This window comes from Phaseolus vulgaris, chromosome 7 (assembly GCF_051622355.1).
Source record: "Phaseolus vulgaris cultivar YP4 chromosome 7, ASM5162235v1, whole genome shotgun sequence".
Lineage (NCBI taxonomy): Eukaryota > Viridiplantae > Streptophyta > Magnoliopsida > Fabales > Fabaceae > Phaseolus > Phaseolus vulgaris.
Window position 1 is genome coordinate 57,004,375 of NC_143504.1, and position 124,635 is coordinate 57,129,009.

Sequence of the window (124,635 nt, forward strand, 5' to 3'; positions counted from 1 at the left end):
TATTAGTTTTTAAATTATTGAATTTATTAAATTAATTTTAAATTAAATTAAATTAATTTGTGAGACTATAAAAATTACTTTTGAAAATTCAAAGATATCACATTAGAACAAAAATAAGACTGTTTCTTCCTCCACCTTCATACCTTCTTCTCTCACCTCCATAAGTTTTCAAATTTACAAAAATGCCCTTTATAATATTTTGGATTATGTAATCTAGAAATTATTTTTCAAATTTGTAATTAACTACCGGATTACATAATCCGGAAGCCATTTTTCATATGCATCCAGATTATATAATCCAGAAGTCTTATTTAACTTCCGGATTATGTAATCCGGAAGTCTTTTTTCAAATGAGTTTCCGAATTACATAATTCGGAAACTATTCTATGGGAGTGACACAAGAAGGACAAAAATGTATTTTCATGTTCTGTATGGAGGTGGCAGAAGAAGATATGGAAGTGCAGGAAGAAACAGTCCAAAAATAAATGAGACCATATCTTGCATGACAAAAACACACCAAAAAGTAATCCAACATTCTAAAATAAGACCTTGAACTAAAATTACTATTAGAAAATAAAGGTAGATATATCCCATTCCACTTGTATATATCATTATTTAAGTTGAAGACTAAACTGAGAAAACCCAAAAATACAAAAATGCAAGTGTATGATAGGTTACATTACTTGTAACAAAAAATAATAGGTTCCATTAGTTTCAGCTTGATGCGAGCACAATTTCCTCACCACAATGTCGTCAACCAGATGGACGATGTTGGGTAGTTGAGGCTTGCTGAACTAAAATATGAAAATCGTAAATATTGAACAATCAAAACAATAGCAGTGATTGGTAATTCTACATGTACAATCTATGAAGTTTACTTAGTTCAAGGAATAGTTGTCAAAATTGACAGCACTATTCAGCTGTTTTCAAATGGAAAACAAAACTGAATCACAGAATTTGAGTATCACCCTCGGGTGTTTAAAATTACTTCTATTTGTTTGTTTCAATAAATTCTCTGTATTCTCTCTTCATTTTCACTCCAGAGACAGTCCTGTAAAACAATCATACCCATCAGTGATAGAAAAAGTTGATGTTTATATACTGGGATGCCATGATGTCAAACCATATATTATATACTATAGATGATGCATGATAGAATAAGAGATAAAAAAATCAAATATTACTAACTTGAGCATCTCCTTATTTTTAAAATATTGCACACATGGAGTGCCCATTATTCCAGCTGCCTCTGCTATCTCTTGATCTTCCTCTATATCAATTTCAACATAATGTACATTCTTATCAAATTCATCAATCACCTGTAAAGGGAGATGTTAAACATTAAGAAAATCAGTGTTCAAGTTAAGAATGAAAATAAATTGTGAAATATATGGAACAAAAGATAGTTGTATTTAATTCCTATCCAACGCATCAGATCAGTATTAATGCATTCTATTTATATATCAATATTGACAGAATCTAATATAATCTGGCTGGCTACTCTCAGGTTGAGCACGCAGAAAGTTGATTTTTAACACGGCATTATCGTATGCAAATACATACATATTAATATGCAATTTCGACTAAGTGCATGGAACCTTTTTCACAAGCAGATGAACCAAAAGTAGCCTTATTTAGTTTATTGGTTCATTGATATAATTGTTAGAGCAAATTAGCAGGCTGACAAGGGATAAATCGTGTAAGAATAAATAAAATCATATTGGCGTAGTTTAAACAGAAACTTTGACAGACCTAAACTACCCATAACAAATGACCAATCAAGTTGCTGAGGCCAGCTTATATTCTGCATTGAAATTCTCTATCCAACGAGCTCAATCATGATTTTAAACCTAATCGGTCAAAATTTCATTAAATCACAGTAAGGCCTGCCTGCCTCATCTCATGAGCAGGGACATGTATAAACTTGATATAGGCGCTTATAAATCTTGTTAGAATAAGGCTCAGAATAGGCTTTATTAAAAAGTTGAGTTGTATCTACGTATACTGAGGGTCCTAGAGGTGCCTTTGTTGTTTTCTACTCTTTTCTCTCATTTTTGTATCTCATTACTTTACTTTTTCTATATATAAATATGAGAACACGAGAGTCTTGTACAAGCTCTCTAAAATAAATTTTCTTTCATTTTTATTTTCTCAAGTTGGTATAAGTTGCAGGATTGGATATCAAGTTGGACAATTGATGATAGATGTGAGCCACATGACCTTTACTATCGCTATCATCACACCATAAGTATGTGCATCTACGGTCTATCCAATAATGATTTATGCTTAATTAAGACATCCCGAGTTAACAAAAGTCCGGATTATAAGAATAAGGAGTTCATCCTATATAACTAGGAATATCTAGATTATATGTATTATCAAGAACATTTTTATTTATTTCTGTAACATATCTTTGTTATTAGAGAATATAAAATCTCATTTATTTATTGTATTGATTCCTTTTTCTCAATATAAATAAAACACTCATACTATCTTAGAAACACATAGTTTCAACTCAATGTTTCTTTCTTCGTTAGAGTTTAACAGTGTACATGTTGATAATGCATACTTGTTAAAGCATCATGCAGCATAGTTGCTTTGCTTTCTTTCTTTTTTTCAGGTTTTGTACTGACAAAAGACAAGATTGTGACTACTCATTCGTAGTAGGTGCTTATTTATCGTGTCACAGGCTGAAAATACCAACAAGTATTAGGATATCTAACTTCGGGATTATGATATAATTTTGAATTCTCCTTTTTTCACATACCTTACTAAGGATTGGCTTCAATGTCCTACAGGGACCACATGTTGGTGATGTATATAATACACATATAAGCCTTGGACTTTCATGGTACAATTTTCGTAGAGCATACTGTCAAAGAGGAAATCACAAGGAAAAAAATATATTATAGTGCAGACCAAAGAATTAAATATAAAATGAAATATTTGGGCATCACAAATACTAAGAGTTAATCTAATTAGCATAAGCATCTGATAGGGAAGCACATACCTGCCCCTTATGCTTTGTAAGTGTAATGTCAAAGCCCTCATGAACGTCCCTTTCTGTTAGTTCCTTCTTAATCTCTTCAGTTTTGGGCTGTTACAAGTAATTAAATTGGAAGATTGAGATTCACATTGGATTTAGTTGCACGAATCAACTGATTTAATGTAAAGTCTGTTTTCCTTTAATAAGTAATTAAGAATTTATATATAGTATTAACTAGCACCAGTTTTATGATGTCTAAAGCAATATAACTTAACTTTTGCAAAAGAAGAAATATTTGAATATGACTAGATACATAGTAGTTCGGTATATCATTTCTTCATATTTTCTCCCGAGATATGTCCTCCAAAGAGCAATAGATGACAAGTTACTTGGGAAAACCTATTCATAAAATTAAGGGTAGGTGGTAAATGGCTTCCTTGACCATGTCCATCAACAATAACTAGAGCCTTTCCCCACACCGACCATATTCAGGTAAAATATTTTTAGAGTAAATTATTCATAGATAGCTCTTCAAATACCAAACGTGTTTTGTGTAATGATAAACAAAATAGAATGGCTAATGCACCTCAGGTTTTTATGTTCCCTGCATAAATGTTCTACAAGAAAACAGAGCCTACTTTGCATGCTGATGAAATGAGAGAAGCCCGCAAGATTGCTTGTGGACAAAAGTAATCCCGTGTAATTCAGTTCCAAAGTCAACTGGAACTACCATTATTCCCTCAAAATATCAGCAAATCTTCAATATGGATTATGAAAAATATCCGTTACAAAGAATGAGGAGTGAGGAGAATTAGAGCTTAAAGTTCTATTAATGGAAACATCTGTTATTAATAGAAATAGAAGAATAACTATAGGAACAGCTTAGGGCCTCTTTGTTTTAAATTGTGTAAAATTGATTTTGGTAAAATTAATATTGTGCCGTTGAGTTAACTTGGATTTGTACCCAAATTAATCTCAGCTATGATGTCACTGTAAGAGGAATTGATTCAGGGTGTATAACAAATAAGCACTTAGTTGAGTACTGTACAGAGAGAGAGAGTAGTTACAACACAAGGCAAGAAGAGAGAAATAGGAGGGTGTTGATTGTTTAGGAAGGGAGAAATTCCACATCTCATGATTATAAAACATGGGAGGGAGAGACAGTTCACCTGTGCTCAACAATGTTATTGATATCGGTTCAGCATCACCTTGTTATCAATTCCAAAATTGTTTTATCAATAAAGATTCTTTTACTATCTCACTTCTTGCCCTGTTCTATAACATAAATTTAAAAGACTTAGTAAAGAAGATTCTATGACTAACTTCATTATCCAATAACAAGATACTTGATCTTTATTAAGTCATGTCAAGTTATCTAAATTATAGAGCATAAGTTTAATATACAAATCTTGCCAAAATTGCATCTGCTTGTACAGAATGTATGACTAAGACTAGAATAATAAAGATATATCAAATTGGTAACGTGATTTGTACACTTATATATACGGAAAAGAACAATAAGTGAAAATAAAATAGGAGTTCTTCAAAGTCAAATACCTGATGGAACTCTATAAGAAGATCTTTGCTCACAAGATATCTCTCAACTGATAAAGCTGCAATGCATCCAGATCCAGCAGCAGTTATAGCTTGCCTCCATTCATGGTCCTATAAGAATAAGAACTTCTATAATATACATACAACAGTTACTTTACTGCCTTTTTTCATACAAAAGGCAACATTGAATCAAAAGATAAATTCAGACAAAAATATTTCCGATGAATTTGCTTAGTCAAACATGTGTTCAGTTAATGTCTTAACAGCAATCATACTTAAATTAAGAAGGAAAAGGGTCAAAATTCTGTCCCCATAAAATAGCATATCAAATGCAGCCTCAGCATATGAAGTGGGTTGGGCAGACAATGTAGAACTTCTCAACAAACACAGAGATCAAATGATGCTATTGTGCTATGTTAAAGATTGATAAAATGGTATAATATTGTTAGAGATCTCATATTGACTAAAGACAAAGTCGATTTACATTATATAAGTGGAGACACTCTTCATCTTACAAACCGTTTTTTTGAGGATGAGTTAAGTTTAAACTCACTTCCTAATATAGTATCACAGTTTATCCTAACAAGGTTTGTTGGGTCTATCGTGTCTCCCGCTATTTCGCCACTATCGGACAACCCAAAAATATCTAGTTTCACGCATGAGATGTTCGTGCCTTGGCGAGAGGAGGGTATGTTGGAGATCCCACATCAATTAGAATTAGGTCAATTTACAGTATATAAGTGGAGGTAATCCTCACCTTAAAAACTGGTTTTGTGAGAGAATGAGTTAAGCTTAAATTCACTTCCTAATAATTATTATACATTAAGTTATACATTATTTTGGGCAATGTGGTGTTGATTCTAATATGCGAGAACAATCAACTACATAAGCAGAAGGCACTCAATAGGATAGGATACCTGCACATCTCCAGCAGCAAATACACCTTCTACTGAAGTTTTTGCAGTACCCTCCTCAACTTGAACATAGCCAGAGCGGTCAAGTTCGACTTGGCCTTTCAACAATTGTGTATTTGGTGAATGACCTATGCCATAAAACAGCCCTTTTGCCTCAAGCACGGATTCCTCCCCAGTATCAACCTTCCGTATTAAAATGCCAGACATTTGTCCTTTGGTGTTGCTTACAAGGTCCACTGCCTCTGTATTGAAGTGCACAGTGACATTGGGATTGTCATACACTCTGAAACATTCGTGATAATCAACCTGTTAAACAAACATTCAGGGAGTTGAAAACTCACATACAAATTGTTTATTAGTAGATAATTCACCATCATAAAGAAAAGCTCCATCTAAACACAGACTAACAAAACAGCAAACAAAGATACATGATACAAATTCCATTTTTTTCTTTCTATAAATTTTTTAAGAGAGTTAAGCAACTTCTTGCGTATCTATAGTCTAGAGAATGCCCAAAACCAGGTTCTATTTAATCTCTTCTTTAAGAGAAGCATTCATTTTTAGACCACCAAAAAAACTATTTTTATACGAATACTTCCACCGTGAATTATCTTTGGGCTCAGCTTGAAAAAGCTGACTATGATGTCATTGACTGGGCACAAAATTAAAATTATATGCAAAATAAAAGTAAATACTTTTTACACCAAATACATTATACTAGAATGAAGATCGATAACCCCATAGCATGATTTCAAAACCACTATGGAACTATAATTTGAGAAGTAATCTAATATTATTCTAATATTTAGCCAGAAATGTAAAATATTTTATTCCCAAAATAAATTACATATCTTCCTGCATTAAAATGGTATCATAACATAATACAATTATTTTTCAAGCCTATAGAAACTACAGAGATAATGACAAATATTATCAAACAGGATATGCTTATTTTCCAATAATGCATTTTGCAAGAACGTGCTTGTGATCATGTAACATCTTTGTTTATGTCTTTACCTGGATATGAAGAGAGCGATGGACTGTGGTTTACCATAACTGAGAATAATTAAGATAAAATATTCCATGTCCTTACGATAATATTGTTTTCATGTACACTAGAAAGTGAGGCACGGGCAAAACATTTAATCTACGAAATATTTTGCAAGTAGATTATAGTCAAAACAAACTTGAACTTGACTAACAAAAGGCCCACATACAAATCATTGAAACAGAGAATGCCTAAAAATTCACTTCAAGATAAAATAAATTATCATCATGTGTATGGCAAGGAAAATAATAGGAACCTAAAAGTATAATTTATAAGTTGCATAACCTCAATTAAACATAAGATAGCAAATAAAGGACATATTGTACATAATAATACATATATAAAGGTTCACCAACTACAGACAATGATATTAAAAGAAAGATCTAATAAAGATTGTATAAGACTATCTTTCCCACAGGAGTAGCCTGGACGTGTGTGGGAGACAGAGTTGAAGTTAAACAATATGAAGTGTATAAAAGTAGGTAATTATAAGGTTCAATTTATAGATTGTTCATGATACATTCAGACAATATTCACAAGCAAGACTACGACAAATTTTAATCAGACACACCTATCTTGCATAGCTTTGGAAGCCCTCAGTTGGTCCCGACGTACAAGTAAATGGACATGGCGAGCATATTTTGTTAAGTATAATGCTTCTTCTGTAGCAGTATCCCCCCCTCCAATGACAGCGAGAACTTGACCTTTGAAGAGAGGAGATGCTCCATCACAAATTGCGCAAGCACTAATTCCTCGGCTCCAAAACTCCTCTTCTCGGGGTAGCCTAAGGCGTTTTGCAGTAGCTCCAGTAGCAAAAATGACAGTTTGGCTCTTAACCTGAATTACAATACAATCAAGAAAATCTGATGTAATTACAATTACTTTTCTTCCAAATAAACACTACTAAAAAGATAATAAAATTAAATAAACATACAGGTATCGGAAGGCAGAATACAAGTAAATCAGTATCACAAGTAATGGCAATAATTTCAGCACATAGACTGTAAATTGAATGACGTTCAAGCCAGGACCCACATTAGGAAAGATACTCCGTATATTACTTTCAAAATAAAAGCTGTTACCAAATATGTAACCGAATTTGCACTAATTTAAATCCAAACAAGAAAAGCATCAATGGGTGGATTAAAAAAAACCAATTAAAATAAAATATATAACCTTGAAGCTTTGGGAATATCAATATGTCTACGCAATCATGAAATTGTAAATCAGCTAGTGAAATATATCACCTTACGTTCACTACTTCGGACAGTAAAAGGACTACTTTTCACATCAATAGCTTCAACATCTTCCTGATACAATTCTGCACCCCAACGTTCAGCTTGCCGTCTCATCCTAGATAAGTAGAAAATGTGAGAATTCCAAAGCTGGGTGACTAAAGTCAATTACAAAGTAGTTTTAACACCTGTCCATCAGATCAGGTCCACTTATGCCATCAGGAAATCCTGGAAAGTTCTCCACTTCAGTTGTAGTCATTAACTGTCCCCCAGGGACACCACCAACTTGATACCCCTCAAATACCACAGGTTTCAAATTGGCACGTGCTGCATAAATCGCTGCTGTGTATCCTGCAGGGCCGGAACCTATAATGACCACATTCTCAACTCCTTTTCCTGGGAGAAGAAAAAGGATGCCACAATCAACTTTTCACATCTATGATCTATCAATAACAAAAGAAAGACCAATAACAAGAGAATTACATTGTCACAAAATAAGGACAAACTCAAAGAAAATTCAATAATTACATTCTCCGTAACTAAAAAGACACCGGTATTACAATCAGACAAAACATTAAACCTCTACAGAGTCATTAAAGCAACACCAGCCAGAAAGGTCAGCACTAGCTTTGGGCCGAGAGAACTGGACTAATCGAAGAGTTTAACATGCATTGTCTATGTAAGTGTTTTTACATATTCAACCAATAAAAAATAATTGGTGGTATGACCTTAAAACAATTACCGTAAAAGTTAACAAAATTTCCATACACAGTGGTAGGTAACCTTGACATTGTCAATGCAATATTTACTAAGAAAGAAAAAAAAAGATTAGTAATAATGATGATGATGCTGCCTTTATTCGATAGTCTAAATGACTAAGTGAGACTGTAATCAATCCCCACGAAGACAAGCCAGGACACATAATTAACAATCACACAATTCAAGCTTTTCGCTATAAAATTCCAAAACTACCTTCCAAACTTCAAGTGTTTGACGCCTCCATCTCAAATACTCGTTCTCGACAATTAAATACAAAGTATCAACCCCGTAGCTACCTCCCACCATCTTTTCCATCACCCAATCCTCATGACACTTTTTCCCTCACCTTATATCAATTGTTACAGCTTAAAACAAACCTTATTGACTAGTCTAAATGACGAACTGAGACTGTAATCAACCCCCACAAAGACAAGCCACGACACGTATTCAACAACCACACAATTCAAGTTTTTCACTATAAAATTCAAAAACAACCTTCCAAACTCCAAGTTTTTGACGCCTCCGTCTCAAATGCATGTTCTCACCAATGAAATACAAATTATCAAACCCCGTAACTACCACCCACCATTTTTTCCATCAACCAATTCTCACCACACGTTTTCCTCACCTTGTACTCAATTCCAATCCAATATCACAGCACAAACCCCAATCCTAACTACACAGCTGCCACTCATTAGCAATGCGAACTTATCCCCCACTCTAGCACCACCATCAATACTCGCTTTCATCCTTCAACTCCAATCCTCCAAAACCAACTCACAATTCCAAACACAACAAACCTCGTTTTCCCCGAACACCTCCAAAGCAAAGCTTAATTGAAAAAGCAAAACAACAAAAACAAAATTAAAGACAAATCGCATTGAATTCGCCGCCGTGAGAATACGGCCGCATTCACGGAAAGCAGTAGTAGTCGAGGCGAGAAAGACCTGGCGCATCGACGGAGGAGGAGGAGGAGGAGGCGGCGGCAGCTACGCGAAGGGGTTGGGGGGAAGGGCGGGGTCGGAGGGCCCGCCGCGAGTTGAGGAGGAAGAGACGGTGCTGCGGCGGCGGGGAGAATGCCGCTGAGGAAGGAGCGGCGACGGCGGTGACTCGGTGAGTCGGAACGGGACCAACTCCGAGTCCTATCTTGGTAGCAGCCATTGGACTCTCTGAGACCATACAAATTGCAGAAGCGACTTAAAACAGTTGGAGCGTTTCTCTTATGTTTTCTGGTTACTGGGGCGTGCAACACACGCGCTCCAACCAAATCCTTTCGCTGCAAAACCTTTTGGCTCCTTCTGTTAAATCGGCCAGAATTTTTGTTCTTAGCCTCCAAAAATTTTCCAACACTAAATATTCTCTTCTTTTTTTTCTCACTCGATATTTCAACTTTGCTTCAAAAAAAATTCTTTTGTTAATAAAAAAATTATTAAAAAAATATTCAATAACAATACCAATACAATTTTATTATTAATTTAACCTTCCAAATATGATATTTTACTCTTTCTAAACTGTTCAATGTATTAAATTTAATTCCAAAAGAAAAAAATTTGGATAAACATGAACAACACGTCTTTCCGCTTGTTAATTTAACAACAATTACTTTCTTACATTAATGTATATGTTTCTATATTTATGATCATTTTTGTAATACAGTAATTTTATGCCATTCAGAAATTATTATTTTAAAAATAAATAAATTGAAAAGTCAAAGTATAAAATATGGTATGCTTATTTATAGTTTTGGGTAAAAATTTAAATATGTAGCTAGTGAAGAAGAAAAAAAACTAAATTGATAAATATCATTTAAATATTCTTTGACTAAAACAAGCATGAATAGTATTAAATATGAGTTGATCTAGGTCACTTAACTTTTAATCTAAAAAATATTGGTAGATTAAAAAGTCAGTTTATTTAAAATTTAAACAATTCTTTTCAAATAAAAAATTCATCCATAAATTTCTTTTATATATTTTTGAAAAATTTAATATTAAAAATTTAGACTTCACTATTTTACATATGTATAATTAAAGATTAAAAATACACACCAATCATTTCTTAATTATTATTATAAAAAATATTAAATAAATAAAAAATTAAAATAATATTAATTAAATTAAATATTATTTTAAAAATTAAAAAATTATTAATATCTAAATTAGTTTTTATTATTGATAAATAATTTTTTAAATTAATATAATTATGAAGATTTTAGTTATAAATTTTAAAATATTGAATCATTTATTAATAATAGAAATTAATTTAAATATTAAAATTTTTTAATTTATAAAATAATATCTAATATATTAATATAACAATTAATTATTTTTAATTTTAAAATTAATTATATTTAATGATTTCTATTATACTTTAAACTCCATGTTTTTCAAGTTTAATACTTTTTCTTCATCAATGTTTTCAATCTTCAGGTTATTTTTTATATAAAAAAAAAGGTTTTTAAGCTTTTTCGTGATACAATTATTAAATAATTAAAGATTTATTTTAACTTAATTTTACAACTATATGGTAGAAAGTGGGCTGGGCTTTTTTTAAATGATTACAAAAATTGTTTCTTTTTTCAGTTTAGTGTTGTTGGAATTTGTGATTGACCATATTAGATCAACTTTGATTAAAATGTTAAAAGATGGATGAATTAGTTAAAAATTAGACATATATTGTTCTATTTTTCGCTAGTTCAATAAGTAATTAAGTTATTAAGTTCTGAAGGCTGCATATATTTTGTATTATTCTATTTTATTATTGTTTTTTAGTTTTTAAATTGTAATCGTTTTTCTAAGTTACTTTTAGAAATAGTTGAATATTGTTATTGAAAGAATTTGTCAAAAGAAACTATGAGGTCTAAAATAGAAGAAGACAAAATAATAATAATAATATTTGTTCAATGTAGTCCTACACTGTTCAGGAGTTAAGTCTAATAACAACTTATATACTCATTCCTCTTTAAACCCACTGAAGCGTCTGTTAAGGATAAAATTGTGACGAAACACCGACATCCGAAACGGACAATATCTCATATGTGCGGTAATTGACCCTAATGATGCTATCTTTCAGACTTGAGGTCGAAACAATCAACCTAAAAAAAAAATTCACTTTAGCTAAATTATTATAAACATTGCTTCAAACTATAATATGTATTTAACCAAATCTATTAGTCTTGTCTAAGTATCATTTTACATCTTCAAATAATTGAATCATACATTTTGTTAGCCAACATCTTTAAACTCTAAATAAACCACAAAGAAATATGTACAACACTAGTTATAAGTATTTTTCATGGTAGTATGGGAAAGTTTATTGGTGTTTTCTCTGCATTTCTTGAAGTTCAGACTACTACTATGGTTCATGAGTTTTATGGAGTTATACATGTTATGCAGTAAACTCAAAAGATGAGGCTTACTAAAGTTTGACTTAAATGTGATTCTACCTAAGTTTGTATTGTGTTTATTGCTATGATTAATGTTATGTTTTGTAAATGTTTCGTAATCGGTGAAATAATTGTCTTAATTACTGTGAGAAATTCAGGTTTAAGGTTACCCATATTTGTTGTAAAGGAAATGCATGTGCTGATAAGTTGACTAGTTTATGATTTATTCATAGAAAACATTTCATTGGTATAATAGGCTTCTATCTAGTCTATTCTTAGAATTCTTTATGAATAGATATAGTCTACCTATATATCGTTTTTGTTAGCATATGGGTTTTGGTCTATTCTTCCTATATTTTTGTATTTTTTTTTAATAATATTTTTTTCATGTGATGACAGATGATTGTTGTTACTTAAGGTGTCAACTTAGGTGAGATGTCAAGTTGTATAATAATGCCTAACATAAAAGCTTTTATATAAAAAAAAATATTGAGAAATGCTTTGTTACACGAATATCTTATGCAAAGTTAGACATCAGTAACCAATTAAAGGTATATAAGTAGATTATTATTTTATCTTATTTTATCAAAGGAGTGAAATTGGTGAAATGCATTAAATAAGGATGACTCCAATCCATCCGCTAAACAATAATAATAGACATTAATTCAAAACTACATCAATTGATATCAATTAAACTTTTTTTTGTCAATTTCAGTTTAATTCTTTTATAAATTTTGACAAAAAAAACATAAACATGTATTAACTAAAAAAATATCAATATTATTTTTAAGTTATTGACCATGTTTGATATTTATTTTTATTTTTATTTGATGATAATTGAAGTTGTTGTTGATATACTATAACATATGCATGCCCTTGCATTTATTAAAAATTAGGATTTTGTATATTTAAGTGTAACCGAATGCTAAAGTAATAAACTTATCAAGAAAAAATATAGAATAAGAAAGTTGACTAACATACAAACAAAAAGACTCACAATAACAATAGCCAGTATCTTAAAATTTCGAGTTAAAGATAAGATTGTAATCTTTTATATAAATTTGTTATCCAAGAAGTTTTTGTTTAAATTGAAAGATGAAAGATGAAAGCTAAGAATTAGAAATAAGAAGAAAATAAAAAAAGTGAATAAAACTAAAATATTTTTGGGTTAGAAAAAAATTGTTTCATTTTTATTATTTATATATCATTATTATTATATTTATAAAAAATATTTTAAAAAAAACAACATAACTGATTATATACTCAATTATAGACCCAGTATGAAAGGAAGAATATTTAAACCCAGTTTTGCATAAAGTCACTTTCTGTGTAGAAAAACTGAAAGCTTTATAGACTTCAATGATTCAATAAATGAATATCAACTAAATTGGATGGAAGAAGTTGTTGGTAAGATATTGAAATATTATACACAAAACTTCATCACACCTATAACTTCACATCTAAACTACTTAAACTACCATTATATTCACTTAAAATATCTGTTTTTTAATTAACTATTTTAGTGTGATAAATTTTTTATTAGACTTAATTATTAAATAATAATTAATATAAAGATAAAAATAATTAGTTTTTATTATTAATATAAATTCATTAAAGTAATTTTTAAATTGGTATCTAATGTTAATTACCACCAAATGAATGTTTGTTACTGATTACTCTAAATTCTAAATTAGTCTTTAATTAAAAATTAGTAATTTGTTTAAAATCTAAAATAGTTAATAGTTAAAATCTTGATAATGCTAAATATCAATTTAGAAATTATTTTATAATTTTTTATTAATAATATAAACTACAAATATTAATAATTGTTTGTTTATAAAATAGTATATAAGTTAGTTAACTAATTATTTTTTGTTTTTAATAATTTTTTATAATATTTAAAAAAAATCCTCAAATTAAATAATATATGTTTTTAATTTTTAAATACGGAATATTTGGGACAAAAATATTTATTTTCAAGAACCCTTTTACTTTTTAAATAATAAATGAGATATGTTAAAATGATTTCTTTAGAGTTGGAGATTGAATTCATCCCAATATTTAGATTAAAATTATAATTACATCATTTTACTATTTCAACAACAATTATAATGCATTATTCTCATAAGAAATCAAATCCTAATAAAGTGGTATACAGAATAAATTTTGATCATAGGAACCTCACCAACCCCTCTTAGCATGTCTTTTAATTTTCAATTCACTAATTAATGTTCAAACAATTTGATATCTTATATAATTGGGTTTTCTTGCTGATAAAAAAAATTGGGTTTTCTTTATTTTGATTCTGATGTTGCAATTGCAATCAAATTAGTGAAGTTAACTTCACCACCTTATCGACTTTAAATTAATTATTGACGAGATATTATTGTGTATTTATATGCATTTAATATATATATATATATATATTAAATTATTAAGTTAAATTGGGAGGAGTACACATTTTATCATTAAATTATTATTACTTTATAAATTTTATTATTGAATTTTTTCACATATTTTTTAATTAATCTTTTTTAACAAATTTTCAGAAAGAAAGATATAAAAAACGATGAAATATGTGAAATTAAAAAAAAAGTAATGATAAAATACACATTGAATGATAAAATTCATAAAATAATAATAACTAAATAGTAAAAATATATAATTCAATCAAAATAATTTTATCTATTAGTTTATAATAGTTTTTTTTTTGTCATGAGAATACGTTTAAAATATATCCTAAAAGTAAAAGACTAACTAATTATACGTTTTTCCCCTTAACTTACCAAATATAATTAATTTTTAAAATTAAGAATATCTATTTTAACTTTTAGCTTTGTGAATTGAAAAAGTTGTTCTATTTATTCAATTATTGAGATATTAATGTGGGTATCGTAATGAACAAATTTTGATAAATGAAAAGAAAATGTAGTAAATATTAGGTCATCTTCCCAATGAAGAATGTCTAACTACTATGTACTTAATAACATTATAATAATACGTTGTAAAATGTAATGAAGATGAAATAAATATTTTATGATTTGAAAAAGAGTTGTGTGTAGTAAAGCATGTTGTTATATATTAAGAGGGAGAGAAAGGAGAAGAAGAAGAATAAGAAGGTCATGAACTGTGGAGTTCATCACCATCAACCTTCTTCAATCTCTTCTCTCACATCAGTCTCAGAAATGGAGGAAGAAAGTGAGACAGGGTTGTTGCAGTGTATGAGGAAATTGTCAACACCAGCGTTCTTGTTGAAGACATACATGTTGGTTGAGGATGCTTCCACCAATGATGTTGTGTCGTGGAATGATGATGGAACAACGTTTGTGGTGTTGCAACCTGCTGAGTTTGCTCGTGATCTTCTTCCAACTCTCTTCAACCATTGCAACTTCTCTAGCTTTCTTCGCCAGCTCAGTACTTATGTACGTATATTAATATCCATATCAACATCCACACTTTTAACACACTTCCTCTGTTAATAATTATTCTACTTTAACATTCTTTCACACATGTTAATAGCAAGAATAAATAATATGCATCGCTTTCTCAATAAATGCATTAATTAGACAGGTATAAAGTACTTAATTGATGAAAGTGAAATTAAGAGAAGAAAATTTGGTGTTAAAAGATATAAGAACATTAATGAAAACTTTAAACTTTAAACACTTAATTTAAAATATCTTCGGTCATTGAACTAGTGATGTTATAGGAGGGAGAGTATTGTTGATTATTTTGGTTGAATTTTATAATTTTTTTTTGGAGATCTCATCGGGTAAAGGTATGTATATTTTATAATATATATAAGTGAGTGCAAACATCACAATATTGAATTAAACTTAAAGTTCACTTTTTTAATATGGTATCAGAGTAATTTAAAACCTATTATAGTTTGTTGAGTTCATCAGACCATCGAATCATCTATTATATAGTCTCACACACTAATTGGTAGCTTCGACGTGAGGTAAAAGTATTGGAGATCTCATCTTCTCCAGATAAAAACATTTTATAATATATAACTGCAAAATCTTACGAGTCAGTTTTATAAAATTGAGTTAGACTAAAAATAATTTTTTTAATAATTTTACTTAGTCTTACTAATAATTAACTAAGTCTAAGTAGACTCTATAATATATTTGAATCAATTAAAGAATGTGTATTAGCAAGTGTCTTAGAAGATGTGTTATTTTTTTTATTAATTAGAAAATTTGTTACTAATGAAGTATTTTTGAATTCTTTTTATATAACTAAAACTGTAATTATTTTGGAACGAATGAAGTAATTATATTAACAAAATTTTGAGTAAATCTATAACATTTTTTAGTTATTAAAATTTAGAAATAAGAGTAAGTTGGATAAAAGTGAAACGTAGCTATCCATGGTTGGTGAATAAGTTGACCACTGTAGAAGTTTTTAGTGAATAAAGAAAATAAAGATTTTTTTTTTTTTTGTTTCCACGAGTTCTTGATGACAGAAACATATTAACTGCACTTGTTTGACCTAATAAATTTAAGTTTGGTATCTTAATTAAAATATTAATAGATCAAAAGGACCACTGAAAAAATTGCTTCATATAATACTAGTGTAAGTATTCTTCTTCTTTGACTAGTCAAATTATTATTTTAACTAGGGGTTTATAAATTTGAAATCTTATTATTATTATTTTAATTGCATTATTTTATTCCATATTTTTAATTTCAAGTATTTCACTTTCATTTAATTAAAATGACTTCAGTTGTTTCACACTCTCCTTAAGTATGGACTTTTATATATGATAATATTGTTTAATAAAACTTATATTTAAAATTATTTTTTAACTAAATAACAAACTCTTCACATTCAAAATATATATTAAAATTAGTTGATATAATAATTAATTATTTTTTAAAATTAATTTTTATTTAATGTTTTTTTAAGTATAAAGTGACCTTATAGATTTGTTCGTTATAATGGTGTTTGACAAATAAAATATATAATTTAAAGTTTTTGGGACAATTTCAAAGACAATTAATTACCTTTATTAATCAACACCTTACTTAGTTACTTACACCAACCACATGAGTTATGGTAGGTAGCCTCCATATTTATATGGGCAAAAATGACACAATCAAACTATTAGACATTATATTATATCTCCACCTTCTTAGATAACAAAAACTATTATATTAATAATTAATATTTTGTGATAAAAATATTATATCTCTTTCTTTAGATCATTTTTACTTAATAAACTAAATAATTAGGTATTGTATGTATGGTGTCAACAATATGATACTTAGATAATTCATTTTACAACTAGTAATAGCTAACCTTGATATATTTATTAATATATTATACACGAGAGAAATGTATTAATATATTGTAGTGTTAGTGTCCTTAAAAAAAGAGTGTTAATTAGTATATATCAATATATTATTTATTATCTTGTTAGTAATATATATATAAAAAAAACTTAATCATGTCAATGATATACTTAAACTAAAATATAAAAGTGATAAAATAAAATAATAACCAATTTTATAAAATGAGATTGATGAAATTCATGTTCTAATAGGATACTAAAGTATTGCTGATAAAAAAAAAAGATATTAAAGTTTACTTTTAAATAATTGTTGTTGAGTTTATTGAATCACTAGCTATTGGTTCATGATGAAATCATTTATAAAATGTCTAATATAGTAGATTTCATGTTTGAGATAACTAATTTTAATTGTAAGATTAAATTAAGATAATTATACTTATATATTTATTTTCTTTAAAATATCATTTTACTTTGAAAAAACACACATGCACCAATTCATGATCCATATATAGGGTTTTCGTAAAGTTGCCACAAGCAGATGAGAGTTTTGCAACGAGCGATTCAGAAAGGGTGAGAAAGAACTTCTATGCCAGATTAGACGTAAGAAATCACGCGTGAGGAAGAGACAACACACCAGTAATATTGATGAAGATGAAAGGTTCTTAGTATCAGCATTTTCTTCAGATTATGCAATTCTGATGGATGAAAACAAGCGACTGAAGAAGGAGAATGGGGTGTTGCACTCAGAGCTCACAAACATGAAGAGGAAGTGCAGGGACTTGCTGGATTTGGTGACCAAATATTCATGTGCAATGCAAGAAGGGGTGGATCAGAAGCCATTGTCGTTTCGGCTGAGATTGGAAGAAGTTCAAGGAGAAAGGTGAAGAAAATAACCATATATAAGTCAAAGCACAAGCATTTTTTTTCAATCTCATATCATTATAGATTTGTGATATTATGGTTAATATATTAGAACGGAAGATCTCACGTCAACTAGATATAAGACATTTCATTGTATATAAAATGAATGTAAAACTTATTTTATGAATCTGTTTTATAAAATTGGGTTGGACTTACAATTCACATTTTAATATGATATCAAAATCATTTAGACTTTGTTTGCATCCGAGTGAATAATGTTCACTCGGATAGAAAAACAAAGATGTTTTAGTTTGTTTTTGGTGATTTAAACAGATTGAAAGACGATGATTTGCGGGATGAGGAAGAAAAACAGCCTCAGTGCCATGCGAAGAAAGACAACGAATGTTTGCCAAAATTTACACAATATGGTAAAAAGTCAAAATTATCCTCAATAACTTTTTAAATACATAAAATAATACTTTATATATTATATATTTATAATATAAATATAATAAAATAATTTATAATAATATAATATAATAGTAATAAAATAAATATATTTATATAGTAATAATAAAAGAAAATAAACTAGTATTATAAATGTAAAATATGAAATAATAATAATATATTTAAAATTTAAAATTTAATGTTTTATGTGAAGAAGAAAGGTTAAGTAAGCAAAACTTCATTCATATGAGAAATTTATGGATGTGCGGTATCTAACTTAATCTCGTTCTAAAAAGGTTATAACGAAAGTTTATAATTTTATTATAATTATAATGAAGTTATATTTTTTTATTCTATTTAATATTTGACTTTCAATCTATATTTAGATTCTTAACATATTTTTCATGAGATTTTACCTAATTAAAATAATGTAATGTACTTTAGGGGAAAAAAAATGAATGAGCAAAACAAATTGAGGAAAGCTTTCATTAGTCGTTTTTCGTACCTAAAAAATACATATATATATATAACCAAAACTATTTTGAGAACTCATTACAAATTTAGAGTATAAATAATTAAAAATTAAAATCTTAATATTAAATAATTGGAAGTTAAAATCTAATATAAATAATTGGAAGTTAAAATTTTCGTAGCTAAATAATTGGAAGTTAAAATTTTCGTAGCTAATTAGATATAATACAAATTGTTTGAAATTCAATTTGCTCTAAATTCAGTTAAAAGCTTCAAGCAAAACCACCAATTCTGTTCGCCAGAATCCGTAAGACTGCTATTCGAAAATCGCAAATAAAGAACTGCACCGATGAACTACAATAGATTCAATTATATTTCTGCATTTTTCAATATTAAGCCAAAATCTCAAATTGATTAACATAAACCGAAAAAATCTTTTCACCCCTATCTGAATTCAATAAATAATAATAAACATTAATTAATATACTCCTTTTTTCTTTAAAGAAGTATAAATTAATAACAAAATAATAAATAACAAAATAAAAACAAGGTGGAGTTAGAAAATTCCACAATGTAACAGGTTGTCACATAGAAAAACAAATATCACATATTAGTGAAGAAAAGGAAACTCATCTTCATAACCAAATTCTATAAGTCCTTTATTATCGAGAGGCAGAATGCCTCTTAAAGATGACCAACCATCAACGATGGGCTTCACAACATCCACAAGAGTGTGATCTTTAGTACCTGGGCTGAAATTCATAAGTACATAGTTTTCTCCCTTAAAAAGATAAACTTGATTCTCCTTATGAGAAGTGAAACACCCATCAATTCCATCTTCAAATATGGTACCTTTCAAAACAGGAAATCCCCTTTTAATCTTACGAATGGGTTGCTTGGAATCATAGTCTATGCGAACATACTTATTGCCCTTGAATAAGTAAACTTCTTTTCCTATGAACGACCTGAATGCAGAATTTATGTCATGCTCAAACACGTGTTTTGTAGGACAGGAAACATTTCATCAATTTCGGTAGAAGGTGATAGGATCTTGTCATTAACATAGTCTATCTAGGCACAAATGTCGTAAGAGAAGATATATGCTTCGTTGCCTTCAGTCTCAAAGGAACAATTTATTCCATATGCTCCAAATGACCCCCAGTGATTTAAAGTCATCCTTGATATAAGGCAAATCTGTCAAATCTGATCATCTGTATGTATCATCTGTATGTGTGTTGTCCAGGACTGTAATACAACCGCATATACTGGTCTTGTACGAAGAAATAAACTTCATTTGTTCTTGATGAACGAAATGCAGAATTTATATAGCATGGTATCTCTAGACATCCCCGAAAATTCCAGTGAATTCTAGCATCCCTATCCGGATCCATTCCCTTACCTATATAATCCATTTCCATACCTGCATAATATAATAGGAAGTTCTTACCCTGGGTTCAAGGTAAAGTAAAGGGATTGATAAATATGATCTTAACAAGTAAAACCAAACCAAAAATCATGTACACCAAAATCATCCTAAAAAAATGAATTAAAAAAAGACCCTTTCAGCATAACAAACATGAGTTTGTTAAACATTCTTTAAATGTTAAACCTTAATAACACACTAAATCAAATTAATCATCAAAACCAACCAACTGCTTCACAACATCATACATCACTAGCCAAATGGAAAACATTAGGATCATAAACAGCAATCCAAATACACTGTTACGGCAAAACCCTCAAAATAAGACGTAAATCAAATTCAGTTACACACGTGTATAATGCAAACCATGAGCGTGATCAAAACGATCATCAGAAGCAGAAGCAGAATCATAAAATAAAGAGAAACAAAGACAGAATTCGAGTTCGAGGAAAATCAAGATGAAAGAAATAACAGGCAATTAGCACCAGAAAACATCATCAACCTTCTATAATTCAGATTTCTATGAACAAAACAAAAGTTGAATACAATGCAGAATTCAGAAACACTAGTGGTACCTGATATTAAGAAAGGGGAAGAAGCTAGGGTTAGATTCCTATTTATACCGTTATGGAGTGAAGTGATTGTTGCTTTCTGTGTCTGCAAAACTCTGAGGTATGGTTGCGTTTGGAAGAGAAGGGATCTATTAAATAGGGAACTTGAGAGAGAGCGGCACGTGCGTTGTACATGCGGAAACTTTTCTTTCTCAACAAGAATAAATAAATATCTAGAATCCTCTTTGTATTCCATAACATATTTAGATTTTATGATTATAATTATTCATTGCAAAAATAAACTTATTATTTTGATCACATTATTGTTAAAATAAAGGGTTAAATACATTTTTTTAGCTGGGGAGTTTTTGTTATTTTTTAAAAAAAATTACATAATGTTATTTTGGATTAAATAGGTTATTCAACATTTGACATGTGAATTTAATTAAGTTATATAGTTTTTTTTTATTTTAAATATATTTTTATTTTATAAATATGGTATATTAATTTTCTCTTTAATTGAAATTTTTTAATTTTTTAGTCATTTGATATTTAATTATGTTTAATGTTATTTTAGTTTACACGATTAGACAAGATTAATGAAAATTGATAATGTGAAAACGGTGATTTACTCAACATTATTCACTTATATTTAGTCTAGTAATATTTTATTTAAAATTTTATATTAAATTTATTTAGTTCTTAAGATAATATTTTAATCCTCCTGCACAACAATGAGTTTGTTGTGACAAAAAAATCATGTATTATAGTTATTTGGCTTTGTTGGATCCAAATTGAAAAAAGTAAGGCATCTTGAGAAAGTTTCACGTTTCCATTTGTACATTTAAGTACTAATTATTTAAATTTTAAATTTAAAAATATGATTAATTAATTAAATATTAATTTAAAAATTATTTATTGATAATAAAAATTAATTTAAAAATTAATATTTTTTAAAAATTAATATCTAATTTAATCAATATAGTAATTAATAATTTGTTCTCTTTAAAATTAATTTTTATTTAATAATTTTTCTTGTATTCTGTTTAGGGTTTTAATATTAAAGATCCATATGGACATATATGATAAAAGCCGGTGCCAGATTGAGAGAAAAACAGCATAGAGTGAATTGTAACCCAATTAGAAGAATGGAAGGTACTAAAAAAGTATGCGTGGTTAATTCTACCTTTTGAAATTGAGAATAATCTGCTCAAACTCTTATATATTGAGGTGATATCTTATATATTAATATTTCGTTCTTGATTGATACTAATAAAAATCTTGATAGTGAGGAAAAGGAAAAGAGAAAGTTATATGTAAGAAAATGGAATGGTTGGGGAAAAGTGAAAAGTGGTTGTAAGCATAAGATGAGAAGATGTTTGATAGAAGGTGTGAAGCGAGGAGCACTAGTTAGTAGTTGGTGGTGTCTAAGATCAAGAACGTGCCCACACAAACCTTCACTTTCCTCCACTATCACTCCATTTATACACAACTAAGACACCTCTTTTAAATCATTTTTTTATTTAGGGTTAGGCTATTTAGCTGAGCTTCTCTCAAGCTGAAAAAACCCATGAATGGCAATTATTTCCTCCACAATATCACTACACCCAATTTCAAGTTTCTCAAAAGACGAAAATACTCCTAAATAAAATGGGTATATATTCTTTTTCAGAAATGAATTTTTTGTATTATGAATTTTTTATCCAAAATAGAATTTTGATTTTTGTTCTAGATTTTAATTTTCAGAACACAATGTTCTTTTCTGAATCTATTTTTTCAGAATGTATTATTTCCTGTTCTAGATTTTATTTCTAGAATAAAGGTATTTTCAGAAATTTAAAACTATGTAGGATGCAGCTTCAAAAAGATTGGATGTAGGAAGCATTTATCCAAATGAATTCTCTTTGGGATGAACTCTTTTTGGACTTTTTGTTGTTGTTTGTAATGGATTGGTAAAAAAAATTCTTCTTACTCTTATTTATATTATTTTTTTATTATTAATGAACAAATTTATTTTTTGGATTATTTGTCTAAAAGAGAGTTTGTGGTTATTATAGTTTTACTCAACTTTTACAAAATTGCATCCTGGGAAAGATAAGATACCTATATAATAAGAAAATTCAACATTTTTTAGCAAGACTAAATTAAACTTACCCTCCTTGTCAAATTTCTCTCCACAATTAATTTTTCTACCCTTACACTAAGATATGATGTTTTAATAAGTTATTTTCCATATTCAACCAATTAACAATTTTTTAATATATTAGTATAATAATAACATCTAAGTCAATTATATTTTGCAAGTAATTAAGTAGTTCTTAACTAGTATTCATTGCCTATATATCAATACTCAACATTATATTAACCTTTTTATTTATATGAACGTATATCAATACTGAACATTATATTAACCCCTTTATTTATATGATTATGTGTTTTCCCACAGCGAGGTTCTTTAACAGATAAAAAGATAGAAATTTGTGTTTGTATACAATCTCAAAAAACCATATGTATAAAACGCAATTTACTCTTGGTTGTAGTTAAGCATGTTTTCACGTGTTACAATTGAAATCAGAATTATAAATGGGTTGAAACTATAAGATTCGGACACTCCTCCTAAACTCCTCCTAAATGACTGTGTTCGTGTCGAACACACATATTGGACATCTACACTTATATGATACGCATGTCCGTGTTTCTGTCATTGTCTATGCTATATAGTGTCAAAAAAAAAAGCATGTGAGAAGATTAACTAAAGAATGCATGCAAATGTACCACTTCCACAATTATGTTGCCTGCCAAACTTGACCAAACATTTGGTGGAAATAAGCACCAGCTTACCAGAAAAGGAGTGGCCTCATGAGATCAGCTCTTAATCATGAGACACGGTAATGGTACCGTATCATGGCCTACTCATCACTTCCATTCAATAATGTGTGATTAGAAAGCACTGAAGCATTGATGTCATATCCACCAAACTTTCACTGTAAATATGCTATATAATTGGTATATACCACGTTTCATTATTTCAAATCCATTATGAACCTTAGTGCTTAGCCCTGAGAAAATATCACAGAGAAACACTATCCTCCTTTGAAAAATGTCAGGCATTCTCAAAAAGATTGCTGCTCCAGAAAATTTTGATGTTAAGCTGAGTAAGAAAAGTGTTGTGAAAGCACTCAATCCTCCAGCAGAGCCATTTAAAATCACTCTCTCAAATCTTGACCTGCTTTCAGGTCGTTTTCCTGTTACATACTTGTATTTCTACCGCAAACCACAATCAGATAACTTCAAGGCTTTTGTTGATGCTCTTAAAAGCTCTCTAGCACAAATACTTGATCACTATTATCCCTTTGCTGGCCAAATTGTTCAAAATCCCAAAACTAGTGAGCCTGAGATCATATGTGACAACAATGGTGCTCTAGTCATTGAAGCACACACAAACATCCCAATAAAGGATATAGACTTTTATAATCTCAATGAAACTCTTCAGGATAAGGTAGTCTCAGTTGAACCAGATTTCCCCACGCAAATTCAGGTGACTGAATATTCATGTGGAGGTATGTCTATAGCCTTTACTTTTGATCATGCATTAGGTGATGCCAGTTCCTTTGGTAAGTTCATTGCTTCATGGTGTGAAATAGCTCAAAAGAAACCACTCTCATGCGTACCAGACCATACTAGACACCTGCGTGCACGTTCTTCTCCCAAATATCAACCATTCTTGGATCAAAATTTTATTAGGTGCACCATGGAAGAGATACAGAACATGCCAATGAACCAGATCTCACTGAAACGCCTTTATCATATCAAAGCATCAAGCATCAACATGCTGCAGAAACTTGCTTCTGCTGATGGAGTCAAGAAAACAAAGATCGAGGCTTTCTCTGCGTATGTATGGAAAATAATAATTGGTACTATTGATCAAAGGCATGAAAAGTGCAAGATGGGTTGGTTGGTGGATGGAAGAGAAAGGATGGGAAGAGGTGAGAATCTGATGTCAAATTACATTGGTAATGTGCTATCCGTGGGATTTGGGGAGGCAAGCATTCAAGAATTGAAGGAAAGCTCTATATCAGACATTGCTAACACAGTGCATGAGGCAATTTCAAAGGTAAACAATGAGGTTCATTTCTTGGACTTGATTGATTGGGTTGAGTGCCATAGGCCTGGTTTGATGCTAGCAAAGGCAGTGTTGGGTGGAGAAGTACCAACCCTAGTGGTGTCCTCAGGACAAAGGTTTCCTGTCACTGATGTTGACTTTGGATTTGGGAGTCCCTTGCTAGGGACAGTTTACACTACCATTCCAAGGGTAGGAGTTGGTTACATGAACCAAAGGTTGAGTGCCAAGGGTGATGGTTCATGGACTGTGTCTGCCATCTTGTGGCCAGAACTGGAAGATGCACTGCAGAATGACCCAATTTTTCACCCCATGTCTGCTTCTCATCTTGAACTTTAGTGCAGTACATTGCTTTCATCTTCTTTATGGTTGGTTCAGTATCAGAGTTTGTCTTTGTCAGTTTTTTTCTTTAGGAAGTATTCCAATAAATAATGCTTACCTTGATCTTTAGTTGTCAATAATGGTTGTGTAGTTGCTAAGCATACCAACACATCAACCGATAATACTTAAAAACATGGAGGTATTCTGAAAATACCAAGCTTGACTTACATTTACATACCAATAGATTAGTTGGGGACAGCAGGAACAGCACTTCTGCAAACAAGCATATGAAGAAGATCAATCAAGTGGGCTCAATTACCGTTACACAATAGTGTGACAAATCTAAATCCACCTCTTGATGAAAAAATAATTGAAATCAAAGTAAAGTTGGTGAGCAGCAAATGCCCATCAGATCAGAAGTACAATGTTTCATTTCCATGGACTCTCCCGGGGGAAGTAGTATATATGTACCACCATGCTCTATAGTTAAAATGCTACAGCAAAAGAGAAAGACAAATAAGCAACAGACATTGAAAAAGTTCGGGAAGGGTAGAAATTGGAATTGATTTCTCCAGTTTTCATGTACTTTTACATTATTTGGCACAATGAGTTTGTCTCGCTATGACAAAGGGTATGTTTTGATGAGCTTTTGATTAAACACTTGTAAAAACAAAACAAAAAAAGGAGATAAGCTTTATAAGCTAAAATTAATATATATATATATATACTAATTATAAATAAGAATTTTAAAATTTATATGATAGTTTATAGAGAAGTTTATCCAAATAAACATAGAATCACTTTATTAAAGTGTTTGTTTTTAATATTACTCAGTTTTTTTACCGAATTCGTTTACTGCTTCTACAAACTACGGAATTTGTTCTTTGACTGTCATTTTTTTTCCTTTGTTGATCTTAATTTTTCCCTATGAAAAAACTTGTGTTGTGACTGTGTGCTGCGTTCAGTATGACTCTTGCATTATGCTTGATTTACAACTTTGCAAATATGAAAAATAGTACAAAATAGCTCAACATATCATTCGTTAGACATGCAATATCTAGTAAGAACTAGCAGCTTCGGAAAAATCCTATCGAGGGCAAAAGATGGCAACACGTAGCCATTTACATTATCAACTATGACCATACTCCATTACAGCAGCTTCCCTCACCAATAACTTAACTTCTCCAGCAACAATATGAATGCACTAAGCAGAACATCATTTTCCCAACCAGTAGATTCCAGCATGTCACCCGAAGAAAGTGACAACTTCCCCTCTATAGTGGTTGCTCAACAGGAAAGAAAAGATCCTGCTTGTAATCCTTCACTTGTTATCTCCCTAGCTTATATATGCAGTTACATATATAAAATGGCATTGCCAGTTTTACATGGTCAGGGAGATATGACATCTTAGAAGTGTTTCTCCAGCTTCAATACTCGACTCATCTATCAATTTCTTTGGAATTTCCTTTTTAGCTTCTGTGACTTGGAAGGTCGTGTAGGCACCTCAGAAGCTGGTTTATATTTTTCAGTACTGGTCATCTTGACGTTTCTCTTCCCACCACCACCAGTGAAACTTTTGTTCCCACCATTCTTGCCTTTTCTATTTTCTTCTGGTCTTTTATCATTAGGACTTTTATCATTGGAATGCCTACTTCTCTTGGGTAAACTTAATCCATCATTACTGGCAGATTTAAATGGTTCCTTTTGGCCAGGCTTGACTGTCTCAAATTTGTTGTCTCTCTTTCTCTTGTTCTTTACTGAATTTTTCTCTGGGGTAGCTGATCTTACAGGCTTCCTCCACTCTGGCCTAAAAAGGGGAGCAAAGATAGGACTCTGAATCAGCTTCGAAGAAACAAAAACTCAACTAATTTTATTCACAAGCAACAAAACATACTTTTTAGTAGAAGAATCTTCAGGGATATTTTCTGAATCGTTAGTGACTGCTTCACTTGATTTGCCATGCCGGTTCTGCAAGTCAATAGTCACCATAATAGTCAGGAGTACACCCTCTACGGATATTACAAATTTTAAATGAGCAAGAAAGTAGTGAAAAATCCAAAGCAAGAAAAAGGAGAAACGAATTTCCCACCCACCCACAAATGACTAATTATAGTTTTCTTGTGAATATTCTTTTAGCCACGGAGTTTATCTAAATGATGTTACCTTTAAAAAATCTGATGGAAGCACAATACAAATATTAATAAAAAAAATCTAAAGCGTCAAATGTCACAGATGACATAGAGAAAACAAATGAAAATAAAACTAACGGCAATATGGAACCTTAAACGTCCTTTTATAGCTTACATAATGAGCAGAAATTTAATTTCTTTATTTCTATTTTTCATACATATTTTAATTTAACAATTTCTCCAACGATTTAATTTAAAAAAAATAATTTTAACAATTAATCAACCAATTTAACAAAAATCACTCTAATAAGAGTTGATGTATCCCAGAAAACAGTAGGGAAAAATAAGAACCAAAAGGAGAGCAGGTATAACCTTCGCTAAAGAAGAACTGAAATTTGTTTGCATTTTTATCCTCTAAAGCACAAGCCTAATAATTCAAAAGCTCAATCTTGATATGAATTTTTAAGCTACTATGTTGCTGACCTTCATGGATTTGCATACAATACTGTATGTAAGATATAGCTGGGCTGAGATCAAACTTAAACTACAAGTACCATTACAATCGTAGTCTTTTAATCAATACTAAAAACAGTACCTCTAGAACAGTCTTGAGAAAAAACTTGTATTTCTCCGGGATAACCAGTTTGACAGCAGCAGAACCACACTTCCGTAATAATATTTCAAATATAACAATGACCTGCAGAAAACAAAAACACATTATTCCTATGGATCTGTAAAGTATACAGATCAATGTGCTCATATTGTGCAGGTACATGTGCATGTAATTTAGCACACACCAGCACGTTGAGAACCAGGAGCTAAACATTAGATATTGTACATGCCTTTGATCTAAAATGATTCCTTGAAACAGACGACCAGGGGAGGATTTCAGTAATAACATCTGAGAGAATATTCTGCAGCTCCCTTGCTTGTAAGCTAGATACCATTACTTTAACAAATCCCAAGACAGCCTATTACAGAACAAAGATTAAATAACAATAACAGAAAGATGTTCAACAAACTCAAAATATGATCTTAAAAAAGTAGAACACTCACTTTTGTGATTTCCATATCTTTGGTTTGCAGCAGAGATAAAAGAGAGGGGACAAGACCTGAAACAGAGATTAAAAGATTTGTATCCTGGTATACCAATACAGACAGCGCAGACACCGCTCCACTTTTTATATGCGGAGATGATCCAGAAAGATATCCCATTATCTGTGTATTGAGAGTATATAAGTGTACAAGTCAATGACACAATTCCACTCCACACACTGGAAACAGCATTGGTTGCATGATTTTTGGCTTATAGAAAAAACATTAAAAAAAAATGCATGATAAATGTGGGAAGTTCAATACTTAATAGAGTGATATCCCACAAGCATATTTAGGAGCAGCCTAGTTAGTAGCTCAAATCTTCTCAAAATAGTGATCCTCTGATTAAAACAAAATTGAAGTCATGCATGGACTTACCATGCTAACTAGTTTGTGATAAGGTTCAATAGAACCAACATATAATGAGTCCCTCAAGGTAGAACTTATATTTAAGAGCAAATCATATGCTTCTTTCCTGGTTTCATCCTTGCCCTAAAAAAAACCATTGAACATAAATCAGTACAGTCATTATCTCTCCTTAGTGATTGAATCCAAGGATGACAAATCTAAGCCAAAGATCTTCAAGAAAATGTATGGCAAGTACTTGATATACTTACATCCTTTAATGTGACAATAATTTCATTGAGAATAAGAAAAACCTTTGAGTTCTCCTCTTCTTCTAAACTAACCTGCAGAGAATGCACACACACATACTTACATATTCAGAAGAAAAAAAAAACACTGAATAATGTACAATTTTACAACTGGATATAAATTATATGCACCCGTCCAATCCTCCTTCAAATACCAAAGAGCAAAGCAAGAAATACAAAGATTTTCAAAATAACTAGGCTAAGGAGCAAAACCCGATAAGAAAACATGCTTAATATGCTAGAACTTCGACAGGCTCTTTGCAGAATTTTAAAAAAGAAAAAACCATGCATATATCTAACAAAAGTGCCATCCATGTACATGTGCTAAACCAGCCTCACTGTTATTTCAACAATCAAAGGAAAAGAAATGCCTACAGAAATTTCTTTAGAAACATAATCATATAAACTTCTATAGTAAGAATGTGTAACAAATTAAATTCTGAAAACCTATAGCATACAGGTACTGTGGAAACAAGCACAGCAACTTCAATGCTGCAAGTTGGTTGCAAATTAATTTTATTTAAAAAGTTTATGGCACTCAATACAAAATTTAATTGGCATTTAAAATTACTTTAATAAAAAAATAAAAAATTTAGATGAACATTAGTACAATAATCAAGACATCAAGTTAAACCTTGAATGTGAAGCTATGACTGAACTAGAACCAAAATAGAAAAAGAAATTACAGGCTAGCTATTCAGTTTAGGTGGGCTTAAATACAGCATCAATTGAAAATGACACATAGACTTAACAATATAAGGAGTTGGATGCTAAAAAAGATTTCTGCAACATAGTTGACAAATAATTTAGAGAAAGATGTCACACATTTTCATATCTAAGACGTGTAGATTAAATAAATTGTAAATAAGAATGGAACATTAGAATTCTAACCTTCATTGCATGTACCATCAGCAGGCGAAAACAAGAATATCGACTTCTAAGAGATGCAATTGCAGTTGGAGGTTTTAAGCCATGTAATAAATCAATTAGCTCAATGTATCGAGCAGAAGAGAAGAAGCATGGGTTCTCCTGCATCATTCAGCAACAAAACTGAGATAGACAGATACAGTTGAAAGAGAGAGAAACAATGCAAGATATCATGAACCTAGAACCGTAAAAACAGGTTGACACCTGCCCCACCATGGGTTTTGGTCGTGATGGGTTGAAAGGCCCACTATTAAGAATGAAGAAAATAAATATAGGATTGATATCCCTTCTGTAAAATACATACATAAGAATGTTTATTTATAAATGAAAATAAACATAATTAATAACAGAATAACATAAACTATGGGCTAAGCCCATTATATTCAATACTCTCCTCAAGCTGGTGTATATAAATCATATGTACCAAGCATGTTACAAATATAATCAATTCTAGGTGCCCATAAAGATTTAGTGAAAAGATCTATTAATTGATCATTTGAATTAACAAACTCACTCTTGATGTCTCTAGACACAATATTTTCTGAAATGAAATGATAATCAATCTCAATATGTTTGGTCCTTTCATGAAAGACGGGATTTGAGTTATTATGAAGAACAACCTCATTATCACAAATGAGTGTCATTTGATTGACTTCTCCAAATTGCAATTATTTGAGTAACTGAAGTAGCTGAAGTCATAGCTCTATATCGTGCTTCAACACTAGATCTTGTCACAACAAGTAGCGAGTCATACCAAACTATTGAACAACTTTGCTAAATTTTTAAAACCAAGCCCTGAGAGACTACTTCAAGCAATATCAGGATTTGCGAAGACGACATACCAATCTAGAATACTCCCCCTGAGCAACAAAGTTGGGAGGTTACTCCATATAAATTTCTTCCTGCAAATCCTCATTAAGGAATTTTTGACATTGAGCTGATATAGAGGCCATTGTTGAAGAGCAGCCATGGCTACGAATAAGCGAACTGAAGTCACCAAAAAATTTGGTATAACCCTTAGCCACAAGGCGAGCTTTGAGACGATCAACAGTACCATCAAGACCAACATTGATAGCAAAAATCCACTTGCAACCAACAACAGATTTCCTAGAACGTAAAGGAACAAGGTCCCAAGTCCCATTCTTCTTAAGCGCACTCATTTCATCAAACATGGTTTGACGCCAACCAGGATGAACTAAGGCATCACCTATAGACTTTGGAATGGACACATAAGAAATATACAAAAGGTAGGTATAAAAAGGTTGAGATAATCGATGGTAGCTTAAAGCATTATAATGTGGAGAGGGAAGGGACAGAGGATTTGGCACTAAAAGAGAATCATCCTGTAGACGATGGGAAGACTAACGACAGACTAACAACGATTGTAAACTTGAAGAGGTGGTGGAGAAGGAGAATCTTTAGGTACACTAGACATAACAATAGGATCAAAGACAACTGAAATATGTACTTGTTCAGATGGACACACAGGTGGAGAAGATAAAGGCTTAAAATAAAAAGAAAACTCAGTGAAGTTGACATCTGCATAAATAGAATAACGATTAAGAGATGGTGAAAAACATTTATATCGTTTTTGAGATCTAGTAAACCCTAAAAAAACACATTTATGTGACCTAGCATATAATTTATCAACACTGGGTCAAAAATTGTGAACAAAGCAAGTAGACCCAAAAACTTTAGGTGGTAAGGGATGAAGAGATTCATGAGGAAAAATAAATAAAATGAGGAATTTTATACTCTAAAACCGAAGATGACATACGATTAATTTAAATAACATGCACTAAGGATAGCATCACCCCAAAAACGTTGAGGAACAACACCATGAAGTAACATAGTGCAAGTAGTTTCAACAAGGTGTCTATTCTTGCACTTTGCCACCCCATTTTGTTGAGGGGTATAAGCACATGATTTTTGATGAAGAATGTCATGAGATTTTATAAAAGTGGTAAAAGAATGAGAAAGATACTCATGAGCTTTATCACTGCGTAAGGTTTGAATCGTTGATTTTTAATTTCGTTATAAAAAGTTTGAAATATAGAAAACAACTCAGAACAAGATTTCATTAAAAATAACCAAGTACACTTGAATAATCATCAATAAAAGTAACAAAATACTAAAACCCTAAATTAGACTTAGCATGACTTGGTCCCCAAATATCATAGTGAAATAAGGCAAAAGCACGTTGTGAGACACTACTAGAAAAAGACCTGCAACTTTGTTTATCTCAGTGTTATCAATTATCGGCTATGGCGGCGCCATGGCGGATGGCGGTGGCCGATTTTCTAACCACTGCCACAACAAGGCGGTGGCGATGAAGATATTCCATGGCGGCCGCTTTTGCCATCTTGGAGTGCAAACGAATATCAGAAATATTGGGAAAAAAGGTGGCGACAGCAGCATTGCACGCTTTGACGACGCGAATCATGAAGACCTAAACCTAGTTTTTAGAAGTTTGGGCCAAAGGCCCATTTTAAATTTAACCTAATAAAAAACCCTAAAATTTAAATAGAGAGTGTGTGTGAGTGGTGTGTGGCTCCCTGGGAAACCCTAATTTAAATATGACAACATATTTAACCTTAGGCTTTTGGGTCTATTTTGGGGCCATGTAAAACATTATATAACTATTCTCAACAACCTTATTATTTTTGTATTTTTTTGAAGTTATTTATATACATATATATATATATATATATATATTATATTTTTTTTTACCACAATGCTTCCGCCATAACTCGTTATGGTTTCCGTTATAACCCTATAAAGGATTTTTGGGTCTCCAATATGATCCGTTATCCGATATCGATAACACTGGTTTATCTAAATGACATGACTCACAAGACAAACTAGACACTTTGGACAAACTTGGAACAAGGTATTGCATCTTAGAAAGACTAGGATGACCTAGCTGAGCATGAATGAGAGATGGAGAATACATAATCGTGTCAACATGTGCAGATGTTCATAGGTGATAAAGAGCAAGACTCACATCCGGATCCAATCATTTGTCCCAAACTTATTTATGTAAACAAACAAAATCTTTGGTAAAAGAAATAACACAACAGTTGAATTTTTTTCCTTTGTAAGCTACGAGCCGCATTTTTACTTTGGTTTTCCCTTTTTATTACTCAACTCGCAGAGCAAAGGGTTTCCTTAATGGCTTGGTGCTACCACAAGATACTTTACTTTGGTAGGTAGCCCACCGAGTTGGTTTGGTTAGCACAGGTTCATCCTAATGGGTCGGGTTCTAAATGAACAGAGTGACTTTTTTATATACCTAAAATGTTTCTTCTTGCACCCTATCATTTTTTGAAATCCCGAAATTGCCCTTCACATTTTATTTCAAAACACAAGTTCCATGGCAGTGTGGGTTGCAAGTGGAATTGTGGAGGTTGTTGTAGCAAAGGTTGAGCTCAATGGAGGTATGGTGGAGTTGTTGCTGTTGAGAAGGCTTCGTTGGTGGTTTGAACTTGAAGTAAAAAATGAGGTGTGATATATAGTTTTGGGTTAGGTATGGTAGCATGGTGTTTCTAGAAATCGGGTTCTCAGAATTAGTTTCGGATTGGTATTCCAAAATGGGAAAATGAATTCTGGAATTGGACAAACCGTAAGCGAAAAAAAGCATTCTAGAATGGGGTGCTACGGAATGGAAAGTTGTTTTATGGAATGGGGTTTCCAAAAGCGAAAAAATCCATTCCATTCCGTAATTCAAATTTATTTCCCATAATAGCCATTCAGAAAGAGAGAAAAAACCTCACATGGTCATTTTCGTCATTTCATGCTTTTATGGGGTGCAAGAAGAAGAATGACAGGATGCAGAAAGAAACACCCAAAATGTTTCTATTTTTTCCAGTCCATCCTAACCCAAACTAGTGATGGGCCCATGTTTTCATCCCGTTTTGACATCTACACAACAGAATTCCTTTAATATATAGACTTAAAGAATTAAATACATCATTCTTTAAGAAAATAATTAAATAAGAAAATAAATTCTAACATAGCACCTAGGGTGCACTAAAATAGTATAGATATCTGAAAAAGATATCAAATATTTCTTAGATTTTCTAATAGATAGATAGATAGATAACAAGAGTACAAGGGAGAAAATGAAACAGAATTATCATCAAAGCAAATCCAAACCTCCAAAATTTTGTTCAATGTGTTGTATGCTTCATGATGAACACTCTCATCACTTTCCTGTAAAACCAAAAGCATACATGATATTCTTTTACAAAATTATATAGTTAGTCAAAAGAATTAATGAAAACCGTAATATCAATAAAAAGTATTCTTCAAACTTCGAAAAATACCTGAAATGAATGTATAGTTAAATTATAAATTATCTCAATAAGATTTTCATTTGCTCCTTCGACAAGACAAGATGCCATTTCCATTATCAAACACCTGAAGAACACAATGACTTTGATTTTATATTTATTATATAATAACAAGAAATTTAAAGCTAGTAGCAGGTTTTCAGCGCATACAGTTTCCATATTATTAATTTCAAATTGGGAGACATCATAGTATTGCTCAAGTTTATGTAATCGTGTAAAAGCTAAGCCACTCAGCTAATATGTATGAAGGTTGGCTTCTGAACAAGATTAACAACTGAATAAATAATTATCAATTAATTTTGACGAGCTACAGAAAAAGAAATGTTATAAGTATTGGACACCAACACTCGAAAACTTCTACCAGTTGGGAGTAGGCACATGAATGATTTATCAAATCTCTTAACATGTTTCACCCTGCAAAAGTCTTTTCAGAATGAAACACGGACAATGCAGCAACCTTTTTTATCATAAATTTAAGTTTAAGAAGAATGCAGAAGTTAAGGATTTAACTCTTGACCACTTGGACAAGTTGGTTATATACCATGTAAGAATCAACTGTTAAATTTAAATTGTTCAGTGTAAGCGCATGAATGGTTCTATTACATACTTTAGCAATAAACAGCCAAAATTAGAAGAAAATAGAGTCTTTAGATTGGTAGTTCCCGTCAATCACTCAATTATTTTGCTGTACATGTTGGTAAATGCCATACTTCTAAGATTAAACTTAGCGGAACTATGCATAAATCTCTATTATCACAAATAATAAACCTGTGCGAGAAGAAAATCAACAAGATGATGGCTACGTAAGTCAGATGAAAAACCAGCAGAAAATAAATTGTATTATCTCTGTTAAGTAACAAAAAGAAATGCAAGACCAATATAATTTGGTAAATGCTAACAGACATCAACATTGGCAATTACTCTTGTATAAATTAATCACCATACCTCGGAGAGCATCTCTTCAAGTCACTTTGACCACTCTCTACCTCTCCAGGACTTGTCAATATTTTAGCTTCACCTTCAGAATCTACATATTCAGACCTCTTAAGCAAAGACACAAGAAGCTCTTTGATTACAGAAGAATCAGTGACAGACGCCAGGCACCCAATTGCTCGCTAAAAAAGAAACAAGAAAAAAATATTCCAAATTACTTAACATTATCAAAAGTTAATATAAAGTAAATAATGACCAAGATCAGAAAGCAGTTGAGAACGACGTGTAAACAATTCATCAACCTGTATTATAAGGGCAAGGAAAGCAAGAGGCAACATTAAAAGACAATAATGTTCAGCCTAGCATTTCTCCATTATTTTAAATGGCCCAAGTAGAATAATACCATTCCACCATATTCGCAGAAAAAAATAATTCATGCATTTTCTACAACAAAATAGAACATAAGAGAGAGGTATCAGTCTATATGGGAGAATGAATAACACAAGTGATAAATGCAGAACCTTTAAAGATAAGCGTGCTTCTGGAAGTGAACTGATAAATAAATCTGATAAAACATAAAGCAACTGAATTGAACAAGATGCCAATGACTTTATGTTTTTGGTAGCAGCTTTCTTTGAATAAGTAGGTTGCTTGCTGAACTCCAACAAAAAATCATATTCGCCATGGCAATCTTCCATGCTCTTTTTAGGGCTAAGTGCAGCTTTGTTCTCATTTACAAGAATCTGCACAAAAGTCATAATCATTTTAAAAGGAAAAACAACTTAAAAAACAACATATAAGAACAAAGTTTACGAGGGTCTCCACTAGTTTGTGAAAGTGTTACCTGCAATGCCTTGGAAACATTTTGATGCATGGAATGATCCTTCTTAAGAAAATTAATAAGGACATATGAGAGACGAGTAAAACTTTGGTCAGTATCAGTTGCATGACGACAAAAGCCAGGTAGCAATCCCCAAAGTTCATGAGCACAAGCCATCATTTCCTGACTAAACTCTGACTTACTGACTGAAAGAAACAGGAAAAAATTTGCTCACCATTTTGAACAAGAAAGTGATTGTCATAAAATTGGAATTGCACGGACAGCAGCAAAAGGGAAAAATATTTGAGAACAAAAAAAATACAGTGCTTTTCTCTAATTGATTTTCTAAGTCATCGGAATATTCCAAATTATCTAGTTGCTACAAATTAGTTTCCTTTTCCTATTCTTTTTTATATAAACAAAATGGAAAAGTAATTATCTTTCACTATTTACAAACTCAATTATTTTGAGAAGCTTCTATGCTATGAAAGTAATAGAAAATCAGACAAGCTCCATCCATCTCTAAGCCAAAAAAGTAAAGAAAAAGGGGGATGGGAACCATGCTCAAAGCAATGCAAGTGGCAATGACAGGGAGAGAATAAACAGAGAAAATAACTCAAGTTTCCTCCACCTTAAAAGAAAAGAAAAAAAGGGGGAAGAAAGAAAACAGCCTCAAAGCAGATAATATTAAATATACCTTTTTGACTAGCATTCTTAAAGGACTTGGCAAGAGGGATGATATGCTCCATGTAGTATGCAAGCGATGCACCACTAACATAGCGCTTCAAGATTGGTACTAGCCAAATATTTGAATAATCATAGCTGTCTTTGTCAAGGGATATAAGGGATATAGGTACAAGTGAAAGAAATCTCTCTATCCCCATAGCATAAACAGCAGACCCAATGCATTTCTGAAGCTGCATTAAATTGAAAAGCAGATGATTCGGCAATCAGTTTAAATTGTACCAGAACAGAAATAACAGTAATAGCAAAGTACTAGTAGTAAGTAGCAACAAATGTTTTTGAGAATAAAGACGATTACTAAATAAGCAAATAGACAGGACACAGATGGAGGTTCAACTAGGGTGAGCAGGGGAAGACCTGGCATTCAGAATATGGCTACAATGTTACTTAAATATAGTATGCAGGATATAAATAAACAAGTTAATCATAAACAGATTAAATTAACCAAGTATGCATGAAATAATTCAAATATTACGAAATTTAATCACATGCCGGCATTTTTTTATCTTTAAGCTAAATAAGGAAAAAAAAAGGTAACATTTATATGATAACTAATAAACTAATTTATTCCATATTATTACATTGACTGTGTCAACAAACAAAAGTATTTAATATATCAAAATACACATCATTATACTGAAAATTAAAAAAAAAATATCCTCATCAAGTGTTCCAGCAAGGTTCCACAGTGCTGATCTAAAAGGAAATAGACAGTGAAGTACCCCAGAAATTTTGAAATGAGTGAAAAACAGACAATGAATCATAAGATGACACGTTTAAGATGTAGAAATCTAATTATCAAAACTTTGATCAATGTGGGAGCCGCTACAGAATCTTTCATGGGTACTTACATGCTCATTATGAATCTTGCCTCCGGAAATTTTAACCATCAAGTCCGCAAGCTTAAGCACAATGTTCCTCATCAACACAAATGAGGATTCTCCTTCAACAAAAAAGGAATACAAGAGAATAAGAAGATATGGACAACATGTAGTTTTATAACTATTATTCTTCTAAAGAAGAAATCTTATTACTGATAAAGAAACAAGTGTGATAACAGACAATAAGACATCATCATAAATTTAAAAACAAACAAGCAGCCTTGTAAATGTGTTATATCCATGTTTGGACTTAAGCACATGAGGAGAGTTCAACCCAAAAAACTAGTCCATTATATTGGAGAACTTTTAAGAATTAAGTACAACATCAAGTACATTATCCTACTCAACATGGGATTCCTATAGTTTAAGATGATATCTAGTATTTTTCAAAACCGTATTAGGCGGTCAACTCACTGTTCCGGTCCCTGGTGAGGTTTCTGACGACCTCTGTTTGCTCTAGAGAGCATAGGGTTGGGATTAAACCGAGCCAATCTACCCAACTATACAAACTCTGACTTGAACCACCCATCAATGTGAGGATGTGCATCATCTGCCCTACAGTTCACAACTCTGACCCACACGTGGCAGTGCTTGCAGGACCTCCTAATGGCCGACCAACCTGCAACCAGGTTGCCTCCTCCATATGACCCTACCCCTGTGGTGGTAGCTCCATCGGAGTTCGTTTGGCGGTTCAATTTATTTTTCTCTCACTTTATTTTATTATTTTTTTTCCATATTTTAAGAAAAAAAAATGTCTTCCAACACCCAATCAACATCCATAACAGATTCACCCATCTTTTGCAACCATATTGTTAGTATTAAGAAGATGGACAGATCTAACTAATCAGCTTAGGATTTCAAAATTGGGTTATCGTTAAGTAGGTTGGGCTACAAAGCTCATCTCACTACAACTCTTGAATCTATTCCTACAAAACGTGAACTATGGATGAAAATTAATGTTCAACTGTTTAGTGTTATTAAATCCACCACCTATTTTTTCTCCCCGTGAGACATTTGGATAACTTTGAAGTGAGGCTTGTATACCAATGGCAGACCACAATTGTACAGCATGTGCCAAGATCTCTTGACACTTCTTGCAACACAACGATATGAGAGCCCTAAGTTTGCTAAAAGCAGGAAACAAACACAACCTTACTCACCTCACTGCTTCCAAAACCTTAAACACATTACACATCATGAAACTTTTCCACAACAAAAAGTGTAGAAGCACACTAATGAAAAAAAATGTGAAGCATTTTTCCAGTCTAACCAGGTACACAAGTATAATAACAAACAACAAATCAGGGGAAACAGATGTTAAGGTCCGTGAATCTGAAACACAGCATTTTCTTACGGTGCTTCGTAATATCTATATTACCCTTAGTGTTTCTACATCATAATATATAATCACATAATTTCCAATTATTTTTTACTTTATTCTACACCACGAACCATCTCTCTCCCCCACTGAGCAAACCAAAGTAAGTTCACTGATTAAACAGAGTAACCTCAATAAAAAAACAGCACCCTTGTTTCGTCCATATACAAAAAACTGGAATACTAGATATAACACCTAATTTTTTTTACAAACATTAATTATTAATTGTGGCAATATAAAAGCAAACTGGGGCTCTAGCTCAGTCAGTTGATAGAGCAATTGCAAGTTGTTATAGACCTCCTTAAATGAAATTCAAAAGGGCAATTCTTACACATGTTAAACTAATATAATGACAAGTATCCCATACCAAGATCAAGAAATAAAACAGATATGACTGACAAAACGTGCTCATTTGGAACTCCATCAGTAGAAGAAAGGGCATCCTCAAAAACAGCACATGTTGACTTTATTGCATCTGCTTTAACACGTTCCGGACTATCATGAAATGTTTGATCTGTACCCATTAACATGCTCAAGGGACCAATATGATGCTTGAGCACATCAATCAAAATACTTGAAGCTTGTGATGCGGTGTTTCCATCAAAAGTTAGAAGACCTGAGTTCAACATTGGTAGCTTGACTCAGAAAAAATACCATAGAAAAGGGAAAATACAGGGAGCTAACAGCAGTATCAATAAAATTAATTAAGTATTTACCAACACAAATCCCCCCCAAACCATTAATGAAATAACAAATAACCTTCAAATGCTGCAAGGAAGATATCAAAAAGAGAAATTAAGGTGTTAAAGAAAATACAGCTTTCAAAACAACATTCCCACAGTGACATAATTAATCTATCATTTTATCATCAACAATAATAAAATCTTTACGAATTATAATAGATTCAAACTGCAAAAAAATTAAATTTGAAGGTACAACTTGCCGTAAAAAATCCTTAACAGAAATCCATGGTGAAAAACAACAAAGTATTGCTATCTGGCTGCATGGAAAATGTTTTATATGGGAATTATTGATAGATTTTGATTTCTAATTAACTAATTAATTATGTAATGATCCGATCAATTGTAACTTAGTACAGCATACTTTTCAATAAAATTATCAGAAGCTATAGTGTTCAGCACATAATCAGATTAAATAAAATAATCAGAAAATTACTATAACAAATTTTCTACTATTGATGAACATGGATGAACCATACATACCAATCATGGATCTACAAACTGGAGGGAGATTCTTGATCCACAAGCTTGATTGTCCATTATAAAGTAAGTCCATCCCAACTCTTAATAATTTTGAAGCCAAAATCACAGTATCCAAAGGGTTTTTATCCCCCAAAGACACAAATGAAGTAAGAGAAACTACAATGTCCTCTGTCTCTAGCACTATATTTTTTATTCTCAAAGCTTCAAAAATAGCTTCAATAGTTTTAAGAGCATGCCTTGCAAGTTCCGAAGACATACAACTAAATAATTTATGCACTTCTGAAAGAACTTTCAGAATGATTTTCGTAGATAGATATGGAGCAATGAGATTAATTAAATTCATAAGATGTAGGACCTCCAGGTGTTCATGTTTCAAAACCTTATCTTCTTTAGATTCATCAAAAGTCCTCAAAGCATTTAACTTCAGTACCAAAGCACTGCAACTTTTCAGCTCTGACAAAACCAACTTGCTAGCTTCCTTGGTAACCGTGGAGGATTTGATAGACTTGAAAACCTTCTCCATAGCTTCTTGAGCACATCTGCGTACCTAAACCAAACAAACAAACCACAACACAATTTTAACAGAAAAATTCCATAACCTCAGAGTAGTGAAATGGTTAATAGCCATCGACCAATGTCTCCAAATCAAAGGCCATAACTAAATGCTGATTGCAAAGTAAAAACATCACCAGATCTATTCATGTGGATATAAATACACAGTTTAAAACTACAGTTGCAGCACTGAAATTGCAGAACATTGCAAGTATGTATGCCCAACTGATTCCTTTTGAAAGTGACTGCAGGGGCCTCTAAGACCGCCACATTGCATATAAATGAACGAAAATAAAAAATAATAATAAAACATAGAGACAGTGGAAGGGACCGATGTCAGCAAAATCAAATTTGAAGGCCATAACCAAACGCAGAATGCAGATTACATTACAAGGTAGAAACTATCATCGAATGAATCTACTGCAACTTAAAACACTGAATATAGACTATCCAAAAATAAAATAAAAACAAATACTGTAATCACAAGATTGGGAATGATACGATTGCAGGGATCAATGTCTGCAAAGTTGGAAGGCCATAAATAAGTAAATGCACACAGCAAGCTCAAAAAACTATCATCAAAGGAATCTACCCATGATTGGATATATAAATTAAGCATGAAAACACATAGCTCAAACGACTCTAACCTTGGGGCGCTTGCAAATGGAGAACTTGAGCAATGCTTCAAAGCCCAATTTGATTCCATCCCAATCCTCCAAATCACAAAACCCAATCAAAACACCCAAGCACTTCACCATGGCCCTCACGCAAGCCGCGCCCAACTCCTCGCCCTCCCTGGCCAGCACCGCGACGAGGATCTCAGAAGCTTCCTGCGACTTCGACGCCGCGATGCCGCCGGGCGGCACGAGGGGGAGGGCGATGGCCATGAAGGACACTAAGGCGGAGAGCGCGACGGGGTCCAGCGCCTCCACGGCGTCGAGGGCGGAGATGGCGGCGGCGAAGTAGGCGGGCGGCGTGAGGGGGAGGGACTCGGCAGCGAGGTTGGACCGCAGGGCGGCGGCGGTCGCGAGGAGGTGGCGGTGCTGCGGCGCGGTGGAGTTGGCGTAGCGGTCCATGAGCTGCTGGCAGAGGTCCGAACCGACCTTGAATGACTCCACGTGTTCTTCTTCCATGGAATTTGAAGGTTCGGACTTCGGTTCGGAGAATTTGGTTCGCCTCTTAGTTGGTGGAGAAGGAAACAAGAAGGGCGCAGAGGTGAAGGAGGGTTTAAACGTTTTAAGGGTTTATGCTTTTCAAGAACCACAAGAAAAAAAACAAAATTAATAACGATTAAACATATTTTTATTCCTTCATGAAATAATCATGATTTGATTTATTTTCATAAAAAAATATTTTCATTCCTATCAAATTCAAAAAAATCAGTTCTTAAAAGATTTTGTTTTTTGGCTCTCATACTTCAAATTTTGAAATCTTTTCCAACTTTTAATACTAAATTTAAAATAGATAATTTAAAAAAAAAATGTAAAGTATCAAAGGTTGACACTAGTAATGTCTGACCCTAATTTATAACTGTATCTCTATTTTCATCAATACATTAACCATTTTTTTTAAACTAAACAAAATTATCTGAAAAATTTCTCCTTAACAAATAAAAAATAATTTATTTATTTAATAGTATAAATAATTGAATAATTTCTTTATTTTAAAATGATTAAATAATTTCTCTTTTTAAAAATATCAGTCATATAATTTTTTGAATAGTATTTTTACAAAACTATATATATATATATATATATTATTGTATATCTTAATTATTTATTTATAAAAATAAAAATTTATAAATTTTTAGATATTTTAATAATAAAAATGTGAAGGTTATTACTAATAAAAATAATATTTTTTTATCATTAAAGTATAAAAGAATGACGACAAAATTTATATTAACAAAATCAAAAATCACTTATTTTATTTAATATAAATATTTAATTTAATTAAAAGATGTATTTTTAATTCATTATCTTTGAAATGATTTAATTAGATTTTTATTTTTTAAATTTGGTTGAAGTTAATTCTTCTTTTGGAATTAATATTTATTAGTATCTGGAAAAAATAGACTTAACTCTTCTTTTAATTTTAAAACAGATGTTAATTTCTCTTAAGTTTTTAATAAAGTAATAATAGTTATAACAATACTTTCTATAATATTTTCTTTATTCTTTTAATAAAATAACAATTACATTCTTCTACAATTTAAAAAGACACTAATATCTTTTTATGTTTTTAATAAAATAATACTTATCTTTTTCATATTTTTAATATAGATTCACTTACTTTCTAATATTTTATTTAAAATGAAAACATTAACAAAAAATTAATTCAAAACTAAAAGTTTTAAAATATAAAATTAAATATTTTTAATAAGTAAAAATTGAATGAATTGATTATGAAAAAAAATACATTCCCCCCTTCAAATATTTTAATAAATAATATTTAAAATAAGCATTTAAATAATTTATATAATTATTAAAATAGTATTTATATTCTTTATTTTAATTTGATTTATACTTATATTTATTAATAAAAAAATTATACTTATAATAAAATCATATATAAATATAATGATAAGTTAACAAATTTAATTATAAATTTTATACGTGAAAAGATATAACTTTTTATACTTAGAAGTTTAATGACAATGTTAATGTTAAGTGCGAGATTATAAAACCATATCCCTTTTCTAAAAAATACCAATTTTAATATCTAATAATTTTATTCAGTTTAAATTCATTTTTTTTCTTATATAATCATAATACCTTATTTCTTATATAATCATAATAGTTGAAAATTGGTTTATAAATTAAAATACAAAATAATGCTTTCACAATTTTTAGTATTATATTTTTTTTTTATGTGATGGATTTAAAATAAATGTATATAATAAATAATACATTTATAATTAAATAATATGAAAAAATATTAAAATAATAATTTTGAAGTTGTAATGTGGTTGTATAAAAAGTATAGATTTTTTATAATATTGTCCAATTAAAATTTGCATCCACTTTTTTTTTATTTTTTTATGTTATTTTTTTTATATAAAAATTTTCATGTTAGGCATCACTATGCAACTTACATCTCAACTAGGCTGACACAAGTAACAACAATCATTTGTCATCACATGAAGAAAAAAAATATTATTAAAAAAATAAAAAAGAAAAAAATACAAAAATATGGGGGACTATATCAAAACCCATATGTTAACATAAACGATACATAGGTAGACTATACCTATTCATAAAGAATTCTAAGAACAAACTAGGTGAAAGTCTATTATACCAATGAAATGATTCTCTATGAATAAATCATAAATTAACCAACTTATCAGCACACGCATTCTCTTCACAAAAAATATGAGTAACCATAAACCTAATTGTCCCACAAAAATTAAGACAAGTATTTTATCGATTCCGAAGCATCTACGGAACATTAGTCCTAGCAGTAAATGCAGCACAAATCAAGGCAATCACATTCAAGCCAAACATTAGTAAGTCACATTTTTTGAGCTTCCTCCATAACATGTATAACTCCATAAAACTCAACAACCAAAGCAGTATGAACTTCAAGAAACGCTGAAAAAGCACCAATAAATTCTCCCATACTCCCACGAAAAATACCTCCACAAGTAGCAAGACCAGGATACCCCCTAGCAGCCCCATCAATATTAATTTTAACCCAGCCTGGTGAAGGAAACTCCCATCTAATAGGAAGAGGACGAAGAACTTTACCACTACGAGTCTTAATACCAAAAAACTTAATCATGTTGAAGTTCAACATATCATTCTTCATTGAAGCTTTAGACGAATTTCCCTCTAGACAAGTTAAATCTTTAATTATCGAAATAGCCTTAGAAGCTTCAATCTTATCCTGAAATCTAGCATAATTCCTCGTACGCCACATCATCCATATAGAAAAGGTTATCACCGCAAGCTTAATCAATTTAATCAAAGGACTAGCATCACTCTTAATAAAAGAAAGCAGATCATCCTTATTAGAGAAATGAGAAGTAAGAAAAATTTATCGAACCCAGCTCAAATATGCAATGCGTTAGAACATTCAAAAAATAGATGTTGAATAGATTCCTCATGCTTTTCACAAAGCGAACACATAGAACATATATGCAAACCCTTATTTCGAATATGTTGATTTGTAGGAAGTCGCCCATGAAAATTTTTCCAGAGTACTAGAGTTTTGGAAGGTGGAATAGATGAAAACCAAATGAATTTCCCCCAACCACCTGGAACTCTTGGTTCCAAGAAAAAAGTCTTAGCCGATTTAAGAGTGAAACAACAAGATTCGTTTAAAAAAATGAGGCATCTGCTGTAAAGATAAGGGAATATTCCAATCACAACCTGTCCAAAATTGAGAGACTGTATCCGAAATGCTAACATCATCATATAACCCTGCAATATTTGCTAAAGAAGTAGTAGAACACCATTTATCATTCCAGAAATTAATAAAAGAACTTGTACCATCAGTCCAATAAGTATAGTAAAGTATGGTAGAATAAATAAAATTGCTTAATTCCAAACCAGAGAGAGGAAGATCTATAAACCGTTCTAAACTCGTATTTTGATTTAAGAACCCTGGCTTTCAAGAGTAAAAACCAAGGTCTGTTGCTATAAGCAAAGTTTCAAGCAAGCTTAAGAAGATATGCATTATTTTCATGATGAAGATTAATAATATCCAAGCCTCCATCCTCAAGAGGTGAACAAATTTTCCCCCAATTAACGGTAGCAATACATTTTTTCAGAATATCACCAGTCCAAATAAAATTCTCACATTACTGCTCAACTTGCTTAATAAGTGAAACAGACCATTTATAAATATTAAAACTATAAGCTAGAAATCTAGTAATCATCGTATTGACCAGCTGAATTCGACCCATCATGCTAAGAGATTTACCTTTCCAAGATGCTAGCTTCAATTTAACTTTATCAGCCAAAGGTTGAAGAAACCGACACTTTGGAGCACCAACAAAGATAGGCACTCCTAAATAATTGAAAGGCAGACAACCATGACTACAGGAAAGAATATTTTGAATTTTGGTGACAAATCTTGGAGAATTATCCATAGTGAAGAAACTACTTTTAGAGTTATTAATATATTGACCAGAAAAATCACCATATATTTTAAGAAAAGTACTCAAATTTCTAAGAGACTTAATATCCCCCCTACAAAAAATAAATATGTCATCAGCATACAAAATATGAGAGAGAATGAGATAAATTTCATCTATTTAGACCTAGATTATATTATATTTATAGTGTGGTTTTGTCATATTGATTCTGATAGAAATTGAAAGGAATTAGTTCATTGATTTGATAGATATGAAATGAAAGTTGGAAGTGTAAACTTTAAGCTTAACTCAACCCTATAAAACCGACTCAATGAGGTGAGGTTTGCACCCACTTATATACTATCTACTATGAAAGCTTTAATCTCTAGTCGATGTGGGATCTCCAACACATCCCCTCACGCCGAGACTGTCAACTCGTGCGTGAGACTATATATTATAGGTGAGACTATATATTATGGGTGGTCCGATAGCAGCCCAATAGCGGGTGACACGATAAGCCCAACACAAACACTCACTAGGATAGGCTCGGACCTGACTTTGATATCATATTACGAAGTGAACTTTAAGCCTAATTCGACCTCATAAAACTAGCTCAATGAGGTGAAATTTGCACCTACTTATATATTATGAAAGACTCTGATATTTAGTATGGGATCTCCAACTATGTCTCCCTCAATAGTGTCCCCTCAAAGCTTGGGGTATTAGAACATGAATGGTTTAGAAGAGTGTAAGGTTGGATAAATTAAATGAGTGGTCCTACACAATTCTTCAACACATCACCAAAATAGGTATAGTTTTATAGGAATCTCTGCTTTTCCCAAGAATGACCAATTCAGTGAGAGGGACCAAACAATGACCTTTTTAACTCTATCAACTATTTTATTTTACTACAAAACTGCATTTGGATTATTGTTATTTTCTCTCCAATTCTTACTAAAGAAAATATTTTCATTTAGATATAGGTAAAAAATAATATAAGTAAGTGAAAAGTGAATACATTTTATTTATCATAAACTTTTTATTTTATTATTTTTTACCATTATTCATTATAATACAAAAAAATCATATATTAATATAATATTAAAAACATAATCATTATTATGTCTATATTTTAGCTATGTAAATAAATATTAATAAGATATTTACCACTAGGAAACATAATGATTGTATAAGCTTCTCTTGTAAAAAAAAAAAATATATTTATGTAAAAAGTTTAATACGCGATTTTTATCTTGTTTATGAATTGTTTCCCTCGTTTTATTTATGTTTTCTCTTTAGATAGTATATAACTAAATTTGTTTTTTTTTTCTTCCACGTACAAAATTAGTAGTTGCAAACAGGCTAACAGGTATTATTAATTGGTTTCAACTAAAATGAGATGAATAAAAGCACAGAAAAAATGAAAATGTTAAAGCCTTTGTTATGATTGGTTTGAGTATCATTTGTTTTTGGGTGAAATAAAATGTTGGAAGTAATATAGAAAATAAATAATTAAGAAAGTCATTAGATAAAACAAATTTCGAAGAAAAAAATTAATTATTATAATAAATAAATTATATACAAATTATTGACATTTAGAGTTTTGGGTTTAAATTGGTTTATATGATTGATAAATAATTTTTAAATTATTAATTAATTAGTTAGTAATGTTTTATCTATCAATTTTAGAATATAAATAATTAATAGTTCAAATTCATGTAATTAATTAGATACAATTTAAAAATTATTTTTCAATCATAAAAATTAATTTAGATATTAATAATTTTTTTAATTTTTAAAATAATATATAATTTAGTTAATATAAATTATTTTTTAATTTCTAAAATTATTTTTTATTTAATAATTTTTTAGTATTAAATTAAAAAAAAAGTTATAACTTTATAAAAAGGTAAAAGTAATTGTTGAGTCATGCATAATAATTTCAACCAAAATCTAAAGCCATTTTGTTTTCTTTTTTTTTTAGAAGAAAAATTCCTTTGCCCTTTTGGCCTTTTTTTTATTCCTAGCTTTGTGAGTTTTGTGTAGATATGCATCTTTCTCTTTCCTTTCTTTCTTATCCGAACAAACGAAGCTTCATATATTCCTGTTTATATATATTCCGATAAGATTGTGACACTTATTTAATTACTTCACAACTTTGTTTAGTAAGTTTGCTTTATAATAGAAAGTTTTTTTTTTTTATATCCAATAGTTTCACATCCCTCAGGTTGTATTCCTTAGTTTTTTCGAGACCAATGACAACTTATATATTTCCTAACAAAATCGTAATAGAACACCGATTTTCAAAGCGAACAATATCTCGAATGCGGTGATTGACCATAACAATATTATCTCTGAGGTCGAAACATTCACATTCTGATATTTTTTTTTCTTTAAGATTTAATAACAGTTTAATTATATAATTTTTAATTTATTATAATATATTTTAAAGAAAAAATCGTGATTTTAAAATAAAAAATATTGTATTCAGGATATACACTAAAATTACATAAACAAATGTTAAAAGTAATGTTTGATTTATGATTTTTTAGTTTCTATAAATATTTTCATTTTAATTCTTAAAAAATATCATTTTTTATTTAGCCCTTGTAAATAAAATGTTTTTATTTTAGTTTCTATCAATGTATTAAGTTGATAAATATCAATATCATGATTGTCTCATCACAGCTAGGATGAAAACGAAAATACTTCATATGAGTTCAAAATTTTAATTAAGGCAAATTTGCTTTATTACGAAATTTATGTAAATAACTTCTAATAAATATGTATTTTTTAGGATAATATACATTATTTTAAACACAAATAACACGAACGGTTTCAATTTATTTAAGATTACTCTTTTATGTGTACGAACAGAGATATAATAAGTACACTAAAATATAAATAAATTAAATGTAATTTTTTTATCAAATGCATATCTCCATGAGTAAAATAATGTTAATTACGCAAAACAAATTTTAGAAAGAATGCAGTAAATAACATTTCCAACTTTAATAAAAAAAATGAGTCCGTCTTATTTTTTTACTATTTATGAAAAACATGAATCCAACTTTAAATTGTTAGTTATCTTTTACTTCCTCTGTTTGTTTTAGGGAGAAAAAATTGTTCTGAAATAGTTTTTTTCTAAAAAAAAACAATAATACATTAACTATTAACTATTTTCTTCGGGATTACTTTTAGTATTTTTATGAAGTCAAAATACTAATTATATTTCTTACAATTAATACTTTGCTCAAAATCTTAAATCATATAAATCTAATTTGAACTTTATTAATAGCTGTACTGATGGGATCCGCACTTTAAGTTTCGATATGTTATCAAGATTGATAACACAACCAAAACTATGTCTAAATAGAGGATTAGCGAGACTAATCGGTGATCAAACACTAGGTACCGAGTGTTGGACACCAAATACTCACTTTTGAGCATAAGAGTGTCTTTTACCGGTACCATTTGAACTTAGAGTTTACGAATACGAGGAATGGAGAAGTAGAAGAAGGACAAGATGACCAAATCTAAAGGAGAAGAAAAGATAGACCGACCAACCAACTAATCGAGAAAGAAAATAATCGTTCTCTTAGTTTCAACCTATTAAAAAAAAAACCTAATTTTGGTTTGAACTTTATGTTTATTCTATCTGAAAAAAAGTGAATATATTACTAAACAATAATAATATAAACAAAAAAGTACAAATATGTAGTAACACTAAATATTATCATGAAATAGATAATTTAATTACATGGATATTTTTTTAAATTTAATTTAATTTCTAAAATATTATTATAATTAAAATTAACTATCTTCTATATTTTTTGTTGATATTGATGATTAAAATCAAGAGAAAAATATAAATATATAGGAGATGCTAGTTTAAAATTGTTTTTTTTTTCTATGATGAATTTGAAACTCTGTGATATTTATAATTATTCAACTGCTAAAAATACTAAAATGTTACTTTGTAGTCTTTTTGTTTAATTAGCTCCTTTATGTTTTAGTACATTAATTGCAAAAGTATTTTGTATTTTTAAAAATGTTTATTTTGATATTTTTTTTCAACCAAAATGTTAATTAAATAGGTTAAGAATTTATCCTAAAGCTTTAACTTATTTAATACTTTCATTTAAGTGAACCAAAATGAACCTTCTCAAAATCATAAAGTATCGAATTGATTTTTTTAAATAAAAGGTAACAAATTGAGATTTTTAAAACTTTGATAAGAGACATATTAACCACATTTATTAACCTATTTAATGTTTTAGCCAAAAAGTAATGAAATATAATCTTAATTAAAAAAATTATTACTTATTTGACCTTATTTTTTTATGATAAATGCTTATAAAAGATTATCATTAAAGATAACATCTCAACCTATAGTCTTTTTTTATATTATTATTATTATTATTATTATTCATATCTATTTTATTGAGTTTAACATTAGAGATTTTTTCGTTATATCTTCTATTCAGGGCTCAAATATTATTTACAATAATAACTCCTCTTGTCATATTTGGCAACTCAATAGAAGAGTTTCTCACCCTCCAAATTCACTTGACACAAATATACGTATAATTTAAATGGCAGTAACATGAATTTATATATTATATAATTATAAATTATATAAATTGATAATAAAAATTTATATGTACAAATATGTTTCAATTTTTTTTTTAAAAAATGTTTCTTATGACGAATTCAAAAAAAAATGTTTTTTATTTTTATAATCCTAATAAAAATTTATACAATAAATTTTAATTTTTAAAAAATTAATGTATTTTTTCTTTTTAGAGTTGTGTTAGTATTATCATAAATCCAATAAATATTTTTGAATTTGATACTTCACCAATAAATGTGTTATACAAGTGTCGCATCTGATACACGGACATACCATTTAGTCTCATAGGTTCTGCATTTTGGTAAAAACAAAATATTTAAATTTCAATTTTTTTAAAAAATTTTCCCTCACACATTATACTTTGTCATAAAATAACTTAAATCATCTAGAGGGAAAAAAAGAACACTAAACTCAAATGAAGGAAATTTCAGCCATTCCTTATCTAAGAAAGTCCAAAAACATTAATTCCCGTGTATGGTAACGAAAAAAAAAACATGTCATGACAATTTGAGATCTACTCCTTTTATGTGTGTCTATCCGTCACCACCGAGTCACTTTTTGGTGCATGCGTGGGAAGTTGAGTGAGAAAACATGTTGTGTGGTTAACGAAAGAGTAGAAAGTAAAAAGGTACACACATAGACAGAATGAACACGAAAACCCTACAGAAACACCGACACACCCAAAGGCTCATGGGTTTCCTCCTAGTTTTGTTCCCAGAAGACACCACTCCCTCTCAATCTCCAACCATTGCTACCTTCACCAAAACCAAACTTCTCTCTTCTTCTTCTTCTTCCTCTTCTTCTTCTTCCAATGCCCTTCTCTCCAAAGCTCAATCCACACTCTCCATATGCCTCCTCCTCCTCCTCACCACCCTCCTCCTCTTCACCCTCTCCACATTCCAACCCTCCACCCCCCACCAACCCTCCCACCCCCACAACTCTTCGATTCATGCTGTTTCCCCCTTCTTTTCTCCTGCACTCCAACGCTTGGGCACCCTCTACCGCCGAGGCACCCGCGCCATGAACCACCTCCTCCTCTGCCACGTCTCCCAAGACACCCCCCTCCACCATCTCCGCCTCTTCCTACGACTCCTCCACCGCTCCGGCATCACCTCCAAATCCGACGTCGTTTTCATCTTCCCCACTTCCTCACCCTCCTTCGCCTCCCTTCTTCACGACGAGAACAACTCCTTCCTCTCCCTCGTTAACCTCCATGCCCACCTCAACTCCACTCGCCGAGGCCCACCCACCGACTCCTCCTTCGACGTCACTCGCTTCCTCAAGCCCCCCAGAAAAGGAGAGCCCCTCTGGGGCAGGAAAATTCGAAGCTTTTGCAATAGTTCCGACAGTGAGTCGACTCGGGCGAGTTACGGCTCGGTGCTGAGTTTCGACGCCAACGAACTCGACCCGGAGAATTCTCTCGCTGGCTTCCTCGACCGAGTTCCGCTCAGTTTACGACGCTGGGCTTGTTACCCCATGCTGCTGGGGCGGGTTAGGAGGAATTTCAAGCACGTGATGCTCGTGGACGTGAACAACGTGTTGATTTTCAACGACCCACTCGGGCGACTCAGGAATCGCAGTTCCGACTCGGTTGTCGTTTTCCCTAAACGTGGTAAGAACTCGGAGCGAACTCACTCTCATCGCCTTGTTAACTCGGCGGTTTTGATGGGTGGTGCCCGCGGGATTCGGCGCGTATCGCGCGCGATGCTGGTGGCGATTGTGCGAGCCGCTGTTCAGCACAAGAGGAAGAACTCGGTGTCGGACTCGGCGATTCTGAGTCAACTCGCTAGCAACGAGTTCGCGTTGAAGGACGTTGATTTGATCGTGGCAAGCGAGCCGTTACCGGAACCGAGTTCGCTCGCTTTTGGCGCGACGTCGTTTTCGAATTATTTGATAATTCAAGTAGGTGTGGGTAACTCTGACCTAAATTCTATTGTTAAGAACCAAATTTGTTCTTCTGTGATGGATTCTGTTGTTTATAGTGATTGTCAGCAAGTGGAAAAAACAGAAAAATAAAGACAAAATAGGAAAAATAAATTAAAAAATTCTTGTAATTTACTGAACTTGCTTTCAGAAAAGTACAGTAGTTTTATCACATAAATTTTTCCACCATCTCTCCTCTGTTATCATTTTTGTTGCTAGTTGTATAATTGTACATTTATTGAAGTTTCTTCAGGGACCACTGTTGAATTTGACCTTACAATAAACAACCTTGTAAGTTGTAGCTTCACTCATGTCCATGTTACACATTTTTTAAATTTTTTTATTACTCTATTAGTCAATTAAAATATAAAGATAAATTTTTTTTGTCTATAACATTGAGAATGGAATCAAAATTGTAAATTAATGGTACATAATTTCATGAATTTGACCCTAAAATAAACAATTTGTAATTTTGTATCATTTTAATTAAGATTGAACTAGAGACACATTAATAAATTTTTTTAATAATTTTCTCAGCTATGAGTTGTTTAACTAGTGTTGAAACATAATTATTAATTTTGTTGCTTATAATTTGCACCGCAATAAAGTTGGTAAAAGCGCTTATTTATGGATGAGAAATGTGAATGGAGGCGTTTGAAGAAGAAAAAATGGTTTGAGTGATTGAAAGAGTAGCTGTAAAGCGCGTTGATTGTGCCATGTGCTTCCAATCTTTATGCCTTCTCTGTTCATTATAACAGTTAAAATTATTGTTTGGTTCTGAAGTTTTCGAATTCCAGCTTTATAAACCATAAAAGCCACCCAAACGCGCTTCACCCTGCATTGCTTCGAGGTGTAAAAACAATCTTTTTTTTTTGTTTAGTTTAAGGAGAAAAGGTTATGGATTAATGCATTCTTAAGTTGATTAAGAACTGAAAGCAATATTTTTTGGTTTAGTTGAGTGAGAAAAGGTTATGGATTAATGCATTCTTAAGTTGATTAAGAACTGTTTTGTGTTTTTCTGTTCCTTTCATTTTCTTTATTCACTTGAGGAACTACAAGAACGTAACATGTTTGTTTGTTTTCTAACACTTTGTATTTTATTTTAAAAAATAATAAAATTACTTAGATTGAATGAAAAAAGAAATAGGATTAGGAGAATTCTATTTTTTCTATTTGGTTCGAACTCTTGTGAAATATTCTTATTGGAATATAAAATGTTAATGAATGAGTAATGAGTTATAAACTTTGAAGAGATAATCAAGCTATAAACTTCTAAGAGATAAGTTTTGGCAGATGAAATGAGGGTCTATTGATAATATTGATGAATGTAAAGAATTAGTATGAGTTGAGATGTAACTCCCCTTTCTAATGATATTTTTATAACCATGTAATAAGGTAAAATATTGATAAGATAAGAAAAGATTGAAAAAATATTGTTCCATTTGGGATATATGGTTGTTTTGTTACATAATAAGACAATGACAAAGTTATAATAAATAACATATGTTTTTGACAATAAGTGTATCAACTGACTTTGATAGATAATTAATTATTAGATCTGAACATAGATAGTGGATAGATACACAAATTCCTGAGACTTCAAATATGAATATTTTTTGTTGTTGAGTAGGTAGACAATTTCATTAGTTTCTAATATTAGTATATTTTGAACATAATTTTGTTTTATATTTGAACAATTATAGTTACTTTATGATATATTTTTAATAATTTTCTTTTTTAATTTTTTATTATGATTTTACTTTTGTGTTATTTTTTTTTTATATTTTTAGGAAAATGAGAATGATATTCTACTTAATCAAAATTGGATCACTTAAGAAAAAAAAATAAGAAAGCTCATGGATACATAAAGTAAGAGAGCTCATAGATGCATAAGAACTCTCACTCAAGTGAAAAACTTACTCTATAGAGCAAATATTCAAGTTGCTTTATGTGTATATTTTGTTGTTATTCCTACTTGACTTAAGAGAGTGGATCGTGAAAAAAAAATTAACTCTAACTATTATAAGTTTATGGCTAGTTTCTTCTAGAGAAACTTTTACCATAATAATAGTTAAATCTTATAAGAAAATTTTATTTTCGTAGTATTATTCATAGTTTTTCAAAACTTAATCAAAGTGTAACAAAATCATTAGTATTTATAATATGTCTTACTGAATATTCTTATATTAAAACTCATAAATTTATCTTCAACATCATACAGATACATATATAATCACTACATATACAAACACTTTATATTTTATATATCTATATTAATATCCAATTAAAGTAAATATCAAAATTATTTTTTCTTATATGAATGTACTTAGCATACTTATTTACAAAATTTATTTATAGGCTTTAGAACTCTAAGCCTTTAATATCAAACTTTCAAACTTTACATTGATGACATGCTTTTCTCAACCAATAACATAAAAGAAAAAAAAATGAATTTTTATTAAAAAATGAACTACTATATAATCACTTTATCTTAGTTTTCACTTTGTTATATTCATGATTGTATTCTCTCCGCACAAAAGTGAACCGAATATATTTCTATTTTAGAGAAATTAAATTTCTGATTAAAAAAATCTATAACTTATTTATAATTTTTTTATCATTTATCCATTTTTTATCATTTATTCATTTAAAGTTCATATTCCCTTCTTATCACATTTTTGTACTACCAAAGTTTGAATCCAAAACTTTATTTAAAGATAAAATTCGATGATCTACTTATGTAGTATAAATTGATCATATGTATAATTAAGACAAAATTAATTTATAATATATAACTTGAGACATATATCATCATACAAATTAGTTTGAAATAATGAATTAAACTTAAATTTACATGTCAATTTAAAAGAATGAATTAAATTTAAATTTATTTTCTAATAACAAGATTGTGATAGGATTGTGTGCCTAGCATTCCATAGAATAGAAGGATGCATACTAATAAATTATGTCCATACTCTCCACATACTTTCATCTTCGACAACGACTTTAGATTTGCATGTGAGTTTGCATTGTTTCATTTAGGAGCAACCATGCAAGTGTATTATTGTCGTTTCTTTACCAACAAATGAAATCCTGCATTCTCCTATGCAACTATATTTTTATGGTTTAGGTCCTTCTTCAACTACTCAGGACCACACCAGCATCAAATAAATTAAATATTGACATTTTTTTTAAGGATAGTTTAAAACAAAGGTCAGATTTTTCTATAATTTTTTTGACAATGAATAACAGAATGCCATTTGAATATTTATTTGAATTCTTTTTGCAAAATTAGTGTAAAAGGGTTCTAAATTCATGGATCAGTTTGGTTTCTTACAGCAAAAGAGCACATGATAAATCACACGCATTGTTGTCTTCTACGCCAAAACCAGCCAAAAGGAATGATGAATGAGTTACATGTTAAGCATAATATATGATTTTCTTTTAAATTTTAGTAATATATGATTTTCTTTTAAATTTTAGTAACCAATTTTGAATTTTTAAACCAGTTTGCAGTTTGATCATTATTTATTTTGATGTTAGCACAAAAAATGAAGACCGTCAGGAGAAACTGCTGAAGATATGTATTGAATCCACTGATAAAGAATTACTTAACATTTAATAGCTTAGTTCATAAGACTAATCCATTTAATAAAAAAAAAAAATTAATGCCAATCCCAGGGATGTATAATTTACTTAGTAATAGAATGATGTCAATTTAAGCACTTTTTAATATACTTCTTTCAAAGTAGTAGTTTCAACCGCATTTGAAAGAATGCCATTTAAATTTTTTATTTAAATCAAACAATAAATTTATTTTTTACAAACGAATATACAATGTTATTCAAAATTGGAAAGCTCAAAAAATTAAATGAGGATAGTAAAAAAAAGATAACAGCATTTACACAATACAAATGAACTAAAAATAACAAACATTTTAATGTTTTGATTATATTGTGATAAGTGCAAAAAAACAATACATATACAGCAGGCTTTCTAAGGAATAAGAAATGATAAAAGAAAGAGCACAAGATATATAAAATACAAACTTGAGAAAATAAAAGAATTGGAGCTCACCACTGTGGAGTGTCTTGATAGCTACAATATGCAAGCAAACAATGGAAGAGGCAGCAGCGGCAATCTAAAAGGAGAAAACTAAAAATCACTCTCCATGCAGCGTCACATTCAAACTTGGACACTAACCACAGCTACGTCCATTATAAACGCTATCATATGAAACTATGGTATGTACCCAATAAAACCCTGTCCAACAGATTTTAAGATAACTGAGGAAAGCTATAGTAACAAAAAAGAACCAGATTGCACTCTTTGATTGCAAGCCTAGAACAATTCGAATTTCTTTTTCAGCATGTCTTGCTTCCATCTTGGCAACTTATAAAATGCTTCTTTTCCCATTCCAAATATAGTGTTGAACTCCTCCTCCGACAGATAGGTCTGACCAATAAAAATCAACAAAGAAAAATGTTATTTCAATCTACGCATAAAATTAATAAAATCAGTAGAAAGCGACTAACCTCTCTCCGTTTAAGATCAATTCCAGCCACATCAATACCAGATTTAGTCTTTAATTGTTCATAACTGAACGTCATTTGATTACCATTTGACTCCTCCACGTTTTCTTCTTTTGGTTCCATATCCTCATTGCTACCAGTTTCAGGGGCAGGTTCCTCTGTTGTTTCCTTGGCTTCTGCAACTTCTTCAACTTCAGAGGAATCACTTTTGGTTTCTGCAGCAAGAACTTGAAACAAACAAAGCAAGCATTTAATTCTATGGTTCCAAATAAGGGAAAGAAAAAACTTAAAATTTATTAAACTGGCATGTGCTATTTGTTCTCCTAAATCTGAATAAAGTTTTAAGATATTCCAAGAATGTAGTACAACAATGGGCATGTATGACAAACTTTACAATATATACTTTTAGTAGAAGAAAATAAGAAAAAAATGAAATAAGATTCTCCGCAAACTAAAATTAGATCATGCATAAATTAATTTTAACTTACAGAGAAAATTAGTTAATTTTGACTTAATATTTTTCCACCTAAAAGTGCTCGTAGAAAGTTCATCCAAACATGTCTACTGTACAACAACGTTTCCACTATTTGTAGTTTACTTGCACGTGGTAAAGAGAATTGCAGAATATATTATTATGATTAAATCATTAAACAAGAACATGATTAGAATTGAACAAAAGCATTTACATTAATTATTAAAAAGAAAAACACAAAAATCATAGTAGGATGTTTTAAAATATTCAACTTGGCAAACCCATTGAATTCAACATCATGTTTAGATAACAAAAACTACTTTTCTTACCAGTGGGGCTATTTTCAGTGAGAGGACTACTGCCAGCCACAGGAGAACCATCAGGTGATGTTTTCTTCTTTTCAGCGGTAAGAACTGATGAAAGAGCAGCCACTGCTGCTGCTCTTTGTGATCCTTGACCTTTTCCAGATCCCTTAGGTGGAGTTACAGGCTTTGTCCCAGATGATGAATTAAATGCAGAGTTCAAAGCAGCTAAAGCTTCTGCCCTTTGTCTTGGTCCTCCTTGGCTTAACCCATTCAATCTATCTTGTGTCTGCAAGAAGACACAAGACTATCAAGTTCACTGCTGATGATTGACCAGACAAGATTACCAAAACAACAGAAAACGCAAAGAACACATATGATCCCCACTTGGGGTAACTTTTAATGAAGTAAACCCACTAATATATTGATTTAATCTCACTAATTCACTCGGAGCAAAAGGAATTCTAAAACTCCACCTGTTTAACTTCCATTTGCAAAACAAAGAGAATGCTAGAATTTAATATTCTCTACTTGTTATACTGAATTATCAAATAATCTACTTTTGGTTTAAAGATCATTGACTATAAGGGTACTCCATCGTCTATAAAAATAACCATACCATACTGGATGCTTTCTCAGATGATGATGAACTAAATGCATTAGATAAGGCAGCCAAAGCTTCAGCTCTTTGTCTTGGTCCCCCCAGACTTGACCCATTTGACTTATCCTATAACCAGAATCAGCCAAGTCATTTTAGACAGTAGAGGAACATACAGCATATTAATTAATGCCAACATCAAAATCAGCCATGATATTTATTGCTCTGACAAATTGCATCTACACAAGCTTATACAACCCATAACTTGGATAAACATATATATATATATATATATATATATTTATACAAAAAGAGCACAGGGCCGGGTGACATATAAGTAGTTGGAACTTTGCAAGTAAACATATTGCTTATTACTTAAGTTCATTTTTCAGTGGTTTTGATAAATATGACACAATAGTCTGTAAACTGGATTAATTTGCATGGTTCAAATTTTACCACAAAAAAATGAGAAGTTGAGCCATACCTCGGCAGCATGGCCAACCCCGAAGAGTAATGCCACCTTTTTCTGAAATGAGTTCCCCTGAACCTGCAGGGTAAATTTATTTGGTAAGTCTCTCTACCACCACATCACATATACAGCTCTAACTAACACTTCTTCATACATGGGAGCTGTACTATGTTATATTCAACACTTTGTGAACCCTATCCATAATAAAAATAATTTAACGGAATATCACTAAACTTGCTAGTCAACCAATAAATCTGATCTATTCTCAATAAACAAAGACATATAAAATGAATCTAAAGATAACGAGTGAAAATAACTAACTTTTCAAAAGAAAATACAAAACACATCAAACTGGAAAAGGGATATTTTTATGTTCAAGTACATACCACAGCTTTTGCATGATCCCATGAGAAGTATGTTGTGAAAAAGCAAGGTTCATTCCCTTCCGTTATTTTATATAGTGGTACATGTGGAGATAGTCCCTCCAGAGATGCAGCCATATCTATGTATTTCTGAAGGAAATATTTGAGTATGCATCAACCCTTTCAAGCAGAAGAAAATATACAAAAAAATAAAAGCCATAAGTTTTTAAGCATGTTACCTGGCCAACTTCAAAAGCATTTTGCTTTTCTTTTGGCTCCACAGAATTACCGATCCAAATAAACACTTCTGCATGTGTGTCAAGTACATGGATATCCTCTGGTAACAGGTCATCTTGAGAGAAGTTGTAAACCTCCTCTACCTGCAGGGTAGAATATAATAATAAAAAAAATAATTAGAATACATTCAGAACCTCCTTGCTTACCATATACAATTTTCATATAAATATGAAAAAATTATATTGAAGTTGCAGTAACAAAACTCACCTTGAACTTTGCTGGTGGACCCACAATGGAAAAACAGAAATGGTCAGTGTATCAGTCAATAAATATGCAACAACTGCATAATAATATTACATAATAAGTAACATGACAAAAAAACTTTACCTTTGTTAAATGATATGGTGAACAAATGTGGATCTCTGACAACCTCGTTAACAACCTTCTTGCTGGTGTAAGCTTGTTTTCCTCCTAGGGCAGACCAGAAAGCTGAGCTTTCTGTTCCTTCTTTAGCATGCTTTAAAGTAACTCCTGGCTGAATATGAACAGTTTTCTCGTAAGCAAATAATGTATATAGCAAACCTACTATTATTTTATCCTCATGATAAACAAACAACTTTGTTTGGATGGAGGTAAGAAATTCTGAGAGAAGGAAATAAAAGATGAGTATGGTGAAAAAAATAAATTGGTTGGATGCGTAGAAATAGTAAGTAAAGAAACAATGAAGTTTATGAGTCATGATACATTGACAACCAACTCTTCTTTTACGCCCGCATAACAATAAGGTAGTTGTTATGGTTTTAGTTCACAAACTACTTTTTTTTACTTTAGTTATTTTTGTTAAATCGTCCATCATGTTAATCTGATGCTTAAAAATAACTTATTAGAGTCCAAGAAAAACTAGGTTAGATGACTATTGAGAATTTTCAACAATAATAAATATTAAGGTTGAAGGAGATTAAAAAAAGGTAAATTATATTAAAGTTAAAAATGACTGATTTAATTTAACCAATTTTGAAAGAAGAGATTGAGACCAACACAAATAAATCTAATGTGTCAATAACCACAAGCAATATGGAAATAAATGAAATAATACAAAATCTTGAACATACGATACAGATTTTGAAGTTTTTTGGTCCTAGGTTTTCTCCCAAACCATTGGAAATAGAATAATCCGCTCATAGTAATGTGACTGTCACTAGAGGTGTCAAAAACGGCAGACCTACTTGATCGACCAAATAGAAATTAGTCTATATTGAAAATAGGTACCAAAGGGGCCAACAGGCCATTTTGACCTGCGGACTAAACTTTTAGCCCCAAAAAATTTTCTAGCCATTCCAATATGTTTACTTGTTTTCATTTTAACCCCTATAAAGATGCCATTTTTAACTTTGGTCCTTTATTCCTTTGTTTTGGTCCTTGATGACATCATATGTTGATATGGCACTTTTGGTGACATCATTACTGATGTGTCGATTTTGCTGATATTGGATTTTATGACATCATCAACATTAATTTTGAGATCTAGAATTACGGCAGGTACTATCTAAAAAAAATTGTCCAGGCTAAAGTAAAATAAAAATAGTTAAGAACCAAAAACCAAAAGACCCCAATTTATCAAGGATAAAAAACACATAATTAGGCCTAGAATTTAAATTCAGGGAGATTTCTTCCTCACCCCCATACTTTCAAGAATGCCAAAAATATTCATTCAAGATTCTACAATCTAGAATACAAAGCAATCCAGAATACAAATTTTTGTATTTCAGATTGCACATTCCAGAATTAAAAAAAACATTTAGTAAAAAATATCAAATTGTAATTTGGGTGTTTATTAAAGTATAGGGGTGTATGAAGAAACACATGGAGGTGCACGAAGAAATCGTCCTATATTCAACGACATCTCTATCCTTTAAAAGATTTTACTGTACAGCTATAGCTATTTCTTTAAAGAAGAAAAAGAAAACCAACATGAATCTAGCCACGATTTATGCCCTACATATCACAGCTACAATTTCAATTTCATCAATCAAAATAGTGATCTGAACTTCTAAATGAAGCTTTCTCAACTCATGATTCATAACTAGGAGCATATTGTGTCTCCGCACCACTCTATATAAAGAATGAGCATGGGGACTAAGTCTTCCAGTTCCAACATGTTCAACTAAAGGTAATGAGGAAAAGACGGATCTTTAGCAATTACCATAGACTCAAATGAGTTTAAATTGTACAAAAATGAGAATTGTTTAAGCTGTAAATTTTTGTGGAAGTGCTTCAATAATTTAAAATAAGATCAACAACCTAGATCCCAAGATCTTACCCTTAAAAATTCAGCAACCTTCGCTGCTAGCTGTTGCTGCTCAAAGGAACACTGATTTCCATGCCAAGTGAAAACTGTAGAGCCAGATTGCAGGACAAAACACTCGGTAGAATTCAATGATGACGGCACCTGTATAAGAATGACATAATTATGAAGGATCAGAAAAAAAGAAGCCCTAAAAATATACTTGATGGAGAGGCAAAAAGTAAAATATTTTCATGGGTACATACTGCATCAACTTGTACTGACTTATTGTTATGAATAGAAGTTCCAGAGATTCGAATAAATGCAATAGACTCTGCTGTATATGTCTCATCTTCTGCATTTTTGTCTGCTATTAATTTCTTGTATCCAGAGCTCAATCCTCCCTAAAATACGTGTATTTCATAAAATAATTAGTTTTTTTTTCTAAGCTATACTATATACTACTTATACACCATATAGTTCTGGTCATGATACCTTAAGTACCACCATTGGTTGGAAAAGAGCAACAAATTGTGGTGGTTCTTTGCCTTCAAATATGCGTCCCTGAAAGAAAATAATGTGAGTTATACACGTTTTCCAAGCAACATCCTCAAATTGACAGTAGTATTTACGATACCTGTACAGGTCTACCCTTTAATGAGGTACACATTGTACTGGCCAACCGAGTAGCCGTTGTTTGGTCCTCCTAAATAGTAAATTTAACCAAAGGTCAAAGCATTAAATTTGAATTAACAGTAGGGAGGGATAAATAATTATGAAACAAATAATAGGTACTGAAAAACAATTAGTTTAATTGTACATAATGGTCAGTTATATCTTTAAGATGAAATCCCACAACTAATTGTATTGGGGAAATTGCCCAAATAAATCTTAAGTAGTTGATTAATAAGTGATTACTCAGTAGAGCGGTCAATTACCAGTATTCCAGCACTATTCCTTTCCCCAAGAAGAAGAATTAAACAATAGTTACCATATTTTTAATGGGTAGCAAAAACAACACTTCTGTGTAGATCCTACTACTAATTATAGCAACTTTCATAAGTTTATACTTCTGCGCTTTGATTAATTCCTGGGAGAAAGGTAGGTTAACCCAATAAAAACTCACTAGTCCCCTGCGGGTGGGGTAAATAGTAGAGTATAGTTTAACCAATTTTTTTTATTCAAGTTCAATAAAAAAAAACATGTTTGCCTATACATCCAAATTCTAGTTCAGTCCTAATTGTGTTCGCACTGAAAAGTGAATGTATCAAATTGAAATTACAATCCTCACAGTCACAATAAATCTAGATCTCAGTCCGAAGGACATCAATTACCTCGATGCTGTCTTTACCAAACCAACAGCACAAGAAGAAGTCTTCTTTCCTCTCTCCAGTGTGGTATGTGTACAGTACAATATAACAATCTCCACTGTAAAATTTACCAATCTCCTCCTTTGGCAATGCAGTCTTGGCATTTCCATTAATTCGCCATACCTAAAAATTTAAATAATATTACATGTTCAGGGGTTTAAATTTAATCAAGCCAAGGAAAGTTTATAAAGAAAATTATAACCCCACCTCTATCTTCCCACCTCCTTCAAGCAAAGGTGGAATTTCCTCATTTACAGGGGTACTTTTTGTCATTCCTTTGACACCCATACCTTGTTGCTTAAGCAGTGCTGACAGTACATCAAATAGCACACTTGTCAATATGGCTAGCTACACAAAATGGCAATTCAAAGTACAGGAGAGAAGAAATGATATTCACCTGCAACTTTTCCTCTTCCTTCCTCTGGATTGGTACTAGCAGATCCTGATGGCCAAGAATCAAAGTTGGACTTAAATGAATGTGTCTCATAACCTTGAATAATCCTGGTTATCCTAGTAGATTTTGGCCTATTTTGGCTTGCAACAAACTCCTGCAGATATTCATAAATTAATGATCCACTTTTAACTAACAAATGAATGGATTCTGTACGAACTACATTCTAGAATCTACAATGGCATTACCTCAACAGCTTGGCAGGCTGCTTTTCGTTCTTCAACTTGTGTTACACGGCCAACCCAGGTAAATATCTCAGCACCACAGTCCAATAAATAGCATTTGTTGTTTTCCAACAATGATTTAGACAGTTCACCTTCCACGGGCTTAACCTCACCATTGGCAATAATACTGGAAGGAGAGTGCATATGAAGTTATTCCTTATTTTAGTTATCAGAATGAAGCATTGTCAATGATCAGAATGCTAATCAACACATGTTACCATTTCTTCCAGGTCAAAAAAACTTAAATGCCTAATGCACACATATAGAGCAAATGAAGCATAAACTTCATATGAATTTATATAGATAAAATTACTATCCAAGCACTTGGGCTCTCTGTAACACTAAATCCTATCATAACACCATCCCTAAAAGCCAACATATTGGTGGTTCACTCTACTGTACTTCACCGTGTTACACTTCATTCAACTTACTCGTTAGTCAAAACCCTCCAAAGTAGCCCTCTAAGACCCTAACAACTAGCTCTAATATTGATTAAATGAGCGCACTGAAGAACTTACATATTCTATTGAATCTCTAATACTACTTAATGTGCGAATTAGACACCCATAATACCCAAGTCACTATCATTAAATATTTTAACTAATATGATTATAATATTTTGATGAGCACTTAACACTTAAATACTCTACTTAGTCTTTCATACTACTTAATGTGGGATTTATACACCCTATAATTCCCAAGTCCCCATGATTAAAAACTTTAAGAAGTATGATGATAATGTTATTTAACAAAAAAAAATGCTGTCCTTATTATAATTCAATAAGCAGCAACAGAAAGGCATATTCATGCATCAGATGGAATTATAAGAAGTAAAAAGTCCATGATTTCAAACAACATCTCATTTAACACAAAATACACAAATTGAGCATAAAACCTATGCATTGACCAAAAAATGGAATTGGACTCTATATCAGCCAATTGTCAATAAATATATCTACAGCAAAACACTTTTCATATCATCTATAAAACTCTTATCTGATTTTCTGCTTCCCTTCTTAATAACAGTATCATCTTCTGCATTAGGTTTCTATTGGTCTTCTCGTAACATAGACAAAACAAGAGTGTGTTGTATCTTATCTTCTTTTACAAAAATAAGATAATATAGCAATTAATTATAAATTCTAATTGTCTTTGATATTAATAGCATATCAGATGATTTACTGATTTAAAAAATAATAATATAGTAGCTGAAAATTCATTTGTTTTGATGGTATAATTTTGTCTTCGTTACAAAAATGGCCAAATACAGTCTATAGTTGTATAGCCTTCTCAAAACAGATGCATGGAGTGGAGGAAGGGTAATAGGAGCTTGAGGAGTACAAAACCAACATACCTATAAAGCTGAGCAGGAATTGACTCTGGAATAATATCATCCTCACTGATTACCTTCTTCCCAATGGGAGCAAAACCACCAAAGAGGACCCAAAACTCACCTGAGTCGGACTCCGTGTCTAACTTGCCATCATCTGAAAAGTAGGGTAGTTTTTATTAAGTAAAAAACTAAATGAAGTGCATTTGATGAACAGAATTACTGAATTATATAATAGGAAATTTCCCATACCAACAATTGCAACATCACATTTCCCTTTATGATATTTTTCTTTAAGTAATTGTATAATTTCCAAAGCTTTGGCTCTTTCCTGAATATTGGAATTTGCACCATTGAACTGGTATATCTTACTTTCAGTGTCGACTATGAATACATCATCATGGTTCAACGAAGACCTTGCAAAAGGGATCTATCAAAAAGCAAAATGTCAAACTGCATGTTCTCCAAAATTAAGTTAACGAAAAGAGAACAATATACCTGTCTCAATCTAACAACTCTTTTCCCTCTGCATACATACAAACGTGTTTCAAACTCCTCTTCCTCGGGTTTACTAAACCCAGATGCAATACCACCCGCTAATGGTATTATACATGGTTTAAAGTATGACAAAAACTTGTCAGATTCATGTCCTTGGATTTCCCTGTGCTGCACTGCACGCCCTCCAAGAGCAGCGTCAAGTTCAATAGTTTTAATGGCTGCAGTTCCAGCCTCATCCTACAAGTAAAATCAGTGTCAGTCAAGACTATTATTTTGTCAAAAAGATATTTATTGGTTTATGGATTCTAAACAGCTGTAAACCATGTTCAAAATAATTCCATCTAAATATTTTAAAAACAAGACAGTAAGAAAACCTTGAAATAGTTCATTTTCAAAAAAGCACAACTCTACAAGCTTCAGCATTATACTCACCTCTTCATTTAAGGAAGGACAAAAAGTAATGTAAGATAAATTTGGCAAGAATCAGGATGGAGAAGGAAGAGGGTGAAAGTCCAAATTTACCTGACTTGTATCTTTTCCAATCCAGAAATGTAAATCATAAAAATAAGCACCACCTTTGCCTTGAGTTGTCTGCAAATGCACATAGAATGATTGCTCAAATATAAATGAAAGTAAAAGATTACAACCTATATTTCACACTTAATGAAATTATGTCAATCATTTGAAATTGTTATTTCAAAGAGGAGACATTGTGCTGTTTTCCTTATACAGCATGTATATTGTATCAAATCTAACCCCCTGTAGATTATTATCTACTTCAATCTTTAGAAAATGAAGTGAGTAATTTACAGCATTGCACAAAGGGTTAAAAAAGATTAACTATCTCCAAAATATCCAGCCTTATCACCAAACTGCAACACCACATACACTTGCAAACATATGAATGCATCCACGATAAAATTGGATACAGTACACACCTGCAAGATGATGTAAGAATCTCCCATGTAGAATTTCCCATGATCAGATTTGGGCAATGGAACTGGCTGGAAATTCTCAATCCTCCATATTTCAGTTCCTCTACAGAATGTCAAGTTTCAAACTCTAAAAGCATAAAGTATATTCAATATGTAAAATATAACATGAATGCTAGACATAAAATTATTCACGTCTAAACCCAACAGCTCATTCAGGGTAAAGAGTTCATGACATGGAACAACAGACTCTATAACCTTGTGGTCTAGAGTCTAATTTTTGCTGTCCATGATTCTTATTGATAAAAGTTAATTTCAACACAATGAAGCTTCATGTTGACATAAAGCCATTTTACACACCTTCGTCTGATAGATCAAGCCTAGGTTAATGTTAGTGAATCAGTCGTGTTTACAGCTGAAGATGGTTACTTTATTCTCTCTTATATTTACTTTTCAACTTTACTTTAGTAATGAAGAAAATTTAAAATATATATATTTAGTTTATAAATCAAACCCTTTACTAAAAGGATACACTCTTTGACCAACTCCCTGAAATGCAGGATCCAAAACTTTTGCTGAGCTAGACATGGCTCAAGTTCCTATGTGTGCAAATGCCAAGGTATAATCCACTGCATGAAGAAACCAATGTTAAGAAAAAATAAGAATGCGAAAATCATTCATCACTATGCACATAAAGCAGTTGCATTTAAATCATTCCAAAAGCCATGATGAAATAAAAATTTAGATGGAATACAATATCCAAACATCCACTAAATGTGGCCTCCTTTCATATTCTCCAATACCCATAGGCATTATGGAAGTTTCATGTCAGCATCTAATTTTAAAAATAATATCACAGTATTATGACAAGTGCATTCAAACATGGATTTAGGCTAGAGATTGGAACCTAGGGAGAAATTCGATGGATATCGGTTCATTAGGTAAAAGCACATACAAATCCCTCCCACTTCTACAAGCAGAAAAGGGGGAACATATGTTGAGATCAACAACAGATATACATTCAGGTTCAAACCAAACTTTGAGATTTTAAAAGTAAACTGAACTACAAACATATATTCAATGAAAAGTAAGCAGAGAGATGCTAGAATTAAAAACATATAGAACAGGATGTTAGAATAGGTATTAAATAGGCTCAAAATATTTTTGCAAATGATATTGAGCGCCTTTCCGACTAACCTTGCCTCTCTTAAACAAACAAATCATACATGATGTTTTAAATGAGTGAAGCTCAATCCGCTCTTGAAGAATTAAAGATGTTTTAGGAGGTTGAGTAGTTAGAGGGAATCGAGAAGAAGCTGGACAAATTCTATATGGTGATGATCCTTTGTGCCATACATCAAGACTTTAAACATGTTAGAGATCAATTTTTAACAGGTCACGAAGTCCCATCCCATAGATAGATTGACAACACAACTCCTTCGGGTTCCAACACTTCAAAGCAAGAATGTGCAGAATCTACTACCATGGTTTCCGCACGTGGAAGAGAAGAACGCAATGCTAAAGGAGGACATGATTATAGGGAACTTCCTCAATGCACATGCTATAAGAGAATGGGTAACGTTCAAGAGAACTGTTTCTTTGCATAACTTTATTGATGAGACAACAAATTTCTCTAAAGCTGAAGCTGCTTAGCCCAAATCCTTTGATGAAGAATACCAAGAAATCTGATAGGTTGAAATCTCATAACTTAGCAAAATCATCTGCAAATCTCATGTTGTCAACAACTTCCATCTCACAATTCGTGGAAAGTCAAAGCCCATGGATAATTGACTTAGGTGTTTCTTGTCACATTTATGGTAATACCTCTTTGTTCTCATCCCTTTCTTTTCCAAAAAATCATCATTTCATAACTTTAGTCAATGGTTCTAAGTTTTCCGCGACTCCTAGTAATGATGATTCAGCTTGGCCTATTGCCATCTGGAAAGGTACTTGTTCTACTCGTAACCACATCCCATTTATAATTTTCTTAGCTACCACAAGTTGTCTCCTTCCTATTGTTCTTTTATATCCTCTGCAGCTTCTATTACTATTCCCAAAAATGTAAATGAAACACTAGATTATTCTGGATGGCAACAAGCCATGATTGCAAAGATGCAGGCTCTTGACCATAATAGCACAGGAAAGTTAGTTCCCCTTCCACCTGGGAAGAAGACAATTGAATGTTGATGGGTTTGTGCCATTAATGTTGGCCCCAATGATGAAGTTGATCATCTCAAAGCACAATTAGTTGCTAAATGATACACTCAAATCTATGACCTTGATTATAGTGATATTTTTTTCTCCAATGGTCAAAATGACTAATGTTCGTCTTTTCATTCCATTGGTAGCTAGCTATTCGTAATTGGCTACTTCATCAACTGCATATTAAAATGCTTTTTTTCATGGAAATCTATAAGAAGTTTGCATGGAGCAACCTCCAGGGTTTGTTGATTAGGGGGAGTTTGGTTTGGTTTTTAAATTGCGCCACTCTCTTAATGGTCTTAAGCAATCACCACATGTTTGGTTTGGAAAATTTAGCCTCGTTGTTCAAACCTTAGGGCTAAAACACAGCAAAGCAGATCATTAAATATTTTACTGTCATACCTCCTCTGGAAAATGTGTTCACTTAATAATGTGTTAATGATATAGTCATTAGAAAGAATGATGCTGCTAGAATATCTTAGCTAAAGGAACACTTGTGTAAACATAAAGATCTTGGAAGCTTCAAATACTTCTTGAGTATTGAAGGTGTTGTAATCTTGGAGGAAATATGCTCTAAATTTCCTAAAAGAGACAAGTGTGATTGACTGTAGAACAGTGGATAGTCATATTAATTGTGATGTCAATTAAGCAGAATCCCCTACTGACAAACGCTCTACTACAGGATATTGAGTCAAAAAACAAAACAAGCAACAAAAGTTATTGATATAGGATAAAAAAATAACACCACCTTCACATAAGTCTGCGGTAATGCATGTTTTTAATGTCAAAAGTTCTCTAACTAAAACTGGTCTACGAGAAATGTTTCAAATTTGTTTAAGCAACAATTTTCTCTTGTTATTGCCATAATACATACTTACAAACACATAAAGACACACGTTTTATAAGTTAGGATAAACAAACTTATATTCATTCTTTATGGATTGGAGTCAACCTAGTTTTTTAGTTGACAAAAACTGAAAATGGTAGACAAAAGAGATTTTTTCGTCTTCACGGTGCACAAGTTTTATAACACAAGAAAGCAAAATAATAACATGCAAGGCAAGAAGCATCACTCTAAAATGTAAACAATTTTCTAGCAATTGGATTGCATTACTCAGGAAGATTTTTAACTGTTTTCCAGTTAAGATCACAGTTTGCAATTACAGTGACCTAAATAATGTCATTTTCAATTTTTCATGATATCATAAGTCCAAAGTACCTTCCATGACAAGGTTTTCCCAATCGTCATATTCAGTAACATTATGTCTTGTCAATTTTCTCAAACAATGTTTGAGATGGAAAAAATAAATAAAAAAAATTAATTCATCTTTATCTTAGAAAAAAAAATTCTCATTGGTGTCTTATTTAAGCATCCATGTTTAAATCGCTATCTCTGCAAACCGCAAAGATTTCAGTAAATCTTTTCTCTATTACAGATTGCTCCACCATAAAACTTATCTGAAATAAAATCAAATCAATAATAGCCAACTCGGCAAAGCATTCCAAATTTTACCAAAAGCAGGGAACCTATATAAGATTACACCCACCACAGCTATGTAATTGCAGAACCGTGGAACTTTGGGCACATACTTGATACGTCTTAAAGGATCAAACACTGATTTAAAAAGAGAAAACGAAGGATTTTAAACTTAGAAACTCCAATTACGTTAGACTCGAATACTAAGATGTACCAGCACTGTTCATCTAATATTCATTTCGTTTTTCATTTCTCCTCTCAAATTAAAAGCAAACAGAAAAAAAAAAAAAAAAACACGCGAATAGTCCAAAGCTTCGAAACACAACCAAAATCGAAAATCACAACAGAAAATAAAACACAACAACGACGAAAATTCAAATACCGATCCAAAACCAAAAGAAAAAACACAGCACGACGGAGACAAATACACACAGATCACCACACACGAAACTCAATAAAATTATAAAACAAAGAGCGAAAACATGGAATCCGATAACACAACAGCGACGACGAAGAAATAGTAAGATCAGCTAATACAGGCAGCGTAAGAGAGGAAGGCAAAACTGAATTTAGCGAAGCGAAATTCAATTGACGCATATACCTGAGATCTCAACGGCGATGATGAGGTTGAGAGAAAGAAAGAGAGAGTAATAGAGTTGGAAAAGAAGGTGAATTATTGGTGTTTCAGAGCGCGGTCTTTCTCTCTCTAACTTTTGAGGCTTTTGAGATTTGCAATTCAGAGAGAAAGAGAAGGAGTTGCAGGGAAAGAAGAAAAGAAAAAAAGTGCGTCGTGTGTGGATGAATTATGACAACGATGATGATGGAAAAAGGGCGGTGAGATGAACAGAATGGGAAAGGAGAAAAAAAATAAATAAACAAAACAATAACAGAGAGAGAGAAAAAGAGAAAGAGAAGGGTTATTGTTATTGTTGTTGTTATTTGTTAAGACAAAAATTAAGGCCATGGTACGTTTACAGTGCCACCGTCCATGTTTCTTTCCTTTTTCTCTTTTCTTTTCCGTAACAAATTAGTTAATTAATTTTTTATTTTTTTTATTATTCCATTGCGCCTTAATTTGTTGTAATGGATAAATCAAAACGTGCACACTAAATTTAGGGTTAGAAGATAAATAAAGAGGAAAAATAAAACAAGAGTAACCGTTGTAATATTTTTTATTGTTTTCATGAAATTATGATTAAAAAAATTATTAATGATAATTTCTAACAAATTTCAATGAATAATAAAGATATATAATTAAGTAGAATAAATAAAATAAAGATGAGAGTTTCCTCTGAATGGTTTTGCAGTGAGAAGTTACATCAAAAGTTTAGTATGTTTGTTTGTGAGTTAGAAAGCATATCCAATTTGCAAATAAAGACATGAGAGTTCTGAAAGGTCAAATGGTCCAACCTTATGCTATTGAACTCTTGTGAATAGGTGGCACAGTGATACATTTTAATATGAAAAATGTTATTTTAACAATTTATATTAAAAAGTATTAGTTTATAATTGTAATTTGATTAATGTAATTTTAAAATTATTTATCTTTTAATTGTAATTTAATATAGATTGCTATGATTGTATTAATATATGGATCCGATGCACTTAAGTTTATTAAAATGTAGACTACCCTAACTAAACTTAACTAAAAAATATTTAACTTAATTTAAATTACATTTTTTTAATTTAATCTTAGTCCGTTTTCAGGTTTTTCGAACTTACACATTTTAATAGTCGTGATTGTTTTATCATATTCAAATCTTCTAATATATTATCACAAAAATAATATTTGATTATGTGATATCATAAATCGTGTCTGAATAATTTCTAGACTCTGTAAAGTCGATATAGAAACAATTTTAAATAATAATAAATATTTAATGTGATAATTTTATTATTTTTTTCTTATGTTATTATAATAATTAAAATGATAGAAATTGACCTTAAATATAAGCATAGTGTTATTTAGGATTTGAGCATAATTGAATAAGAATGAAGAAAAAAAAAGGTAGGAGTCGGCAACACGAAAAATAAAAAATGAATTAAGGTACGTGAATTAATGCGTATTTGGTTGACTAAAGAGTGGTTAATTATATGGTGAATGTACTAAAATTCAGAACATTCATTAATAGCAATGAACCAACCCAAATCCTCTCAAATGTGTTCAATCAATAATGAAAACGAAAGATTGAATAAATGGTCAAAGGCACCAAAGGTCTACAATTAATATTATCTTTTTTATTTAATACCATAAGTGGTTTAATACAATTAACTTTTTTTATTCTTCATTCCAACTCTTATTCTCTTTCTCAATAACTTGTGTTTTCACTTTTTTTTATTACATTTTTCTTCTTGATGTTTAAGAGGACAAAAGGAGTAATCAAAGGATGAATTGAAGTTTTTTTTTTTTTTTTACTTCGAATCTTGATTAAATTATTTATTTAAATCCAAATCCGAGTCAATTGAGACTTTAAATACATGCGACGAGACAATGTTTTAACATACATAACTATATAATCAAATAATAGAATAAAAAACATAAAAAAATTAAATTAAAGCATATTTTTATAATATATATTTAATATCACCGCTAATATGATATAATATTATAAAAAATATTATCTATTGTATGGATCAGAATAGGACGAGACCTGTAAATCTTAGATACTCGGTTCATGATGAGGTTAACAAGTTTAGATTGTAAAAAAAATTAGATAACACGCTCTTAATCACGATCTAAAAGTTAATCCGGTCCAACAATAACAGGTTCATAATAAACATATAAATAATCATAATTTTTTAGAAAAACATATATTATTATCGCGTATTAATTGCATCAAGCACCAAATACTGAGTTTTTACTTGAACGTCGAAGCACATTTTACATGTGTCTTTTCGACCAAAAACATATGAAAAAATGAGAGTTTGACTAACAAACAAGTCTAATATGAAAAGTGGAAGAAAAAATATAAACTGACCAAAATAGAATTCAGAAGTAAAAGTTCTCTTCATGCTTTTTTACAATAACATTTATTAAATGCAAGTTATTACTAATGAACAATTGTTAAAATAAATATATTTTAAAAAAAATTAAACTTTTATTTGCAATTTTATTCCTCTAATTTTATCAAACTACTTCAATATTAAATATATTATATAAATAGAAAAATTTGAGATTTTAAATATATTATTTTTTTTATATTTGTATTGGTCTGAGGAGGAGGTCACCAAGTCGAATGATTGATTTTTCTTCTGATATATTTTTGAATCTCTTTAGGAGATTCAACAATAAAGAGATATGAATCAAATTTATTATTTTCAATTCAAAATCTTAAGAAAATAAATTTTTAGATTTTTTTAGATTTAATTTTCTCGTTTATATTTTTACTCAATTTACTCAATGTAGAATTTATACTCACATTGTATTCTTAACATATATAAGAATAATACAACACTAAGTAAGTAGATAGAATAAGGATTCTTAGAAAGTTTGTCACTCAACATAATATTAATTTGTAAAATTATTCAAGTGTGAAAAATTATTTATAAGAAGAGAAGATACAACAAAACATATGAAGAAAAAAAAACTCAATTTGGCAAAGAGAAGAAACTAATGAAAAGAACACTCCCTGTCTTATTATATTAGACTTAATTGAACTAATTTTAAATCACTAATTACACTTATTTTTACATAGGAAAGAAAATAAAAACAACTATTTTTTTGAAATTTACAATACAAAATAAACTCTACTCTTCTAGCATTTATTTATTTGAAACTTGTGTAAGATCATCCCTTGTACATTCATTACATATCAGTAGAAAAAATGTAAAAGGATAGATAAAATACATCTAAAAAGTCAAGAATCAAAAGAAAAATCCAAACATATTAAGAAATCATAAACATGTTAAGCAGGAATCTTATCTATTCCAAAAATATATACTCATAAACATGGCATGGAATTTACTCCTTTGAATTCAGCAGTATGAGTATCGAGTTGACAGGGTGAAAGGTCAAAAGAACTTTGTGCATGAAATATATTTCACAACAATTTTATTTTAGTATTTAGTCTCCAAAATTACACGAGTTTAGCAAGTCAATTATATATTAGTGTTATGAGCACTTCATGGAGGTATATGATAACCTCTGCATCAAGAGTTGCTAAAGCAAAATAAAAAATTGAAATACTCTCCTACCCAATACCTAAATAATAGAATTTACAAAATATCATGTATTAATGGAGGAAAACTGCTAAAATTGTTATGACTATTCACCTTATAATTTTACAATAACTATCTATGTTACACAATGATCGGTCTTAACTATTAAATAACTGTCAAGTCACCTTAATAATAGGACACATTTAGGAAAAGACGTGGCCTAAACGGTTATGACAAAATAACCATTTTATTTGGCCTCTACTTAAACGAATGAGTCTATAAATACTTCAAGGCAGTTTCTTCTTGCACCCCTACATTTTTCTTCCTGTACCCCCACAATTTTGTAAATTTCAAAACTGACCCCCACAATTTCGGGATCTGGGAGTGTGTTACAGATTTATCAATCCAGAAATGAATCATGTTACATTCCGGATGAGGGGGTGTTTTGGAAGCAAAGTTTGCATAAATTATTAATTTCCGGATTGCTGAATCCGGAAGCCTAATTTCTATTACGGATTGGTGGATCCAGAATGGTTTTTTCAATTATGGATGTTTTGCATTTTTTTATTTTGGATTAACACTATCATTCATGTACTACCGGAAGCATCAATCCGGGAGATTACCGGATGCGTCAATCCGAAAATTTACCGGAAGCGCCAATCCAAAAATTTACTAGATTTCATAATCCAGAATACAAAAAAAAAATGTATAATTTATATAGGAACACTTTTGTCTTTGCGCAACCTTGTGGGGGTGCAAGAAGAAAAATATAGGAGTGCAGGAAGAAAAATGTATGGGTGCAGGAAGAAACTGTCATACTTCAATTCTCTCACGAGGTAGAACTATCTTATTCATTTTACTTACATACAAAATCATTATGTATTCTTGCTGAGCTTCGAAGGATCTTTTAGCAAAGGATCTTTTGCAGATACATCACCACTTGGAGTCAACTAGAAAACTCTTTTCACTTGGAGAAGTCATCATGGGTAAGAACAAATACATAACAGAAAAAAACTCATAGCAGCTGCAAGCTGGAGTTGTAGTTTGTTGAATTGAAGCTGATTGCATCTTGCTGGGTCTGTATGTCAATAACCTGAAGAATCACTTGATTGGGATTGGGGAACCGAAGATGAAAAAAGGAAAGATTTGGGTGGAATTTGCAGCGACCTAATGCTTCCTTCCATCATTTTCACTACTTTACTCATTGCTGGTCGATTTGAAGGGTCGGTTTGTATGCACCACAAACTTACAATAATCATTTTTCTCACCATTTCTTCATCATTTTGATTTTTGGTACATCGAAATTGAAGATCTTCATTTGATTCAAGATGGTTGTAAATCCAATGTGGAAAGTAATCTTCACTTGGAAAATCAACTCTGCAATTATTATTCTCTCTAGCACCTAGCATTTCCAAGACCATCATTCCATAACTATAAACATCTGATTTATGTGACACTCCACCAAAATTTCTGCAGAACAATTCAGGAGCAATATATCCTATGGTTCCCCTGGCAACCATCATTGATACAATACTTTTCTCTCTAGGACATATTTTAGCAAGTCCAAAATCTGATATTTTTGGACAAAACAACTCATCCAATAGTATATTGTGAGGTTTTATGTCAAAATGCAAGATTTTGGTGTTACAACCCTTGTGCAGATACTCCAGTCCTCTGGCAACACCAATGGCAATACTGTACATTGTTGTGCAATGCAATGTGAGTTTAAGCCTTGAAGGATCTTTCTCTTCATATATGAACTTTTCAAGGGATCCATTGGGCATGTACTCGTATATGAGAAATCTTTTGGAGCCTTCCAAACAAAACCCCAGTAAAGAGACAATGTTAACATGAGAAGTCATGCTAATGCTAGCAACTTCATTGATGAATTCTTCTCCATCACCTTTTAACTTACTTAAGACCTTCACTGCCACGAAACTTCCATTTTGTAACCTCCCTTTGTATACAGTACCAAACCCTCCTTGGCCTAATTTGTTTTTGAAGGAGTTGGTCATTTTCTTTACCTCCAAGTAACTGTACCTTTTGGCTGAAAGGTGCCCATGTTGCTTCAGAAAGTTCTCAATCATTATGTAAGTGGGATTCTTCTTGTGGCAATAGTATCTTCGTAAGATGCAAGCCAAGACCATCAAAATTCCAAGTGCTCCAGCAGCTGATGTAGCTGTAGGTTTATTACATTAAGAAGTTAAAATAAGAAAAAAAACATACCCTCCATCATGATTTGTTTACTTTCATATTGGCTTGTCTGCAGGAGATTGTTTATTTATTTTTGGGGTAAGAGTCACCATAAATCTACATCTTTTTTCTGTATTCAATCACTCAACATTATTTATATAAGATGAACTTATATTGGAAAACACCTTCAACCAGTGAAGATATTTAACCTGCTACGATATAAGGTTAACAAAAGTTTTATTTTTGTGTTCCAAGTTAAATAAATCACTGCAAAGATAATCAGGGTTAAAAAAGTTGTACCTGCTACCACTATCTTCACCTTTCTACTGGTTTTCTCTACAAAACATGAAAAAAAGAGGAATTAAACAAAAACAAATAACAGTAAAACCATAACTACGAATAAGTGGTAACTTAGATCGGTTAAAGAATCATTTCTTTTAGCTGAACATATGTAGGAATCTGTCCCAGTATCAATAAAGTTTAAGTTTATTACTAGTTACATATATTAAACTAGCTTGTAGAAGGATCTTACTTGGAGGGTTGTTCATCAAACGGGAAAAGTGATGTTAAAGGAATTTGATCTTATATTTCATGAGAATGAGAAAGTGAGAATTCATATTGGATCCTTAAGGTCTTGAATCAAACCTATTAAAAAGTGAATTTTAAACCTAACTCAACCTTATAAAACCGGTTTATAAGGGTAAGGTTTGCAGTCATGTATATACTATAAAATGTTCTAATCTCTCTAGTAAATGTCGGATCTTCAACAAAACCGCTTTAATAACTTAACTAGTTAGATATACTTAGATCAGGTTTCTTCACTCCACATCAGAATTACAAGAAGTAAATCATCAGCTTAGAAGCTAGTTGGAACAAATTGTTTCCATCTATAAACAAGGTACCTTGTATGCAGAAGAACTTCCCTTGGCTGTCAAGTTGACACTGGCCTCCTCTAAGACGGTAACAAGAAGAACAAGGATTAGACACTTCCGTTCTAACAGGAATATCAGCTGATACATAGTCAAAGAGGCTTCCATTTGAGTTAGGTACAAGCTCTGCATCTCTTATTGGAAGTCTAATCTTTGAACAGAGTTCAAAATAAGAATCAGGAATATCTTCGGAACCGTAACTGAAGGACTCATCAACTTTAGACGTGCCATAGAAGATGTCCTCATTCGGGCATATTGTAGATTTAGAAAAGGCTGAAGAAGGAGGGGTGATATTGAGGGTGCGGTTGCATGTGAATAGAGTAACAGTCGTGAATTGAAGTGAAAGGAAAGGAGAACTGGTGTCCAAACTGGTGTAGTTTTTGCTGAACACCCCACATCTTCGTGTCAGCAACAAGGTGCGAAGGTCATCATCTCTGAACAAAAGGGTTTGTGTGCTTGAATCACGAGTGATGTAAAACCATTCTCCTTTGTTCTTAATTGTTTTAACCGCATCTGGGTCACGGTCAACGCAGCCATGTATGACCAACAAGCCACAATGAGGGTGTTTGGTGTCAGTGTAGGGGAAATACATGGTGCCGAGGTTCCCACAAAGAAAGGATGGTGGACACTTTCCCTTGGCAGAGGAGATAAAAAGCAGCACAAGGGTGGAGAGGAAGAAGAGGGCTTGAAACGGTTCCTGATTCTTCATGCCTTTACTTAGTTACTTTGTGACTTGATCAGAATGTAACAACTGAAGCGATTGAGAGACATGAGAATGAACTTCAATGCATTGTGCTGAGAGAAATAGATGGAACAAAAAAGAAAAAGAAACAGACTAGTCTGTGACTTGTCAAAGATGTCTAGACTCATGACATCCTTGAGGACTTTGAACAAGTTTGCGAAGACTTCACCACCACGTGTTTTGGAATAAGTCTTGAGATCCAACTAGAACTAGAAATAAGAACATTTTAATAGGTTGAGAGTTCAGTTCTTAATAATGGAAGATTCAAACATTTTAGTAAGACAAACTCAGAAGTACACATTCTAACGAAACCTTACAATCCCTAGGACCCTATATGTAAGGATGTTTGGGTCGACGAATAAGCTTTCTACTTCTTCAATGAAACTAAGGTTAAGCTTTCCTGTCATGGAGAATTCAAGAAAGATGCCCTTATCATAATGATTTTATGTAATCACTTTAATATTATATCGATCATTAAATATTATTTTCCTTTTTTGAAAATAAAATTTAAAACAATTTTTTTAAAACTCATTTAGTGGTGTTTGAAGATGGCTTCTTGTAGTTGAATAGAGTCATAAGATTTTTTTTCTTGAACTCTCATACCACTTAATAAATACAAACTTAAAATAAAAGAAAATTAATACAATTTTTTTATTGATTCTCCCACAACTCTTGGATTATGTGTATTCTTGCTTACATTTAAAGAGTGCTCTTAAATAGCACTGGTAAAAACTTTGATATGTATGGGTAACTTCAAAAAATATAACTTCACAAATATGGGTAACTTCACAAAATAAAAATAAATAATATAAGAGTTTATTGGTTACACATACTAAAAATAGTTTACACACAAGGATAGTGAATAAATAACTATAATTGGTTAGGTATAGGAGGGGATCTAATAGAGCTTAGGGATTTTTCCTCGAGTGATAGATGGTCTATAGGTTTTCAAGTCTTTCATCTTCTTTTACTACAAGAAAATTATGAAATAAAAACTAATTTTTAGAGACAAAAAATAATTAATTCCTATAATAACTAAATTAGATACCATTTTAGAGATTATTTTTTTTTTGTGATTTCTAAATTAGTTTCTATTATTGTTAAATGGATTCTAAATTAGTGTATAATTAACAACCAAGGTTTTTGCTACCGAATTTAGAATCTAAATAATTGGTAGCAAAAAAATCTTGGTTACTAATTAGACACCAATTTAAAAATCATTTAACAATAATAGAAACTAATTTAGAAATCAAACATTTTTTAGTCTCTAAAATAATCTTTAATTTAATTATTATAAAAAACTAATTGATTTTTATTTTATGATTTTTATTTATCATCAAGTCTAAAGATGTAAACTCATTTAGCATTTTCAGAAAAGTTATTTACTCTTGTATGTTATAAACTCTTGTATATATATATGAGGAAACTCTTCTTATATCCTCCCCTTAAAGAGTAAAGCTTTCTTCAATTTTCTTTCTTGATTGTTGTAGGAACAATAATAAAAAGTACTTTATAAAGTTATAAACTATTGTCTTATTCTTGCTTATTCACAACAACTACTTTTTTTCGCAGTTCTATATAAATAAAATCTCTTTAAAGAGAAAATGACCATTTTAGAAAATAACAAATGGAATTACACAATTTTTTGTGAGAAAAAAACTCTGTTAATAGTAAATTTTTTAATAAAATTTTGAAAATATTTAAATTTACAGGGTCTGGTTAAAATTTAATTAAACCAATAATAAGTGAGTAAGTGTATTAGTAAAAAAATTAGAAAAAAAACATATAATTATTCTTTTCTTACTCAAAACCTCGTTTCATTTAATGCATGTACTGGTTTGGGTTTTGGGTTTTGTTGGCAGCAAAGCAGTATCTTGGATCCCACAGGTTTGAGCCTACGCAAAGGTTGTTGGTGACCGGTGAGTGTTGAAGAGAACGATGGCAACGTCAACCATGGATGTTCTTCATTTCCACCACACCCCTTTTTACTGGTGACCACCTCACAATCGCTTCTCGTTTTTGTTCTCATCGTGTATGCCTCATGATTTTATAATACATTTTGGTGATAGGATGAAATAGTCTTTTGTTAGATTTTACAGAAACCAATTTCCCCATATCATTCTTTCTTAATGATGTATAGGGTTTTAGTTTTGGAGTGGTGTTCATCAACATTTGGGGAGAATTCATGCTTTTTGTCAATTTATTTATTGTTTCGTCCTCTTAACTAGTTTGGATGATTTCCTTCTGGGTATATTTTTTTTATTTTTGTAATATTAAAGATGGTAATACACTGTAGAATTTTCTTGATTATTTTCTGGATATTTATTTGTAGTGAGGAGAATGTATACTTGCTTTGCAAGAAGTTGTGCAGTGATGGAATAGCAAAAGCTGAGGGATCTGATCTTTTTGTTGTCTTCATTTCCAACGAAAAGAAACAGGCATGTTCTATTTCTTCCTCTGGGGGGTGCTGTTTGTTCACTTTCTAGTTCAAGGTGATTCATGAAATAGAATTGTTTGTGAATATTAATTGACACTCTTTGTCTTTGAGTCTCTTTTGTTTGATGTTTTATTTACTTTTTTTTTTGTCAATTTTCTTTTCTATTGTTTTTTCTCTGTCCTAAGATATAATTAGTACCTTGCCTACTCTTGCAGAATAGTGACCGGACAGAGTAATAGTGGGATAGGGAATAATTCACTGGCTCTTACACTGCAAATTGAATGTGAAGGAAAAACATGTCAAATTTTTGCTAACATTGCCAGTGTTTATCTCTCATCTAATTTGCTTCTTTCCTAGTAATGTAATGCCGACAAGCAGACAGAGTGCTAATTGCATGTTTAAGTCTTTAAGCAAGTTTTTTTTGCCACTGCCACTACATAAGAGTTTTCCTGCTACTCTAGTATAGCTTGCTACAAAATTAAAATCCTTTTTCAGTCAATTTCTGAAGTATTTGTCTTAACTTTTCTAGATCCCACTATGGAATCAAAAGGCTAGCAAAAGAGCTGATGGGGTGATTCTATGGGATTATCATGTAATTTGCATTCAGGTATTGCCTAAATTGTATTTTCTTTCATTGTTGTGGGGGCTAGTTTGCTAGGGCTAGTTTGCTAGGTAACTAGGTTGCGAAAGCAGTTTATTTTAATATATAAATTTCTTACTATAGGGGTCATTTGTCATACTTTTGTTCTGATTGGCATTACAGATAAAACAAGGAGATGTTCCTCCACTAGTATGGGACTTAGATTCAACCCTTCCTTTTCCTTCACCTCTACCCTCATACGTGTCTGAAACAATACGACCATCTTTTCAACTTTTTTCTGATTATAACAGGCAAGACACTTTCTGTTTTATCTGCCATTTTGTTCTGTTCTAATGGGTATTTTGGTGCTTATAGTTTTTTTGTTTATATTTCTAACTTGCAGTTGATAGAAATGCAAGTCCAGGCTTTCTATGTGTCACATGATATTAGCTACTGGCCACATAGTTCTTTTAAGAAATTAAGTCTATATATGCTGGGGTTGGTGATAGTGGACTTATTGGTTTTATCAACATGGGTGGAAGACACAATTATGATCTTCATACTACATGTTTACTTCTTCTTGTCCTCCTGTTATTTCTTTTCCCTGAATGTTTCAAGTATAAAGATGTTTTGAAATCTTAGTAGTAATGCTGTTATTAATTTTTCTTTTCTTTTGTTTCTAACTAGATTTTTTTAATCCATGTATCAAGTATGTGACAAGGTGCTCAGTGTTTTATCCCTAATTGTCATGTGCGGTGAAGTCCATGGATTGTGAGATGCAGGTTGTTGACAAACTGAGATGTGTGAAAGATTGTACTTAGCTGTTGGATTTTAATCTTAAATATTCTTGATATTCTTCAGTTTAAGACTTTAGTTCAACTCTTTCGAATTTTGAGATATTTGTTGTCTTGTTAGGAAAGTCGTGCAAAGAGAAACAATTTTATAAAGTATGAATTTTGAAGCTATAGAATTTTGAAGATTTTTACCTTTAAGAGTTGGAACACAGGGGTTGTGTTATTAGGCTTTCCATTGATGGGACTTCTTAACCAGTTAAAATTTGATCTCGAATATGATCAAAATTTGGATTCATGGAACAAAGAATCATGGCCATGTATTACTTGTCTAAATTTTGCTTGATTTCTTCCTCTTGAGTCAGAAGAACATCTTTAACTCCTCGACAACAAATTAACCTTCAACAATGAAAGATGTCATATCATGATCTATCTATTTGAGAGATGGCAATTCATGGGCAAAATTATAAAGTCTTAGATTGTCATTTGCAAAGATGCTCTGAGCCTTCTTCCAAAAGAATTTACATGTTTTGAATGTTCCGAGAGTCCCCAATATTAGGTTCCACAAATTGCCACAACAGACCACAAAGTTGGAAGTTCTGCGTCTTCCATTGTTCAGCAATTGATGATTTTTCTCAATCATCTTTTTCTGAATAATCTTAAAAATCTAGGCCAAAAAACCAAACTTCAATAGAAGCATATCAAGATAAATAATTTTACCATTAATAAGATTTTTTAGAGTAATTGTTGGAGACCGAAAAAGTGAGTAGGCAGGTCCAACAGAGAAAGAGTAGGCAGGTACAGTGTAAACCCAAAAACCGAAAAAAAAATGAAGCCCCCTAGGGTTCAGGAGAACCTGTTCGTGGTCAGGGTTGGTCAGGGTTGGAGCACAGACAAAAGAAGCCGATGAAATTGATGGAGGTGGTGTGATGATTTTCCGTTGATAGGAAGGCGGTGTGTAGAATGCTTGTGCTTGACTGAGTTGCTCAAGTGAAGTATGAGGGAGAAAACATAGCTATAGTGAGATCAACCAACATGAAAAAGTATATATGAGGAATAGAGCTTGAGAGTTGTTAACTTAGATCTCTCTAATGATTCAGATTCATATATATATATATATATATATATATATGTATATATGTATATACATACATACATCATGGACTTACCACAAAAGCTTAAGGAAAGAGAAATTTCTGTGGGATTCTATATGGATACAAAACAAAACAACTTTTGCTCATAAAATATTATAGACTATTCTAACACAAATTGTGTTTAAAAACCTTTTCTAAGGATGTCAAAAACGTTTTATATCATGTCAATATTTGTTTGTCCATCATATTGTGACATGTCACCTGTAACTTTATGTATAAACTTTGCTTTCATTAGGCGTGTTTCCTCAATTTTGTAGGTGAAATAATGTATTGATCATCAATAATGATGTATAGTTGGATATCAAAGTGAAGCATATAAATTGTTTCTTATGTTATTCCAGATTATTCAGAGTAGTGCATGCTCCAATATTTCTTCGTAGTTTTGCATCTGATAGAAGGCATATGAAAGATTCTGGTGGAAAGTGGGTTGAAGAACCTCCTCCACACGAGCCTATAGTTGCAGAAGGTAATGACTGGGAAATTTCTATAGGAAATTGGACTTGTTTGGCTTTGACATAGACAGATCATTATGTTATATATCACATAATAAAGTGAAATATATGAAATGCAGAAAACTACTTTCAAAGCTTTCTGTGAAAAAAAGAGCAGTATGCCATATTTTGTAGTTAATAGTGAAAAAAAGAGCAGTATGCCATATTTTGTAGTTAATAGTGAAAAAAAGGTGGAAATATTTTATCGGACCAAACATGTATTAGCTGGGACATGTCAATTTCGCGAAGTCACTTCAGTTGTTCAATTAAGTGATTAACATGCATAATTTTTCTATTAGCAAAAAAAGTAAAGGATTGCAAGCTGTCGAACAACTTTTAATATTGGATCACACAGCTATTCGGTAGTTCTTTTGTGAAAGAATCTCTGCTATTAATAGCACGAGCTACATTTATACACTTGATATAATGGATCTATTTCTTTACTTTTACACTATCTTCATCCTTGCATTTGCTGATAAAAAAAAAACTTCATCCTTTGCAGATGGAACAGTGCACAACCTGAATGAATACATTAACATGTCTGTTGCTGATGCTATTACGGATGTTACAATCAGTTCAGTCAAAGATGTAATTTTTACCCAGAAAAATGGTGTGGTGATAAAGGATAATCAGCTTGAGGAATTCATTTGTCAGTTATCTTCTTTAGAATAGCCCCATTCATATTGCTTTCTGGTTTGTATATGTTCAGCTGCCATCCAAGATACTGTCAAATATTGTCTCCCGTTTAATGGGTGTTGTAAAAAATGCTTCTTTTGAAGGTGTCTTTCTGAGAGTGGTGTGCAAGGAATGCAAGTTTAAGCTCCATGTTGTTTTTCAGGAGCTGAACACATTTTTCGCTGTAATTCGTCATTCATAACCTTGGTTTATTACTATATGGGCGATGTGTTATTTTAGAACTGGTATGGTGAATGTTTTGTAATCTGAACGGTTACTGAGAATATTCAGTTGTGGAAAGACTGCATTGTCTTATTGAATTTTACTAATAAAATAAATCTTAGTTCTTTATGTAATTTTTTTTACATAAATAAATAGTTTGGTTAGTGGTGATACAAGTATTAAGCTATTATATTCTCTCAAGTCTCCATGTAAACATAAAATATTGACTTAAGATTTAAATCTCTGTTAAATTTGAGTGTTCAAAATAATTTTTTTTTTCTAAGTATATTGTCATTTAACTTTATTGTCAATGAGGTGTAAATTTTAGTTTTATCTTCTTATGTCTAATTTGTTAATTATCTTGATTTTTTCTAGAGAAATAGTGAGTTCATTAATGAATCGGAGATAAGAAGACTGAAATAATAATCATGTATTTAACAAAAATCAAACTGCAGATACAATAAGTATTTTAAGAGACTGAAGTAGATTGGGAATGATTATGAAAGCATAAAATTCATTCATTCCTTTGTATTCCAATTAACATAATCATTATGTTAACACTGTTTAAATTATTATTAAATTTCCTTTATTTTTTCACTCACTCATCCTAGTCCTAGTCTAGGTTTAAAAGAACGGATTCCTCTTAATTAAAGACTAAGGAAATCTTTTTATCCTAGTCCTATCTTAAATCTGTTGAGGTAACATTGCTGGAAACAATCACCGCATAGAAAGTATTATCCGTTTTGAAGTTTAAAGTTTTATTATGATTTTATCCTTAAAAAACGTATCGAAAAATTAAGAAAGAAATGTATTTATAAACTAATCTTGACGTAGACTCTAAAGATAAACATATTGGACATACAAGAACACCTTGTATAAAAATCAATGAATCTATTATTAAATTGATGTGATTGTAGAAAAATGTGTTAGGGAGAAGGTTTATTTGGACGAAGTTAAACTTGAATTTTCAAATACAGGGGGAAAAAAGACAAGAACAAAAAAAGACGAGAAGCAATAGAAGGTACCAAAATCTGTGGTAACAAAATCGGAAGCGTAACACTTGTACGAAACTTGTTCCCATTTGGCATCCCAAACAAAATATCAAACTCTCATTTTCAACGAGAGACACAAACTCAAAAAGTAAGAATCTTTGTGCAAGAAAAAAGCCTTAAAATCTCACTCACACTTTCTCTCTCATCATCGTCTTCCATGGCCCCTCTTAATCCACTTTTGCGAAATCCAAATCCACCAATCACAGTTCAAGAAACTCCATCTAATAAGCTAATGAGAGATATAGCAAAAGAGAAAGAGTGTGATGCCCACGCAGACACATTCACTGTGACACTAAACCTCTAAAAACAACCATTGACTAAAAAAAGACTTATAATGTGCCACGTGGTTCTAACTCTCACCACTAACTGAATAAACCGTTAACATTCGCGGGCTCCTCTTCTCTCTCTTAGCCTCCACACAAACCAAATAAAAACTCATAGCCATAAGAAGAAAAGGAAAGAAGAGGAAGAAGAAAATACACTTTGAGCTGAGTTTTGATCATAAAGGCACATCTTTTGGCTTAAGAAAAAGTGTACTAGTTCCTCTCAAATTTCCCATTTCATTCTTTTAACTAGATTAACTTGGAAACAGAAGTTCCTTTTCTTTTTCTTTTTCCTGTTTTGCTCTCTCTATTTTGGGTTTGTACATGATCAATGGCTTCTTTAGTGTCTTCTCCATTTACCTTACCCAGTTCTAAGGTTGACCAACTTTCTTCTCTAGCCCAAAGACACCTTTTTCTTCATTCTTTCCTTCCCAAGAAGACCAATTTTTTTTATGGCAGCAGCTCAAAGGCTTCCCTGGGAGTGAAATGTGCTGTGATTGGCAATGGTCTTTTCACTCAAACCACCCCAGAAGTGCGTAGGATAGTTCCTGAGAAGAACCAAAGCCTGCCAACAGTTAAAATTGTGTATGTTGTGCTTGAAGCACAGTACCAATCATCTCTCTCTGCTGCCGTTAGAACTCTCAACAGCAACAACAAAGGTGCTGCTTTTGAAGTTGTGGGGTACTTGGTGGAGGAGCTTCGAGACGCATCCACTTACGAGACCTTCTGCAAGGACTTGGAAGATGCCAACATTTTCATTGGGTCACTGATTTTTGTGGAGGAGCTTGCCCTCAAGGTTAAGGCTGCTGTAGAGAAGGAAAGGGACAGGCTTGATGCAGTTTTGGTGTTCCCATCAATGCCTGAGGTGATGAGGCTGAACAAATTGGGGTCTTTCAGCATGTCTCAGCTTGGACAATCTAAGAGCCCCTTTTTCCAGCTCTTCAAGAAGAAGAAGCAGTCTTCAGCTGGGTTTGCTGACAGCATGTTGAAGCTGGTTAGGACTTTGCCAAAGGTGTTGAAGTACTTGCCAAGTGATAAGGCTCAGGATGCCAGGCTTTACATTCTGAGTCTGCAGTTTTGGCTTGGTGGATCACCTGATAATTTGCAAAACTTCCTCAAGATGATTTCGGGGTCTTATGTTCCGGCGTTGAAAGGGACAAAGATGGAGTACTCGGAGCCGGTTTTGTACTTGGACAGTGGAATTTGGCACCCTCTGGCTCCTTGTATGTATGATGATGTAAAGGAGTATTTGAATTGGTATGGAACCAGAAGGGATGCAAATGAGATGATAAAGAGTCCAAATGCGCCTGTAATTGGTTTGATTTTGCAGAGGAGCCACATTGTGACTGGGGATGATGGTCACTATGTGGCTGTGATCATGGAGCTTGAGGCCAAAGGTGCTAAGGTTATTCCAATTTTCGCTGGCGGGCTTGACTTTTCGGGGCCAGTGGAGAGGTTCTTGATTGATCCAATCACTAAGAAACCATTTGTGAATTCTGTTGTGTCACTTACTGGCTTTGCGCTTGTTGGAGGCCCTGCAAGGCAGGACCATCCAAGGGCAGTTGAGGCTTTGATGAAGCTAGATGTTCCTTACATTGTTGCAGTACCATTGGTGTTCCAAACAACAGAAGAGTGGCTGAACAGTACTTTGGGTTTGCATCCTATTCAGGTTGCTCTTCAAGTTGCCCTGCCAGAGCTAGATGGGGGCATGGAGCCTATAGTTTTTGCTGGTCGAGATCCTAAAACAGGTATTAAGAATAAAGATTCTTTCTTTTCTTTTTTTAGCTCCACCTGTCTGTAGAAGATACTTCGACGCTCAAGTCAGTAAGAACATAAAATATAGTGAGTATAGTGTAAAATATGAGTTAGGATTACTGCCTGTGAGTTGTTGTCTGTTGTTCCCCTTGTCTCAGTCTTAGTTGCCTCTTTATTCGAGTGACTGTTGTTTGAATAAAGATTCTTTCTTTCGAACTATTAAATTAACATTTTTTAGTTTGTGCTTGCTCATGCTTTTAGAAACATGTTTATCCAGTAAGTTTGCAATTTTGCTTGACAAGATTCACTATTGTTTGTTGTCTAATTGATTACATGTTTTCAGGAAAATCTCATGCTCTTCACAAAAGAGTGGAGCAGCTCTGCACCAGGGCAATAAAATGGGCTGAATTGAAAAGGAAAACAAAGGTATTTCGCAATTCTTAGTCATCATAAAAGTCAAATTTGCAGTTACAGTGAAATTTTAACTGAGCCTGCAAGATTCTGTGACATCTAACTGACAACCATCATGTTAACAACCTTTCTTTAACAGAAAATTTGAGGCTTGGAAGAGCAAAAATGATATTTAATTTGACCTGAATGAATGAGTATGTTGTAGCAGTCTAATTTTCATAATCTCATTAGTAACGAGGGATATCTGAAACGGAAGAAGAGACAGATAGAGAAAGGATTTACTGTAAATGAAAGGAAATGTCTGTTGTACAAGTTCCATCATTAAATCTCCTTCTTCCCTTTTTGTGAATGGAACTTTAATTATTTTGCCCAATATGCCTGTTTGGTTACCAGCTAAAATCACAGCACATGTTTGTTTCAGTATGATTGCAATTAATTTGGACACACTCTAATCACATTCAACGGACTAAAATCTATAGTAGTTGGAATTAGCAAAACATTTTCTTTTTGACATTTTATATTGTGGACTAATATTATGTTCATTGCATTCTTACCCTTTTCTTCATTTGCTATAGGAATGTATTTGATCCCCTTCTTTCATGTGTATTCATTATGAGGTTTTGTTTTTCACTGGTCTCAAAAAATCCAGTATTCTTATTTTTCCTCATTTCTCCTTGTGTAGTCTCTTCAACTTGTATGCATTTACGGAATTGTAAATCAAACTTAAGTTAATTTCCTAGTTGAATTTACAACATATTCTCATTTGATTTCTTGGAGAAGTTTGTAAATTTTCTTGATGAACTTTTTTACTCCCACAGGAAGAGAAGAAACTGGCAATCACTGTCTTCAGTTTCCCACCAGACAAAGGCAATGTAGGAACTGCAGCCTACCTTAACGTCTTCTCCTCCATTTTCTCTGTTCTAAAAGATCTTCAAAGAGATGGATACAATGTTGAGGGACTTCCAGAAACTTCAGAAGCTTTGATTGAAGAAGTAATACATGACAAAGAAGCACAATTCAGCAGCCCAAATCTGAACGTTGCATACAAAATGAATGTCCGAGAATACCAAAGTCTAACTCCCTATGCCACAGCATTAGAAGAAAACTGGGGAAAAGCTCCTGGGAATCTAAATTCAGATGGAGAGAATCTATTGGTTTATGGGAAACAATATGGTAATGTATTCATAGGTGTTCAACCCACATTTGGATATGAAGGTGATCCTATGCGGTTGCTTTTCTCCAAATCTGCAAGTCCTCATCATGGATTTGCAGCATATTACTCTTTTGTTGAGAAGATTTTCAAAGCTGATGCTGTTCTTCACTTTGGAACACATGGTTCCCTTGAATTCATGCCTGGAAAGCAGGTGGGAATGAGTGATGCATGTTATCCAGACAGTCTCATTGGGAACATTCCCAATATCTATTACTATGCTGCAAACAACCCTTCTGAGGCTACCATTGCAAAACGTAGGAGCTATGCAAATACCATTAGCTATCTGACTCCTCCAGCAGAAAATGCAGGACTCTACAAAGGTCTTAAGCAATTAAGTGAGCTCATCTCCTCATACCAGTCCCTCAAAGACACTGGTCGTGGACCACAGATTGTTAGCTCAATTATAAGCACAGCTAAACAGTGTAATCTTGACAAGGATGTGGAACTTCCAGATGAGGGTGAAGAGATCCCTGCCAAAGACAGAGACCTTGTGGTTGGAAAAGTGTATGCCAAGATCATGGAGATTGAGTCACGCCTGTTGCCTTGTGGACTGCATGTCATCGGGGAGCCACCCTCAGCCTTGGAAGCAGTAGCAACACTAGTGAACATAGCAGCACTTGATCGTCCTGAAGATGGTATTTCCTCTTTCCCATCTATACTAGCTGAGACTGTTGGAAGAAGCATAGAGGAAGTTTATAGAGGGAGTGACAAAGGAATACTAAAGGATGTAGAGCTTCTTCGGCAGATAACTGAAGCTTCACGTGGAGCAATCACTTCTTTTGTGGAGCGAACTACTAATAAGAAGGGTCAAGTGGTTGATGTAGCTGATAAACTCACCTCAATTCTTGGATTTGGCATAAATGAACCATGGGTTGATTACTTGTCAAACACCAAATTTTACCGAGCTGATAGGGAAAAGCTCAGAACTTTGTTCATGTTCTTGGGAGAATGTTTGAAGTTGGTTGTGGCTGACAATGAATTGGGAAGTTTGAAACAAGCCTTGGAGGGTAAGTATGTGGAGCCAGGACCTGGTGGTGATCCAATTAGAAATCCTAAAGTTTTACCAACAGGGAAGAATATTCATGCACTGGACCCACAATCTATTCCCACTACTGCAGCAATGCAAAGTGCCAAAATAGTGGTGGATAGATTGATTGAGAGGCAAAAAGCTGAAAATGGGGGAAAGTATCCTGAGACCATTGCACTTGTATTGTGGGGAACAGATAATATTAAGACATATGGAGAGTCCTTGGCTCAGGTCTTGTGGATGATCGGTGTGACACCTGTAGCTGATACATTTGGAAGGGTCAATCGGGTGGAACCTGTAAGTCTGGAAGAGCTTGGAAGGCCAAGGATTGATGTTGTTGTTAATTGCTCAGGAGTATTCAGGGACCTTTTCATCAATCAGGTATCACTTCTTTACCTTCTTATCCTAAAATGGACCTTTACTCCATTGATCTGCTCATATTCTATATTTTTTTTTCCCTTTAGATGAATCTTCTGGATAGAGCGGTGAAGATGGTTGCTGAATTGGATGAACCAGCAGAGCAAAACTTTGTGAAGAAGCATGCACTAGAACAAGCTGAAGCCCTTGGGATCGACATTAGAGAAGCAGCAACCAGGGTGTTCTCCAATGCATCAGGGTCCTACTCCTCAAACATAAACCTGGCAGTGGAGAATTCTTCATGGAACGATGAGAAGCAGCTCCAGGACATGTACCTTAGCCGAAAGTCTTTCGCTTTTGATTGTGATGCGCCTGGTGCAGGCATGACTGAAAAGAGAAAGGTCTTTGAGATGGCTCTGAGCACAGCAGATGCCACATTCCAAAACCTCGACTCTTCAGAAATCTCCCTCACTGATGTCAGTCATTACTTTGACTCAGATCCAACAAACCTGGTTCAAAATCTAAGGAAAGATGGGAAGAAGCCAAGTGCATACATTGCTGACACAACCACTGCTAATGCTCAGGTGAAAATTGTTACATAAATATCCATCCTATTTACATTATAGCCTGTTTGGACAAACTTCTCCATAAAGAGTTCTGGGAGAAAGAAAAACAAGTGAAGGGCTTCTCCATAAGTAAAAAAATTATAAGTTATATAGGAAATTTTTTACAGATAGCTTATGCAGATGTTCATTTGATTTTTTCTTCATATTTTTCTCTCATGGAAGTCTTTATAGAGAAATTTGTCCAAACACTAGGAATGTCAATGGTTCCATTTGACCTTTTTGGGGCCTTCCTTTGCAGGTGCGTACCCTCTCCGAGACTGTTCGACTTGATGCAAGAACCAAGCTATTGAACCCCAAGTGGTATGAAGGCATGTTGTCTAGTGGATATGAGGGTGTTCGTGAAATTGAGAAGAGGCTCACTAACACAGTTGGATGGAGTGCAACTTCAGGCCAAGTTGACAACTGGGTGTATGAAGAAGCCAACACAACTTTCATTCAAGATGAGGAAATGCTGAAGAAGCTAATGAGCACAAATCCAAACTCCTTTAGGAAGCTGGTGCAGACATTCTTGGAAGCCAATGGACGAGGTTACTGGGAGACTACAGAAGAAAGCATTGACAAGCTCAGGCAGTTGTACTCAGAAGTTGAAGACAAAATTGAAGGCATTGATCGTTGAAGTCATAATTGAGATGAATGCAGAGACATTTGCATGCCTTCTTTGTCTCTGGAGCTTCTTTCCCACACTGAATTGAAAGTTTTTGTCAATGCTTTCCTTTTAATGTGATTTTGCTCCTTTCTTCTTTTTCCCCTGCTGTGATTTTAATCATTTTCAGGGATCATGCTCCTTTGTGCAGTTGCAAACGCCAAACCAACATGTCAAATATAGCTTTCAATTTAAAATATAGAGAATGATTCCAATATATGGATTGCTCATGTTATACTAAAATTGTGTAAAACTGAGATTGATAATAAGTACAAACTTAATGAACATAACTACAGTAGAAGTCAAATACTCCTATTTTTGGTTAATGATGGGAAAACAGAACTCAAGTACTCCTTCCAATATAAGATACTTGTAATCAAGAAAATTAGTTAGTTTGTTAATTGTATTATCATTATTTATCTTTAGCTTGTTGTAGGAGATGTGAATGATTAATTTTGAGTATAAAAAATCTAAGCCAAACATACCTTCTAGAGTAGAGAAAAAAAAGTCATTATTTCACTTTTGAGTATATATATATATAAATTGCTTCAATAGGTAAACACCTCATTGACACACCTCATTGACATTCACCTTTTCTCTTTACTATTTTATATTACTTTTATATCACTTATCATACCTACACTTCTTTTATCTCTTTCTTTATTTTTGTCACATGCACCTACCTCTATCCCACATTCTTATAATATAATTTGGATATCTTATGAATAAATTAGTTGATAATTGTTTAAATATAAGTTCTAACTACTTTATTATCTTTTATTATATCTTCAATATGTTACTTCATCATCTTGATCAAGATCAAGATTATTGAAAAGTTTTTCCTTTAAAGATGTTTTGATGATAAAAAGGCTAAGATTATTGAAAAGTTTTTCCTTCAAGATGTTTTGATGATAAATAAACTAAATTTGTATTATGTCTTATAACTTGCTTGAATGTGCAAATCATGCATGTAAGGAGAATTTTATCTAAATTAAGTAGCATGAATAATCATTGCCTTGACATAATTTTTTAAGTATTTTAAAAAATAATTTAAAAATACTTAATGAATATTTTAATCAATTACTTTTTATAACAATCGATTATCTTAAATTAGATAATGTATTAAGATAGGTGTCTTTTGAGACCACAAACTGACAGAAGAACAGATTGACGAAATTGCAAATGGGTTGGAACAAAGCATGCAGAAGTTCATTTGGGTTTCTGAGAGAGTAGAAGGCATGGGCTTGTTGTGAGGGAGTGGCACCCAAATTAGAAATTTTGCTCCACTTTTCATCAGGGTGCTTTATGAATCATTATGGATGGAACTTCTGCTTAGAGAGTATCACCAATGGCTGCATGGCCTATGCACTCTGAGCAGTCAAGAAACACAGTTTTGAAGACAGGTGGTCAAGGTTGGTTTGGTTGTGAAGGATGGACACAAAAGAATGCTTTGGTTCGTGCTTCGGTTGTTGAAAATGCTGTCGGCAGATCGATGGAAAGAAAGGTGATGAAATGAGAGAGAGCAGTGAACCTTAAAATGTCATCAATAGGTCCATGGATGAAGGTGGAGTTTCTCTCATGAAAATGGATTATTTCATTGCTCACATCAATAAATAGCTTTATCAATTGATATTAGTGTGCTTCCTGGTTGAATATGACAGAATGTAACGGTTCATGTAGGTAGTGCAAAACATATGATCGGCATGCTAAGACATTTTGCAGAGTTCTTGTTTAGATGTAGTATATCAGACACGCTTCAAGTTGATGCGAAAAAAAAATCTCTTAATGGAGAGCTTGCATTGCAATATTGAATACAAATACATTTCATTTCATTTTTCACAAAAGAGGAGGGGAAAAAATAAGGAATGATACATTTTTCTGTGGAAGAAATCTACACAATAAAGGGGAGGGGAAAAGAGAAGGGTTAAAAACCCACCCAAGAAACAAAAATACTGTGTAACACTGTTTTTGATTAAAAAGAGATCGTGAAGGAGTGCTATTCAAGTGTTACATGTTTCTTGCGTCCTCTCTGGTCATGTAGTATCAAGAAGAAAGAGTTCAACTTTCAAACTAACTCCATAAGAAGTGGATCCCCTTCTGCCATTATTCTGATAAGCTTTATAAAGTCTTGCTCACTCGATACGCTCCATGGATGAACAGCAGGGACTTTGGCCGAATAAAGAGTGGAGGAATTAGCAGGAGGATTTTGCTTGTAGATCATTGAATCAAGAACAGGGTCAAAATTCTGAGGAGAATCTAGGGAGACAAAGAACATAGGTATTGCAACCTTCTGATGGATCTCCAGATTGCCCACAAGGCTAACAAGCTCAACAAAATCACTGACAAGGCGCTGAGGAACATAAAACACCTCAGAACTGCATAATAAAAGGTTCTTGTCATTGTCACTTGTTTCTTTGTAACTGACTTGAAAGTGAGCTGGCATCGTGCTAACAATCTTCTGTACCATGCTTGCTTGTTGTGATAACCAATCAGAGCTATCACCATTGGTTATTACAGAAGACCAAGACTCCGACACCTGAATCCCAGTAACTTTGTTAATGGTCAGAGAGAAAAGAGCTACACCACCTTTTAAAGTAAATTGACTAAGAGTAGGAGAAATAGCATGAACAAAAGACATTAAAACATGGATTCAATTCTGATCAAGTTAATGGCATAAAAGTATGTTAGAATTTGAATATAATATCACAAACAGTATGTTAGAATAATAGTGTCCAACAAATGAAAAACTTCACAGTATCAATAAATTAAAGAGTAAATAATCGTCACAGTCCTTAACTGTAAGTGTTGGTCACTTTAGTATTTGACTATACAAAATCCTTCCTTTCTAGTACTTGACTTAATAAAAAGTCATTTGTTTCTTCTTTTCCACAGTCATTTACACTAAACCAAACAGACCTAAAGTAAATGATGCTTGTGTCAAGAACTAAGGGTCTGTTTGAGTAAACATTCCCATAAACAATTTTAAGAGATGAAAATAAGAAGAAAAAAATGAATAAACTTCTCAAGCTAAAACTAACTTATACATGAAGAAATAAATCTAATTTTCAAGAGGCTAATGAAAAGTTCCTTGAAACAGACGAATGCCTACTATTTTACAGATTAGAATGAGGTTCGCTACTCCAGATTAAAATTTTTTTTATTAAAATATTTGCACATGCATTCGTAATAAGGGTCAATAAGCCCTTACAATATCAATTTTGGGAGGATTTAGTACGGGTAGAATTTCAATCATGCAAAAATAAGAGTCCACACTTGGGATGAGAGGAACAAAACAACAATACCTTATTAGTGATCCACAGTTTAGTTTTATCTGCTTGTAGTAAGTTCCAGTAATTAAGAATGGTATTATCCTGTACGAACAAAAATCCTTCTGCACTGCTAAACTGATCAAAAATTTTGGGCATGTACCTGAACCAAACAGTCCAATATTTAACAGTCAATCTCTTTTCAAATTCTCATGATTAACTGAAAAAGTTTAAAGAGTTAGAAACAAATGCTTCACAGTGTAGAGCAAGTAATATTTCTAACTTTCCTCTTCCAAAAGCTTCCATTGCTACACAGGCTACAAAACATCTCTCACACTAATACTAACATGTTTAAAGTGAAGGAAAGTTCTGTTCTGCTTTGATATAAGCAATTTATCTGTATGTTACTTCACCAAACAGCCAATGACCCAAAGCAATTACTTGAGATGATTTCATTTCTTTTTAACAAACTTCAGTCTTTTATTGCCACTCAATCTTTACTCTTAGTGATAAAAGAGAACCATCTCAGGTAATCGTGAAAGGCCAGTATTAAGATTCAGAATCTACAGGACAAAATACAAGACACCAATTATAATTTAACAGTAGGGAGAAATGTAAAACATAACCAGACTTACCTGTATGCATAGTCCAAATGACCCTCCTCTACAACAAGATCTACATCCTTCTTTTCTGACAAAATAACTACAGATCTGAATATCCTTCCATAAAGCAACCTCCATTCAAGGGCGGTTCGTTCCACCGGTCCATTGCAATGCATTATAAGCACAACATTCCCGAAAGTTTTCCTCCATCTGATCAAATTAGCAATCTCATAATTCACAGATCCTGTTTCTTCAACGCCAAGATGCACTGATGGCAACTTTTGTGGTACAAACTCTTTGCGATCTCCATGACCAATATTTGGCCTTGGCCGTCCCAACTCCAACGACATCAACCTCGGCTGCTGATACCCAACAGCCAACAAATCCTGCAGCCAAGCAGCAGTAAGCTTCACATCCTTCTCAGTCCAAAATCCCTCCTCTGCCATTTCAAAGCTCAAATCCAAAATCTTCTCAAACAACCTATGCTTATCCGACCGCCACAAAACCAAATAATCAATCAACCTTCCAACATTCACATGAAGATCCTTCTCTTCTGAAAAGGGATAAGCCTCAATCCTGTCATACCTATGGACCGTTGGAGGGTAAACCGCAACATACCCACCAACTTCCCAAAGCAGCCTCTGCCCCCAGTAACCCCTCAACACATCAGAAGCCATCGTGCTGACTGACACCGGTAGCATCAAGGCCCAGAACGCTGGTGAATGGTACATCGTGTTAAAAGAATTCACCGGCACCATCACACCTTGCGGCAGCGCCACCTTCGGCGCATGTTCATCGAACCTCACATCAAACGCCTCCAAAGTGGACTTCCGGGTGAAGTAAAACACTGAATCTACATCCGGCAGGCCATTTGAAATCCCCTGCTGAATAAACTGCTTCCCTCCAAAAACCTGAGTGTAAAACTCCTCATGCCCAATCTCCCCTACATTCTCCAAAGGCAAACCTCTAGGCCAAACCGAACGCTGCCCAAAATGCACATAAGGGTTCACAACGGTTCGATTCGGGTTATCGTGACTGTACTGCAACAAAACCTCTTGCCTAGCACCTTCCCCTACTAGCTCCACATCAAAATGCTTACCCAAATCATCATCTATCACCTCCCCTCTATCATCAGCGTCAAAAATCTTCTTAGCACCATGCTGAATCGCAAACAAATAACCCACACTCTTTCTAACATACGAATCATAAGGAAGGTAATCCACAACCCTAAACCCCAAATTGACCTGTTCCTCCAGGGACAAAAAGATCGCACCTTTCAGGCTCCAATCCGACGGCGTTTTCGACCCACCAACCGCCACCACCTGCCACCCCTTTAGCTTCACAAGCCGCCTAAGCGCGTCGCTCGGGTACCCCAACACCGACACCACGATCCACTTCTCCGACCGGAAGTTCGCGAACTTCGAGGTCTTGTCCGCGATCGGCGCGATCGCGTTCCACTCCACGCGCGGGTACGCGATCCGCTCGAGCTCCTGCGCCTGCTTCTGGAAGCAGAGCAGCGCCGCAGTGTCGCCGACGTTGCGGAGGAAGAAAACGGCGGCGACGGTCACGACGAGGAGCACCACGGCCACGATCCTGACGAGGTTGTCAGAGACCCAGGCGGAGAAATCGAGGCTCTTGGTGGCAGCCAGCGCCGCCGTCCGCGTTTTGGGCTTCTGATTCAGTGATTTTGGAAGTACACGCTGATCTTGGACCATCATTGAGCTTGGGTGTTGAATTCAATCGAACCTTCCCCCGAATGTGCCTTCGTATTGACTTGAGCTGAACACCTTTCAACTCTTTCTTTTTCCTCTGAATTGAAACATAGAATGTTGCTGGTAAGTTTGTTTTGGGGTTTCGGTTTGGGAGTTTAAGTTTTGTTTAAGGTTGTGGTTGCCGACAGACAGGTATGTGTGTGTCGGTTCCTTAAGCTTCAATACAAGTGCAGGTAGTTTGGTAGAGTGGAATCTTCTTCTGGTTCAGTAGTAACATCTTCTTTTTATTTTATTCATTTCTTATCCTTTTTTTTCTGTGGCTTGCTGTTGCAAAATGGACTCATTAGGTAATACTTTACGTTAGGGTATTCATTGGATTTGAAACTTCCTATTATAATGCTTTTCATTCATTATCAGATCTGCCATGTCAATACCTTTTCTAGATAACATCATCACATTTTCGCCAATTTAAATTTATATTTTTTCACTCATTGCTAAAATTCTTTTTAACATTTAGCATAACCACAAACTAACAAGGTGTTCTTACACCAATTTAGCACTTGTTAACCCTTTATCAGTTGAATAAAGTGATTCCTTTATTACTTTTAATAACACTATGATATGATTCATAGATTTTTTATTAGCTTGAAAAATTAGTTTCTGTTGATCCAAAAATGAAAAATGGGTATGGTGGGAAGCTTAGTTAAGCAGTCTATTTCCATCCAATCAATGCTTTGCCATGAGCACTAACAAGTTTCCAAACAAGTGGCATGTGCCTATGACAAAGGCAAAAGCCTTTGATGTTGGATGTTTAGTTTGGAGAGGACTCAAATGCTATCAAGACATTCCATTAAACATCTTTTTTTATTTTTTATTTTGTATGTGTGATGCATATTTATTGATAAAAAAGTAATAAGAGATATTTAAAAGTGAATTATTATTTTGTGAATATTGACAAATTTGTATCTCATAAGAAACTTTCATTGAAATAAAAGTAATTTGATGGGATTCTTGGAATTAAGAACGTATAAAAATTTTAGGTTAAACAAATTTACATGTACATAAAAAGTTGTCAAAATGTAGATTCTTAGAAAACTTTACAGTTATAACATAACTTCTAAATAAGTTATTTGAGTGAACAATACATAAATTTTTAACTTTTTTTTATTCAAAAAGTGATAAAATAACATTTCTAACATAATGATAAGAAAGTGATACAATATTCAAAAAGTGTATCAATAACATGGAGAATGTATTAAAAATGAAGGTTAATTCTGTGCACCAACATTTATTTTAAAATTCCAAACTTTCCTTGTTACCTTTATTTTAAATTAAAAAAATAGAGGAGCTCTTCTACAATGTTGGAGGCAAAGGTGGTGGTGGAGGTCAAGTTACTATTAGGTGTAGTGAAGTTAATTTTTTTCAAGTAGACATTTCTGTTTTCATGTGATGGTTGAAGCTGCAAATGGTTTAAAGCTGTTTTTGGATATCGAGATCTAAAGAGTGAATGTAGATATCCGAAAGTATGTAATGTACATTCTAGATTCTCCCATTCAAAATGAGAAAAAAAAACTTTTGGATCTTGAAGTCTTAAAAATTTCTTGTGTGTCCAAATAAAACTGTGAATGATCATATATGGAAGACACATCTCAGTTCTGAACTTGCATATCCGAAACTGTCTTATTTGTATTATTTGTATTATGAACATAAATATTGAAAAAGTTAAGGATAAAATAGACATTTCATTTCATTTCATGTGCAGATGTTGTGAAGATTGGTATAGGAAGAATTAGCCAAAAAAATGAATTGTAGCAACAGATCATACGGAATTTTTTTAGATTGGGCTAATTTTGGATAAAGCCCGTTAGAGGGTTGGATGATTGGGCCTAGATGTGCCCAAACTCATTGTAAGAGGGCAGTTTCTTCCTGCACCCCTACATTTTTCTTCCTGCACCCCTACAATGTTATGTAAAGACCAAATTGTCCCTATTATTTTTTAAAAACCCTAAAATGCACTTGAACTGTATTTATTCTTTTGCATTATGGATTATGGAATCCGAAAAAATTTCGGATTGGCACTTCCGGTAAAATTTCGGATCCATCAATCCATAATTCAAAATATGCATTTCACATTCAAAAATCCATCATTCAAAAAAAGCATTCTGGATCTACCAATCCGTAACAGAAATATGCATTCTGGATTCTGAAATCCGTAATTCAGAAAAAAGCATTCCGGATCATGAATCCGTAACAGAATTAGGCTTCCAGATTCAGCAATCCGAAAATCAATAATTTATGCAAAAATTGCTTCCGAAACACCCCCTCATCCGGAAAAAAAAATATTCAGTTTCGGATTGATGAATCCGTAGCATACTCCCAGATCCCTATTTCCGGTAACCACGGTGTCATTTTTCAAGTAAAAGATTAAGGTCAGTTTTGGGATTTAGAAAATTGTGGGGGTATAGAAAGAAAAATGTAGGGGTGCAGGAAGAAGAAGCCTTGTAAGAGACCCGGTCTGTAAGTTTTTATTTGTTTAAAAAGAATGAAGGTGAAATTTTTAAACTGAAGAAAAATGAGTAGATGAAATTTAATTATTTATATTTAAAATAAACAATTTATACATATTTTTATTTTATTTTCAACCTAAAAACATTATGTTAATATCATATTTTTTATCTATTTCTTTTATCCGATCAAAACATAAAACTCATACCTTTCATGAAAATTATTAGTACATCTTTAGTTTCACCATTGAATTTTTATAATATATTAAAATAATAATTAACATGATCTCAGAAAATGAATTTTATTCAAAAACAAATTTTAATAGAACTAATACAAATGCCCACTCAAGATACGTCAATCAAATATCTTTATTGACTAAAAAGGAGTTAGTAAAAAGCGATACCTTACTTTATTGAAAAAAAAATATAGTTTCGGTTCCTAAAAGGTTTACATATTTTATATTTGCTTCTTAATATTTTTTTTATTTATTTTTAGTTTCTATTTATTTTATTTTATATATGATATTTGTCATTATATTACATATACTAATATGATATATTTTAATGTTAGAGAGTATATAAATTATTATGATAAAAAATTAAAAATAAAATAGAAATCCAAAAATATTTATAAAATTACTTTAATAAATAAATCAACAATAAAATACAAATAAATGTTTTTTCAAGGATCAAATACAAAACCTATAAATATTTCAAAGATCAAAAGTCAAGAAAAAATAAATTAGGGACTAAATAGAAAATTGAAACAAATTTCATGCTCGAAAACAAATTTTAGTAAAAAAGCAAAAGATTTTTAGTAGGCATTATCTTCGAGGATTGTGGGTCTATTCGCCTCCGTTTTATAATCTAAGATCATTGAAATATGGTATAAAAAAGAAAGATTTGATAGTTTTGATATTTTTAAAGATTTTATAGAATTGGTACCACACGAACTCTTTAAAAATATATTTTTATAATATTATTATTATTTTAGTGTACCAATTCTATCATACTTTAATCAACGAACAAACCATTTAAAAATACACTTTTATAATATCATTTCTTTACACAAGAGTTAAGGTAATTTTGATATGGAAAAATTGCAGGTTGATTAAAATATGTTTTCATGTTTTATAAAAAATAATTTATTTTCTTGAGAAAGGTTTGATTCATCATGTCATGAATGCGTGTTATTTTTTTTTTATAGTATTGATATAACAAAATAGTAAAAATAAAAAGTGAGTGATCAAAACTAATATCATGGTAATAAAAAGATACACACTACACACAAAAACTGGTATTATTGATGAATAAATTTCGTGTGTAAAGTAAAAAAATTATTGGTAACAACATATTTTGTGTGAAAAAAGCGAAGATTTTTTTGGTAAAATGCTTGTGAACAATTATTACTAACATATTACTAATTGCTAATTAGCGATAACTTTATGATCGTAGTGATTATTGAAGGAAGTTATCTCGGTAAGTTCATGCCTATGAATGTTAATAAAATAGGTGCATTATCAATGATAAGCAAACACAAATAATTACCAAAAAATGTATTATTGTTATATTTTAAATTTTAATGTTCATAATTTTTATTTAAGTCTTGGTCAAAATTATATATATTTTTAAAATAAGATAAGTGGGTGTTTACTTATAAGTAAAAGAAAATTATGAATGTTATTTTATTACAATTATAAAAAAATGATAAATGTAAATTTTCAAATTAAAGGAAATGTATTTGGTATCTAGCTTAACTTCTCGTGCTATTTCGTATAAATTAAATATATAAAAATATTTCTCATTTACTCACATAAACATAAGAGAACTATCAGTAACGACAACACAACATAAAGTGGTAGAGTTGATACTTACACCACTTATGAATGAATTACATCTTTAAAAACAGAGTAACTCTCAACCTTAACAAAGTTTCTATGAAATTACTTTTTATCGATCTTATTTTATTTGTAAGAATTATTTTATTTTATTTTATTTATTTATATATAAACTAATTATAATTAAAAAAAACTTATTTGATATAAATGGTCGTATTAAGCTTGCGTGGTAATAACAATAAGCAAAACGGTTAGGGACACACGCGGCAAACGCTAACGAAGAGAGAGAAAAATTTGAAAGCATTTGAATATACCCGGGAAATTTCAAAAGCTGAGAGAGAAAAGAGTGAATGCAACAATGTCTTCGTTCCCGAGTTCAACAGAACGAACGGTTGCATCGTCTCTGCTTCTTCTCAACACCACACCTCCCTCTCCCTTGCTTTCTACTCCAAAGTAACGCCAAAAATCTCAACTCACGTTTTTCTTACGTTTCCATCTTCACTCTGTTTTCACAAATTTCTCGCTCTGAAGGTTTCGCTGCGATTCAAGCGATGCGGTTCCAGAGAGAAGAAGCGGCAGCAGCAGCATACGTTTCAGAGAAACCTCGGTTTCCTACGGTTCTAATAAATCCTCATCTTCCTCGCTCACCAATGATGACGGTGATTTCTCGGAGAAAGAGAACGAATCGCGCAGTGTATCGTTATCTGCTATCTTGCGTTACAATCAGATGAAGCTTAAGGTCGATTATATATTTCCTTGTACCTTCTCGTGTTGTAGTTTAGATTTTGTTTCGATTCGTTTTCTGTTTGTGTTTGTGTTTGAAAGCAGAACGAAAACAAACAACTCTGTGTGATCTGAGAATTCACTTCACTGATTCTTCTGATGAGATTATGCATCGTTGTTGCTGTTGTTTCTGGCGATTTTCTGTTCTGTTGGATTTGATAATGTATGATTGAGTCTAAGCGAGGTCGGTGTTAGAGGATAAGGGGTTTAATTATTTAACTGATAATTGCGATTTATATTATAATTTTCTTGACTGTTTTAGGTAAACTGAGGATTTTAGTTTTGTAAAAGGTTGCTAGGAAGATAAGATCGAAGGTCACGTGGACCACGTCGTGCTCCAGCGACCGGAAACTGAACGCCGGCGAGGCGGTGAATATGCTCTCTCCTGTTTCGGCCTCTGGCGAGGCTTCTTCCTGCTTGTCGAGCAGCTCGAGCGGCATCTCCAGCGCGCGAAGCTTGCGCTACGCCAAAAGATGCAGAGGCGCGATTGTTGAGCGTGTGGCCGGGATCGCACACGAGACGGTGACACCGTCGCGTCGCACGACTGGTTCGCCACACCTGCGACGGCGCGGCGAAGCCATACTGAAGTTGCTCTCTTGCGGTGATTCCTCTGAAGTGAAGATTCGTCAAATGCTCGGTGACAGCCCCGACACTAGCAAAGCTCTAAGAATGTAATTTCTCTCTCACGCACCCAAACACGCAGATTTAACCATGCAACATGAGAAAAAAATAGTATTTTCACACCCCTCTTTTAAAAAAGAACCACACACAACTGATTTTTAATGATAAAATATTCAAATAAGATATTTGATTAAAATACAAATTATATTATTTAATGAGAAAATAAATAAAAAACTGTGAAGTGAGGTAAAAAATTTGATGAGTGTCAATCAATTATCACCCGCAACAGAAAAATTTACGTGATTTAAATATAATGGGATTGAAACCACTAACAAATTAATTTTGTTATTGCAGCAAAAACAAACACAAACCAACTCTTGGGATTTTTCATAAACAAAAAAATGTTAACAAATAACTAACTATGTTTGATAGGGAGGAAATAAATGGGAGGAATGAGTAAGATGAAAAAAAATAATGAGAGGGTCAACATCGGGGAAATAAAGTGAAAGGAAGATAATACATTCACACTCCTCACACAGTAAAAAGACACACTTAACACTTCATTAAATTAATATTTTAATTTTATTTATTTATTTTTAATATAAAATATTATTATATTATTTTAGGGGATGTCAAATGAATGAAACTGTTTTACTATGGTGTTAAAGAGTCTTTTTCCAAAGTGAAAAAAAAGTAGTAAATGTGTTAAATTGAGGAGAGAGGCACTGATAGAGTAGAAATAGATTAGAAAAAGAATACAAAAGTACAAGTACTTACTCATTGCTCCTAAAATTACTCTTTCCTTAAATCAACTCAATCAAACATTCTTACTTGTTTCTTTTCTTAATCATCTATCATAAAGTATCTTCACCAGATAAAGGTATTTATTAAAAATTGAATCTCACTTTTTCTTTAATGAATGTTAATTACCACCGTAATAAATTTTAATAATACTAAATATGTTTAAAAGAACCTACTAAATATTGATATTTGATGTTCTTTTAATTTAAATGTCGTTCTTTTTGTTGTCTGATGGAAAGAAGAACTATGTCTAGGTTGCTAAGGGTGGATGCTGTGAAAAGATCAGGCTCGGGAGGGCGATATGATCCTTATGTTTACACGGTACACATCTTTATTATTCACTAATTAATTTGATTTTCATTTTTATAGTATGAAATTCGGTGGCATCTAATAATGATTCATGGAATAATAATGAATTATAAAATAACGGAGTGTCATATGATGTATAAGAAATTTAAATATTTTAACTCTTATCCTAACTTTTCTCCTCACATGTTATTGCTTAGTACTGCTCTACTTAGAGGATTTCATGTTTTCATGTTGTTTTGGAAAACAAATATTTTTCTCACAGATAAGTGGATGAAGTTAACGTTGCTAGCTAGAGTGTAGCGGATTAAGTATACTCACGGATTGGTATATCACATTTCGGTGCAATTTCAGGTATATATATCCCTAAAAGGGAAATTTTGCTATAGCCCAATTATTATATAGTAATCTAGAGGTTTTTTTTATGCTATCCCTATGATGTATTATAGAAATCAATATTCATCTTTGAGTACATAATGCTATCCCTATGTAGTATAGAAATCAATAACCATAGTTTAAGTACACATTACATATTGTTGTTTTTCTTCTTTCTATCTTTTATTTTTATTTTTATTTTCTTGTCCGGTTCTTGTTATTCTCAATATTCAAAATATGGTAGCTGGGTAATGAAAATATAAAACTCAAAAGTAGTAGAAATAGAGATTGGATTGGAAATGTTAAATTGACGATTTCTACGCGTCCCATACACTAAGTGCTGACTTAGTCTATTCTTTTTATAAATATTCACATTTGAGAGTAATTGAGCATAATAAATATTCAATGTATGTATCATACAATATGATGAAAATCATCTCTCTGAATTTCATGAAATATATTTTAAATAAGAATTGAGTCATCTGTGGCTGAAAAATAAATTAGAAAAGGTAGTGTTCTTCTGACAAAGAAAGTGTGAATATTATTAGGAAACATTAATCAGGCATGAAAAGTACCCTGAATAACCATTCAACTCTTTACCTAATTTTCATAGGAAAAATATTCTTTGACTGGGTTCAAGTTTGGGGATCGAAAATGTGTGTGTATAATATTACACTGATAAAATCAATCTAAGGTATATTATTTAAAATATTAAAATCCAAATGATTTTTTTAACTTGTTATTTTCAATTTTATTAAAATTTAACGTAATTTATGATGATATTAAATTATAATTTAATAATTAATTTATAAATATTACTTTTGTATAAAGTTATTAATAGTATATGGTTATAGTTTGATCTCTTATATACAGTAGTTATAGTTCTTACAAATATAAATATTTTAAATAAATAAAATTATATTTAAAAAAATATAGTATAATATTTTATTTTTAATTCCTTTTCCAGTTATTAATTTTGTTATGTCTTATAAATTTAAATTATTATAATTAACAGCTTAATTTATGATGTTTTAAAAAAATTATAAGTACATTATTTTTTTTAAACTATAAAAATCACAATTGTTTTATAAACAAAACTTTGATGAGGATTAGTTTTAAAATTTTAAATCTCTCTTTTTTAAACTTAATCCAAACTCATCCTTTTAACTTCTTTTTTGGTGTCAACTCATCCTCGAACTTATCTCGTAGTCTATGACTACATTAAATCTTTACATAAATGTTTAGAAACAATTGTGTTCGGATGCTCGAGTAAATTGAAAAGATTAGGAAATTTTACAGTTCATTTGCTAGTAAGAATGATGGAATGTATGTTGAATTAAGTGAAGAAAAGACACTCTCTTAGTATGTTGTAGTTAAGATCAATATAAAATAAAATTTTATGTGAATGGGCAAAATCATGATAACATTTGTTAGAGGAGGGAAAATATTTCAATTTTGTTTAAAGTTCGTCAAATTTCACTTATTATTTTAAGAAGTGACATAGAAAATAATTGGGTTATTAAATCATTTAACAATAACAACAATCATGTCGTGTTTGTGTCAGAAAGTGTTATATAAAATGTAAAAAGATGAGTGTTATAGCAAAAACTTTAGTGTTATTCGACATCGACTAGAGATAAAAACATTTCATAGTATATAAGTAGGTGTAAATCTCACCTTATAATTCGATTTTATAAGGTTGAGTTAGACTTAAAGTTCACTTCTTAATATGGTATTAGAGTCATTTAGAGCATATCTCAATGAGAGTTTGTTGGTCTTATCAGACCACCCGCTATCGGACCTTTCATAAATATATAGTCACGCACAAACATTACATTTCAAAGTATATAAGTAGGTGCAAATCTCACCTTATAAGTCGATTTTATAAGGTTGATTTAAACTTAAAGTTTATTTTTTAATATGGTATCATAGTCATGTAGAGCTTATTTTAGCGAGAATTTGTTAGTCTTATCATACTACTCACTATTGTCGGACCATAAATATATAGTCACACGCACGTGCAAACCTTATCTTATAAACTGATTTTATAAAATTGAATTAGACTTAAAGTTTACTCCTTAATAAAATGTGTATGCTATTTTAAACAATATACGAAAATATACAAAGGTTAAAGTAATTAATAAAATATAAGTTACTTCATTAATGACTCAAACTTTAATGATTTAAAATCTTTTACACATAATTTCATTTCATGTTAAAAGATTACTCCCTTCTTAATAAAATATGTATGCTATTTTAAACAATATATAAAAATTAAGATAATTAATAAAGTATAAATTACTTCATCAATGACTCCAACTTTCATTATTTAAAATCTTTTACACATAATTTCATGTTGGAAGAATACTCCCTATGCTTGGTTATAATAAATATGAGCATTATTCTTGTGGTCAAAACTATTCTTAGTTATGATAAATAGGGACATTATTCTTATGTGGTAAAGACTATATTTGGAAGACCATATTTAGAATACCATAATTAGAAGATCACTAATTAGCTTGAATTTATCTTAAAAATTCGATCTAACATTTTTGAAAGTAATAATAAAAAATGTTTTTACATACAAAAGATTCTTCTTTTATCATTTACTTTAACTTTCTATTCCTCTTCCAATTTACTTTTACGTACAAGAATATATTTTGTACAGTGACTTATGAATCTTCCTAATCCATATATTGAGGAGTAGAGTTAGTATTTTGAAAGATATTTTGGTTAATTAAATATATAAAAAAGAAAAATAGAGTATCTTTCACTTAGACTCGTTATTCATTAAAATCTAATTTCAAACAAAATATCATCTATTAGGTTTAATAAAATACTATTTGATTTTGCCTTTTATAGACCAGCCCTAAACCTATCCAACATTCATTAGCTATTTTTGCAGTTTAATTGGTTATGTAATTTTCTTTGTCTTCAATAAATGTTAACTATTGAAAATTTAATCTCTTTCACTCTACAGATGCTATTAATTATTAATTACTTAACACGTGTTATGTTTAGTAAGTGTGAATCACGTATCTCAATACAACCTCTTTTATACACCAATAAAATAAAGAAAGCTAAAAAAGAGATGGTTAAGATAAATTAAGACATTTAAAATACAGCAAGATAACACTTTAACTCTAAAATTAATTAATTTATAAAAGGAAATTTTAACTTTTTAGGACTTTACTTCACTTATATTTGTTTTTTAACAAACTAATTTATCCTAAAGTTTATCATCTCAAATATATAAAATTTATAAGATTGAATAGTTGATTTGGTGATTTGATAAATTATAAAATAATAATTAGAATAAAATCCGAAAACAAATTTAAATTTAACTTATAAAATTTATGTAAATTAAAGCGTAGTTATTTTCTATAAATATGAAAGAAAATTTATGAAACTTTCTTCTAAGTTAAAAAAAAATACAATATACCATAAATATATAAACTTTAATATTCTTTTTAATCTAGTTACCAAATCACTTAACCAAACCACATAACACATCTACTTCGTGAGGTAAGAGTTGAACAGATAACACATTCATTTGGTGACAATGTTCTTTAATAATAAATTGCCTCTATATTGTTTTAAATATCAATAGATATGATAGATCTCACGAGAGATATATGAGAAGAGAAAATACATTATGATAGTTTGTTATAAAAATACTTATAAATACTTATATAATATAAGTAGATGTTATAAAGACAGAAAATTTAAAAGAAATTTACAAGTTAAACTTAGTTTGGATATATAAACTAATTTGTAAAAGCTTTAATATCTATTTAAAAAAAACTTAATTTATTTGTACGTAGTTTGAATATACATTAATTTGTTTTTCGAACTCCTATACACGGAAACAAAAATATTTTATAATAATAATAATATACTGTGATTTAAGATGACTTTTATTATAAAAAAAATAAAATGTCAAAACGTATTCCACAAATATTATCAATAAACAATCTTATTTTTTTTTTACAAGTTTTTATAAAAAAAAAATTCAAAACAAAACAATATTTAATATCATAATGTCACTTCATATATATTTTTTCAAATGGTACTAAGTATTTCACAATTTATTTAATATTTTAAAATTGATTTTTAATATAATTTTTTCTCATAATTACTTTTATTTCATTTACTAAATTGGATTTCACAATCTTCTATAAGAAATTTAAAATCAGTTTTATTCATATTATCTTATGTAGATCTTGTTGATTTCAAAATACTTAAAAATTACTATTTTTTTTGTAAGTTCTAATATTTAAGTTCTAAGTGAAATTCTTGTTGATTTCAAAACTCTTAACCATTACTATTTTTTTTAAGTTCTAATATTTAAGTTTTAATAGACCACCACTAATGAAAATCTTTATGCATCCAATTGTAAGAAAAAATACTTTTATAAACACATTGAAAACTATGTATGAAAACTATTATTGTACTAAGTTACTCCAACCTTAATCATGCACTATGTTATATAAAACAAATGACTTTTTGAGTTGTTATTGTTTCTCCCGTAAATTACAATATTATTAACATGAAAGATGAGATAAGGGAGGATAAGGATGAGACGAGGAAAACCATACCTCGTAATTTGAAGTATTATATATCTTTTTTGGTCCCATTGGAGAACTCTTTAGTTTATCCATAATCTATTCGATTAGAAGAAAAAAAACTATAACTAAAATTCATTCTAATGTCTCTATATTTAATCCATCAGCAACCTGTCATAACAAAACCACTATAATCAATCCGAATCTGCTTATATAAGTTTCAGCTTCCAGTTCGTAAGGCTTAACAATTGGCTTTTACCAAACCCACAATAAATTATGTGAAGATACAAAGTGAAGTTTACACAACATGAGAACATTCCTGTCAAATTTGTAATTCCGGCAGGACTGGCTTTTTGAAGTAGTGTGATTCAAGACTTGAAAAACAATTGAGTAATCAAATAAATCTATCATCCCTACATTCGAATAATCTACACATTCATATTATAAAGTTTAATTTTGATATATATATATATATATATATATTGTAAGGATTTATATCATAGTCCAGACTTTTAAAGTAATTATGACAAAATTGAACCATTTTTAATCAAACCGTGATCCATGATCGTATGACAATGTTTACACCCTAAATGTATTCAATAAATTCAATTCATGCTTACAAAACTATTTTTCTAGTCTATTTATTGCCAAAAAAAGTGCATTTTCTTCTTGGCATTATTCATTCAATAAAAAATATCAACTCCATACCTTATGATCTAGAACTGCCACCATGATCCCTCTCAACATGTTCCACAAGGGAAACAGGATCCCGGAATCCTCTACTACACTTTGGGCAAACATCAATTGTAACCTTTGCTCCAGATCGCTTGCCATTCCTTTCATGAACTTTTTGCACATGGTCAACCAAAGCGGTAACAGAGGAAAACTTGGTATCACACTGAGGGCATTGCTCCACTTGACCACTGCTATGGCTCGATCCCACCCCACTTGATGCTGTCCACCAGCCTTGGTTAACTTCACTCAACTTCGACACACCAGCCTCTGCTGATGCTCGAATGTTAGAAACTGCATTAAGAAAGTTTGTAGACCATCTTGATGATGCAGACGAACTTGACTGGGGTTTGGACTCCTGTTTTTTATTCACATTCAAAATATTCCTAAATGAAAAGCTTGTTTCCATTTTTCTGGGACCAGGACATCTATGATCAGGTCCGAACCGATGCTTTAAACAATGGTCTACCGTGCAGTCCCTGCACTTAATTGTGTTTGAGAATCCTAATATCTCTCTGCATCCTGGGACAGGACATTTTTTCTTCTTTGTGACTTTCTCATAGTTCGATGGGTCACAGTCAGTATTGACATGATTCTCCCAAGTTATATTTGGATCTTGATCAGGAACTAGGCGAACTCCTTTAGCGCAAAGTGGACATATAACTACAGTAACATCTTTCTTGTCAGCTTTTGGACACTGATGTTTAATATAACCTCTGTGCTCCAAACAGTACACCTGAAAAGATTTGGCTGATAAGTTTGATCAAACAAAAAGCTCTTAAAATGAGCACAGGTGGAATAATGATCCATAATTCCACACTCAGACAAATTCCCAGAATGTCATCAGACAAAATCAATAATCAGAATAGTGTTTCAGGAAAGAACCCAAAAGGTTTAAGTGCTACTCAGAACTAAAGAAAAATTATATATACTTAACCAAACAGAACTGAAAATTGCAGTAGCAGAATTTACTGAAAACTGACTTTTGAGGCACGCAAAAGTTATAAGTCGAGTTCAAATTTAGTTGTTTAAAATATGATTGTCAAAGTCAACAGTTTACGCAAACTCATGGAATTACTGCAGACTTGACTTTTGAGTCTGCATAATGTAAGAAATAATATTCAAACACAACCTATTAACAACATAAATGCATAACGTAATGCTTTTAACCAAGGTTATCAAATCATGAATCACGAAGCTAATTTTTAAATTGTGAATCATAATTTGAATCAAATCGCAAAATTCAAAAACCATGAAGTTACTGTAAATATATCATACCAATGATGTGTAGTGTTCAAAGAAAATATTTAAACTAGACAGATAAAACAGCTTGAGCAGCAGTCTAATAGAACAACATTATTAGTTATATGAGTTTATAAGCCTTTATTTTAGAAAAATGGAACAAATTATAGTACTAAAAGACACACATTGAATGAGTGGGCGACAAACATAAGTAGTGGAAAAATCAAACAAGATAAGTTTAGAAGTGTTCCATCAATTCCTTTTCATTTAACAATTTAAGTTTATATGACTTTTCAATTTTTTTCATGGGAATTGGTGAAAAAAAGAAGAATCTATGATTCGTATCAATTTGAACAGATCCATTCATGAATAGTAAGATTCAGATAACTATGCTATTAACACAACAATAATTCAACATTTCAACTCCACAATAAAACAAAGTATCCAACCACAATAATAAAGCTTAGTAGTAGTACTATAGTATTAAAATAAATCAAACTACCTAAATGATCGAATCATACATAAATTTATAAAAACATGAATTTCCATAGGGAAAACATTTAAAAGAAGGAGATATTTTCTTCAAATAATTTGATCCTTGTGAAATGTTAACATTAGCTCAAAAACAATGTATGGTTCGTATAAAGCATTGTCACAATATGGTCAATAAGACAAAATACTACATTTGATTTCCAATTTATTGACTCAGTTCTTGATTCAAGAGTTCATACAAGTTTAACGACTATACCTAAGTTTACCAGATAAAAGACTTTAATAGTGAGTTAAGTCATTTTCTCTAACTAGTTGTAACTCATAAGGATCTACAAGTTAAATAAAGAGTTCGATAACAATTGTTAAAAAGTTTACAACACCCCTTTCCACACAAACATATACATATGATTGTATTTTTCTTTAGTTGAATTTGAGGGTCACAGAAATAAAAATAAGAACAATACTAAGATGCAATTCCTTAGTGATATTTTCGAGTTATAATTGAAGGTGACTCCCAGAATAACGGCTGAGATTGGTTAAAACTTCTATTTAAAACCCAAAAGTCCTCATAAAACTGCACTAAATGTTATCCTATAACTCTGCAACAAAAAGGAGCCAACCATTTCCACCTCTTAGGTCTCCCGCTCTTAACCATCATTACCACTTTTCCCGTAGTTTATAACTACTTTTACTGCCATTCCTAATTCTGGAAGCCACTTCCTCAGCACTTTTCTTGATTCGTTTCAAAACACTGCACACTTGTAAAACTAGCCAACTTCACATCCCTACTTCAACATAAAATTAAAAACAAGTCCATCCTCCCATCACCACAATTCATTAAAATTTGGCTAAATTAGTGAATAGGGGAAAATAGACTTTCGCCCAATTAGCTACAACCTATGCCAGCATAGAAAAATGGTCTGATGGAGCAGATCAAGAGGTAGTTTAGAGAATAACAGTTTTAAAAAAATTTGGAAGAAACACATACCCAGATGAATATTCCAATAGGTATTCTCATATTTCATGCAATACAAGTACTAAATCAAATTACAGCATTAGTAGTAACTCAGTTGACAAATTCAGTTGTTTGGGTAAAAACAGAGACAAAGAAAGGGAAGAACCTGGTTGCAGCGATCGCAGGTAAAGGGCAAGAAATCGATCAACTTGCAATCAGAGACCGAACAGTGCTTTCCCAGATCTGGGAATTCGGGAGTTCCCATCCAACACACTTGCAAAGAGAGCTCAAATGAAAATGAAATGAAATGAAAATGAAAATGAAATTGAGAGAAAAGAAGAAGAGAAGGAAGAGAAAGGGAAAAGAAGCAGAGGGAGTCTTCCTATGCTGACCTTGACCCTTTTCCAAAACCCATCTAATCCCATTCTAAACCATTTATATATCTATATATTATCTTTCTTTATAATAAATTCAATTATATATATATATACACACATTTAATTTTGGATTCATTTTTTTTAAAATTAAATTGTTTTATCCTATTATAAATATATTATTCAATTATAAATAAAATATATCAATGTATCAACAGATAATATATAATTATTATTAAATGTGAGTACACGAATACGGACACGGAGACACAGATACGGAGATACGTATTAATGTAAGGCACAAATCTATATATTATAATATTATGAATTATATAAATTGATAATAAAGATTTATGGGTGGAAGTATGTTTCAATTTTTTTTTAGATATTTTTCATGGTTTGTTCAAAATGATTTGTTTCTTATTTTTATAATCATAATAAAAATTTATACAATAATTTTGAATTTTTTTTAAATTAATATTTTTTTTAAATTGTATTAGAATCGTACTAGAATGGTTACAAATTCAAAAAATATTTTTTAAATTTGAACATTTTATCAATGATCTGTATCCTGTATCCGATATTTATTTTGGACACTGATAAAATTTTAGAAATATAAGAGTAATGTCGTAGCATGATGATAAGTACTTAATATTGTTATCACATTGGTGGTAATCTAATGAAATGATTAATTTAAAAATATTAGACTATGAAATGTGTAATTAAATTTTTCTAAAAATTAAAATTATATATTAGTGAAACTACTGAAGCTTTACAAATTTATCATGTAAGTTTTTTATTTTATCATATACATTTTAGTTTTCTTTTCTTTTATAATTTATTAAATCTATAAAAGTGTGCTCACATGTTTTAAAGATTAAAAATAGTTCAAGGATGTCAAAGCAACGTTACTCTGACAAATTTTAAAGAAAATTATTATTTTTTAGTTTTTTAATGACGTGTTGATTAAATTATGAAATGATGGTAATGAATTTGTATATATTCTAAACATGTTAGCCTATTCATTGAGTTTATTTTCAACACGTTAACGTTTTATTATGTGTTTAATTTCTCACCATATAAAGATATTTTAGGTTATTAATCGATTAAAAATATATTAAGCAAAGTGAAATAAATGAAAATTAATTTTAAACTAAGATTTTGTATACTTTTAATCAATAAAAAATAATCATAATTGATTAAATGGTTTTGAAATAATATAATAATTATAATATTGATAAAAGAAATGTTAATATATTTTATTTTTAGCATGATAAAAAAATTCAAATAAAATTAAGAAATTTAAAAAATTTAGGTGTAACTTTTTTTATTATATTAAAAATAAAATATATCAATATTTATGATAAATAAACTACTTTTTTTATTAATGTTATAATTATTATCTTAAAATAATTATTTTTAGTTTTATTGATTGAAAGTATAAAAAATTCTTAATTTAAAATAAAAAAATATTGATGATTAAATCTTATTATATTAAGCATATATTATAATTTCATCAATTTAAATCCTAAGTATATATATGATTTTTTATCAAAAAAAAATCATAAATAAATATAGATTATTTATAACTCTTATAAAAAAAATAAATATAAAAATAAGAAAGGATTTCACAATCCAACCTAAATCCTAATCCAAAACTTAAACCCTAAATCATAAATCAAGTTCCAATAGAAACTCAACACCCATATAAATCCATCCATGTAAAAATGTACCAACATCACTAACACCAAAATAAAAAATATAAACAGACACCAAACATAAATTGTCACCAAATAAGTAAAATATATATGTATACATTGGGTATATATATGTATATATATTGAAAGTTACAAAGTAAAATATGATAAGTTAAATTTTATTTATGAAACAAAGTACAAGAGAATCATGAGTAGCTAGGATTATAGTACATCATCACAAATATTATTGTTGGCTGCTATACAAATCAATCATAGCCTTATTACTGTATGTATCTGCAAACTAATCTTTCATTTAACTTTCTATGGGCACTGAGGGTTAACATCTCCTCTGTAGGACAATTGAACACTGTTGCATGAAGCCTTGGCCTCTCTTCCATCTTCATATTGCAGATCTATGTTCTGCAACACTATCCCTTCGCATGGAAACTTCTCGCTGCAATCAAATTGCACACCCACATCAGAACCACTTGTGCCCTTTATGTTTTCGTACAGCACGTTCTTAATCTGAACTGCAGATTTCTGCAACAATATATATAACCTTGTTAATCATCACTAACTAATTCAATAAAATAAAAGTTCAGTTTTAGTTCTTCTCCCATTAATTCTGATCCATAATTTTGGCCAATTTTCAACTTTGGATAATTTGATTATTTACTTGTTTTTTGCATGGTGTCGCTTGATCACAGTAATTTTGATCTATTACTATGGGGTTCGTTACTTTCTCCATTTGAATGTTCTGAAACTTGATGTTGCTTGCACTTCCTGACCCTCCCTGCATGCATGCAAGTACATATTAAATTAACCAAATAAATAATATATATATATATATATTATACTAGCTGTGTAAAATGGTTGTTGAAATTTAAAATTACCTGCCATGTTTTAATTCTTACTCCATTGGTAGTTCCAGAAAATTTAGCTCCATTTACTGTTACTCCTGAAACAAAATCCTTGGATTCCCCAGACCCTAAGCTTCCGATGCTGAGATCATTATTGTAAACAAACTCACATTTTAAATTAATCATTGCAACAACTCTCAACAAATTAAGCAAAGAATTCTAAAACTCATTAAAGTGGCTTATAAGTTTTTCATATTCATGTCATCAATTATGGTATATAGAAGATTGATGATGATTATGGAAGGTATACCTGATACCATGGCCTGGTCCGCAGGTTATTTTTGTGGCTTGCACATTCCTGGATCCACTTTCTATTGATATGCAATCATCACCTGAAAGAATTGAATCAGAAAATTAGAGAAATTTTCAAATGGTTGATGATTTTGATTGTTTTGAAAGGCAGAAGATATAGATATACCAGTTCCTATAACTGTATTTAAGATTTGAATGTTTTGAGTGTTTGTGATGTGAATTCCATCAGTGTTTGGGCTATCCTCAGGTGCTGTCACGGTGAGACCAGAAACTATAACATTCTCAGATTCTTCGAATGAAACATGCATCTGTTGACCATTTCTTATCGTCAAATCCTCAACTGTTAAGTCCTTGCACTTGTAGAAAGTCAACGCCTGCAAAGGTACAAAATCATAAGTTAGGTAAGATAATAATATATTGATAATTTACTACTTTTATACAATTATATTATAACTCTTTAATAATATTATTTTAATATTTTTTATATATTTTTATTTTAAATTAACAACATATCAATAATATTACTTAACCAATACAAACCAAAAGATTAAAACAAAGTTAAAATAAGAAATAGGCTGAGTGCACATTTTTTAAACATCAATCACACTTTAAAAATAATATTATTATTGTGTTTTCAAATCTTAATCATTCTCTAAATATCATATATATATATATATATATATATATATATATATTAAAGTCACCTAAATTTTTTAACAAGATCTATTTCCAATAGATTTGAATCCAAATTGAGAGAGCAATAATACATACCGTAGGGGCCTTCTTGCAAGGCTGCAAAGAAACACAGAAGAATAGTTATAGCATTTGAATATGATTTATATATATTAATCAAAGATAGCAATATTGTACTATAATTTCTTACAAGCTTTTGGTTCGTTTTGCATGAGTTTTGCCACCATATGTTTCCATTTCCATCGATGGTTCCACCACCTTTAACTGATAGTTTCTGAACACTGTCGAACATAAGCCAGTGTGCGCGGTCTTCGTTGTAATCTGATATGTTATCTGATGCTTCAACAGTTCCAGTGATCTGATAAAATAATGATGAGTTCATCCCAAATTGTATATTATAATTTATGTAACTGTGTTGCAGAGATTTACATATATATATATATATATATATATATATATATATATATATATATATATGCTTAAGAATATTTGGAACTACAAATTTGAATCTGTGGCTTACTAACCTGAACTGCGATGTTGGATTTGCAAGGGCCAGAAAATGTGATTGGTTTGAGTAGATAATTCTTCTGTGGCACCACAAAAACTGCTATCCCAGATGAACATGCTACTTCCCAAGCCTTCTTGAATGCCTGAAGTAACCAACCCATATATAGCCAAAATCAATACTTCAAACATTATCATTCTTCAAACATTAGGTTGCTAATTTATATATAAATTTAAAAATTATTTTAAACTTTTTTATCAAATCACTTTATATAAATATTTTTTAATATCTAATTAGTATTTAATTTAGTTAATATATTGAGTAATTATAATCTTAGTTATGATTTTCTTGTATTGCTTCTCTTAAAATTTTATATAAAAATTAAAGAAAGTTGTTGAAAATAAAACTCCAATTAAATTGTTTTGAATAGTTGGTTAATCCGACACTATAAAATAATATTATTTACCATCAATTAATTGAATCATTATAAACACGACTTTGTTCGATGAATATTAAACTATTATACACTGCAAAAATTGTAAATTTATCTTTATCCTTATCATTAATAATAATAAAAATATTATATATTCTGATCTGGTCTCAGTTTTACCTTTTTTTAATCTTGTAAGTTGTTATGGCATACTATATATCACTGTTTATTTTAACCATCCATATCAGTTTCATTGATTAAGAAAAACTGCACCAACATACACATGCAAAGAATACAACATGCAAAAAGACATGTAATTACTTAGAAGTTCGACAACTAATATAATTTTAGTATATTACGAAGTGTGAGCCATAACATGCATGTGAGATGAGAATAATTACCAGAGTGTCATCGGTTTTACCATCTCCTTGAGCCCCATAATCATTCACGTTAACCATTTTAGGGGAAGAAGAAATCTGACCCAATTTGTCAAAGCTCTTCAAGTTCAAAACATTTGTACTTTGCACGATGAAGTTGTTGTCTTTAGCAGAACCCTCATGAAATAACAGAAGTGGGTCCTCTGCAACTGTGCTATCAGCAAAAGAAAGCATAATCATGGCAAAAAGGAACAAGAGGGGGTGTCTTGGGAGGGCCATTGTTACTTCCCTTTGTGTGAAAGTGAGAATAGTTCTCTTGAATAATGGTGTTGAAAGATGTTTCATGAAAATGGCTACATCCAACTTGGTGTTGAATTGATGAGAAGATTGTGTATTTATAGACAAAGAAAAATGAAGATGATTGAGTTATTTTCTTACATAAGGATATGTTACGGTATGGAAGCTAGGGTATGAGAGATTGAGACGAAAGAATCTCTAGGATTCAATCACTTTAATTTTCTCCATACATGCTTCAATCCACCAAGTTTACCAATGTGTCATTCACTTATGTGACTACATGACCTAAATATTAATAATAAGTAAATATGATTACTACGTAACTACGTATGCATCAATTAACCCTATAGGACGCCATTTTCAGTTCGTTTAATTAACTTCAAATTAAGGATTGCAATGCTTCACTCTTAAAACCTACTTTTCCATAGCTTTTTCATTCATAGGCTTTCTATCAATTTCTTTAAGTACATGTTTAGATATATCTTGTTTATCAAGAAACAAAAAATACATGATTTCTTCTATAGATTAAAATTAATTTATATATAAGATTATTGGTATAAAATGTTTTTTTTTTCAATTACTATTTTTATATATTTTTTTTTTGTACTTATTGAGGATTTTTTCTTCAAACATACATTTATGTTAGGCTTGAGCTTAAGTAGTCTTTCCTCACATAGCAAATTGAACGATGTTATTTGAAAAGTCTCATTTCCTTTTATATGCTTTCTTTTATGTGTCTCTTTAACAATAATATATATGTAATCAGTGCAGATAGGTTTCAAATTTTAATATTCATTCTCATTTATGTGAAAACTTATTGCAAACTCCTTATCTTTTATATTGTTTAGAATAGCCAAGTATACATATATTTTAAATAATTTTTATATATTAAGTTATTAGTTATATTTTAATTCTTGACAAATATAATTTACAAAGGGTAAGTATTATGAATAATTGTTTGATTAATTACAAATCTAATATAAAAAACAATGAGTCAATGTTAAAAATATGACACCTAACTTTTATGAAATTATTTTTATAGGAAATACTTACTAGTGGGATTTTTATTTATTTATTTAAAATTAAATTATTAAAAATAATTCTCTCAAGTAAGATCAATTAGGAAAGATAAGTAGCACTTCTCTCATATATATATATATATATATATATATATATATATATTTATTTTTTTTAATGATGAATACTCATCTTTCTTATATTTCTAATAAAGTAACGCTCACTCTTAATTTATTTAAAAAAATCTGGACCAAAACTTCAAATAAAAAATTATCATAATTAAAATTCAAAATTAAAAAAAAAATTGTTATAAGAAAAATGTTGTACTTTAAAGTTATAAGGTATATGATTCTTTTAAGAGGAGGTAAGTAGAAAATTTATGTTTTAGTTGTCATTTTCTTTTCTTTTTTTGTAAAAGTAATTAGAAAAACGACAATGAGGAATGAATACGACATACAAAAGGCATAGTTCATTTGGTTCCACTGATTAATAATGTTGGGATTCGTTAATCTATTACATCAATTATCTATTACAATAGTTAATTACTTTTGACTTAGATTATATATATATATGTCTTGCTTTGATTGTTGAAAACAATTTTTTGATTGAAGAGGTTTCGTGACATTAAAACTTATTTACAAAATATATATTTTGTTTCTATAACCAACTCAACCTTTAAAATAAAAATATTATTTGATTTCTTAAAGTAAAAATATTATTATGTATAATAATTAAATAAAATTGAAAAATATAAAGTTGTGAGTCACTTGAAGTTATTTAAATTTTTTCATCAAAACATAATTAAGAAATATCTTAATAACCATATATAATTGTACAAACCACAAATTACTTTTTTTTATAAATGTATATAATTTTCTTAAAATGCACTAATAAATTATGGTAGTTATTTTCCCTCACACGTGTAATGGATGATGTAGGGGAGAATTTATGTTGAATCATATCCTAATGTCAGAGTTTTTCTTCTTTCTATTTATGTATTTAAAAGTTATCTGTTTTTTAATTTCGACAAAACTTTTTCTTTTCATTATTTGTTATGGATAGAATATTGTTTTTTTAGACAACGTATTTGAGTATCATTGTTTTAATATATTTGTTTTGTTTTTATTTCAGGTATCATTATTCTACTTCACATTTCAATTATGTTGACACATGAAAAAACAATCACATAAAAAAAAATAATCATTTGTCATCACATGAAAAAAATATTATTAAAAAAATACAAAAATATGAAGAACTAAACCAAAACTCATATGTTAACAAAAACGATACATATGTAGACTATATATATTAATAAAGAATTCTAATAACTGACTAGATGAAAACCTATTATACCAATGAAATGATTCTTTATGAATAAATCTTAAATCAGCCAACTTATCAGTATTTCCTCCACCAAAAATATGAATAACCATAAACCTGATCTTTTCACAGTAGTATTTCATCGATTACGAAACATTCAATGAACATTTGTCCTAACAATAAACGCATCACAAACATAATATTTGTTTTGTTTTTATAACTTCATATATTGTCATTTTAAAAGCTACATATAATTATATATACCATAAAATGAATTTTATTAATTTTTTTCTGTATATTGTGTTAATAATTAAAAGTTATTTAATCTTTTGTTAACGAGACAAAAGCTTACACGACGATTTGAACATTGTGATACATCAACAACAAAAATTTCTCTATCTTGTTGCCCCCATATTCTATTTGATTTTTCTAGTTTTAAATTTTTTTAGATATTTTTATTTTAAAAAAAAAACTATTCAAAATATATTATTTGTTTAAATTTTTAAAAATAATTCCTCTAAATAATTGTTGATTATTATTCACTAAAAAAAATTAAGTGGTATAATTTATTTAATTGGGTTTATGACCCAATTAATATAAAGTTTCAATAAAATAAAATAAAATAGATATTATTTTTATTATAAATTTATGAAAGTTTTTAGTGGCATGTAAAATTGATAATTCATATCTGTAAATTTCATATTTAAGAAAGATGCTTATTTTTTTCTATTTAGTTATATTTTTATCATATATTATTTTATTATCACTAAAAACAATCATGAAATAAAAACCAATCTTAGAAATAAAAAATAATTAGTTGTTATAGTAACTAAATTAGAGACATTTTAAGTACTAAATAAATTTTTGGTTTTTAACTTAGTTTTTATTATTGTTAAATGATTTTTATATTGGTATCTAATTAGCCACCAAAGTTTTTCTACCAAATTTAAAATCTAAATAATTGATAGTTAAAACATTGATTGCTAATTAGATACCAATTTAGAAACTATTTAACAATAATAAAAAATAATTTAAAAACATTTTTTTTTAGTTTTTAAAATGGTCTCTAATTTAATTACTTTATAACTAATTATTTTGATTTCTAAAAATTTTGGTTTTTATTTGATGATTTTGTTTTAAAAAAACATAATTATAAACATTATAAATAAAATTTAATATTATATATCTTTTGAATCAACCCCATTTTTTATATGTGAGATACAAATTTAAAACTATTGATTAATTGAACTAAAATAATCTTATGTGTCAATTAGTTTATACTTTGGGAAAGATGAATGAAAATCATTACCAAAAGTTGCTGCATCCCCTGACCTTGAAGTTAATAGGAGAACCTTTTAAAGTTTCATTGAAAGGGAAAAAAATATGAGTTTGCGTAGAAGAAATCATGAACTTTCTGTAGGCATAATTCTAATTAGACATCCTTCATATTTATTTTATAGAACATCTACAACTCATTCATTCCCTCACATTCATTATTTTATCACATTTTAATCATAATTAGTGGGTTGATTAACCGTACACTCCATATAGCTAATGATCTTGTCTTATGGATTATTTAAAATCAAATAAAATATCATTTTTACTTCAAAAAAAAAATAGATGGGAATTATACTCGACTTTATCATATTGATGAACAATATTAATATAAGTATATGTTCTAGTATTGTAACGAATAATTTTACACTATCATCTAATAATAAATCCACATGAAATATAAGTTTATTTGTTTTTATCATAATTATCTAAAAAAGTATACTAATAATTAGTTTTATAGTTTGAATATTAAAGTCTTAAAGAAATAGGGTTTGGTTTGAAAGTTTGAAGGTTCCCATACCCTTGCATGGTATCACTAATGACATCAGAGTGAATGTTTGGTTCATGTATGCGTGTGGAATATAATTAGGATGATTAGGAAGAACATGACCAACAAAACCTTTTTTTATGCAATCTTAACTATCATCTTATATACTAATCAACAACAATTAGGTTCCCATAAATTAGGTTCTCTTTTATGTAACCTTCTTTTCATCTTCATTTAATTTTAAATCATACCTATGTTATAGGTATATATATCATGATTTTAAAGAATATGTATGGTTTAAAATTTTTCCAATGACTAGTTTTTAGACAGATAGTTTGTTAATTACACCTCACTAATTGATAGTTAAAACTTGGATAGCTAATTAGATACAAATTTTCTTGTAATGTAAACTTAGAATCTAAATAGATTATTACAAAGTGAACTTTAAGTCTAACTCAACCTTATAAATTTAGCTTATGAAATGAGGTTTGGACTCACTTATATACTATGAAAGACTCTGATCGATGTGAGATCTTTAATATAAATAAATAGATAAAGACTTACTTAGTGTAATTGAGCTTAATTTATCGAGTTGTAATAAATTAGTTATATAGATAAAAAATACTTTTAATTATGTAAAGGTTCAAGAGTTATTAAAATTCTATTTTAGGTTTGAAATTATTGTGAATGAGTAGAAAAGAATCTGGGTACCCTAATTTTCTTAGTCACAATATATCTTAGTTTTCCTAGTCTTAATATAGTTTTGTAGCAAAGATCTAACAACTTTGTATACATTTTCTTCGATTTAAGCATGTTTTACGTTTGTGATAAATTATCAAAAACTTTAGTTTTATTAATTTTGTTAAGCTTTGTTTCTATTAAGATTTTTATTTTCTTTTTTATTCCAAGTACTCTAAATAGTCTTTTAGTGAAATAAAATGGCTCGAATAATATTTTCAAAAAATATTTATTAAAAGATAAAGATAAAAAATATCAAAAACAAAAAAAAATTAAATAATTTATCACGAGTGAAAATTTATATTCCAGCCAAAAAATTTATACCATTATTCAATTATAAATTAACGTGATAACATATAATATATTGTGATAGTTATTTAACCTTAGATATATCTTCCAAAAACATGTGACTATCTTATAAAGTAGACTTTTGTATCAAATGATAAAATTAATTCTTTTATTTATCATAATGGACAACGATTTCACATAATCAAAGTCGTGTTTCAATTACATGATTTATGAATAAAAAAATAATTTTGAGAAGAAATTGTGTTCCTAAATCACGACTTTGGTGTGGAATGTTATTTCAAAGAAACGTAAGATATGTACACAAATTTAATTAGTAGTAAATTTGTCATCGCAAAATATGAATTTTATGAAAACAAGTTGAATTCATATAGATAGGAATGACTTTATATTTTTTTGGATTTTAAAGAAATTATTTTTTAGTTAAAAATAGAATAATTTAATTAAATAGTTATAAATTTAACACTTCGTGGATTTATGGATACTTTTTTTTTTATCTTTTTTATAAAAAGCTTTTATGTTAGGTATTACTATGCTACTTGACTTCTCAGCTAGACTGACACCTCAAGTAACAACAATCATTTGCCATCAAATGAAAAAAAAAATATTATTAAAAAAAATACAAAAAATATGGGAGACTAGACCAAAATCTATATGTTAAAAAAACGATACATAGATAAACTATACCTATTAATAAAGAATTCTGAGAATAGACTAGATGAAAACCTATTATACCAATGAAAGGATTCTCTATGAATCAATCGTAAATTAGTCAACTTATCAGCACACGCATTCCCTTCACAACAAAAAATATGAGTAACCATAAACCTGATTTTTCCACAGTAATTAAGACAAGTATTTCATCGATTACGAAGCATCC

General features: G+C 31.2%; 13 protein-coding genes and 1 pseudogene across 18 annotated transcripts; 6 read left to right on the forward strand and 8 right to left on the reverse strand.

Moving 5' to 3' along the window:
* Window positions 1-649: 649 nt before the first annotated feature.
* NTRC (NADPH-dependent thioredoxin reductase C) lies at window positions 650-9,853 on the reverse strand. Of its 4 annotated transcripts, none has more exons than XR_016523046.1 (10): window positions 9,444-9,823; window positions 7,926-8,133; window positions 7,750-7,855; window positions 7,074-7,339; window positions 5,458-5,760; window positions 4,544-4,651; window positions 3,011-3,097; window positions 2,768-2,872; window positions 1,189-1,319; window positions 650-1,051 (listed from the first exon to the last, which is right to left on the reverse strand). XR_016523046.1 is itself a non-coding variant. In XM_068637989.2 (10 exons), exons 1-10 carry the CDS (start codon window positions 9,673-9,675, stop codon window positions 991-993), a joined length of 1,584 nt encoding a protein of 527 aa, XP_068494090.2. In that variant the 5' UTR covers window positions 9,676-9,853; the 3' UTR covers window positions 650-990. The 4 variants fall into 4 exon arrangements, 3 of the variants coding, with proteins under 3 accessions (XP_068494090.2, XP_068494091.1, XP_090160581.1); XM_068637989.2 differs by having other exon boundaries at window positions 5,458-5,737; window positions 9,444-9,853; XM_068637990.2 differs by having other exon boundaries at window positions 5,458-5,737; window positions 8,710-9,690.
* Window positions 9,854-15,002: 5,149 nt separating this feature from the next.
* On the forward strand, window positions 15,003-18,124 carry LOC137828361 (heat stress transcription factor B-3). Its single transcript, XM_068634893.2, is given in 2 exon segments — window positions 15,003-15,303; window positions 17,693-18,124. Coding segments are annotated over 2 exon segments (672 nt in total). The 5' UTR covers window position 15,003; the 3' UTR covers window positions 18,065-18,124.
* A 1,284-nt stretch (window positions 18,125-19,408) lies between these two features.
* Window positions 19,409-21,085, reverse strand: LOC137828362 (albumin-2-like; annotated as a pseudogene). The gene is made up of 2 exons (XR_016523375.1): window positions 20,958-21,085; window positions 19,409-20,379 (listed from the first exon to the last, which is right to left on the reverse strand). The product of XR_016523375.1 is annotated as an albumin-2-like (transcript).
* Window positions 21,086-23,936: 2,851 nt separating this feature from the next.
* Window positions 23,937-25,990, forward strand: LOC137830563 (HXXXD-type acyl-transferase family protein). Its single transcript, XM_068637991.2, has one exon. It carries the CDS (start codon window positions 24,034-24,036, stop codon window positions 25,390-25,392), a length of 1,359 nt encoding a protein of 452 aa, XP_068494092.1. The 5' UTR covers window positions 23,937-24,033; the 3' UTR covers window positions 25,393-25,990.
* A 351-nt stretch (window positions 25,991-26,341) lies between these two features.
* Window positions 26,342-42,336, reverse strand: LOC137830564 (ARM repeat superfamily protein). 2 transcript variants are annotated; one of them, XM_068637992.2, is made up of 18 exons: window positions 41,709-42,336; window positions 40,510-41,056; window positions 39,654-39,902; window positions 37,879-37,970; window positions 36,981-37,200; window positions 36,308-36,489; window positions 35,985-36,206; window positions 35,476-35,645; window positions 34,504-34,597; window positions 34,334-34,390; window positions 30,143-30,280; window positions 29,216-29,287; window positions 28,977-29,090; window positions 28,560-28,721; window positions 28,346-28,474; window positions 28,099-28,200; window positions 27,269-27,342; window positions 26,342-27,181 (listed from the first exon to the last, which is right to left on the reverse strand). In XM_068637992.2, the coding sequence occupies exons 1-18, from the start codon at window positions 42,192-42,194 to the stop codon at window positions 26,821-26,823; spliced, it is 3,471 nt and encodes a 1,156-aa protein (XP_068494093.1). In that variant the 5' UTR covers window positions 42,195-42,336; the 3' UTR covers window positions 26,342-26,820. The 2 variants fall into 2 exon arrangements, with proteins under 2 accessions (XP_068494093.1, XP_068494094.1); XM_068637993.2 differs by having other exon boundaries at window positions 37,879-37,967; window positions 41,709-42,296.
* Window positions 42,337-51,136: 8,800 nt separating this feature from the next.
* Window positions 51,137-52,883, forward strand: LOC137830565 (uncharacterized). The gene has a single exon (XM_068637994.2). It carries the CDS (start codon window positions 51,417-51,419, stop codon window positions 52,785-52,787), a length of 1,371 nt encoding a protein of 456 aa, XP_068494095.2. The 5' UTR covers window positions 51,137-51,416; the 3' UTR covers window positions 52,788-52,883.
* A 3,726-nt stretch (window positions 52,884-56,609) lies between these two features.
* LOC137830566 (villin-3) lies at window positions 56,610-71,412 on the reverse strand. The gene is made up of 24 exons (XM_068637995.2): window positions 71,036-71,412; window positions 67,288-67,384; window positions 66,762-66,861; window positions 66,346-66,414; window positions 65,824-66,060; window positions 65,578-65,755; window positions 65,350-65,482; window positions 63,960-64,122; window positions 63,718-63,868; window positions 63,528-63,628; window positions 63,285-63,443; window positions 62,588-62,656; window positions 62,446-62,514; window positions 62,217-62,354; window positions 61,987-62,115; window positions 60,054-60,201; window positions 59,934-59,944; window positions 59,669-59,809; window positions 59,454-59,579; window positions 59,083-59,145; window positions 58,620-58,727; window positions 58,028-58,289; window positions 57,230-57,453; window positions 56,610-57,149 (listed from the first exon to the last, which is right to left on the reverse strand). The coding sequence occupies exons 2-24, from the start codon at window positions 67,341-67,343 to the stop codon at window positions 57,036-57,038; spliced, it is 2,949 nt and encodes a 982-aa protein (XP_068494096.1). The 5' UTR covers window positions 67,344-67,384; window positions 71,036-71,412; the 3' UTR covers window positions 56,610-57,035.
* Window positions 71,413-75,290: 3,878 nt separating this feature from the next.
* On the reverse strand, window positions 75,291-78,887 carry LOC137830567 (LEAF RUST 10 DISEASE-RESISTANCE LOCUS RECEPTOR-LIKE PROTEIN KINASE-like 2.1). Its single transcript, XM_068637998.2, has 3 exons — window positions 77,688-78,887; window positions 77,086-77,121; window positions 75,291-76,771 (listed from the first exon to the last, which is right to left on the reverse strand). The coding sequence occupies exons 1-3, from the start codon at window positions 78,421-78,423 to the stop codon at window positions 75,678-75,680; spliced, it is 1,866 nt and encodes a 621-aa protein (XP_068494099.1). The 5' UTR covers window positions 78,424-78,887; the 3' UTR covers window positions 75,291-75,677.
* A 1,301-nt stretch (window positions 78,888-80,188) lies between these two features.
* LOC137830568 (amino-terminal glutamine amidohydrolase) lies at window positions 80,189-84,935 on the forward strand. Its single transcript, XM_068637999.2, has 6 exons — window positions 80,189-80,447; window positions 80,789-80,894; window positions 81,423-81,500; window positions 81,657-81,784; window positions 83,760-83,884; window positions 84,412-84,935. The coding sequence occupies exons 1-6, from the start codon at window positions 80,395-80,397 to the stop codon at window positions 84,579-84,581; spliced, it is 660 nt and encodes a 219-aa protein (XP_068494100.1). The 5' UTR covers window positions 80,189-80,394; the 3' UTR covers window positions 84,582-84,935.
* Window positions 84,936-86,216: 1,281 nt separating this feature from the next.
* On the forward strand, window positions 86,217-92,430 carry GUN5 (magnesium-chelatase subunit chlH, chloroplast, putative / Mg-protoporphyrin IX chelatase, putative (CHLH)). Its single transcript, XM_068638012.2, has 5 exons — window positions 86,217-87,929; window positions 88,280-88,362; window positions 89,166-90,968; window positions 91,052-91,528; window positions 91,809-92,430. Exons 1-5 carry the CDS (start codon window positions 86,513-86,515, stop codon window positions 92,184-92,186), a joined length of 4,158 nt encoding a protein of 1,385 aa, XP_068494113.2. The 5' UTR covers window positions 86,217-86,512; the 3' UTR covers window positions 92,187-92,430.
* A 1,544-nt stretch (window positions 92,431-93,974) lies between these two features.
* LOC137830569 (putative glycosyltransferase STELLO1) lies at window positions 93,975-98,238 on the reverse strand. Its single transcript, XM_068638000.1, has 3 exons — window positions 96,115-98,238; window positions 95,516-95,642; window positions 93,975-94,749 (listed from the first exon to the last, which is right to left on the reverse strand). The coding sequence occupies exons 1-3, from the start codon at window positions 97,797-97,799 to the stop codon at window positions 94,279-94,281; spliced, it is 2,283 nt and encodes a 760-aa protein (XP_068494101.1). The 5' UTR covers window positions 97,800-98,238; the 3' UTR covers window positions 93,975-94,278.
* Window positions 98,239-102,493: 4,255 nt separating this feature from the next.
* On the forward strand, window positions 102,494-104,923 carry LOC137829463 (uncharacterized). The gene is made up of 5 exons (XM_068636264.1): window positions 102,494-102,588; window positions 102,667-102,874; window positions 103,210-103,589; window positions 104,595-104,661; window positions 104,912-104,923. The coding sequence occupies exons 1-5, from the start codon at window positions 102,494-102,496 to the stop codon at window positions 104,921-104,923; spliced, it is 762 nt and encodes a 253-aa protein (XP_068492365.1).
* A 5,173-nt stretch (window positions 104,924-110,096) lies between these two features.
* LOC137830570 (zinc finger AN1 and C2H2 domain-containing stress-associated protein 13) lies at window positions 110,097-113,430 on the reverse strand. The gene is made up of 2 exons (XM_068638001.2): window positions 113,174-113,430; window positions 110,097-111,054 (listed from the first exon to the last, which is right to left on the reverse strand). Exons 1-2 carry the CDS (start codon window positions 113,270-113,272, stop codon window positions 110,296-110,298), a joined length of 858 nt encoding a protein of 285 aa, XP_068494102.1. The 5' UTR covers window positions 113,273-113,430; the 3' UTR covers window positions 110,097-110,295.
* Window positions 113,431-115,168: 1,738 nt separating this feature from the next.
* On the reverse strand, window positions 115,169-118,618 carry LOC137828369 (polygalacturonase). Its single transcript, XM_068634906.2, has 9 exons — window positions 118,280-118,618; window positions 117,468-117,593; window positions 117,134-117,301; window positions 117,022-117,042; window positions 116,417-116,624; window positions 116,249-116,330; window positions 115,972-116,080; window positions 115,755-115,871; window positions 115,169-115,618 (listed from the first exon to the last, which is right to left on the reverse strand). The coding sequence occupies exons 1-9, from the start codon at window positions 118,598-118,600 to the stop codon at window positions 115,400-115,402; spliced, it is 1,371 nt and encodes a 456-aa protein (XP_068491007.2). The 5' UTR covers window positions 118,601-118,618; the 3' UTR covers window positions 115,169-115,399.
* Between the last annotated feature and the right edge of the window lie 6,017 nt (window positions 118,619-124,635).

What these genes read in the sequence shown, in the direction of transcription:
- NTRC (XM_090304455.1), bottom strand. Translation starts at nt 9,675, where the DNA reads ATGGTCTCAGAGAGTCCAATGGCTGCTACCAAGATAGGACTCGGAGTT. An exon ending in CTCCTCCGTCGATGCGCCAG is followed by an intron (nt 8,134 to 9,443) that starts GTCTTTCTCGCC and finishes TTCTTCTCCCAG; the next exon opens with GAAAAGGAGTTGAGAATGTG. An exon ending in GGACCTGATCTGATGGACAG is followed by an intron (nt 7,856 to 7,925) that starts GTGTTAAAACTA and finishes CTACTTATCTAG; the next exon opens with GATGAGACGGCAAGCTGAAC.
- LOC137830563 (XM_068637991.2), top strand. Translation starts at nt 24,034, where the DNA reads ATGTCAGGCATTCTCAAAAAGATTGCTGCTCCAGAAAATTTTGATGTT.
- LOC137830564 (XM_068637992.2), bottom strand. Translation starts at nt 42,194, where the DNA reads ATGGAAGAAGAACACGTGGAGTCATTCAAGGTCGGTTCGGACCTCTGC. An exon ending in TAACTATACATTCATTTCAG is followed by an intron (nt 34,391 to 34,503) that starts GTATTTTTCGAA and finishes TTGGTTTTACAG; the next exon opens with GAAAGTGATGAGAGTGTTCA. An exon ending in GGAATCATTTTAGATCAAAG is followed by an intron (nt 28,201 to 28,345) that starts GCATGTACAATA and finishes TGTTTTCTGCAG; the next exon opens with GTCATTGTTATATTTGAAAT.
- LOC137830565 (XM_068637994.2), top strand. Translation starts at nt 51,417, where the DNA reads ATGAACACGAAAACCCTACAGAAACACCGACACACCCAAAGGCTCATG.
- LOC137830566 (XM_068637995.2), bottom strand. Translation starts at nt 67,343, where the DNA reads ATGTCTAGCTCAGCAAAAGTTTTGGATCCTGCATTTCAGGGAGTTGGT. An exon ending in ATTCTTACATCATCTTGCAG is followed by an intron (nt 66,415 to 66,761) that starts GTGTGTACTGTA and finishes GTGCATTTGCAG; the next exon opens with ACAACTCAAGGCAAAGGTGG. An exon ending in ATGTGATGTTGCAATTGTTG is followed by an intron (nt 65,483 to 65,577) that starts GTATGGGAAATT and finishes CCTACTTTTCAG; the next exon opens with ATGATGGCAAGTTAGACACG.
- LOC137830567 (XM_068637998.2), bottom strand. Translation starts at nt 78,423, where the DNA reads ATGAAGAATCAGGAACCGTTTCAAGCCCTCTTCTTCCTCTCCACCCTT. An exon ending in GAAGTTCTTCTGCATACAAG is followed by an intron (nt 77,122 to 77,687) that starts GTACCTTGTTTA and finishes CATGTTTTGTAG; the next exon opens with AGAAAACCAGTAGAAAGGTG. An exon ending in GGTGAAGATAGTGGTAGCAG is followed by an intron (nt 76,772 to 77,085) that starts GTACAACTTTTT and finishes ATAAACCTACAG; the next exon opens with CTACATCAGCTGCTGGAGCA.
- LOC137830568 (XM_068637999.2), top strand. Translation starts at nt 80,395, where the DNA reads ATGGCAACGTCAACCATGGATGTTCTTCATTTCCACCACACCCCTTTT. An exon ending in CACCACACCCCTTTTTACTG is followed by an intron (nt 80,448 to 80,788) that starts GTGACCACCTCA and finishes ATTTATTTGTAG; the next exon opens with TGAGGAGAATGTATACTTGC. An exon ending in CGAGCCTATAGTTGCAGAAG is followed by an intron (nt 83,885 to 84,411) that starts GTAATGACTGGG and finishes CATCCTTTGCAG; the next exon opens with ATGGAACAGTGCACAACCTG.
- GUN5 (XM_068638012.2), top strand. Translation starts at nt 86,513, where the DNA reads ATGGCTTCTTTAGTGTCTTCTCCATTTACCTTACCCAGTTCTAAGGTT. An exon ending in GGGACCTTTTCATCAATCAG is followed by an intron (nt 90,969 to 91,051) that starts GTATCACTTCTT and finishes TTTTCCCTTTAG; the next exon opens with ATGAATCTTCTGGATAGAGC. An exon ending in CAACCACTGCTAATGCTCAG is followed by an intron (nt 91,529 to 91,808) that starts GTGAAAATTGTT and finishes CTTCCTTTGCAG; the next exon opens with GTGCGTACCCTCTCCGAGAC.
- LOC137830569 (XM_068638000.1), bottom strand. Translation starts at nt 97,799, where the DNA reads ATGATGGTCCAAGATCAGCGTGTACTTCCAAAATCACTGAATCAGAAG. An exon ending in CATTTGGACTATGCATACAG is followed by an intron (nt 95,643 to 96,114) that starts GTAAGTCTGGTT and finishes TGTTTGGTTCAG; the next exon opens with GTACATGCCCAAAATTTTTG. An exon ending in AACTGTGGATCACTAATAAG is followed by an intron (nt 94,750 to 95,515) that starts GTATTGTTGTTT and finishes ACTGGGATTCAG; the next exon opens with GTGTCGGAGTCTTGGTCTTC.
- LOC137829463 (XM_068636264.1), top strand. Translation starts at nt 102,494, where the DNA reads ATGTCTTCGTTCCCGAGTTCAACAGAACGAACGGTTGCATCGTCTCTG. An exon ending in CCCTTGCTTTCTACTCCAAA is followed by an intron (nt 102,589 to 102,666) that starts GTAACGCCAAAA and finishes CTCGCTCTGAAG; the next exon opens with GTTTCGCTGCGATTCAAGCG. An exon ending in ACAATCAGATGAAGCTTAAG is followed by an intron (nt 102,875 to 103,209) that starts GTCGATTATATA and finishes GTTTTGTAAAAG; the next exon opens with GTTGCTAGGAAGATAAGATC.
- LOC137830570 (XM_068638001.2), bottom strand. Translation starts at nt 113,272, where the DNA reads ATGGGAACTCCCGAATTCCCAGATCTGGGAAAGCACTGTTCGGTCTCT. An exon ending in CCTGCGATCGCTGCAACCAG is followed by an intron (nt 111,055 to 113,173) that starts GTTCTTCCCTTT and finishes AAATCTTTTCAG; the next exon opens with GTGTACTGTTTGGAGCACAG.
- LOC137828369 (XM_068634906.2), bottom strand. Translation starts at nt 118,600, where the DNA reads ATGAAACATCTTTCAACACCATTATTCAAGAGAACTATTCTCACTTTC. An exon ending in GTAAAACCGATGACACTCTG is followed by an intron (nt 117,594 to 118,279) that starts GTAATTATTCTC and finishes TGGTTACTTCAG; the next exon opens with GCATTCAAGAAGGCTTGGGA. An exon ending in CTTGCAAGAAGGCCCCTACG is followed by an intron (nt 116,625 to 117,021) that starts GTATGTATTATT and finishes GTACCTTTGCAG; the next exon opens with GCGTTGACTTTCTACAAGTG.